Source organism: Pollachius pollachius (genome assembly GCF_949987615.1).
Source record: "Pollachius pollachius genome assembly, chromosome: 6".
NCBI lineage: Eukaryota > Metazoa > Chordata > Actinopteri > Gadiformes > Gadidae > Pollachius > Pollachius pollachius.
In genome coordinates, this window is record NC_136939.1 from 24,148,946 (window position 1) to 24,254,470 (window position 105,525).

A 105,525-nucleotide genomic window follows, 5' to 3' on the forward strand; every position below is an offset into this window, starting at 1 on the left:
CACTCTACCACTCTCTCACGGGGACACAACGCGCAACGGTACGCATTGTCTGCATAAGGTCCAACAAGGACGATCAAATAGCGAATACCCTCTGATTAGAACCTGTATCTCTCATGAAGAGTATTCTCAGGCAATGCCAAGGGATCGGTCCCAAAAGAGCCTCTGTCGGAGAGACCCCTGTACGATAGGGGCTCCGAGGTCCAAGGGAACACCCAGTAATGGTGACGCCGTTGTCAAAGGAGGGGCTAGGAAGCTGCGCACGCCGATCCAACCCGATACTTAGCTGAAAACCTGCTCCCGACCAGGTTTGGTTGAGAGCATAAGTCACCATGGTGATACAGCGACGCTAAAAGAGACAGACTTTCGTGTCCCAGCTAACCCAGGCTTTGAGCGCGACATACCTCGCTAACCCACTAATCGAGGTTCGTAGTACAGGCTACAGGTGGTATAATGTGTCACCTTTAAGTCAAATGGATGTCTACCTTGCAACACCTTGGTCCGTCGTTTGGTGGATCTGTAAACCCTGCGCTCTTAAAAGCAACACCAACAATATATGAGTCAATGCTACCCATGAGAAGGTCAAAGTCAGACATTTAGAAAACATCAACTTTGGTGGCGCAAAATGTTACCAATAACGTTTGTGTTTGGGACAACAGACACTTAAATTCAAATGCATTTATTAACTTTAGAAAAATACAAAGGGATTACAAGCCAAACTATTAAAAGAGAATGTTGGACCATTTGTAAAGTATTCTTTAGTCAAAAAGAAAGAAAGAAACTGTAGACAACTTTATTTTTATATATATACAAACCAGCAAACCAACAGGTTAAACATCAGGAACCATTTGTAGAACCATTGAAAGACCACGGCCCCACCTCGCTCACACATACTTCGGTGCTCCCGCTTCTTCCCACACTTTTCTTGTCCTTCCGTTCTGGCAACGTGGAAAGCTGTCTTGGACACCTGGAAGAACAGGGATCATCCGTTAGAACCGCAGGCACCTGTAGGCCATGCTACAGGTACAGTACCTGTAGGCCACAGGTACTGTACCTGGAGGCCATGCTACAGGTACAGTACCTGTAGGCTACAGGTACTGTACCTGTAGGCTACACGTACTGTACCTGTAGTATGGCCTCCAGGTACAGTACAGTATCTGTAGCCAACATCAGCACGCTGACCCAGGTACTGTACCTGTAGCCTACAGGTACTGTACCTGTAGGCTACAGGTACAGTACCTGTAGGCTACAGGTACTGTACCTGTAGCCTACAGGTACTGTACCTGTAGCCTACAGGTACAGTACCTGGGTCAGCGTGCTGCGCTGTGACTGTCTGTAATGTCCTGTGAGTTTGGTATCTTGTGATGTACGTGTACGAGGTTTGTGAGCGCTCACCTTTCCCGCCGCTCCCCGGCGAGGTTGTGGCGGTGCAGCTCGGCCGCGGCCCCGCGGCCCCCCGCCGGCCCCCCGCCATCTCCAGCTGCAGCTCCACCCGCCTGATGTGGTGCAGCAGCCGCTCCAGCTCCCGGCCGCCGGCGCCGCCGCCCTCCGCCCCGGAACACCCCCCGGCCTTCTCCCAGGGGCGGTCCGGCGTGGCCGCCGGCCGCTGCACGCCGCGGGGGGGTGGCAGCGCGGGGCGGGAGGCCGGGCCGGCCCGGCGGCGGCGGAAGGCGTCGCGGACGGCGCCGGCCCCCAGGTGAGCCATCTCCAGGAGCGTGAGGAGCAGGCAGAGGAAGGACACCACGTACATGACCAGCAGGAACACCGTCTTCTCCGTGGGCCGGGACACGAAGCAGTCCGTGGCGTAGGGGCAGGGCGGCCGCCTGCACACGTAGCCCGGCGCCACCTGGTGGGAGGGCGGGGCATCAAGCGCATTCAGAAGGAAACCGCCGGGGAAATGGACGCCATGTGCAAATCACAGAGGCTGCATAGAGAGAGAGAGAGAGAGAGAGCGAGAGGGAGAGAGAGAGAGAGAGAGAGAGAGAGGGAGAGGGAGAGACAGAGACAGAGACAGAGAGAGAGAGAGAGAGAGAGAGACAGACAGAAAGAGAGAGAGAGACAGAGAGAGGGAGAGGGAGAGAGAGAGAGAGAGACAGAGAGACAGAGAGAGAGAGAGACAGAGAGAGACAGCGAGAGACAGCGAGAGACAGAGACAGACAGAAAGAGAGAGAGAGACAGAAACAGAGACAGCGAGAGAGAGAGACAGACAGAAAGAGAGAGACAGAAACAGAGAGAGAGAGAGACAGACAGACAGAGAGACAGAGGGAGAGAGAGAGAGAGAGAGAGACAGCGAGAGACAGAGACAGACAGAAAGAGAGAGAGAGACAGAAACAGAGACAGCGAGAGAGAGAGACAGACAGAAAGAGAGAGAGACAGAAACAGAGAGAGAGAGAGACAGACAGACAGAGAGACAGAGACAGACAGAAAGAGAGAGAGAGACAGAAACAGAGACAGCGAGAGAGAGAGACAGACAGAAAGAGAGAGACAGAAACAGAGAGAGAGAGACAGACAGACAGAGAGACAGAGGGAGAGAGAGAGAGAGAGAGAGAGAGACAGCGAGAGACAGAGACAGACAGAAAGAGAGAGAGAGACAGAAACAGAGACAGCGAGAGAGAGACAGACAGAAAGAGAGAGAGACAGAAACAGAGAGAGAGAGAGACAGACAGACAGAGAGACAGAGGGAGAGAGAGAGAGAGAGAGGTGGACCCACCTTGAAGCCGTAGAGGCGGTACTGGCCGTAGAGGAAGCCCACCTCCAGGGCGGCGCGTGCAAGCAGCTGACCGACGTAGACCTTCATCAGGCCGTCGGCCGCGATCCGACGCCGGCCGTCGTGCTGCTGCGGGCCTGCAGGGGGAGGAGCCAGGAGGGGGAGGGGCCAGGGGGAGGAGTCAGGAAGGGGAGGGGCCAGGAGAGGAGAGACCAGGAGGAGAGAACAAGAGGACAGACCAGGAGGAGAGACCAAGAGGAGAGACCAAGAGGTGGGGCCAGGGGGAGAGACCAGGAGGAGAGACCAAGAGGAGGGGCCAGGGGGAGAGACCAGGAGGAGAGACCAAGAGGAGGAGCCAGGGGGAGACCAGGAGGAGAGACCAAGAGGAGGAGCCAGGGGGAGAGACCAGGAGGAGAGACCAAGAGGAGGAGCCAGGGGGAGACCAGGAGGAGAGACCAAGGGGAGGGGCCAGGGGGAGAGACCAGGAGGAGAGACCAAGAGGAGGAGGAGCCAGGAGGAAAGACCAGGAGGAGGAGGAGCCAGGAGGAGGGGTCAGGTAGAGAGACCAGGAGGAGAGACCAGGAGGCGGAGGAGCCAGGAGGAGGGGCCAGGAGGAGAGACTTGGAGGAGGAGGAGCCAGGAGGAGAGACCAGGAGGAGGAGGAGCCAGGAGGAGGGGCCAGGAGGAGGAGGAGCCAGGAGGAGAGACCAATAATTAGTTATTAATTATTACATGTTGACTTGTTACAATGAAAGGCATAATTTCACTGTGAAAAAGTGTTTTTGACTTTCATTCTCCGAAAAATGTAACCGACTCCGATGAGGTCGTGTGTACAGACAGGCATGAACACCACCAGCACCGAGGCAGGGGGTTCAATTCCCATTGGGGGTCACCCGTGCCTAGGCATGAATGCAACTCTTTTTGGTTAGCATGCTAATGGTGTGTTCCAGATGCCTCATACACCAGCCTTACGGTTGCACTTGTGACGTAATTTCCTGTCTTGCAGCACTTATAGCGTTCCCGTTTGTCTTTCTGATTGTGTCAGGTCGTTGGCTAGTCGTTGCTATTGTTAGCTACATTAGCCTCTTTAGCAAATCAGCTTGAAAACAAACAACACAACTTTACATTGTATTGCACGCACAGCAAGACCGTGCAATGCATAAATTGGTGACCGGAATAAAGTAGCAATGTAATCCAGTGTGCAAGAGCGTTTATAATCGCCATTAAAATGACCAACGTGAGAGACCTCCCCACTTCGCAACTCGTAAGGCTGTTATCCGAGGCATCTGGAACGCACAATGACGCTCGGCCTCCTTTCGTCATACCCTTCTCCTCGTCCTCCTCCTCGGGCTCTGTCGCGGGCTCCTCCTCCTCCGCTGCGGCACGGCGGTACTGGGCGTCGCCCATGCGGGCCACCTTGTGCGTGGCGAAGCCCAGGTACATGATGGTGGGCGTGGTGATCATCAGCACCTGGCAGGGGGATGGGGGGGGGGGGGGAGTAGAGCTGGGCCTTTCATCCATTTGAATCGTCGCTTGAATTAACAGTATAGGACGGTTTTTAGGAAAGAAATGGATTATTGAGAAAAATAGATTTTTGTCATTTATTTTGCTTTCGTTAATCATTGCTATTCTTCAAAAGAGACTCTAACTTAAAAAATGTAATATATAATAAATATATTTGTCAATTATAGAACACACAGAGAGAGAGAGAGAGAGAATATTTCGGATTCATTTCATATTATCTTCATTGGAAAGAAACTGCTTTTCTGAAAAAAATAAGGACATTTCTAAGTGACCCCATACTTTTGAACGGTAGTGTACCCAGGTTGGGATGGGGGGGGCTCACCTGGAACACCCAGAAGCGGACGTGGGACAGCGGCGCGAAGGCGTCGTAGCAAACGTTCTCGCAGCCGGGCTGCAGCGTGTTGCAGACGAAGCGGCTCTGCTCGTCACTGTAGATGGCCTCGCCGCCGACCGCCGTCAGCACGATGCGGAACACGATCAGCACCGACAGCCACACCTTCAGGGGAACGATACACAAAACACCTTCAGGGGAACGATACACAAAACACCTTCAGGGAACGATACACAAAACACCTTCAGGGAACGATACACAAAACACCTTCAGGGGAACGATACACAAAACACCTTCAGGGGAACGATACACAAAACACCTTCAGGGAACGATACACAAAACACCTTCAGGGGAACGATACACAAAACACCTTCAGGGGAAGGATATACAAAACACCTTCAGGGGAACGCTACACAAAACACCTTCAGGGGAACGATACACATAACACCTTCAGGGGAAGGATATACAAAACACCTTCAGGGAACGATACACAAAACACCTTCAGGGAACGATACACAAAACACCTTCAGGGGAACGATACACATAACACCTTCAGGGAACGATACACAAAACACCTTCAGGGAACGATACACAAAACACCTTCAGGGGAACAATACACATAACACCTTCAGGGAAGGATACACAAAACCCCTTCACGAAACGACACACAAAACACCTTCAGGGCAACGACACACAAAGCACCTTCAGGGGCAGAACGATACACGAAAGACCTTCAGGAGCGGAACGATACACAAAACACCTCTAGGGTAACGATACACAAAACACCTTTAGTGGGGTAACGATACACAAAACACCTTTAGAGGAACGATACACAGAACACCTTCAGGGGCGGAGCGATACACAAAACACCTTTAGTGGGGTAACGATACACAGAACACCTTCAGGGGTGGAACGGTACACAAACGTCACGATGTGGAACACAATGAGCACCGAGAGCCACAGCTTTAGGGGTATAATGGTTAGTGATCGACCCATGTATGGGCCGGCCGATTTGCGTTTTATACTTTACAGATTATTATTATATTATTATTATTTTTGGAGACAGACAGTTCAATAAGTGTTCCTTTTTAAAACTGAGACTTTTAACATTTGTTAACATCATTTAGTCATTTTTATGATGTAATCTGAGGGAGCAAAAGCAGTATCGGCTCAAGAGAATCGGCAGCCCGCATCGGTCATCGGCTAAGGCTGAAGAAAAGTAATCTGTATCGGCATCGGCCCTGAAAAATCCATATCGGTTGATCCCTAGTAACGATAGACAAAATTCACGATTCGGTACGTACCTCGGTTTTTAAGTCAGGGTTCGGTATGTTTTTTGGTACAGCAGGGATAAAAAGAAACCAAACCTATTTTTTATTTTAGATTAAACATTTATTTTTGATTTGATTTGATTTTGATTTGATTTATTCAATTGTATAAAACAAATGCCTTACACACATGAAAAGACATCCAATACAATTGAGGATAAAAACACAATAAAATCGAGGACTTATTTCTGTTGTGGTCCTCAACACAAAACATCAGGACAACGCAAGACACTCCCTGAGTGTGTGATAATCAACAAAAACTTTTTTCTTAAAGGGGAAATATATTGTATGATGGATAGATGAGCAACGTTTGCTACAGTCCACTGGGTTGGCTGGTAGACCTGATCTATCAGCACACATCTAGGTGGATACGCCCACTAGTGACGTCAGAAGACGCGCTTTCAAAACGGCTTGTGAGGGTTAATCACACTCACGCTAACAAAGCCAGCTTTTTCCTGCTTCTCCCTGATTGTTATTGCAAAATGGATCCTGCAGTCGCCAGGATAGTGTTGCTTCGGCTAGTATTTTTAAATCCCCCGCTGCCGGCCGGCTTCTTCAAACGTGTTTTCCCGGGTTGATTCACAGAGGCGATTTCATTGGACAGAGTCCAAGTAGAAGGATCCGTCGCGGCCCGAAAAGTTGGAAATTATTAAATCATAATCATTTTCTCTTGCCGTCATCCGCCGGCAAGAGACGCCGCCGCCACCGCAAGAGACGCCGCCGCCGCCACCGCCAGAGACGCCGCAGCCCAGGGGAAGGCAGATGCCCTGTCCAGGAGCTATGCTCTAGAGCAGTGGTTCCCAAACTTTTTGTGCCCAAGGCACACCAAAGGACAAATAAAAATTTCAAGGCACACCTATTGTGCAAAATAGCCTTATAACACGTGTTATCACTAATATCATCTGTTTATCTGTTAAGTTTATAATTATTTACTAATGCCAAATAAGATGTGACAAAGACAACTATTCTACTCATGAAATATTTATTAACAAAATACTTCACAAAAACATTTAAACTTTATCAAATTGGGCTTAATCAAACACACCCATTTCAACCAGACAGGTGAGGCAAAGGAAACAGAAATTCAGCAGAGAACTGTCCATGAGAAAGCTGCATGGTCCTTAATCTGACCCACAAATTATAACTGTAACATTTAGAATCAGGCTTTTTTGTAAATATTCTGCCTACTAACAAATCAGTGGGACACATGTGCCTGTCGGGGCGCACAGACTTAATCCTTGGTGGCACGGAGGAGAGGGCAACTCGCAAGTCTTGCTCAACAGAGAGCCGTGACCTGGTCTTGTTCTTCATGTAAACAAGAGTGGAGAACGCCAACTCACACAGGTAGGGGGTGGGGAAATGAAGAAGTTGGTCGATAGCGTGGTGGGAGATGGTTGGATATTCTGATGCACAAACCAACCAAAACTGATCGAGTGTGAGCTCACTAAATTTCAGTTTCAGCGTGCGGTCCGCACGGAGCTCTGCGCTCTCCTCTCTCTCCTTCATAGTGAGCTTCTCGGTTGAGGACTCGGACTCCTGGTTGAATGGGTCTCGGATCCAGTCATTGTCCTCGATGTCCGCCACACGTGGAAAATAGCGCTCAAACCTCTCTTTTAAGGTCTGAAGGTGTTCGGCATATATAGCGCGCTCACTGGCTGCCTGTGGCGCAGCTGATGCCAGCGTGAACATGTTCATGGAGCCCTGTTCCAAAGCCTCGCGCCACAGGGTCAGTTTGCCCATAAAGCCCCGAATCTTGTCTGTGGATGATAAAATGTTTTCATTCCTGCCCTGAAGCTTGGCGTTTAACTCGTTGAGATGCCCAAATATGTCTGCAAGGTAAGCCAGCCTGGCGCACCAGCTCTCATCCGCGAGCCTGTCCTTATGTGGGACAGCGTGTTCACGTGAAAATTCCAAAAGCTCTTCCCGAAGCTCGTAAAAACGGGATAAGACTTTCCCCCGAGACAACCATCGTACCTCTGTGTGGAGGATCAGGCTTTGGTGGTCGGCTCCCATCTCAGCGCACAGCTGGGAGAAAAGGCGAGATTTCAGGGGCCTTGATTTGATGTAATTCACCATCTGCACAGCCTGATTCAGCACCTCAGTCAACTCCTGGGGCATGGTTTTGGCAACTAATGCCTCTCGGTGCAAAATGCAGTGGTTGGTCACTATCTGTGGATTTTGTGCTTTTACCTTTGCAATAAAGCCTCTCACTCTCCCCGTCATGCATGCCGCACCATCCGTGCACAGACTGACGCACATACTCCAGCACAGATTGTTTTATTTTAAGTAGTTATCAGTTACCTTGAATATTTCTTCTCCCGTTGTATGGCTTGCCATTTCTTTACAGAAGAAAAAAGTCTCTTTAATAGAGTCACCATCAACATACCTGACGTTTGCCAGGAGCTGGGCAGCCCCACTTATGTCGGTCGATTCATCTATTTGAAGAGAAAATCTGCCGCTCGCCTGCAGTTTCTCTGTTAAATGTTGTTCAATGTCTTCTGACATGTCATCTATTCTTCTTTTGATTGTGTTATCAGATGCCGGCACCTTGGATAGCTCATTTGCGGCATCTGGACCCAGCATGACACCTGCAATTATTTTGGAAGCAGGGAGGATGAGTGTCTCCGCTATTGTGTGAGGCTTCTTTTGCTTTGCAATAAGCTCCGCTAGCATGTGAGCACGCTAGCCTCCATTGCCTTTTCAGACACTTTCACACAATCCAACAAACGGTCTTGCTGCCTCTGGTTCAGATCCCGCGCTCTTTTGAAATAGGCCAGGATTCTCTCAGCGTGGAAGGGATGTTTGGTTTCCAAGTGCCTCTTCAGCTTGCTTGGAACCATATTAGCATTAGCTAACTTCTCCCGACTGAGGACGCACTCCGGCTGAGGAATGTTGACATCCCCGGTCCAACTGAAGCCATAAGACAGGTAACTTTCATGATACTGTCGGCTGACAGTTTTTTTCCTCTTTTCTTTCGGTGGGTTGTCGGACTCGGCAGTCTCTGCACTGGTGGTTGGTGGTTTGCTCCGCACGAGAAAGCGCTCCATTTACCCTCTTGTTTATGTTTTAATGTTGTGTTGACCTACTGCCTTTGATGTGTCACAGTCTAAATTAAATTCCCACCTGCGCAACTGCGCGAACAGCGAAATGTGGGATCCTCTTTGAGGATTTTTAAAATAGTTTTTAGGTAAAGAGTTTGCCTCTGTATTATAGAATGAGTGCATTCAAAGTAGTATATAGTAAATTAAAATAATTATTTTTGTCTAGTTGTATACTATATTGCAGTAGGCTATGGTTGTCACAAAATCCCACGGCACACTTGGACTTGCCTCACGGCACACCAGTGTGCCGCGGCACACAGTTTGGGAACCACTGCTCTAGAGAACTGGACCGCCCCTCCCTCCCGGTCGGAGCTAAGGTGGAGGGTGGGGGCAGACGCCAGGGAGGAGGGAGGGGAGTGGGGATTGAAGGGAGACGTTTGGCAACCTGATGGCTCCACCCCCAAGCCATACATGGACTTCCTCCAATTAACGAAGCAGGCCTGAAGGTAGGGCTGTGCGATATAGCGAATATACTCGATATATCTCCGAAATAGCTGTGTGAGATACGTAAAAGTATTATTTCGTCATCTGTTTTTTTTTTTCTTTTGGATATCGAGAGGAGGTGGAGGAAAACACGCCAATGCTTGTAACGTCTTGTCTGATCTGACGTCGTCATGGTTACCAGCTGCACGCTCCGTAACAGTTACACACACAATCAGAATACAAGGTGCGCCCTCGTCTTATGCTACTTCTCTAGCTATAAGTCAGCCTCGGAAAACATTGTTCTTTTACCCTACTTCAAGCAACCCTAAAGAGTTTACTGGGACGTGTCTGCGTGGTTTGTTGGGGAGTTATCTGTCTGTCGACCCCGGCAAGGCGCTGGGGGTAGAGGGCAGCACACCTACAATTCCTAAATAAATTAATTCAATGGGCTCAAAAATATCGAACACATTGTATCAAAATGAGTTTATAATTTAGTTTAATTCATTGCAATGGCCTACATATAAAGAAAATGCTGCCTAAATTAGTTATTTGTGTAAAATATTTTTAGATGAATCAGCCTTAATGTTTATAAGCCTATTAATGTTTATTTCTCTCTCTCTCTCCCTCCCTCTCCCACTCCCTCTCTGTCTCTCTCTCTGTCCCTCTCCCCTCTGTCTCTCCTCTCTGTCCCTCCCCTCTCCCTTCTGTCTCTCCTCTCTCCCCCTCTCCCTCTCTCTGTCTCCCCTCCCTCCCTCTCTGTCTCTCCCTCTCTCCCCCCCCCTCTCTGTCCCTCTCCCCTCCCTCTCTCTCTCCCTCTCTCTGTCTCCCTCTCCCTCTCCCTGGTAATGTGTTGAACTGTATTGTTCTTTGTATGGTAATCTGTTGAACTATATTGTTCTTTGTATGGTAATCTGTTGAACTGTATTGTTCTTTGTATCTTGCTATGGTTAAACCATTTAAACAGCACAACGTGTTTCATTATACATTTTCTGTAGGCTTGTTTGGATGTTTAGGAACTTAAACTGAACCCTACACATATCAACTTTTATTATGTTTTTAAACTGAAGCCAGTTTTTTATTTACAGCTAACCACAAAATCATTACCGATCGCTTTGGCTCCAGATGACATATTTGCCTCAATAGCTAGCAGCATTGAAACAGCGACTTTCTGCCAGATTCAGAAGAATCTCAAGGGGGGAAAAGCAGAAGTCTGTCATGGACCCGTCTCTCATCTCCCAATGTGACCTTAGACAGCAGCGATGACAATTCATCTTCCATGATTGCAGCCCAACAGTCTTCCTCTCCTGAAGGTAAGGAGACATCAACTCAGCCAGTAAATGATGGCAGCAGTGATGTTTCGGTTATGAAATTGAAGAAGACTGCATATGGCCAAAGGGTGTATATCGAAAAGCAGTATTGCTTTCCCTGCTACAAACCATTCAGCAAAATGGCAAGGCACTTGGCCCGAGTGCATAAGGTTGAGGCTGAGGTAGCAAGAGCATTTTATTTTCCAAAGGGGTCTAAAGAAAGAAAGGTTAATCTAGATCTTTTGAGGAATAAATGGAACCGTGAAGTTCAGCAAGAATTTATTTGGCCAAATGATTGATTATATGTTGCAATGCATTATTATAGAGGCAGCCACAAACACCTTCTGACACGAATATGAGTTTGTTTATTTAACTGTAATAACGAGGGTTTAAGATAGGGATTGATAAGGGGTGGGATTACAATATGGGGGATCTAACACGTTTATCAATTTGATGCCTCAATTAGGGAATGTTGAGGTTTACAATTTCTATGAATTGAAAATAAATATACATAGGGCCTATTCCTGTCGTGCTGAGCATTGTTTATGAGGAGGCTATCGACAGCCATGAAGTCACATGTCCTGATGGTGCAATTACATCTTCAGATGAGTCCAGTAAACTGGTCGGTGGAGAGAACGGCGGTTGCCGCACGTGAAGGACGGTCGGACAGTCACCTTTTCCCCTGATGAAGAGTTGATGTGTTTTAAACGTGCAAAGAGAATAAAGGGAGCAAAATGCTGGTTGTTTTGACGCCTACCTCAGTGCTAAAGTGTGCTGCAGATACAGAGAGCAGCGGTGCAGGGGAGGGAGAACAGAGAGGAGGGAGAGGCAGCCAGAGAGCAGCAAGAGAGAGGCCTCAGTGGACGGTGAGAAGCAAGAGGACCAGGGAGAGAGGCCTCAGTGGACGGTGAGAAGCAAGAGGACCAGGGAGAGAGGCCTCAGTGGACGGTGAGGAGCAAGAGGACCAGGGAGAGAGGCCTCAGTGGACGGTGAGGAGCAAGAGGACCAGGGAGAGAGGCCTCAGTGGACGGTGAGAAGCAAGAGGACCAGGGAGAGAGGCCTCAGTGGACGGTGAGGAGCAAGAGGACCAGGGAGAGAGGCCTCAGTGGACGGTGAGGAGCAAGAGGACCAGGGAGAGAGGCCTCAGTGGACTGTGAGGAGCAAGAGGACCAGGGAGAGAGGCCTCAGTGGACGGTGAGGAGCAAGAGGACCAGGGAGAGAGGCCTCAGTGGACGGTGAGGACCAGGGAGAGACCAGGGAGAGAGGCCTCAGTGGACGGTGAGGACCAGGGAGAGACCAGGGAGAGAGGCCTCAGTGGACGGTGAGGACCAGGGAGAGACCAGGGAGAGAGGCCTCAGTGGACGGTGAGGAGCAAGAGGACCAGGGAGAGAGGCCTCAGTGGACGGTGAGGAGCAAGAGGACCAGGGAGAGAGGCCTCAGTGGACTGTGAGGAGCAAGAGGACCAGGGAGAGAGGCCTCAGTGGACGGTGAGGACCAGGGAGAGACCAGGGAGAGAGGCCTCAGTGGACGGTGAGGAGCAAGAGGACCAGGGAGAGGCCTCAGTGGACAGTGAGGACCAGGGAGAGAGGCCTCAGTGGACGGTGAGGACCAGGGAGAGACCAGGGAGAGAGGCCTCAGTGGACAGTGAGGACCAGGGAGAGAGGCCTCAGTGGACGGTGAGGAGCAAGAGGACCAGGGAGAGAGGCCTCAGTGGACGGTGAGGACCAGGGAGAGACCAGGGAGAGAGGCCTCAGTGGACGGTGAGGACCAGGGAGAGACCAGGGAGAGAGGCCTCAGTGGACGGTGAGGACCAGGGAGAGACCAGGGAGAGAGGCCTCAGTGGACGGTGAGGACCAGGGAGAGACCAGGGAGAGAGGCCTCAGTGGACGGTGAGGACCAGGGAGAGACCAGGGAGAGAGGCCTCAGTGGACGGTGAGGACCAGGGAGAGACCAGGGAGAGAGGCCTCAGTGGACGGTGAGGACCAGGGAGAGACCAGGGAGAGAGGCCTCAGTGGATCGTGAGGACCAGGGAGAGACCAGGGAGAGAGGCCTCAGTGGACGGTGAGGACCAGGGAGAGACCAGGGAGAGAGGCCTCAGTGGACGGTGAGGACCAGGGAGAGACCAGGGAGAGACCAGGGAGAGAGGCCTCAGTGGACGGTGAGGACCAGGGAGAGACAAGGGAGAGGCCAGGGAGAGACCAGGGAGAGAGGCCTCAGTGGGCCATGAGGACCAGGGAGAGAGGCATCAGTGGACGGTGAGGGCCAGGGAGAGACCAGGGAGAGAGGCTTCAGTGGACGGTGAGGACCAGGGAGAGATCAGGGAGAGACCAGGGAGAGAGGCCTCAGTGGACGGTGAGGACCAGGGAGAGACCAGGGAGAGAGGCCTCAGTGGACGGTGAGGACCAGGGAGAGACCAGGGAGAGAGGCCTCAGTGGACGGTGAGGACCAGGGAGGGACCAGGGAGAGAGGCCTCAGTGGACGGTGAGGACCAGGGAGAGACCAGGGAGAGAGGCCTCAGTGGACGGTGAGGACCAGGGAGAGACCAGGGAGAGACAGGATCCAGAGGACGGCCCAGGCAGTCTGGGCGGGACCCTAACGGGGTTCAGGACAGCCCGTTGAAGTCCTGGTTAGGCCCCAGACAAGGCCATGGTGATTACTAAACCCAGCACATACTTTCAACCACTAATCAAACGACGGCTATTTACTGTACGGAGAAAATCTAAGGAATATTTTGTTCCACTTAGGGAATGTTCTGCCGTTTGTGCCGGCAGCACAGGAAGGCATCCAGAAGGGGTGTGGCAAAGCGGCCATTCATTGGAATTGGGGGGCAGCTGTGCCGGGTTGATTACCTGGACAGGTATCGCATCACTCAACACCACCAGGAGAGTGCACTATCTCACGCTCATACAAGGTAAGACCTTCTGTCGAATTTACTTTTTCATATTACAATTAAGCAACAATTGGCCTGAAGTAAAATGAAAGGGCAAATGTTTTATCGAAATGTATTTGTTGCCTTATTCTTAGTTGTTTTTCAGTTCACAATGGATTGCATGATGCTGATATGTGACATTGTCCACAGGAAAAAGCTCTGGTTGCCTTTGATCCTGTCGTGGTACTTGAACATGAGGCTGTAATAGGTGGCTTTAAGCGCCTGTATCCAGTGTTTCCCATACATAGACCAATGTGTAGCGCCACAGAAACAAATTGATTCTGCTTTTTCTTTTTTGCGATTTTGAAATATAAATATCGTTCCTTTCTCTCTGTCTCTCTCGTTCGCAAACGCACACAGAGACAAGTGCGCATACATGCCAATGGTGCGCGGGTATACACAACCACTTATTGGATCAACCCGCGTATCACTGATACATGCACACGCACCGACAGCTGATTCGACCGCTCCTCCTCTCAACGCGCCTACAAAGGAAAACCCGAAGCAGCGGGATATTTGGCACAGTGAAGATGGTCGGCGACATCTGAGGTTTACCAACGTGTGCTCGAACACACCGGCCCAAAATGATTGTTGACTCAGAAAAGACAATGTTAGCCTTATGAACTCAACCTTATTGATATTGAACATCCAGTCAGCATAGACAACGTTGGTAACGCAGCAAACGCTGTGATTAATGTGAAATGCGGTTATAGTTTGGATAGATTAAACTGTGCCCGTTCTGCCGGCGATTTGAATTCGCTCTGCAGCAGGGGCTGGAGAGAAGCAATACATTGCTTTCTGTTTCCGATCCCCTTTTACTGGAGCCAATCACCAATCACCTTTACCCCTTGCGCGCTAATGGCTGGTTTAACACAATGACGACAGGGAAGCGATTGCTGCGATCGAAGCGATCGTTAGTCTATTATTATTTTTATTATTATTTCTATATTGTTCGCGAGCAATTACCCCCCCCCCACACACACACACACACATTTAAGGGTACTGTCGGCGGTGGAAACGCGAGCCGTAACTGAGCTGCGCCGAAACTGAGCTGCGCCGAAACGCACCTTCACTACTCCACCAAGCCGCCCCGAACCGACCCGCACCCTCCGGTGGAAATGCACAAATTCTGTGTACTTTGCAGTTTTATAAATAAGACATGCTGCATTTTCAGTTTCATAACTGATTGTCTGACATAACTGACTTACTGACTGAATAACTGACTGTCTTATTTTGATTACAAGTTACGGATGGAGTCTGGAGGCAGTGTTGTGCCAGAACGAGTTCATTGAACGATAGTTCAATGAACTCGTTCATATTTTGGGCGAACGTTAACCCGAACGTACTGTATTACTGCCTGATGAACGTTACTGTGAACTCGTTCATTCTGGTGTGTGTGAACGGCACCCTCACTTGGTTTAACTTCGTTCAATTGGGGGATTATTTGTTTATCAACACGGCGGATGCGCACGCAGATCGCCGTGTTGTTTGACCGGTTGCCATGGTAATCTCTGTGTGGTTAATTTGCAGTTGCAGTGTTGCCAGCTTACTGTTACATTAAACTGTAATCAGAAAACGCGGTTATATGCTATAGACCCTATAGTATCTGTCGTATAAAGTCTGGGACGAATTTCAAATTATAAATACGTACACTATATTTTGAAAGTATAGACCGGTGCACTTCCCATTGAAACGAATGGCGCGGTGATTATTCTTCAAAACGAGAGCTGTTTAATTGTGGAAAATGAATTAAACTGTAATCAGACAACGTGGTTATATGCTATAGACCCTAGAGTATCTGTGGTATAAAGGCTGGGACAAATTTCGAATTATAAATATGTACAATCCAAAACATTAGCTCTCTGGCTCGTAGCTCAGCAGACTAGAATACCTCATAGAATCATTGCTTGCTGGCCGGAAACGGAAAGGGGAGCTGTTTACGTTTGGTTGTACTCTTTTCGCTCAGTTCTCCGTCTCATCAGTAGGGCTAGAACCGAGCGAAAAGACTACAACCAAACGTGAACACACCCCCTTTCCGTTTCCGGCCAACGAGCAATGAGTCTTCCAACAGAAATCAATGGGATTTAAAAAATGCGCTAAATGTGCAATAAAACACGATAGAAACTGTATTTCGCTGCGATACTTGATTCAACCACTCTATTTCATCATAGACAAACCACAAAGGGGGCTCAATGTTCAAAATACCATAAAAAATGAATAGCTCACAGCAACATATTGAAAAAAAGAACTATGAACTAGTTCATTTTTTGGAACTGTGAACTTAGTTCAACATTTTGAATTATGAACGTTTAACTGAACTAGTTCATTTTAAAATTTGTGAACTGAACTTTGAACTAGTTCACGTAGAAAGTGAACTTTCCCAACACTGTCTGGAGGTGATGTGGGGTACTTATTGTTTACTGTTTACATCTTAGATTTCACAGTTCAGGCTGTGGCAGCTAGCTCAGGGTAGAGACTGTATGACACTAGGTGGTACAACCTGAGACGAGAAAAAAGAATCGCCTTCTGCCTTTTTGTTTTTCCTTTTCCCTTCATTGTACCGAACCGTGATGTGTGAACCGAGGTGTGAACCAAACCCTGACTTCAGTGTACTGTTACACCCCTAATCTGCAGAACAAATCACAAGGGGACCATTTGGCCACTTGTATAAACGGGCCCACCATAACTCAAATCAACTGCAGAAGAGCCTTGGAGCTTTTTTTTGAAAAGCCGAGGGAAATCAGGTGCTTGGCTAGAGAGTGTAGCTTTTGCCAATAGAAAATAAAAAAAAACGAAAAATCTGCATTCACTTTTGCTAAGGCTTATGATAAATATCAAAGAAATTTAATCTTTTGGGTGTGTTGTCATATTTGGAAGCCCAATTTGTACATTTTTTCCAAAATAATCTCACCAGAAGTAACCATTTAAACTTGTTATTTTTCAAAAATGTCTTCTGGGGAGGGCATGCCCCCGGAACCCCCTAACGTTGCTAGGTTACCAAATCACAGCACCACTGCTACAAAAGAATTGAGGGGAAACACTGAATTAATACAAACCTTGCCCACGAAGGTGGAGTGCTGGGAGATCTCGTCCAGCAGCTGAGTGATGAAGCTCCAGCTCATGCCTGAACCGTTGCACGGGAGCTTGCTGGGAAGAGAGAGAGAGCGAGAGAGAGAAGGAGAGGGACAGAGACAGAGAGAATTTTTATTTAATATCGAGTTATATATTTTGGTCTAAAATGATTATGGTTTATTTGTCGTAATATACCTATTAGTGAAACCAGGAGGTTTCTTTGCTCAATCACCTTGCTCTTATGCTATACCCGGAGGTGGGATCCAAATACTTTGACACATTTGAGCATTTAAAAATGTACTTAAAAGTAACGCAATGGTTACTTTCCACAGTAACTAGTTACTTTTATAATTTGTAACTAGTAACTGTAACTAATTATTGCAAACAAATCGAATCGGTCCAATCTACAATATCAACAAAAGTAAAACAGCCTTGACAACAAAGCCAAGAGACTAATTAGTAGTCTGTTTATATAATACATTTCAGTCACTTAATGTGACTGTAATTACAACAACATTGACACTTTCAACTCTCCAGATAAATCTGTTTCAATAAAACACTTCAAAACCCATGCAAAGTCTATTATCTTTGTGTTATATTAATCAGCATAGCCAGAGTTTAGCGCCAGGAAGAATGATAATTTTAAAGCTAGCACCTTTAACATTTACAGCCCCATATTGCTTTCACCATAAGGCAAATGAACACAGCTAGCAGCATCGCCGCAGACACATCAACACACCGCAACATCACACAGCACAGGATTGGCTGGCTCCGCAAGGCAAATAATAGAACATATTTAATTATCTTTCTATCTGTCTATCTATCTATCAACGCATGGGTCTAGTTTTAATGTGAGGTTTTTTGTGTATGTCCAGTCAGCCTTGTTGTCTCCCTTGTTCTGTGTGGTCTTGTAGGCTATACTGTGTGAGCAAAATCACTTAAAAGAATTCCCGACGTGTAGTTTGGTATTAATAAAGACTTGACTAGGCTATATATCTATCTAGGCTATTATTCAACAATTATTCGCCGAAGGCGCAGTGGGGAATAGCTCCCGAGACCGAAAGTTTATTTGTTATTAGCTGACACTTGGCGATGAAAACAATATCGAGTTTGAGATGTCAATCATGGGATATTGCCCAATATCATGATAGCGAACCAATCAAATTGCGCCATCTTAGGAGGTTCCCATACTTAGTATATATAATATCTATGTATTTATCTATATATCTGTATAATCTGCTGAACACTCTTACTAGTCTCTACTCTCAAGGGTCTCAATGCGGCTTTGGTCCGTGTCTCCCCAACATGACGTCATGCAATGCATTCTGGGGGAAATAAGCATCAATAGCAAACCGCTAAAATAGTACCTACTTTTTCGTATTACATTCCGTTGTGTGATACCTAACAACATTAAATAAAATAAATAAGTGTAAATCTTAACCTGTTAAGCCCTAGGCCTATTTCACAGGCCTCCTGCCCGAAATGACATGCCCAAAATGAATAGAGTATGCTTCCAAAACTACAAGGGCTATATGAATAAAGTTGGTTTCAAAAAGAAGGTATCACCTGTGAGGTGGCTGCAGAAGTGTCAGAATCAATATGGAAGTTACTGTGTCAGAGTAAATTCAGCTAGAACATAGTAAGAAATGTCAATTTTCAATTTTCATCTAGAGAAAACACATTATTTAGAGTGAATATCACGTTGAAACTATGGGATAGTAGCCCACAACCTTTAGGGAAACAAATAACAACATCTCATGAGTACCCCGTTCCAGGATGAATGCTAATAAAGTGAATGAAGTGAATGAGTGAATGAAGAGGTTTTAGTACAGGTAGGTCCAGGCGGACTAAATGGTGCCATTTGACCTTTCTAAGGTACCAGACTGTAAAACTAATTTTATTTCACTGACATATCACTATAGGTATTCATTCCATCCAAATTCAACAGTTTTAACTTGTTTTGAAAATTCACCCAGACCTCTATACATTTTCCCAGTCAAAGAAAACCATACAATCAAAATGAAGTTTGACTCCAACTGGAGCAGATATATTTGAGAACAACATATAATAAAACCAAACTGTAAAAACAAAGGTAAAAACACAGCTAAAGACTACAATCACTATAGGGATAAAGATATATATATATATATATATATATATATATATATATATATATATAAAACACGCTGGCAGCAACTTTGAACAAATATAACTAACTACCTATATACACTAAGGGCTGTCATGCCACTGCTGGAAGCAGTTCTTTTTTGGAAGTGAAGCACAAAGGGACCTGGCACTTCCCGCAGTACAATTAATCTGTGTCCAGTTCTGGCAACAGCAAGTCACTGTCGTCAAACGAGGACTCGAGAGGGACTACAGTACTGTCGCTAGTAATGATAGCAAATGCCTCCGCAAACGTATAGGTCTTTCTCCTGCCTGCCATTATTTATTTGAAAAGAATAACAAATGGAAAAAAAAGGCAAGAAAATACAAAATAACTAGCTAACTACTAGGTAACTAGGAATGCAAACGTTGTAAGAAGCGTGTTGTAGGATCGTATGTCTCTATCTAGCCGGAGTGTCTGCTCTGAGAATGTTCTCGGCGCTTCTGGCGCGAATTATGCTGACCTTCCAGTCAAACCCGGGAAGATATCTTGGGTATGCATTGGTCAATTTGGATGATTGACCACTCTACCGAACCGTCAGAGCCAATAGTCGAGGGACAGTCAAATCGAGGGACCCAAATCCATGTAAAAAAACACCATTTGCCAATCAAACGTATAACACTGTATAACGTTTTTTTATTTGTTTATTTATTTTGCTCTTCTTTGGCTGCTATTTCAGTGAGTTTTCATATGACATATAGTTTGTGTGGGTGGCATGAAGTAGCGAAATCGGTGGCGGCCAGAATGCGCGCATGCACGTTTTGCGTGTTTTGCTACGGGCTCATTTAGTTGCTTGGTGTTAGAATTGTGTTTTGTTTAGGTAAAACTAGTTATCATGGGCTTTTAGCTGAGCTTCTTCCCGTTACGTGGGTATGCACCATGGACATGTTGGAGCATGGTGGTGCTGTTTACAGCACACGTTGGCGCAGCTGCCCCCGCCCCCGGGGGCGCTCGGGTTTAAGGGGTTAAATACCCCTTAATAAAAAAAAACCCTGCAACACAGCCTTTAACAACACAAAGACAGCATAACAATTATATGCCTTCCCTCGGGTTCATTGAGTTCTGGTTTGTGTGTACAAGGGTTCTTAACCGTCGTCTGTGTGTGTATGTGTGTGTGTGCACTGTAAAAAGAAATACTGTAAATTTACAGTAAATTACTGGCTATTAATTGCATTACTTTCACAGTAATCTTACAGTAATCTACCGTATATATTTTCACAGTAATTAGTTATATTTTCACAGTAATTTACAGTAGATAAATCACAGCAAATTACAATAAAAATACAACTGCATACTGTATCTTCAAAGTTGTCATACCCATTAAAATACTGTGATTTAGCAATGTATAGCTGTGTTATTACAGTACCTTGTGGTACATACATTACACTAAATGGCTGTATTTTTACTGTGAAAGTAATGCAATTACGTAGCCAGTAATTTACTGTAAATTTACAGTATTTCTTTTCACAGTGCACACATACATAACTTCCACTGTAACTTCACAGTTGTCTTTCCCATGGAATTACTTTGATATAGGGATATCCTGCATGCAATATACTTTAACTTCACAAACATGCATCCAAAGTAAAAGGAAAACAAAGAAAACATGCAATTTGTTCAATTCAACATTTAATTAAATAATGAATCAACATTAATACATTTAACTTGCCTGCACTTTTAACCCATAAGAACCCAGACCCATTTATACTTATAGGAAAAATTAGGGATGTAACACAGACTATGGCCCTGTTTACACAAAAAAACTATGTGTAAAAAACGAACTTTTGAAACCACCTCCCAGGGAGGAATCTTTGGAAAACACAACTGTTTTGGTATCTTGTAAACTGGCGAAAACGGTTTCTCTGGTAACGCTGACGTCACGGCACATTTCACTCTACATTGAAATCCATTCGAAGTCCAATATCTTCCTCAAGAGTGTGCTCACATGTGGGTTCACCAACCCACGCTTTTTCTTGGCTTTGGAGCCCCTCACTGGATTGATGCTCAAAAAGCACCTGTAAATAAACCAAGAAAACAACTTTCAGTTTTACATAGATTTATATATAGACAGATGCAGTATACCTTACAGCAAAGTCACAGGCACAGTGATATTATCAACCACTCAAGGCTGCTGTTCATCACAGAGATGAAAGACCATTTTTAAAGTAAATTTAGATTTTTGGTTCAACTGTAGCCTTAAAGGTGAAGTAAGCGATTTATTTACGTTAATATACATGTTAAATCGCTCTATATTCATACAGTGATCACTTATATAGTGTGCGTGTTTCAAAACTCCGATCTCTCAGTCACCCGCTCTGCAATATAATCGGCAAATAAACTTTTCGGGGATCCCACAACTAATATCCAATCAGAAGACATAACGCTACAAACCGGCACGTCTCACTGACGGTGCACGCACAGAGCGACAGATGGTTGAATGTTCATGCGACTACAATGGCGAGCAGGTAAAAAACCTTCCCAATCTCTGTTTTGATGGTTTTTATCATGTTTTATCACACTTAAGGATCTGAGATGATGCTAGATAACTCGCTGCTTGAAGACCGCAGTGCATTAATGTGGTGACGTAGGGACGAGGGAGGGGACAGCTAACTACATTCAGTGTCAGGAAGTTAGCTAAACTGACCTTTCCGCTTACTTCACCTTTAACTAGAAATCACTGTGGGAAACCCTGCAATGTTCATTTGAGAGTTAAAATACCTTTGGATAAACTCCAAAGTGGAGGAGCCCGCCTCAGGATACTGCAGGTTGAAGCAATAATAGCTTGCAAAAATTGCATCTATTCCGTTGCTGAAGGAGTGGTGTGGTCCCACCACAACCTTCTGTTCAATGCTGAGCATCCATGCGGTTGGCTTCATAATGTCACCTGAAAAGAACAGAGAACACACATGAAGCGATATTGTAAAGAAGTTGGGTGCTATGAGCAAGGAAAGAAGTTTCAGTAACCTTGAAAGTTTTCACAAATTGTTACCCACTTACTGATGCTCGATGGTGTTGTGCCCCTGACGGAGACTGCAAGGCAGCACTGCCTGGAAGGCCCTAACCCTAACCTCAACCTTAACCAGGCAGCGCTGCCTGGAAGGCCCTAACCCTAACCTTAACCAGGCAGCCCTGCCTTGAAGACTCCGTTGGGTGTACAAAACACAGTTAAGCATCATTGTTACTGATGTAATTAATTGTCTATTGCACAACTCAAACCATTAAGCCCTTCTTTGCTTTCCAAATTTTTAAGTCTCCAAGATTTGGTTCACAGCTCCAGAGCAAATCTAAGTCAATACACTACCCTTGAATGCTGCATAAAAGCGATCTGTAATCTCTAAAACCATCGACTGTACACCACGTACCGGCACTACTGTTGAAAGATGCTGAATCAAAAAGATCGAGACAAGCAACACTATTGGAAAAACAGGTTAGATCACTGATGAGCATGTTCTGTCAAAATATTGTGTAGCGGCTTTTGTTTATTTAAAAAACACATGGTACATTTATTACAGCTAGAAATATCAATATGAAATCCAGATATCAACAGTATCTTGGACAATCAAGCAGGGGGTGCTCGGCAATGGAACTGTGCTCTCAACATCAGCGGCAGTTGCACACGGCTGTAAAGTAAGACGTAAATGTTACATTCATATATTGTAGCAGAGATTCAACATGGTGAATCTCTCTAAGACGTTCCACTGTTCCCACTGATTTTGAAGTTAAAGAGTGGAGTCAACAATGGCACACTTATTTTTAGGTAAGCACCAATTGATTATTCGACTGTTTATTGTGCAAATGTTAAGTAAAAGGCTGTAGAGAAAACAATGGTTTTCACCTTTACTGCTGTTGTCCTCCCCTTGGAAAAAAGCCCCTAAGTGGAGCAGAGAGATCGACATGTCTGTACCAGAGTGGCGGTGACGTTATATCATTTGCGTCGACAGCATCGAAGAACTGTAGTTCCTGTAGGCCTCACACAAAACCTAACATTATCAAACTTCTTCGCGAACATTTTTAGATTTCTTTGCATGAAAAATTATAATTTAAATCCACAAACAACATGTGTAATCCAGGGCATATAAAGACTGGGACCAGAAAATAATTACTTTCTCTCCATTGAAACCCATTCATATTTTTCGATCTCATAGGTCCCATGGGCTCTACCGGAAGGGGCGGGACTTCGCCGCTCTATTGGAACAGCAGCGGACTCGATGACGTCACCACCTCAGCTCGTCTGTTAAATGAGCTACGGCCTCATGGAGGCATATACTACTGAACATTATCAACAAATGATATAAAACAAAACACCAGCCTCTTTCGTTTTAATATAGTATGTTAATATTTTGAATGAATACAAATGAAAAGATATGCGTATTCACCAGTGGCGGATTCAGAACGTAATTTATGGGTGGGCCTAGGAATATCTGGATGTTTTTTCAAAGATTAAACAAACACATATATATACACATATACACACATATATATACACATATATACACACACACACACACACATATACACACACACACACACACACACATATATACACACACACATACACACACACACACACACACACACATATACACACACACATATACACACACATATATAAAATCATGAAGTGGAGAGAACGTGCAGATCGGTAGTACATTTTGAAATGCCTTTTACTCATGTCAGAATATCACATAATAAAAACACAAATCCAACAATGCATAGCTCACGTTATAGTGACTACAACCCGAACATGAATATGGATCAAACGAATCAAATTAATTAATATTCAGAAACAGCAATAATGCCACGGCGGGCCAGCATACAAAAACCCGGTCTATCCGGAGCTTCTACACAAGGCGGAGTCTCCTAGGTTTCGAGTTGAAAAAGTTGATTACGTCATCATAAGTGACTCAAAGAGAGCTGTTTAGCCATTGCTAATTGAGGCTGCTATCTGATGGTGCACGAAACCGCCATCCGCGTCGACCATGATGTTGCGTAAAGACGTCACTGGACAGAACTAATGAGTACGAGAGGGGTTTCTGAATATTATTATTTTTTGGTAGCTACTGTAAATATTTTTAATTATAAATATATTCAAGAAAAAAAACTATATTGTATGAGAAAAGACAATTAAGCATTAAAAAAAAGAATATATATATATTTATTTTTTTTCCATGAATCTGATTGGGTGGGCCCACTGTCAATCTGGGTGGGCCTGTACCAACCAGGCCCACCCGTAGATCCGCCCCTGGTATTCACACGGCACGCCAACTGTAGGCCTACCCTACATATAAAAAGTCAGTGACGGGAAAAAGATTGCATGAGATTGCCGTTTCTCAATGTTCCTATATAGCCTATTATTATATTATTGGAGAGTAGGCTATTGACATAAGAATAACGAACGAGCGAGAATAGAAACACACACACACACACACAAACGATCGGATGGATCCGACCGGGATTCCCGTTGCTGTCACACCAAATTTGTACCGGGTACGTAATCCATACGTAATCTATTCCAAACCTGCCTGGCAACAGATGATCGCGTCGATTGACGTAGGAAGGTTCAAGAACATTCGCGAAGTCGTTCATTGAGCGCGACAAGACAGATAGCCCTAACTTTACAAATTACATTTATTAGCGTTCCTAATGGATTACGTATGGATTACGTACCCGGTACAAATTTGGTGTGACATTGCCATTGCCATGGGTTTCCTCTATCAGCGACTTATACAATATAAACAAGTGATATAAAAAAAAAAACAGCCTCTTTCATTTTAAAATAGTATGTAAATATTTTGTATGAATAGGTCTCCATTTTTGTTATATTTTTAAAAATGTTCCTATATAGCCTATTATCATAGCTTACATACTGATGTTTTAAAACATATAGGAATGCGAAATGCATCCTGGGATTTTCTAACGGTTGGAAGTACACACAAGACACCTCCGATGCATCCTCGATGAAACGGCCAGATCAAGTACGCATCAAGAACACTTTCGTTTTTTTCGCGTACTTGACTTGATGCATATTTGAATTGGAACAGTACTTGGGCTACTGCTGATGACGTCTCACAAGTACGCCAGTACACAAGTACAGAAAAGAACGTGAATTGAGAAACGGTTATGAATGACTGCACGTATAGTTGTCAAATCGCGGACCCCAAACAATGCCGTTGCATAGCAACTTGCTCGAAAATATTTATTTTTCCTGTGCGGGTAGAATTGTCCCAGTGCGGCGGTTCTAGGTATAAATGCCTGTTTTTTCCAGTCTTACAGACTATCTGCTAATCACATTTAACTGCATGAATGAAAGCATAACTTGTCTTTTGCTAAGTTAAAGGGAAATATTGACAATACATTTCTTATCAGACAACACTGCTGCACTGTAAAAAATTAAGTTGAGAAAAGTCATAATTTCAAGGCAACTTACTGCAATCCATTTGAGCCCAACAAAAGATCTTGAGTTTTAAAAAAGTTCCATCAACTAATATTTTGTTTGTATAATTACATTTCCTTCTTTAGACAAACTTGAAAGTTAGAGTTGTGCCAACTTAAAAGTCTGTTTTCAAAGTTTGGCCAACTAATAATCTTTTGTTCAGATAATTTACTTTTCTTCATTAGTACAACTTAAGTTAAGAGTTATACCAACTAAGATTTTTATATTTTACAAAACTCAAAAAAGTAAGTCAGGGTTGTTAACTTAATATTTCAAATTAAGGTTAACAACATTTAAAATTGCATTTCAAAGAACACAAAACAAGTTTAAAGTTTACTTCATACTTTATTAAAAGTAATAATTGGAAACTTCCATTTTACATTTCTGAATGCCAGACAGCAGTAGAACAAGCAACATGTAGCTACTTCAGCAGCAGAGAATCACTGTCTTAATGCAGCAAACCCAAGTGCAGAACAAGTTTGACATATGGCCAAATACATTCAAAACATATTTACCATGTCATTGTGCAGTGCATTACAATTGTAACAGCAATGCTGTTAGTATCTGAAGTAATGCATTGCTGACATATCTGAAGTGGCCGTGTCAAATACAAATACGCAAAACCTGTAAAAGCACCTGTGCGGCTCAACAGTTTAATGTACAATTTTTTTTAAAAAACAATGCCAGTTAAAGGCATACAATTTAACATTGTAAAATGGGCAGCATTATCCAACTGAATAAAACACCCATAAAAAATAAAATAAAGTTTGCCATGCACATCTGAATGTAGCCAAAAGCAACATAAAGCGATACTCCTACCATTTTTTTCCTTTTGGTTATTAGCCTCTCGACCCCGATTCAGACAAGAGGATAACATGTTTTTGTGAATTTACAAGAAACAGATGTGTAGAGATCACCTACCGCTAATTAGCTTAGCTCCAATGAACTGCTTGTTTTGATTTGTTTATTTACCCAGTTATGTTATTTTTAGTCAGATTAGCAAGTGATTTGATAGTTTTTAATCAAATACTTGCAGGAAGTAAAGCGCAGCAACAGCACAAGAACAACAGGAAGAAGTGGGTCAACAAAATAAAATGTCTATGTACGGGGAGAAGGATAGACATTTTATTGTTGTCTTCTTCAGGCAAACAGGACCGTTTACACCGTTGGAAAGTTTATCTGATGACTAATTTGAGACTGAGCCACGGATATGTAAATTCCAATAATAAACATTTAAATTGATCTCAAGTGATCAGTCTACCTGGTGATCAAGCTTGTCAAGGAGTTTTTCCATTTCTCTACCAATGGCACGGTATAATTTCAGCAGACGAGTAGAGTACTCATCTGAGGCTGATCTGAAGGTCCCCAATAGCTCCTTGGTGGTGACACGGTAGAACTCTGCACAAATCTGTTGAACACAAAAGTAGAATCACATTTTAGCATTAAAACATTTGTTTTAAATTAAAATAACTATTAGTGTAAATAATTGTCTTTATCCTTATTATTTCAAAGTATATACATCTCATTCATCACAAATGTACAGTGCCCGCATAACTAACGTTAAATATCTTATTACTTAACAGTTTACCTGACGTTAAATTGGAGACCTGTTTCACCTGTTGAAGCTAATTTGACAGCTTGAGTTTACAGTAACAGTGCACAATGGTCTATGTATGGGAAACACTGCAGATATGTTGAGTTTGTCTTCTTTTTTTTTTTAACTATGGCGGCCGAAATTAAACTATGGCGATGCGCCATGGTCTCGTCAATGTGTGGGAAACACTGACCGACCATCTGCATGTAAAGCCGGCATGAGGCTAATGCCTAACGTTACCCAGCCCTGCACTACACTAAGCTCACGCCACATCGCCAATCACTTACCATTAACAGGCGCTAGACAACGAACATTTAACTTACGTTAGTATGCAACAAAGTGGACACGTTGGTGCGATTCTAAATTCATAAGAAGGCACACTGCACGTTGCTGAGGACCTTTCTATCAATAAGCCCCCAGGGCAGGGTTGCCAGGTCTGCGTGACAAAATCCGCCCAACTGCCACAAAAGTAACATAAGCTCCAATTATTTTTTCCAAAACAGTAACTCATAATATGCCACTGCCAAACCATATAACGTTAACTTAACAGTCACACTGCTTTCTAAGTCTGACAGCATTGCCATCATTGGCAAGTGTATAGTAATATGTATAAAGTAACACCATAAATGTTAAGTGTGCCAGCATTAAAAAGTATTTTTTTTTACCGTAGGTCCTAAAATGGCCTCATCAAATATGATACAGTATATTATCATAAATAAAATATTGCTTTGTAGTGACACTGACAGATAGATAACATTAGATAGCCCAATTCGGCGGTACAACCGCGGACCTAGCAACCTTGACCGAGGGCTAACGCTGGCTAGCTAGCTTCCTAGCTAATATAACGTTAACAACAATCTCCAAAGCCTCAAAATAGACTTGTGACTACACACGTAGCCAAAACAACGGCGAATTATATTTACAACAGTACAGAGTAACTTAAACAGTTTATTTGAGGAAATACTCACCATCAGAGAAAGCAAATCCAACATGGAGGGTGACCCACGACGTGCATGTCAGGATTGTAGGTGAAACCCCTGAAAATTCTGTTAGGAAACCCCGTTTTTTCCTAACAGAATTCCTAAGTGTCGAAATGCGCATGTCCACCGTAGTTGGCGCAGCCTCAGACAGTCTGACCAGAGGCGGAGCCAGACTTTGTGTACATCCGGGGCTTAGCCAAGAGGGGGGTCTGAGGGTCCTCCCCTAAAAGAATTTGAATTTCTAAAATGCGATTTCCTGCATTCTAGTCCATTTTAGGGTGACCTGCTGGAATTGACAAATCCTAAATCTCTGAAATATCAGTGCATTATCATTATCAATTTTATTTTAATTTTAAATAATAATGATAATGCACTGAAGTATTATACATATGCACACAAATAAGTACTACATTGTTTTAGAGGTTTGTCCGCATCTATCACTCTGGTAGAACTCATTTAAAAAGGGGTCAAAGTTCAATTAACGTGGATATGGACGCAAGCTGAACGTAAACAAGACAGTCTAGCACCAGCCACGCATCGGTAACATCGTTAACATGTTGGCTGCTGGTCAAACAGCGAATGCAGCAACGCGATATCTGTACATTTCTTATCTAAATCGTTAATAAAGTTTGAGTTTAAAATAACCGATATGTCAGACATGGATATTTTTTACCTCTTCATGATATTCAGTGGACCTCAACATGTAATTTAAGGTAACATTTGGTAACACACAACACTGTACAATATTGGCTGAGACAGAATCGCCATCATAAAAACGGATTTCTGACATTTTAAACAACGCTGGTAATCTGTTTTGTGTGAAAGGAGTAATTATCATAGCAGCCTAGCTAGCCGATGCAGGCTATTTAGCACTAGCACCAGGACTACTGCTCCCGGCCAGCGCGCATCAAGGTCATTTCACTGACCTGAAACATTTGACAGGTCATTGGCAGGGCCTGCTGCTGCTACAGTATCACTGGATGTTGGTTTAGTTTAAAATAATTTCTAATGTCCATGGTAATGTTTGTTACACACCCTGAGGCTACTTTAACAAGACTGCTGAGACGTGAATGTTCAGAAAACGTCACGTTGTCCTGGCAACCGTTCTAAACAACCGAACGAGAGATGGCATTTTCCATTGCTTCCATGTGTTGTTGCTTTCAAAATGAAAATAAATCAATTTCAAGAGGTGAAAATCACTACCGATCGAAACATGAGGGAACATGTTGTCATAGGGTTGTCATAACTTCAAAAGCTTAAAAAAGATCCGGGACTTTTGACGTGAGATTGAGGGCTTCAGTCCCTAAAGCCACCCCCAAGTTCCGCGCATGAGTCTGACTCAAACCCGTGTGTCTTGCTAACAAAGATACTACAGTGAGCCCAACTCTTGACCCAAAACTCAACATTGTTGGTTGGATTAAATTGCTTTGCACAGGATGACATGGATACTTAATGTTTTATATTCATTTCACACAGAAATCATAATGAGACCAACAATTTCAAGTTTTCGTTTTTACAGTGTGGGGAGGACGTTAGCAAGCTTGCTAACCAATGTGGCACTATCAATCCAATAACTTTTGCCTCACATCAAAAAGTCGAGCAAAAATAACCCGGTCAAGATTAACCACTTATTAATGCTAAAACTGAGAGGGATTTACCTTATCAGTGAAGCTTCTTCCTCCTCTGTCTTCACTTGGCGGCAAATGGCAGAATATCTGCTGCTGGTTGACAGTTAAAAGTTGCGGGACCTCCCACAATGCAGTTCGTTAATGTAATTTACTGTGTTTTTACAGGGAATGGTCTGAATACAGTATTTTACTGTGGAAAAAGTACAGTAACATGTTGTGAAATCCTTGTAATGCAAATATCACAGTAAATAACAGTGAAAATTGAAATTACAGTATTATATTGTGAACACCACAGTTAGCACCTGTTAAGTGATTTCACAGTAATTTACTGTCAAACAAACTGTCTACAAACAATTATTTGCAGTGGGTGCGTGTGTGTGTGTGTGTGTGTGTGTGTGTGTGTGTGTGTGTGTGTGTGTGGTGTGTGCGTGTGTGTGTGTGTGTGTGTCTTAGCTTGCGTGTACTTGTATGTGGGTATGGACGTGGGCGTGTGAGTAGCTTGGTGCATTCCAGCCAATCAGAGAGCAGGCTGCCTCAGTCAGAGTATCGCCGCCTCCAGAGCCAGAGAGAAGTCTAACCGCTCGGACGCGAAAAGCTCAGACAGACAGGCGACGTTTAAAGTCGAATTGCAAGTGAAGGAATGGAGCCCAAGAAAGCGGTTTTGATGGACCTCTGGGGGGTGGTGGTCCGACCCGGACTGAGGGCCATGTTCCAACGGTTTGAGGAGCTGCACCGACTGCCAGGGTAACATGAATGGACGCACACCCACGAATATGGACACTTCAGAACTCCGTGCCACTCTAACAACTGCAGAGAGAGAGAGAGAGAGAGAGAGAGAATAATATTTGATATGTATACATATTTTTTATTTAACGTTTATACTTATTATATTATATATTATACTATATACCTGACCTTTTTAACTTTCATTCTTTTTTAAACCCTTTTTGTTCTATTGTTCACCTGCTTTTGAAATGCAAATGTATACTTCTCAAAGAGAGTGGTCTGCAGTGTTCTAAAGTGTATAATGTGTGCGCTTGTCAGCGGTTTCGTGTGGAATACGGCACGTAAAATGGACGGCGTCCTGACACGCGCGCAGAGAGGGGACATCTCTCTCTCTCAGGTAAGGACACTGTTCGCATATACATGCTTAAACACGCTAATGCGACCTCGCACAAAAACATGGACACACACACACACAGACACACAAACATCGACACAAACACACATGCCAAACATTAACATGGACACAAACAAACATGGACACACACATAAACATGGACGCACATACCAAATTTGGTTAACAATGGCAACGTGACTCAGATTCCAACAAATGTACACACGCACACGCACACACACGTACACATTTGGGGAGAGACTGTGTCGTTAAACAGAATCAGTGTCCACTGGTGGTGAATCACTAAACTAACATGAAGGCTGCGTTTAGCAGGTTTAGACTATTAAAATACCTTTCACTCAAATGAGGAAGTAGTTTATCGACCTCATTAGAGAGTGTGTTTGTGTGTGTGTGTGTGTGTGTGTGTATAGATGATCCTAGAGTTGGATTCTGAGCTGGTGACAGACGCCGAGACACAAGGCCTGACGCTGCCCCCTGATTGGTCAGTCAGAGAGCTGCTGATTGGCCTTGGGGAGGTGGAAGCGGACCAGACCGTCCTGCAGACAGCGCTCAGTCTGCATCGCCACGGTAACACACGTACACACGCGCACACACACACACACATAAATACACACATACATACACTTACATTCCCATGGACACACATACACACACACACATTTGTAACATACACACATGCCAACCCGTATGTCCATACAAAAAAATAAACGCACACGCAAACATACAGACACACATAAATACACACACGCCCAAAGAAAAACAAACACACACACATCAACAAACACACCAGATCAAACATACGTTTGCACACACACACACTGGTTTCCACAGACGCACAACCCAGGACACACCATTAATTTAAAGAGCACCACATACCACTTCCGGTAACCATGGTAACCATGATGAGTGTCATGTGCTGTTGCTGTTGTGTGTCCAGAGAAAGCTCTGTTTCACATAACACACTCACTGGCACAGAAACACACACACACACGCGCACAGGCACACACACACAACCACACACACTGACTTAAACCACCCATCCTCGGAACCCTCTCTCTCTCTCTCTCTCTCTCTCTCTCTCTCTCTCTCTGTGTCTCTGTCTGTGTCTCTGTCTTCCCTCTTTCTCAGCCTTCTCTCCCACCCAACCGCCTCTATCATCTCTCTTCCCTCCTTTAGGGATACGGACGGCCGTGCTGGCCAATCACTGGGTGGACGACTCGGCCAGTGGCCCCAGCTGGGCCCGCCTCCTCTCTGTTCTCCACGCCCACTTTGACCGGGTCCTGCTGTCCTGCCGGGAGAGCTGCAGTGTCCCAGAGCCCGCCCTGTTCACAGCCGCCCTGAAGGGACTGGGGGTCACACCACAACAGGTGAGGGAGGGGGAGATATTTAAATATATACAGTGATAAAACATATGGGTTAACAGACAGACAGACTGACAGACAGATTAACACAGACACAAATACACAGTAACACAGACAAGCACACTCAGGGAGATACCTCCTACATGGCACACACAAACAAATAAATAAATCATATTTAGCTTTATTTAGTTTTATTTAAAAATTCATAATCAAATATTCAACGTTAAAAAATTCAACGTAAATATTTTCAATGTCGCCAAATTCAAAATGCCAAATTCAGCTGCAAAATTCAATGTCGGAAAATTCAGTGTTAACATCCGGGGACCCAAGGAAGAGCAATCGATCCTAGATGATAGATCGCGGTCAAGCAAGGAGAGCGGGAATAAGAGCGTCACTCGATTCTTCTTTCTTGATACAAACGTTACTTCTAAACAGCATTTTACACAGTAGCCTAAAATAGGAAATGCTCAAAGGTAAATCAACGTCATTAAACACTGACTGTAGCTTTTTATGGGGAGAGAAGCAACGGTGGTGGACCTTACTAAAAGCCCTATCCATTGTATCGGTCTATAAAATGCTAATCAAATCAAATCAAATGTATTTATTAAGCACATTTAATAACCATTAGAGGGGGGGAGGGGATCTTATGTTTTATTTATGTTTTTGTTATAATGCACACCGTTTTGTTATAATGCAACTGCACTATGAAGTAAACATTGAACATAATGCCTGTATGTGAAGCCGGCTGCCCACTGAGAAACGAGAGCGCAGAGCCGACAGTATTGTGCAATTAAAGTGGCAGCAGCCTGTAGTTCCAGTGGAAGCACGGCGTGCCTCGGGAAGAGGCACCCGACAGCAACCTGCTTTTAACTTGTCATCCTCATATCTGTATCTTGTCACTCGGTGCGGAATAGTGTTGGTTCTGCGCGCTCGTTGCGCTCTTGTTATGCCACCACAGAAGCATATCAACCGTTGCTTTGCTCCAGCCACTTAAAGTGCATCCGGTGTCACAAAAAGAATACCCCCAATCCGAGTGATCGATGACGATACAAACGTTAAGTTTAAAGCTTGGGCATGTTTCCGAACGTGAACGACTTCATGCCTGTCTACGCTTCAAACTCGTGCATGTTGCAGAAAATGTGCCCCCTAGGGTCACACTTTTCGGTGGCTTCTCTCTCCATAAAAAGCTACAGTCAGCATTAAATTACGTTGATTTACCTTTGAGCATTTCCTATTATAGGCTACTGTGTAAAATGCTGTTTAGAATTAACGTTTGTATCAAGAAAGAAAGAACCAGCGAGTGACGCTCTTATTCCCACTCTCCTTGCTTGACCGCGATCTAGCATCTAGGATTGATTGCTCTTCCTTTGGTCCCCGGATGTTAACACTGAATTTTTAGACATTTAATATTGCAGCTGAATTTTGCAAGTTGAATTTGGGGACATTGAAAATATTCACGTTGAATTTTTTAACGTTGAATATTTGATTGTGAATTTTTTAACATTGAAAAATAAAGCTGAATATGATTTATTGAGTTAAATTCAGAGGCAAAAAATCCAGATACGTTATTTCAATGCATAAGTATTCAGTGCTTAGAATTCTATGGCTTTATTTTCAATATCCGATGTCACAGATTTACTTCCATACTATAGGCAACATAAAACAGTGTCTGGACGGTCTCAAACGAAGTCTGTTGTGATTAATTGAAAGGTCCCATATTACACCACCAGGTGTGAGCCGTTACAAGCCAGGTTTTCAAAATGGCTTGTAACGGCTAATCACACTCACACCTGGTGGTGTAATATGTCACCTTTTAAAGGGTAATTCCGGTGTGAAATGGATTTGGAATATATTTTGTATGATAACGAGTTGAAACGTTCGTTTTGGAGCACAAAGACCGCATATAGACGCTGTAGCAGGGCTACAAATCCACAAAGGCGAGCAGGCAGGGTTGCTGTCCCTCAGCGGGAGGTCTCTTTTTATTGTTTTTAAACGAGAACACAAAACTCGAAAAGGTAACCAAAAAAGGGGTTCGTTCCAACAATGTCTCTCTCTGCTGGGCTCGTGTGGGTTCCCTCGTGCGGGATCTCGGGGGTCCGTGCTCCGGGTTTTCCTTCTCTACTACAACAGAAAGCAGGCACATAAGTACACCCTCCCTGATTGGCCTGAGTGCAGACACCTGCTCACCACCAGGTCCAATCCCCCCGGCCGATCCCGTGCACTCGCAACCTGTCCATACTCCCCCTGCAGGCCAGACGTCGCACGTCCCCCCCACACACGCTTTCTTCAGTTGACTGTTTTTAGCCGATTCTATCAAAACGCTATAAACTTGGAAAGATGGGGGCGCTTGTTATGGTAAAAACTAAATCGCTATTTTAAACCACTTAAAAGGCTAAAAGTAGCCCGACACTTCTTTGGTAGTATAATAAGGGTCTTAACATATAAAACGAGGCATTGAGAACTTTGTAAGTGTACAGATGTTTATTCAAAAGGACATTTTATACACACAATACCATCAGTAGATCACCCGTCAACGCCATTTTGTTTTTAAGACTCGATAGGTAGATTGACAAACAGAGATTGTGACATCCGTCAGTAACACGCAAGCTCTGTGTTCGCCAATCTACTTATCGAGTCTCTACTGTTATTTTGACATAATTGCGACAAAAATAACGAAATGCTTGCTACATCTGAAGCGGTTATTTACAAAAGGTGTGTTATTCCCCCCCCCCCCCCCCACTTTAAGAGTAAACTGTAAAAAAAAAATACAAAATCAACTTCAGTGCACGAGTACGCAAAAAAAACGCAACACAAGTCGTCCTATCTTTTTGACGGAGATTCCAGAAGGCCACATGATTTGTGCAAAACCCTTACCCTGCCTCCCCCCTCCTCCACAAAGCCACCAAGTTCAGCAGAAAAAAACACACATACACACGGACACACACTCTGACAGACACAAACTCACCCTAACACAAACACTAACACAGACACACACATTACTCTAACACAGACACACACACTAACTCTAATACAGACACACACACAAACACTCAGTCAAATGCACACACACACACTCTCAGATCAAGACACACACACACAAAAACACACTCTCAGACAGACACACACTCACTCTAACAGACACACACACACAAACACACTCTCAGTCTAACACAGACACACACAGACTCTCAGTCAAACAGACTGACACACACACACACTCTCAGACAGACACACACACTCAATGTAACACAGACACGCCGACACACACAATCTGTAAAAAACGAAAAATAAAAAGACAGTTCGGAATCGTCCGATCGGTCCGAACTCTGGCCCCTTTCCTCCGGCGGCCAATCAGGTCTCGACCTTGCCGAAGGTGCCGTCGGGGGGGCGGTACTGGCGGGGGAAGGCCTTGAGCTGCAAGGAGTTGAAGGCGTACTTCCTGCAGCCCGCGTTCTTCATTGTGTTCTCCCGCCGACAGCCCTCGCTGGGGGGGGGGGGGGAGACGATGGAAAGATAAAGACACAATGGTGGTTGATGTGATGTGGAGTGAATGAATTTAAGTTAAACACATGGTAGAGAGAGAGAGAGATTTAAATATCTAGTCTACAGATATTAGAATATCTTGTCGACAGGTATTAGAATATCTAGTCAACAGATATTTGAATATCTAGTCAACAGATATTAAAATACATAGTCAGATATTTAAATATAAACCGAGATAAAAAATATGGGTTAACAGACAAGCACACTCGGGGAGATACCTCCTGCATGGCACACACTAACAAATCAACCAACACACACATAAACACACACACAGTAACACAAGGCAAGGCAAGTTTATTCATATAACCCATTTCATACACTGCTGCAATTTGTGCTACTCACAAATATATCAATATACAAGGGTCAGTACATAATTCTACAACGGGAAATAATAGCAAATAAGAGCATGAGAACATTGAATTAGGCATAAAACCAGTAGTAAAAGCATAGAAAAAGTAAGAAAGAAAGAAAATGACAGACTTATAAATCATTAGTCCACCCTAGGAATTCAACAGAAGGCATCTGAAGAAAGTGAGGGTGCGGGTCGGTTCGGTGTGCAAAGGTGTGGCACGGTCACGCCCACCAAAAGTGGGCGTGACCCGGAGTGAGCCGTATTGAGCCGTACTCTTCTCGCTGTACTCCTCCGTTGGGGCACTGAGACGCCTGAAAGGGTGCCGGCAAGTTCGATCTATACACGCCGTCCGTTGATTGGTCGACAGAATCGTCCCTTCCGTGCGACGGGGGATAACAACAACCAAACACAGTGCACGCGAGGTACTGGACAACAGCGAAAGCTTCGTGTGTTGAAGAAAATGTCGCGCAAAAGTTTTAAGTCCTTCTTGGATGTCCTACATTGTTGCTCTTTGTTCATTGTGTGCGTTCTTCTCTTTCCTTGGATTTATTAGCAGGCTACACTGTGTGAGGCTGCTATGAGGTCACGATGCTTAAGTAGCTGCCGCGGCTATCGCCATCCGGCTTAAACTCCGCCCTTATAAGGGTACTGTCGGCGGTGGAAACGCGAGCTGTAACTGAGCTGGGCTATAGCGCACCCTCACTACTGGGCTGAGGCGTGCTGGGTCCGAAGCGAACCCGCCAGTGGAAAAGCACCATTTAAGGAATCTACACAACAAAAAAGTCAGTAGATTTTCCTGGCCCCAGTATCAGACTTAGTGGCTCCAGTGGGAATCAAAATGTGAACTCCTATCTCAGAGAGAGGAAGTGAGGTATCTTAAGGTCCAAGGCGAATGTAAACAGTTCCCTTTAGATTGACCGGTAATTATATAAGCAAGACTAATGTAATGTTTATAATTGTGTATTATAGTTACAATTAATATTTCCACGACAAATACTGACAGTGGGTTTTTCTAAAATAAAACTTATTTTGTGATCTGAGATAACACAGACACACACACTCCTGTGACACACACAGAGTTATCCTGCATGGCCTGGTGTCGACTCTGAGCCAGAAAGAAGATGGGACAAGCGAGGGAATTGAACCACGGTTCCTGTTTTAACTCACAGACTTCGTGCCTACTTCTGGTTTATAGTTATACATGATTATGATGAATTATAATTGATCTCTCTTCTCTCTTTCCCTCTCACTCTTTCTCTTTCTCTCCCCCCACTCTTTGTCTCTTTCTCTCTCCCCCCTCTCTCTCCCCCCAGACTCTCTACCTGTGTGAGGAGGAGGAGTCAGTGGTCTCTGCGGAGGCAGAGGGTCTGACGGTGGTCCGCGTGGACCAGCTGACCGCTGCTCTGAACCGGCTGGCTTCCCTCACCAGCCTCCCGGTACGACTTCTGGGCTGACTGGTTTCACCGGCTGCTACACACACTGGTTTACTGGCTGATTTAAACACTGGTTTACACACTGGTTTACCGGCTTGTTCACACAGTGGTTAACACACTGGTTGACCTGCTGGTTTATCGACTGGTTTGCAATCTGGTTTACTGACTGGTTAAATTTATGTTTTTACTTGTTGGTTAACCTGCTGGTTCACACACTTGTTTACACACTGGTTTACTGACTGGTTTGCCGACTAGTTTACCGGCTGGTTAACTGAATGGTTTACCGGCTGCTTTACACAATGGTTAGCTGGTTGCTTAACTGCTGAAGCTCAAATAAGTCAGACAATTTTCTGCAAATATTCAAGTGTGTGTGTGTATGTGTGTGCCCGTGTGCATGTGTGTATGTGAGCACTCTTGCACGTATGCATGCGTGTGTGTGCCCGTGTGTGTATGTGTGTGTGTGTGTGTCACAGGCGTCCACCGGGGACGACCCTCCGATGCCCTGCCGTCCCGACAACGTATCCCACGGCTATGTCAGCATCAAGGTACCGTATCCCACCAGATGCTGTGTTGCCATGGCTACCATCCCCACCATGTGTTACCAGCCGGCGGGCGAGGTGCATCATGGGTAACGGTGTGTGTGGGGGGGTGTGCTTGGGTGTGCCCAGCCAGGGGTGAGGACTCACTATGTCACCATGGGCAACGGACCGCCCGTACTGCTCTGTCACGGGTTCCCCGAGAGCTGGTACTCCTGGAGGTATCAGGTAGGCACACACTTGAACACACACGCACACGCAAGCGCGTGCGTGCACACAAACACACACAGGCATGCGCGCATGCACTCACACTCATTGTTACCCATTCTACTCTACTCTATTACCCCATCTACTCCATTCTAACAATAGATGTCTTACTGTACTCTACTGTAATCTACTTTAATAATGGATATGCTACTGTACTCTACTCTTCCCTTCTGTACTCTACTGTACTCTACTCCACTCAAACAATACATGTACTACTGTACTCTACTGTACTCAATAGTTGTCCTACTGTAATCTACTGTACTGCACTCCACTGTACTGTGCTGTATTTTACTGTACTCTACTGTACTGTACTGAACTCTACTGTGCTGTATTTTACTGTACTCTACTGTGTACTCTACTGTACTGTACTGAACTCTACTGTACTGTACTCTAGACTCTACCGTACTGTACTCTACTGTACTTCACGCTACTGGACTCTACTGTACTGTACTTTACTGTACTCTACTGTACTCTACTGCACCTGTACTGTACTCTACTGCACTGTCATGTACTCTACTGTACTCTAATCTACTTTACTCCTTTCCACTATATTCTGCTGTATTCTGCTGTACTGTCTTTACTGTACTCTGCTGTACTCTACTCTACTGTACTTTCCTGCACTCTCCTTGACTCTAACAACAGATGTCGTACTGTACTCTACTGTACTCTACTATAACATACCCTACTCTTCTCTACTGTACTGTACTCTACTGTACTATACTGTATTCTTATCTACTGTACTCCAACATACTCTACCTTACCCTACTGTACTCTACTGTACTCTACTGCACTCTACTGTACTTTACTTGTTGTGGTTAATTCTTGACCTTACCCATTTTAGCCTACTTTTACCCACATTACACATTTACCACTGTGTTGGCTGAGCTTGAAGTCTGACGCTTATACCGGACATACTAAATCCAAATAAATCTAGGTCCAGTGTGGTTTAAAGTTGAACATTCCAATCTGTTTGTCTGTAATTAGACTAAATGAAAATACAAAACTCAAAAGTTCCTGCAGGTAATTCAAAATAACGTTTGCAAAGATAATCAAGGGTTCAGTTCTATTCTCTGGCACAAGGTCAAAGACTGTGTCTTCCTGCTCAAGCTCCTCCCCCCAGGTAGTGTCGCCTTTATATAGATGTCAAGGTCACACGCATGGTCCAGCCACTAAAGAGGGATAACTCAGAGAAACACAAAAATACAAAATGAAAGAAACTTGTCTCCTTCTGCATTCTGGCTCCTACAGTACTGTACTCTACTGCACTCTACTGTACTCTACCGTACTCTACTCTACTGTACTCTACTGTACTGTGCTCTACTGTACTCTACTGTACTTTACTCTACCGTACTCTACTCTACCGTACTCTACTGTACTCTACCGTACTGTACTCTACTGCACTCTACTGTACTCTACTATACTGTACTCTACTCTACCGTACTCTACTGCACTGTACTGTACTCTACTATACTGTACTCTACTCTGCCGTACTCTACTATACTCTACTGTACTCTACCGTACTCTACTATACTGTACTCTACCGTACTATACTCTGCTCTACCATACTCTACTATACTCTACCGTACTCTACTATACTGTACTCTACTCTACTGTACTCTACCGTACTCTACTGTACTGTACTCCTCTAGATTCCAGCGCTGGCAGCAGCAGGTTTCAGTGTGTTCGCTCCGGACATGAAGGGATATGGAGAGTCAACCGCACCCGAAGGTAGGGGTGGGGGTGTGTGTGCGTGTGTGTGTCTGTTTGTTAGTGTATATGTGTGTGATTTGTAAGTGTATGTGTGTGTCTTTTTGTTAGTGTGTGTGTGTTTCTTATTTAATGTGTATGTGTGTTTCTTAATGTGTGTGTGTGTGTGTGATTCTTAGCGTTAGTGTGTGTGTGTGTGTGTGTGTGTGTGTTAAAGTTCACAGTCTCTCCTTTACCTTACATGTCTTGCGTAAGGGATTTGCACCCACGGTCTTAGTTAAGTTAAGTTGTGACCAGAACATAATCTCTTGTGTGTTATTCATATGTTGTGTTTGTTTTTAGGGGCCAGTTAACTGACTGACATACTAACTGGTTTACCGGCTGGTTAACTAGTTGCTTTAAGTTAAACATGCCCTTCTGAAGCTCTAACAAGTCAGAAAGGTTGCTTACATTTCTTAACTGTGTGTGTGTGTGTGTGTGTGTGTGTTTCTGCAGACATTGAGGAATACTCCCAGGAACAACTTTGTAAGGTAGAGGCTCATGCAAGTGCACAGACATGCAGAAACATGCAGACAGACGGGAAGACAAAGAGACACATGGAGAGACGGGTAGACAAAGAGATAGACAGACACATGCAGACAGACACACATGCAGACAGGCACACACAGAGAGAGGCAGACAGACACATACAGACACACACGCAGACAGACACACACAGAGAGAAGCAGACAGACACACACACAGGCAGACAGCGAGGCAGGCACACAGACGGACAGACAGGCAGACACACACACACTCAAAATGAACCACATCTACCATGTACTCAAATCTGGTGGTCATTAGGGTCTCAAAGTTCAATGTTTACTGACAGCATTTGACCACTTTAATAACACGCCCACTTGTGATGTCAGAAGACGCCGTTTTCAAAACGGCTTGTAACGGCTTACACCTCGTGGTATAATGTGTCACCTTAAACAGTCACATTCATGTTTTCTCTCCATAGGACCTTATCTCCTTCATGGACATACTGGTGAGTCACCGCACAGTGGGGTCGTATCCCAAAGTCCAGACTTGTGTGAGCGTGTGTTAGAGGTTTTTTTTTTTTTGTATCTTAGATTGTGTGTGTGTGTGCATGTGTGCATGATTAATGGTTGAAGCAGCCTCACTTGGCTCAGTCAGTCTAATACTTGTGTGAGCGTGTTAGTTTTTTTTTTGTATCGTAGATTGTGTCTTGTGTATATGTCTTGGGGCCCTATCTTGCATCCAGCGCAATTTACTTTCTACACTGACGCATGTATCGTTGCTAGTTTGCAACTGGCGCAGAGCGTTCTTTTCCCTCCGCCGCCACGCGTCGGTAAATTAGGGAATGATCTTGCGCCCCAAGGGGCAGTTCGGCGAAAGGAGGAGGCGTGTTCTGGGGCAAACGTTCCCTGGTGCTATTTTGCAGTTTCAGAAAACAATTCCGTCACAAAACAGGATATACCTGGTTTAAAGTCAGTGGCGCGTTGTTCAGATGCTATTTTAAGGGCGCATGCATAATGTTGCTTGTGCACCTCGTGCATACACCTAGCCACACACTCTTGGTAAATTATTTGGGAAAGAACAGCCGATACAGCAGTAATAAGTTGTACTTTTAAATCAATGCATCTGCAAACACATATTTTCTTAACACAGACATTGTGTACAAGCCCATAACTTTTAGGATTGATGAGTATTTGATCATGAGAAAACATTGTTTTACCGCGAGTGAGTGTTAAAAAGAATGAATGAATGCGGGAACGCGTATGTGTAAAATAATTAATGAATGCAGGCGCGCTTGTGTGCGTCCATCTGTTTAAACACACGCAAACTAAACACGTAACGCATAATACAGTCCATGGCAATGTATATTAACAGGGGGACACATGCATATTAGGAACACAAGTCGTTAACGATAATGCATACAATACTGATAAGAAACAATGTTTGTTAATGTATTGCGTATATCATTAAATAGAACCACAGTTACCGCATATCATGTGTGTTATAGCATAAGTTTTCTTTGCCGAAGTTGTGGAAGAAAACGCTATTCCATGTGTGAATTAGGCCATATTATTTGGCCATAAACTGAGCCATTTGAAGTTTAAAATTCATGTGTTCATGCATCTGTCTCATCGGAGACTGCAAACGCGCTGTCAAAATATCAAATCGTTAGATTCAAATGCGCTCATGGCTCTTAAAGGGGATGGGAGCTGGCACTCTCATTGGTTTATTGCACGTTACGCCCAAACCACACCTACAGGTAATTATGCTACTTCAGACCAACCCTTTTTAGATTTGCGTCGGGCGCAAGAGTCATTTATCCGCCGGTAAAATAGCAACATCGCCATAGAACCGCCCACAAAGCTACTTGCGTTTGGCGCTTCTCACTGTGTGATGGATAGATGAGCAATGTTTGCTTCAGTCCACTGGGTAGGCTGGTAGACTGATCTATCAGCACACATGTGGGTGGTCACGCCCACCTGTGATGCCACTAAAACACAGGAAGAGGCAACGGCTTGTAACCGCTATTCACACTCACACCTGGTGGTGTGATATCACCCCTTTAACAGTAGAGAGAGAGAGATGACATTGCTGTGTTGTGCGTTTTTATGTTGTGCGTGACGGCCTGTGTGTTTTGGGGGCGGGGCCAGGCCATCCCTCAGATGACCCTGATTGGTCACGACTGGGGCGGGGCCCTGGTCTGGAGCATGGCCCAGTACTTCCCCGAGAGAGTCCGGTGAGACACACACACACACACCCACACACACACACCCACACACACACACACAAACGCACACACGCACACTAGGACGCACACACACACACTAAGACAGACACACCAAGACACACACACGCACATGCAAATTCAAACGCATACACACGCACACACACACAAACACACGCACGCACCCACGCGTGCACACACATGCATATGCAAGCACTGAGACACACACACAAACACACTTAGACAGACATACACACACACACTAAGACAGACACACACACGCAAACTAAGACAGACTGAAACACTAAGACAAACACACACACACACACACACTGAGACACACTAAGACAGACACACACTAAGATACACACACACACAGAACACACTGAGACACACTAAGAAAGACACACAATAAGACGCGCACAAAGACACACACTAAGACGCATGCACACACTAATACGATTACGCACACTAAGACAGACACACACTAAGATGAAAACACACACACACAGGAACACACTAATACACACACACACAGACACACGCACATCCAAACGCACACTGAGACACACTAAGACAGACACACACACGCACTAAGATTCACAATGTGCATCTCAGTGCTTGTGTGTGTGTTTCACACTAAGTCAAACACACATACTAAGATATGAGGGGCCGTATGGGACATTATTCAGAATTAGCATGCGCATACACATATTAAACCAAACTCAGGCACATACTCTACTGAAAACCTTGCACACATACAAGTGAAAAGCTTTTACATACACAACTGAAACACTCTCACACAAACAACTGAAAAATGATACCCTAACATACACAACTGAAAAACTTGCATAAAAACTAGTGAAACCTTTTACATGGACTACTGGAATGCTTTCACACATACTAGTGTGACGGTCGGGATTATTGCCGCCGATTATTGTAGGGGTAACACAGTTCTTAGTCTGGAGTGGGACAGGATCTAGGCCCCCCACACCCAATGCCTATGGCTTCAATGTCCAGGTGAGTGAACACGTTGTGCGCTGTTTAGCCGTTTAGGTCAACGGTAGCCTACTAGACAGGGTAATGTAGGATTCAGGATGTCCTGAGGGACCGCCTAAAGTGTGTGCAGTGTTTGAGACCTGACACCACCCCCCTTCTTTACTTATATTCGGCTAAACAGGTGAAGCGCCCCTAACCCCAGGTAAGTAGCCCAATACAAAATAAATAAAATAGAAAATGAAAACACTTGCCAACATTCAACACAGTATGCATACATTTGTTCCAATCAACAGTAACATTTAAACCGGGAAAACATAAAGCACATTTCCATGCTTAATCACCAAATGTGCATTTAAACGTTAAAAACACAATCACAATCCCAATCCAATTATATCTATATTATAACATTAATAACACTTATAACACTCAGACAAGAAAAACACTTTTTCTTCAGTCCTGAACAGTTATTCGAGTAAACCAGCACTACTGTACAATTCAGTTCAATGTGTGGTTGTGTGGGGTATATGCACGGAATGCACAGTGGTGCAATGTCCCTTCCAGTGCAGTGTGTGTGTGTGTGTGTGTGTGTGTGTGTGTGTGTGTGTGTGTGTGTGTGTGTGTGTGTGTGTGTGTGTGTACCGGCGCAGCGTTAGTTTGTTGAGTCACAGTTCTGTTCGGGCTGCGCACGGTGTGTGTCTTCAGTTTCAGTGTAAATGATTAGCATACCTGCAAACTCTTCCCTGATTTCAAGCTGATTTTCCTGTCGTTGGGCTTTGTCCCTAGTTCCAGCTGCACTAATGTTGGAACACAGCCTCCTATCTACCTCCCCAAACTTCAAATCATCCCTTCTGAACATTTCCACCCCAGTCTGGTTCCTGGTCTGCAAAGTGTATTTAACAGTCTGCACAGCACTGAGGGTGGTGATTTTCATTGATGTTGATCAATGATGTTCCCCATGACATGACACTGAAGGACGACTCAACCAGGGCATTATGGAAAATTGAGAGGGCAGCCTTGACTGCCTGACACAGTGCAGGATACTTCCCTGTATTGAAGACGACGGCCCACCACTTGACATTATCCTCTCCATTCTGAAAACTGGGAAGCGCCTGGTCAACATTAAAACGCAGAATTTCTTGGTCTGTGTCAGCATCTGGTGGCAGCAGGTGACCCATCATATGTGTGAGCTTCCTCAAGTTGACCGTGGTTAGGGAGTGCCCTCTCACAATTGGGTCCACAGCTGACAAAGATTGCAGAGTTTCACTCTGCAAAGGCAGTTTCTTTTGCAGGTATTTTGCACAGGTTTTGTATGCCTGGGACACTTCCTGCAGGAATGGCTTCAGCAGCTGAAACAGATCAACAATACTTATAGTAGGTGGAATTATATGGAAAAACGTTACACGTTCTTGGGCACCCCTAAAATGGAGATAAACCATACTGAGTATCGATACCAATTTTTTAATCATTCATTTTTATGTACTCACAGGATGTTGTGGATGTTCTGATCTGAATCTACTAGCCTCCCGTCCCACATACATCTCCCTCAAAGGTAGCAGCTTGTTGTCAAGTTCAATAGTAGCGAGGGATTTGGGCATCAGATTCAGGTGTTCAGATTTGGCAGAGCAGGCCAGGAAGTTCATGAAAACTTGCAGCTGTTTGTCATGCAGTGTTTGGACAAGTGTCTGTCTGCCCTATAAAGAAAATAACATTGTGGTTCAATGCACAAAATAGCACACAAGGAATGCATGCCAGTTATAGCTCAGGAAAAGTATTAGGATTCACTGGGATCACTTTGCTATGAAAAAGCATAACAACATAATAAGGAACTGCAGATACCCTGTGCTCAAAGAAAATATAATGAATTATTAGACTTTGGGTTGGCATAATTTATTTTTCTAGACCCAGGTCCTATCATAATCCAATTCTCATAACTCTTTTTGAAGAACCTGATGATAAATGGAACATTCAATGTTCAACTCACCTGGAACACCATGACATATTCCTTCAGTATTGACAGCACTCCTGTGTAAACACTGAGGTGCAGCTCAGTTATGGTTGCTTCATGCCACACCTTCCAAGGTTCTGTACAAAACCTAACAATCCTTAGGTAACCATAGTGCAGGTAGGCAATCACAGAACCAAGAAGAAACAACTGCGATAAGTTACCTTTTTTTCTGAGGTCCTCGTGAAAGTACCGAATCCGTTTCTGCGCTTTTTTCTGCGAGTTCATGTTGAAATCGGCAAATAGCTGCTCCAGGGGGTCCTTGTAGAGGGCCTTGTCTTCCTTGTCCATGAAGCCGTAGTAGAGAACCTTGTATGCAGGGAGAAGCCCTGGTGCTAATGGCAACATCATAAGCCGATAGCCAGTGATGCATAACAAACCTTTTGGGAGCTGTACTAGGAATTCCCATGAACTCGCATATCTCATTAAGGTACGCCAACTGAGAAAAGAGAGAACGAGCACATCATTTCCCCGACCCAAAGGGCTTAAGAAAGATACATACATACAATGACAGTAGGCTAGGTATGAAAAAATGTAAATAATGTAGATTAGAACGTATGCCTTTAGATCTAGAATACACATCTAGAAAATGCACTCTCCCAACAGGTAAGTATACAACAGGTAAGTATAGCAGCAGATATGTATAATGTAAAGATGAAATTAGTTTAGTGTAGAGGAAAGCATTGCAGTCAGTAGCATTGCATCAAAAATGTAATATTATTAACCAACCTGGTCTGTGGCCCATTGATGATCGGAATGTAGATCACTGAACAGCTTCTCAAGATGACTACTGAAAGGAGCTGTAAAAACCTTTGCAGCGTTGTGAATGTGGTGACAACTGTCACCATCAACATCGAGAAGGTTAGGGCAGTGATCTTTGCGAACTCTTGCTTCCAACCCCATCTTACAGCCTCGCATACACCGCAGGAGTCCATTAGCATACAGACAAGATTGGACCCTGGGATGTTGTTATCCCTAAAAAACTTGACCAGCAACTGCTCAAGCTTGACAGCATTAACCTTAAATACCTCCAAAGAGCCTAGGTGTTCCACTTCAACAGTGTTCCTGTCTGGGTTGAAGTAGCTTACCTGGGTGGTAAGCCCTTTCTTATCACCGTTGGCAGTACTCTCATCGAGGTTGATGGAAAATGGATACTTCCGTGTATGGGTGAAGATCCTCTCAGAAAAAGTAAACCCCAATCCATGCACCATTTTATAGGCTGCTGATGTGCGTGACAGCTTCAGCTGACTCAGAGCTACTTTGTCTTTTGCCAGCTCTTGGGCCAGGTTCACCATCACTGGTGTAAAGGAAAACTGAAGGGAATGCTCGGCCAAGGTAGAGAGAACCATTGCCCCAGGCAAAGAAAGCATTATTAGATTTTCATCAGTACAACTTTTGCTAATACCTTGCCCTGCCATTTATTATAACCCTGTGACCGTGGCTTTGGCTAGTATTCATAAATTGCCATTGCTACTGTAGAGCTGTTAGTGCTAGCCCAGTGTGTTTTCAATACATTTAATCTAAACTAACTCTAAACTGACTCACACCATGTACAATTTGTCCTGGTAATGTAGCCTACTGTTATGGCATGAGCCTACTATGAAAAAAGTGAAATAATAGTTATCTTCTTTTTTTTTACATAGTAAACTACAAGCCTATTTAATATATACACACCTCTGCATTTGCAACACGCTGGAATATAGGTACAGGCACCCTAACGCGATCCCTCATTGCTTCAGGCCCATTGGAAGCACTTTGTGTTGGGCTTGGACCAGGATGAGGTGGAACACGGGCTGTTGTTAATATAGTGCACACTTGTTGCCGGTGCACCTCTGTTTGGCAGTGTGTCATGAGAGCATGGGAGCCCTTTTTGCCATAATTTATTTCCTTAGCGAAAAGGCTGCACTTGGAATAGTCCGCTTTGTCGATTTTTTTAAAAAAATATAGTGACAACGGGAAGCTGTACTGCTGTCCCTTCACCTCCGTTTTCACCTCCAGCTTTAGCCAAGCCCAGCTCCACCTGCACTTAAGCCCTGATTCAAGCTGTGCTACATACAATGCTTCATCCTCTTTAAGCTCTCTCATTCTGAAAAGATAATCATCAGAATATTTATCGTTTGGGTCAGGGCTAATTTTTTATCATAAACGTTTGTTAAGGCTAAACCCAACTGCATCCGTCCAGGTTTAATGATCCGTAAGAGTTGGTGTTTCCATTACTGCTAGCTACTCATCAAACCACACACGGATGTGTATTTTTTCATTACGTGTTCGTTTTCATCCCTCTCATATCTGACCACAATCACATAGCCGCCAGTAATATCAGATAACAATACGGATGCTGTGGAGATTAGCCTTCACAAACGTATTATTTTCGCATTAACTGGGTGACGTAGAACTGGTCTAAAAAAAAAAACGTTTAAAAACGGCGAACTTCGCCGAAAGGTGACTTGTTTGCAGGTACGGGTTAGGTGTGGTGCAGGGATTACAGATACCGCAGCAGGGATCGCACTTCGGGACGTGCGATGGCTGGCAGGGCAAACTTCTGACACGTCCCCAGCTTTTGGGCAGCTCTAGGCAACCATGTAGGACAGCGTCCTTCCTCGTAATAAGCACATGGAGAGCCTCTTTCCCCCGTCGCTTTCACTGACGTCCAGACTCAGTCCGCAACGAAACGCTCAAAACCGCCGCACTACTCTCAGCGACCGAGTTGACGTCAAACCATACTAGACTTAACTTATACTCACTAATAAACGAATAAAACAAAACAAAAAAAAACTGCTTGCAACCGCCTTACTTCTCATTGCACACCGCCGGGGTCCTTCACTATCTCCCGCTCCCCCTTCGCGCTCGTTCTCACTCCCGCCTCTTTCCTTTTCCAGGTCCGTCATGCGTCTTAAAGGCGCACTATTTGTACCCGTTACACTTGTGAAATGTTCTCATATACACAGCTGAAAAATGTCCTCTCAAACCAAGGGCGTAGGTTTGGTCTGAGCTTTGGTGGGGACACTAGTCTATGGGACGCAGTCTATTCATAATATTGTAATGACCACGGAAGAGACAGTGAATGAAGTATTGATTAGACAGCGATTCATTAGATACCACCGCTAATAAACAGTTGGAACACACAAGACCGGTCACCACAGCAACGCCGCTAACTACAACAAACCCTGCAAAGCCAAATCCCCATGAGAGTTCCCCCCGCTACGGCCATTCGGAGGCTCACACAGCTTTTGGCCGTGATATATGTAATATTGTATAATCTTATATACTATTATACTGTATGTAGAGCTCTGGGAGTCGCAAACGGCAACAATCACTTTCTCCTCCATGCTGTGGTTCACCCCGGACTACACTGCAGGTAACGGTTGGCCGGTTGAACGCTGATTGGCTGTTACGTTACGTCACTCAGTGGCCACGCTGTTGAACGCTGATCGGCTGTCATCACGCGAATGTCGCGGCAAAGTTCAAATCTTTTAACTCGAGCGAAATTGTCGCGCTGCAAATCCTCATGAACGCGCTCGCCCGTGCAGGGCGAAAGTGTCGCGCTACAAATCAAATCTTGTCGCAGGTTTTCTCTAGCGAAAAAATTGCCCGATTTGTGTCTCTAGGTTGACTTTGTATGGAATCATGTCGCCCCTTCGCGTTTGGTGTGAACGCAGCTTAAATCCTCGTGTACGCGCTAGGCTGTTGTTCAGCAGACATCAGTGTAGCGCCTGTGTCTATAGCACATCTATTCTTTGTCTGAATTGCGTGCTTTCTTTTTTCAACCACCTTCTAATTCAAATGAAACGCCTTCCGTTTTCACTGAAACGACTTCCGTTTTTCACTGAAATGCCTTCCGTTTCACTGAAATCCTCACACACATATGAGAGAAACACTTTCACATACATGTCTGAGGTTTTCAGTATAGTATGTGAATGGTTTCATATGTGTGTGTGAGAGGACATTTTTCAGCTGTGTATGTGAGAACATTTTACTAGTATGTGTGAAAGCATTTCAGTAGTCCGTATAAAAGGTTTCACAAGTTCTTACGAGAGCTTTTCAGTTGTTTGAGTGAAGGTGTTTCAGTTGTGTATGTAAAAGCTTTCACTTGTGTGTGTGCATGTGTGTGTGAGGTTTTCAGTAAAGTATATGAATGGTTTCATGTGTGTGTGAGAGGACATTTCAGCTGTGTATATGAGAACATTTTACTAGTATGTGTGAAAGCATTTCAGTAGTCCATGTAAAAGGTTTCACTAGTTTTATGCAAGTTTTTCAGTTGTGTATGTGAGCGTATCATTTTTCAGTTGATTGTGTGAGAGTGTTTCAGTTGTGTATGTAAAGGCTTTTCACTTGTATGTGTGCAAGGTTTTCAATATAGTATGTGAATGAGTTTGGTTTAATATGTGTATGCACATGCTAATTCTGAATAATGTCCCATACAGCCCTTTATACTAAGACACACACACACAAACACTAAGAAAGACACACACACACACACACACACACACACACACTAAGACAAGCACGCTAAGACGCACAAACACAAACAGTAAAACGCAAACAAAAAGTAAGACACATACACACACAATTAGACGCACACACAGACAAAGACGTACACTCTCACACTAACATGCACAGTAAAACACAAGCACACACACAATAAGACACACACCAGGTAAGAAACACACAGACACACAAACAGTGAGACGCACACACAGTAAGACACAAACACACAGTAAGACGCACATACACTAAGACACATACACGCAGTAAGACACATACACACAGTAAGACACACACACTAAGAAACACACACAAACACACCCAGTAAGACAGACAAACACAGAAAAGATGCGCACACACACACACACACACACACAGGATGGCATTTGACAGCACCTTCTTCTTACTTACTAATGTAGTGTGAATGCGTGTCTTTTTTTACTGTCTGTGTGTGTGTGTGTGTGTCCTACTGTGTGTGTGTGTTTCTTACTGTGTGTGTGTGGGTGGGTGTGTGTGTGTGTCTTACAGTGTGTGTGTGTGTGTGTGTCTTACTGTGTGTGTGTGTGTTTCTTACTGTGTGTGTGTGGGTGTGTGTTTGTGTGGGTGTGTGTGTGTGTGTGTCTTACGGTGTGTGTGTTGGTGTGTTTGTGTGTCTTACTGTGTGTTTGTGTGTGTGTCTTACTGTGTATGTGTGTGTGTGTTTGTGTGGGTGGGTGTGTGTGTGTGTGTCTTACTGTGTGTGTGTGTGTGTCTTACTGTGTGTCTTACTGTGTGTGTGTGTGTGTGTAGGGCGGTGGCCTCTCTCAACACTCCTCTGTTTCCCCTTGACCCCACCTCGGACCCCCTGATGAAGATCAAAGCCGTCCCGATCTTCGACTATCAGATCTACTTCCAGAAGCTGGTGAGGACACACACGCACACACACTAGGACACACACATAGGCACACACTAGCACTCACACACATACGCACGCACGCACGCACGCACACACACACACACACACACACAGTAAGACGCACACTCATAGCGAACACACACACATAGTAAGACACTCACACACTCACGCACACACACACACACACACACACGGTAAGACACAAACACACAGTATGATGCACACACAGTAAGACTCACACTCACGCACTTAGACACACTAGGACACACACTCACACACTAAGAGACACAAACACAGAAACACACTAAGACACACACGCTTTAAGACACAGTGAGACACACACACACACTAAGACACACATGTTGTTTTTTCAATGGGATATGTCTTCCATCAGCAATCTCTCTCTCTCTCTCTCTCTCTCTCTCTCTCTCTCTCTCTCTCTCTCTCTCTCTCTCTCTCTCTCTCTCTCTCTCTCTCTCTCTCTCAGGGGGTCGCGGAGGCCGAGCTAGGGAAGGACCTGGAGAGAACGTTCAACATCTTCTTCCTCGACATCAGGCCTGTGAGGACACACACACTCTGTCACACACAGAAACACACACACTTCCTAAAAAAGACACACAAACACACACACACAAAACACACTTTCCACACATTACTCTCCCCATACACAACCATGCCCCGTGTGTGTGTGTGTGTGTAATGTGTGTGTCTCTCTCTCTACAGGACATCCCACACATCAGCACAGCAGGGGTCTGTGCCAGAGGTAAGACACTCCGCCCACATCAGGGCCATGGTGAATGAATGAATGAACATCCATGAGGAATGAATGAGTATATGTCCATGGTGAATGAATGAATGAACATCCATGGGGAATGAATGAGTATATGTCCATGGTGAATGAATGAATGAACATCCATGGGGAATGAATGAGTATATGTCCATGGTGAATGAATGAATGAACATCCATGGGGAATGAATGAGTATATGTCAATGGTGAATAAATTAATGAACGTCCATGGTGAATAAATTAATGAAAGTCCATGGTGAATGACTGAATTTCCAGGTGTGCCGCACCAAACAAAACACAAAAGATCTTTTTGATCTTTTACACATTTTAAACATTTCTTCAACATTTTAAACACCTTTGTGTTTTTTTTTTGTGTGTGTGTTTGTGTGTGTCCATGTTTGTTTGTTTTTGTGTGTCCATGTTTATGTGTGTGTGTGTCTGTGTGTGTGTGTGTGCTACAGGTGGTCTGTTTGTGGGGTTACCAGAAGAGATTCCAAGGAGTAACTTGGTCACGGAGTCTGACCTGCAGTTCTACATAGAGCAGTTCAAGGCCTCAGGATTCAGGTGCACACACACACACACACACACACACGCACACGCACACAAACACACGGACATGAACACACAAACACACACACGCACGCACATAAACAAACACTTACATGTATCTTTCAAATACACACACACGCAAGCACATAAACGCATACACACATGCATAAAAACACACTTACATGTACATACTCAAATACGCACACACAAGTGCACACGTATACATACACATTTATACAACCACGCATACAAGTACACACTTGCATGCATACAAACAGCTGTATACTCAAATACAGACACACACACAAACACACTCTCACACTCACACACACACATACAAACACACACACACGCATACCATCACACATTTGCATGCATACACAAACATATACACTCAACTACACACACACACACCCACACATGTACGCGCACAAACTGACATGTACACACTCAAATACATACACACAAGCACACCCATATGCACACAAACACACACTCTTACACACACGCATACAAACACACACCTATACACTCAAATACACACACGCACACAAACACACTCTCACACAAACACACATGCACACACAAGCACACATGCATATAAACATACACTTACATGTTTACACTCAAATACACACACACACACATACCATCATACATTTGCATGCATACACACACACAAACACACTCTTAACACATGCATACAAAAACACACTTGAATGCATACAAGCTGTATACTGAAATACAAACACACACAAACACACTCTCAAACACACACACATACAAACACACACACTCACATACGCATATCATCACACATTTGTATGCATACACACACACAAACACACTCTTAACACACGCATACAAACACACACTTACATACACACATACAATCAACTTCACACATACCCACACATATTTGCACGCACTCACTCACGCACAAAAACACACTCACACATATACGGACACACATTTGCAAACACACAGAGACACACACACACACACACACATGCACACACATACAAACACACACACATTTTCTTCCGTGAGCCATCACTCATAAACACACTCACTTCTCAACACACACTTTGACTCACACCTCACACCTCTCTGTTCCAGGGGGCCTTTGAACTGGTACCGTAACATTGAGAGGAACTGGAGGTGGATGTGTTCCCGTCCCCAGGGAAAGGTTTGTTTGACGCACTTACCTCACTTTTAAAACAAATCCATCATACAGCTTTGCGCTCTCTGGACTTTCTATCCACCTCAGTCCGCAGAACTCGTACTGGGTTTGGGAAGAGGGCCTTCATGTACTCTGCTCCCTCTGCCTGCAACAGTCTTCCATTAAGCAATATCACACTCGAGGGAGTGCGGTTGTGATTCGGTCGTTGGTACGAGGCTGTAGGCCGAGTGCCGAAGATAATCACAGCCGTGCTGATATTCAGTACAACAGCACGACCTCAAGTGTGATATTGCTTTTATACAACAGTTTTACAAGCACCATTTATTAGTTAACAGTAATAAGCAACAACTATGATTTTCTGTTTATTTAATGATTTATTTGGCTCCGCCAACACAGATAGATCCGAAACTGGACTGGGACTGATCTGTTGCCAAGCAACACATAAACACACTAGCAATCTAAGCTACATAAAGACTGTTAATAACATTAGCGGTTATTAACAACCTGTAAAGCGGAGTGATACATGTATTTTTATTCTTTAAACTTTATTGACGTTTTGATTGTTGTATTTTGCTTCTATTTGAATTCTGTGATTTGTATCTCCTGGACTTTTGTGATCAGGGCATTGCTGTAAAAGAGTACTTTGAGCTCAGTCCTTTTTTCCCCTGATTAAACAAATCTATACACACTCTGATGACTTGCACTGAATGCAGTCAGCCAGGGTTGCATAGTCCGGACAGTAGCACAGGCTTCCACCATCAGTCATGGTGGAATGGTATTTGATATACTTAAAGGTTGTATCAGCGATTCTATGCCGAAACATAAATGATCACATTCATCTGATCTTTCCTAGCTATCACCAGTCATCTAACATCGCTGATACAACCTTTAATAATCGTCATGTGGGAAAAGGCTTACCGACATTAATAAGCAGAGCCAAATAAGGAGGTAGCATATTTCCTCATGTTTGGAAACTTTGCCTTTGTGAGTAAAGGGCTGATGAACCTTTATGGTTTTGCGTCGAGTTTTAGTGAGCGGACCAATCACAGCCCTTGCTGCTGCGTCGCCTCGACGGAAGGTAACAATTTATGGGAGGCGCACGCCAAGCCCTTGCGGTGGAGGCAAAGGAGTGTCCGCAAGGCGTAAATGTGGGAACATAATCAGCCCTTAAGTTCCAAATTTATCCAGAATCTCAATATCAGCTTGTACTGTCAACGTCTCACCCTCCACTGCAGACTGGTTCATGGGAACCAGTGCTGCAATTTTGGATGCGAGTCAATCAACCTCATCTTCCTCTACATTATACATATAGAACATTTATATATTACTTTTTTTTTTGGAATGTCGGGTGATTGACTGGCACTACCTTTGCAATCTACGTATTGGGCACCACTGGATCAAACTAAATATATGTGTGTGTGTGTGTGTGTATGTGTGTGTGTGTGTGTGACTGTGTGTGTGTGGGTTTGTGTGTGTGTCTGTGTCCATGTGTGTGTGTGTGTGTGTCCGTATTTGTGTGTATTCCAGCTCATGATGCCAGCCCTGATGGTGACTGCTGGGAAAGACATTGTCCTGCTGCCCATCCTTTCCAAGGGAATGGAGGAACAGGTACACACACACACACACACACACACACACACACACACACACACACACACACCAGGGCTCCAGACTGACTTTTTTCACTGGGAGCATTGTGGCCTCTAACTGAAAATTTTAGGGGCACCACCAGAAATTTTAGGGGCACGCACAATGAATCAATAAGGCAATGTGATTTGCTCTTTTTTTTTTTTCAATGTATTACTGATACAAATTTTGATAATAGATGCAGAAATTACAATGTGTGGTTTCAAATTCAGTGTCACATTTTATTGTGATTCTCATCTATGCCAACTGATTCCATGTGTACGCGCATGCGTTCGACGAGCACTGAAGCGACGGACTTTCACGGGGGCGCCCCGGCTTGTCGTGCCGCAGGACCCTGCGCTTCCTCTCTGCCCGCTCGACCTCCATTGAGAACGCAGCAGGCGCGACAAACGCCTCGCGTGTGAAAAGCCCTTTATGGGACACGAAGTCCTGACCGGGTTCGGGTCACCCGCGGGTACCCGGCGGGTGACCCGCACACTTTGGATGAAACGGGTGAAAAATAATGTACTGCGTCGGACGCAGGGTGTGGGTCGGTTCGGACGCCTGAACAGCACGGGTTGGACGCGGGTTTTGCGATTGCGAGCGAGACTTCTCCGGTGCGAGAGATGTTATTCAGGAGCAGAGGAGTAAACTACAACCGTCCACAGTGGAAGATGTGCTTTTTCTGCACAGCGATCTAAAGCACCACGCCAAACACCAGATTCCAACTAATGTGTCTAATTTTCCTTCGGGTGCGGGTCGGGCGTCGATAACAATTTATAGCAGGTCGGGTCGGTGCGGAATGTAATCCGCGCTACTGTTGGAACACGGGTTGGATGCGGTTTTAAGTATTGCGGGTATGGAGGGGTGCAGGTTTGCAAAATAAGACCCGTGCAGGACTCTGGCACTGGCACACTAGTGATGGGTCGTTTGCGACCGAATCAGTTTGAATGAACAAATCTTTAACGCAAACAAACTGAACTGATTCTTCTCTCTCGTTCGTCTCATTTGTTCTCAGACTCGACTCCTCCCAGACCTGCTAGTCGCTGACTCGCTGATCGTTTACTGACTGTGAGTGGTGAAGAGGGAAGAGACTTAGTGAGCGAGCCTACGATAATACGATTCAATATCAGTGAAATGGTAAATGCATGCTCTCTTTGTACTTTCTGTGTCATGCCAGATTAATCAAATATTTGATTGTCTCGTCAATCTGTCTCATTCTTTCATGGTTCGTTCTCCACCCGGGAACCCCACCATCATTGCTAAATCAAATATATTAACTTGCTGATATGTTAAACATCCAATAATCAACTACACCCCCCCCCCCTCACCCATCCCGCTGCGTTTGGTTAAAGTTGTAATATTGATTGATGACCGACTTCCACGATCGTTTGAGAATGAGAACGAGGGAAGAGCTGAGTCTGACTGACTCAGCTGAGAACCGCGCATTCCATGATTCGATTCAGCGCTACCGGAAACACAACTTAACGAACAAACGAACGAACGAACGATTCTGAACGACTCTTCTTGGTGAACTGACTGACGCGAACTGAATCAAGGAAAATAATCATTGAATCCATCACTATGGCACACTAGCCGCAGGTCCGAAGAACGAGTCGATAGTTTGCTCACAGAGACGTTTACGCGTGCTCGATACTTAAACTCTAGGGCCCTCCCCCTCCACACATTAGCCATGGACAGTGGCCGTTCCCTATCCTTCTCATTGGCCTGCTACAGATTCCGGATTCGTTGACGCGGCCCTTCCCCGTTTAACGTGTAATAAATAATAAAATAAAAAAGGGAAAATTTACTGGTCGCACATGTGATGTAAAATTCAGTCGCACACACTCACATTTTGGTCGACCATTTGGTCGCAGTTTGGAGCCCTGCACACACACACACACACAGAGACACACACACAAAGACACGGAGACACACTGAGACACACACACGGAGACACACACACACAAACACAGAGATGCACACACACGCACACCGAGATACACACATGGAGACACACACACACGGACAAACACAGACACACACACACATACACGCTTCGCAAATGGAACTTGAGAGAGATGCGATTGTCTCGTGCCCACTAAAAAAAGAAAGAACAGTAAAGAGAGAGAGAGAGATCTAGTTGGTCTGACGAATAAACAGCCGGTAATGGTGTTATAATGATGGGAAGAGTAAATGACTAGATTACTCAATACTGAAAAAAGTAACGCTGTTATTGCCATCACTGGAAATTTCCATAAATTACTTAACTCCACTCAGCTCCAGCAGATATTGAACAGATTTATTCACTCTCTGGTCTTCAGATCCCCAACCTGACCAGATATCACATCGAGGACTGCGGACATTGGACTCAAATGGAGAAGTACGACGTTTTGTGAGAGTCTAATGCTAAATAGTACTTTGCATTGTGTAGCGTCTTATCCTAGCTATCTCTGCTGTATACGGGGAAGGGGTTAACCTAGTGATTGTTAGTGCTTGGCACTTGGTTCTATGAACATACTTACTGTACCGACAGCGATATATTGTTGTTTCACCTTCTTCCGACAATAAACTTATTGTAAGTCACTTTGGATAAAACCTTATTGTAAACGTAAATGAGTCGCGTTTCGGTGATGACGCAGTCATGATTCGCTCCTCAACTGTGTGTGTGTGTGTGTGTGTGCGTGTCTGTATATGTCCATGTTTGTGTGCGTGTGTGTGTACATCCATGTTTGTGCGTGCATGTGTGCGTGTGTGTGTGTCGTCTCTCAGGCCGGCTGAGGTAAACCGAATCCTGATCTCCTGGCTCCAGGAGACCCACAGGAAACTGTCCGTTACCATGGCGCCCAAACTGTGATGAGGGCCCTCGTACCCATGGCGACAAAACCCTGACGACAGCTCTCTCCATAACCGTGGAAACTGTGACGACCGATCGAGTGAAAGAGGCTTAACAATAGTCATAATAATATCTTATTATGTAGATTATTTCAGCCAAATATTAACCAACATTTTCATAACCACCATTCTGAATTAGTTACATTTATGTCTGCTTGTTAAGGAAAATAATCACAAAATGGCAGACTAGAAGCTGCTTTGGATACTAAAAAGTAGCCTGTATACCTTTAATTTTGGGTGTGATAAATATGTATTTTTAATTGGTAATAAAGCATGGGTAATAGAGTGGTGAAGTCACACCTCTTCCGGTAGAGCCCATGGGACCTATGAGATCGAAAAATATGAATGGGTTTTCAATGGAGAGAAAGTAATTATTTTCTGGTCCCAGTCTTTATATGCCCCGGATTACGCATATGTTGTTTGTAGCTCAGATAAGATACTCAAATTCTTTTTTTGCCACGTTCATGATGAAACAACTTAGTTAGTGTTGATTGTTTGATGCTATATCCAAATAATATCTTCAACTTTTATTGTGAACTAACGTTTCAGTGCGTTTCAAAATTATTGAAGAATTTCAATTTATTTTGCGAACTTTTTTATCGGACGTCATGAAAATGAAGGGTAACACTGTAGTTTTTTTATTGGTCGTCATGAAAATAAACATAAGGGGTTACACTGTTGTCTTTCGTAACCCTATCCCTAACCCTAAACACGACCGATAAAAAACAAGGGCTGGGGTTTTTTATCAGCCGTCATCAAATAAAACGCAAGGGGAAACACTGTCTTATTCAACAGTCTTTGTCGTTTTTTATCAAATAAAACATATGGCGTAACACTGTCATTTTTAATCGGTCATCATGAAAATAAACTAAGGGTAACACTATTATTTTTATCGGTCATCTTGAAAAAAACGACTGATATATAATATATCGTTTTTTATCAAATAAAGCATAAGCGGTATCAATGTATATATATTTTTTTAATCACTGCCCTTATGTTTTTTTCATGACGATTTTTTATCAAAAAAAACATTAGGGGAAACACCGTCGTTTTTTATCAGTCGTCATGAAGAAAATCATAAGGGGTTCAAGTCCTGCCAACAACACTCCTGGGAAGAGGTGGTTAATACATGTTTTCTTTAAATGACCTTTGAACCTTGACCTTTGACCCATAAGGTGCCTCGGTCGGTGAGCTGTTTCTTATCTGTTCTGAGGAGATGTGTCCTATTTCTTTCACAGAGGTTTGTGGGAACATCTGATGATGACACTACAGTGTATTATATATTCTTTCTTGATTTGTGCATTTGTTACTTACTTACTTAAGCCAGAAAATGGGATAGTTATTCATTTATTTTTTAGAATTGATTTCCGTTCCGCGGACTTGATGAGCTATATCATGTATTTGAAAGGGTGACATTATGCCATCAGGTGTGAGTGTGATTAGCCGTTACAAGCTGTTTTGAAACTCCACCTCTTCCTCTGTTTTAGTGACATCACAAGTGGGCGTGTACACCTAGACATATGCTGAATAAATCGGTCCACCAGCCTACCCAGTGGACCGTAGCAAACGTTGCTCCAGTATACATCTAGGTGGACAGGCCCAACTGTGATGTCACTAAAACACAGGAAAAGGCAGATTTTACCACGGCTTGTAACGGCTAATGATACTCACACCTAGTGGTGTGAAAGGGGCCCTTTAATTGCAGGGACAATATTACACCGGTAACATCCATACACATCTCTTGTCCATACAGATCAAATGTTTTACTTCTCAGGGTTGCAATAGCTTAGAATGTCCCGTAGGCAATGGCAACTTAGCCAGTTTAGCTGTTTATATAGTATGTTTTTATACTGCGCATCAGATTATGATTTTGATAAAATGCTATTTAAAATTAAATTTGGTTTTTGAAACCAAATTGTATATTATTTTATATTTAATAAAATAATATATACTTTATAATTATATTTATGTTTCGTGTAAAATATATTTTCAAGGGAAATATTGAATTCTTAAAACAGCTAAATTGCTTTTTTCGGCAATACCTGTTGTCACACTTGACACACACAAACCAGTGGAACTTTGATCCCCCCTAGTGGCCGAGTCTGGGCTTTCTTTAAGAACGGTGAAAGAGGGTAAATCGATGTTGCCACGTCGCCCCCTGCTGTGGGGTGTCTTCAAAGCCTATTGTGCTTGAAGAGCTTCTTCCAGGCGGGCATGATGTGTTCGTAGATCGTCTCTATCTGTCAGCAAGAGCACAAGACAGCATTTTGAGTCGATATGCATTTACATTTATTTTTCAAATTTAGGGCGTTTACAAACGTGTCAGTAAGCGACAGGACATACAACCAGACAATAAGTGTGTACATTAAGTGCATGGACGTACAAACATACAATAAGTGCGTACATTAAGTGCCAGAACGTACAAACACATAATTTGTCTGTACATTAAGTGCCAGGACGTACAAACACACAAGTGCGTAAATTAAGTGCCAGGACGTACAAACACAATAAGTACGTACATTAAGTTTTGATGCACAAACACAATAAGTGCGTACATTAAGTGCCAGCACATACAACCACACAATAAGTGCGTACATTAAGTGGCAGGACGTACAAACACAATAAGTGTGTAAATTAAGTGCCAGGACCTACAAACACACAATAAGTGCGTAAATGAAGTAAGGGATAGTGTATAGAACACCGATCATTATTGGGAAAATGAGGCCACACTGAAGGGGCTCATTTTCGATAATGACCGGCGTTCCATACATTATCCCGCTTATTACACGGCTACTAAGAAATAATTTCACACTGTGTTTCTTTCTACACTTTATTTGTTACCATTCGTAGTAGCGACCAAATACTCTGGGGTTGATAAGTTACAGGACTACAATTACATTTAGCAGACACTTTTATCCAAAGCGACTTACATCAGTTAATACACACATTGACACACCGACGGCAGAGTCAACCATGCAAGGCGACAGCCAGACAGCCACAACTAGCAACCTTTTGGTTACAAGACACCTGCTCTACCTCCTGAGCTAAGCCAGCTAACTTGCAGAGTGATATGAAAAACGTGAATCAGAGGCAAAAATTCACTTTCCATGACAGCGGCCAATATGCTTAGCAACGGTCAGTTATTAAAAAATAATTGACCGTCGGAAGTCAGTCCCATTCAAGTGACTGGAGCATTCTACAGCATTAAGAAGAGCCGTGTGATAAAGGCTAATATATTCCCAGCTCTTCATAAGTGCAAAACTGGACCAAAACACAAACACTAATTGCATTTCTGGAATTTAGCCACTTTATACTTTAGACTTTTATAATTTATAATGTTTGTTTGGCCTGTTTGTTCTTGTTTCTTCTGTTTGTCTTGTCTTGTCCTTACCTTAGCATTTAGTTTAGCATTTATTTTTGTTTGCATTAATATGTTTTATTTTTATTCTGTGTTTTTCCACTACTGCTGGGCTGTTGCAAGAAACTAATTTCTCCTAAGGGAGATTAATAAAGTGGTATCTAAAAATACTATGGGGGATTAATAAAGTTGTATCTGAAAATACTATGGGGGATTAATAAAGTTGTATCTAAGAATACTATGGGGGATTAATGAAGTTGTATCTAAGAATACTATGGGGGATTAATAAAGTTGTATCTTAAAATTAGGGCTGGGCAAGTTAACGCGTTATTATCAAGTTAACTAATTAATTAATGATCGCCGACAATTATTTATCTCGCAATAACGCAGTTTTATTATTTATTTTCTTAATGTAAAAGTCTGATGCACACTGGCTTTTTTTTGTAAAAGTCCATCGTGAGCGAGCCTAGTACGTGGCTTACTGCTGCAGCGATCACAGGAAAGTTACTTTTCTGTGATCGCAGTGATCGTTATGAATTCATTATTGGATTTTGCGTATAACAATGCGATTAATTAATTAATAGGAAATCATGCGATTAACGCAATTAAAACTTTTAAATACTATGGGTGATTAATAAAGTTGTAGGCCTATCTAAAAATACTAAAAATAGACAAAGAAAAGGGTCAAAGGGCATTACCTGCTGTGACCTTTTGACCCCGTAGCGTAGCTGGGTGGCCTGGTGCTCGCTGTTGTTGAAGAGGATGTCGAAGGTCACCTCCTTACTGAGTGCGTCGTCGATTAGCTCCTTCACCACCGTGTGGAAGTCTCTTGCCGGGAAGGCGCCGTCCAGCATGTTGTTGACCTTTGACCACAAAAAAGAGACAGAGGTCGTTGATGACCTGACCTCTTAGCCTTACGGTTGTTTCTGACAAAAATCCAATTTTTATCAAAAAGTCTGATTTGGTCTTAAAGTCTGATCTTTTCTCGAAGTTTGATTTGGTCTAAAAGTCGGATTATGTCTAAAAATCAGATTTTGGTATAAAAGTCGAATTTTGGCTTAAAGTTGGATATTGCCTTAAAGTCAGATTTTGTTCTCATGTCAGATTTTTATTCTAAAAGTCCGATTTCTTTCTAAATCGGATTTGGACGAAAAGTCGGATTTTATCGAAAAGTCTGCAGAAAGTTTTTCCCTCAGTCACACGTAAGGTTAGTCACGAGCCGTCACATCTATTAATATTTCGGAAAGCAAAATCCTGGACAGTACTGGGCTGGACAAACACAAATGTTTGGCACTTTTTGTTGATGTTACATCAATGACATGAGAACAAAATAGTTCACTCGTAACCAATGACAACGTTCATTTTCACACAAAATTCGGAAAAAGATAATTCACTGTCCAACAATGCTCTTCATCGACCTTGTGTATAATAAATTCTAGGGCTGTCAAATTAACGCGTTCATTTCGATTAATTAATCACAGAAAAAATAACGCGTTAAAAACGTCATTTGCGTTGAAACAAAATGGAGGCAGACGAGAAGACGCTGCTCGGCCCCGTGAACGAAAAGTTCAAGTTTAAACTCCCAGACGGAACTGTAGATAGGAACACTGTTATCTGCAATCTCTGTAGTAAGGAATTTTCCCATCACCGGAGTTCATCAACCCTTGAATATCACCTCAATGCAAAACGTTTGGTAGCAAGCTTGCAGGTACGAGCTGCCACCGCCCCTGAAGCTGGCGCTGCAGCCAGCCTCGTCAAGCCACACTCGACTGAGATGCATTGAATCTTGAGTGAGATGGAAATGCTATTAATTTGATCTTAAAATGCACCGTATGTTAATGAAAGACATGTTTTAAATAAAAGGCATTGAACTTTAAAGTCTATTATGTCTACTATTCATTGAATCACTCATCTACCATTATTTACTTGAATTAAATTATTTTTAAATACTTTCTCGGAAAAATGAAAGTATGCCATTAATTTAGATTAATTAATCACAGAGCCTGTAATTAATTAGATTAATTTATTTAATCGCTTGACAGCCCTAATAAATTCACAGCCAGTGTTTCCCATGCATAGACAATGTGTGGCGCAGCGCCACACAATCAACACCGAGCGCCACAAATTGATTCTCCTTTATTTATTTATTTTTTTCCATTTTCATATATAAATATCGTTCCGTTCATTCATCTCCGCATTGCACTCTTTCTCCCTGTCATTCTCGTTCACACATGCTCACACACACACAGAGACAAGCGCGCATACATGCCAATGTCGCGCAGGTACACTACCACTTATTGGATGAACCCGCGTATCATACATGCACACGCACTGACAGCGGATTCGCCCGCTCCTCCTCTCAACACGCCTGCAAAGGCAAACCCGAAGCAGCGGGATATGTGAGGGATAATGTATAGAACGCCGGTCATTATCGGGAAAATAAACCCAGACAGGGCGAACAGGACAGCGTTGCTTCGCCCTGAAGGGGCTTATTTTCGATAATGACCGGCGATGTTCTATAGGCCTACATTATCCCGCTTATTACACGGCTAATTGCCAAAACGAAAAAATAGCTTCACATGGTGTGTCTTTTTACAATTTATTTGTTACCAGCATTTGTAGTGTTGATCAGCAGAGCTGTTCTTCATATGCATGCCATGCAGGCTAGAATTGCGCAACATTATTGGATAATTCTTATAATTGACATTTCTCTGGGCCAATCAGAATCTCAGCACTGCTTCAGAATTTTGAAGCACACAGCGCCGACTGAGCTCGCCTTTGGATGAGACGCCTGGCTACCGCGCAAGTCTGATGGAAACTCTTAACGTCAATTTGAAGAGTAGGGGTGTACGGTATAAAGGGTATAGAAAGTACACCAGTGTGAATTTGCGCTACGGTATGGATTTTTGACGTTACCGTGAGACCGGTGTGACCGGTAGACAGTGTTGTGTGTTACGCGCAACAAAGTAAGTAACACGTTAATACAGTAACCTAACTACTTTTAAATGTAAAAAGTAAAGTTACGCGCAACTACTGAAAATATGGTAACGAAACATAGTTCCTTTTTCAATTCGGCGCAACGTTACTTTTCCCAGGGACAGATTTGACAGCGACACTGCCTTCTCAGGCAGTATGCTATTGCACAAGGACGCAGGCGCGCAGCAAGCGCTCCTGCGTGCACAATAGTCCCTTCACGAGCTCTCATTCCACACCGTACGAGCATAGTTGCCAAGTCCGCTAATAATACGCGACTTTGGGCTTGTATTTACAAGAAGTCGCTTGGAGAAATGTGGATGCGCGGGTTGCGGTATTTTGGGCTTCTTTTTAGAAACTTGGTTGCTTAAAGCCAAAAATAATACGCGACTCGGTGCTTCACATTTTTGTAGGCTGGTGAACAGTAGGCATATTTATTAGGTTAGGATTTAATCCCTTGGGGATCAATAAAGTATCTATCTATCTATCTGTCTGTCTGTCTGTCTGTCTGTCTGTCTGTCTGTCTGTCTGTCTGTCTGTCTGTCTGTCTGTCTGTCTGTCTGTCTGTCTGTCTGTCTGTCTGTCTGTCTGTCGGTCTGTCGGTCTGTCGGTCTGTCTATCCATCAATAGAGGGTTTTCACCGACGTCACGTCTTGGGCAGTAACCCGGATGCGCGGCCATGTTGGAGGCACTCGATGTAAACACTGCGCTGTAATGCATGTAAACTCTGCACTGGATAAACGAAAACGCTGCGATGGATAAAGGTCATAAACCCAAGAAAAGCTTGTCAAAAGGCGTTATAGATGCAAAGGCATACAGGGAAGGACTTGGACCGGGCGAAAAAGCACGATATTTGAGGAAGTTAGATTTGATTGGTGGTGCAGATCCCTACGAGTTGGCTCCCTCGTCTTGGATCAATGACGACCCGGAGAGTCTTCCGTCTGTTTGTTATCCTGACATCGTCAACTACCTGGTTTTCTCGCCAAGCCCATACACAGCGGAAGACCTTAAAGCGTACAAAAGTTTGGAGGCCTATAACCAGATGGTGTGTGGATGGGTGAGGGAGATTCAATACCAAGTCATCGACGACAGATGTGTTGTGAAGGCCAAAGTAAGTAATGCAATAATGTCTTTAATCAACCTAACCATAACTGTATGATATCATTGCAATACCCAAGGTGTAGCCAGGTGATTCTCAACCGTTTTTCATTTCAAGGACCCCCAGTTTGATATGCAGTCCACAGACCACAGTCTAGATTGCTATGTACACTGTACACTATCAACTTTATTTATAGTGCATTTATCACTATCAGAGTTTATAACCTCTGGGGGCCTGTGTGGCCACATTGTGAACAAGTGATGCAGATAAGCCTAACTGTTATTCATTTTTTTAAAGTGAAACGGTGAGAAACTATTTTGTTATTCTTACTTATTTGGTTGTCATGTCTTTTATTCAGGTTCTCCATTCTCAATCAATCCGAGAAACACCCCTGGAACCCTGGATAATCGCTGAGAAGTCTGGTCGGATACTTGGAGCCCACTGCACGTGTATGGCTGGCCTCGGAGAGACGTGCACACATGTTGCTGCATTATTGTTTCTCATAGAAGAAACAGTGAAGTTGAGGGACTCAAAGACAGTGACGCAAGAGAAGGCGTATTGGCTGTTACCTACTGCACTGTCTAAGGTGGAATACAGGGAATGCCGGAAGATTGACTTCACTGTAACCAAGAGGTCTCAAGTAAAAGAGCTGGCAGGATGAAATGTGCTGCTCTTGGACAGCCACTTGAGGACCCAAGTGATACTTCCACTTCTTCTACTGTTACAGTTGGGAAACCGCAACAGCCAACTAGTGATGAACTGTCATCATTATTCAGTGCTCTTAGCGCGACTGGATCAAAGTCTGCTATTTTGTCCCTGATTGAGCCTTACTCTGACAGTTTTGTTCCAAAATCAATTGGAGAAAATTTACCTCTTGTGTTGACGGAATTGCGAAAAGACGAAGCAGTTCACATGCACTATAGTGAGCTATTGTCCACATGCAAAGATGTTGAAATTTCTGTTTCAGAGGAGCAAGCAAAGGCAGTTGAGGCCGCTACAAGGGATCAAGCTTCCTCTAAACTGTGGTTTAGATTTCGCGCTGGTCGAATCACAGCATCTAAAATGAAAACTGCATGTTGCACTGATCCAAACCAGCCAGCTCAGAGCTTAATCAAAAGTGTATGCTATCCTGAGTCATACAGATTCACATCAAAAGCCACTACCTGGGGATGTAATCATGAGAAATTTGCACGTGATATGTTTATAGATGTACATAAGGAATCTCATGAAAATGTTAAAGTACACGACAGGTTTTTTCATAAATCCAAGTGTGCCATTCTTGGGTGCTTCTCCCGATGGCCTTGTTTCTTGTGATTGTTGTGGTGTCAGTGTAATTGAAGTGAAATGTCCATTCTGTGTGAAAAGTGACATGTTGGACAGTGTGTCCTATTTGGAGAAGGACAGTGAAGGGAAACTGACACTTAACCGAAACCACCAGTACTTCTACCAGGTGCAAACTCAACTTGGGGTGTGCAAACTGGAATCTGCCTATTTAGTTGTTTGGACAGAAAAGGATTTGCATGTTGAGTGCATTTTATTTGATGAAGAGTTTTGGGACACAATATGCCAGAAAAGCAAGAATATTTTTGACACAGCCATTATGCCAGAGTTAGCTGGCAAGTTTTACACAAGGCTTTCATCTACCATGGCCAATGTGTCCTCGCAACCTGGAGTATCTACCTCGGCTGAATCACATGTGAATCTGATTGTGCTGCAAGTGCCAGTGGCCAAGAAGAAACCTGGTGTTTCTGTGGCCAGGTTGAGTTTGGAAAGATGATTTTGTGTGACAATGCAAAATGTCATTGTGGGGGGACGTGCGACGTCTGGCCTGCAGGGGGAGTATGGACAGGTTGGGAGCGCACGGGATTGGCCGGGGGGGGGGATTGAACCTGGTGACGAGCAGGTGTCTGCACTCAGGTCAATCAGGGAGGCTGTACTTATGTGCCTGTTTTCTGTCATAGTAGGAGACCCGGGAGCGAACGGACCAGGGAGGTCCGGAGCGAGCGTGACGCTGAGCCAGATTCACCGAGAGACGGCTAAATGGACCTTTTTGTTACCCTTTGAGATTTCTGTTCAGTTTTGTATCGCCAAATAAATCGATCTCCTGCGGAGAGAACGACAACCCCGCCTGCTCTCATTCATCGAACTCGTTACACTGGAGCCCAATGTGGGGCCGCGAGAGCAGACAAATGGACCAGTCCCCGTTGGGAAATGTACTCGGGCACCTGGCCCAGATGGCCGAGAGGCAAGGCCAGCTCCACCAGGCACAGAACGAGGTGCTCACGGAGCTGGCCCAGTCCTTTGCCGCCGATCGGGCCATGCTCCATGAGCTCCTCACCTCCGGCGGACGCGGCGGAGGACCCCGAGGGCCGGGACTCGCAGCCCAGATTCACGTCCCGAAGATGGGGGAGGCCGACGACGCGGAAGCCTTCCTCGAAACCTTCCAGGGGGTGGCCGAGGTCTCGGGGTGGCCTCGAGAGTGGGCGCACCGGCTCCTACCGCTCCTGACCGGAGAGGCGCAGCTCGCGGCCCACAGCCTGCCGGCCGGGGCCCAGCGGGACTACGACGCGATCACCAGGGCCATCCGGGACCGGCTGGGTCTCTACCCCGAGGAACATCGGCGGCGATTCCGGGCGCTGGCCTTCAGCGAGGGGGACCGACCCTTCGCCTTCGCCCAGCAGCTGAGGGACCAGGCCAAGAGGTGGCTGGTCCCAGACCAGAACACGGCGGAGGACGTGGTCGAGCACGTGGTCTTGGAAAGATTCGTGGAGGGGCTGCCGGCTCGGACCTCCGCCTGGGTCCGGTACCACCGGCCCGAGAGCCTCGCTGCTGCGGTCGACCTGGCGGAGAGCCACCTGCAGCCACCACCGGCGAGCCAGCGACCGCCGACACCGGGCCCACGTACCGGGGCGGCTGCCCCACGGCGGGAGAGGCCAACCCCGGCGCCGAGGGCGAGATGGGGGGGGGGGCGGTCCAGAGCGGGCACATGAGTCGCCTTCCACCCCCCTTCCACAGACGGGCGCTCAGGCGGCAGGGGAGGGGTGTTGGCGGTGTGGGCGGCCTGGCCACTTCCGGCGGGAGTGCCCCATGATGGAGGTGGGTCAGGTCGTCCGCGTCACCGGGGCCCCGTCTCCTCCCCACGGTCCCGGCGAGGCGTACCGTATCCCGGTGAGGATACAGCGGGGGACGCACCAGGCGCTGTTGGACTCGGGCTGCATGCAGACCATGATCCACCAGCGCCTGGTGCGGTCCGAGGCATTGGTGGAGGCGTTGAACGTTTCGGTGAGGTGTATACACGGGGATGTGCACGAGTATCCTTTGGTCCCCATCGAAATTCGTTGTGGGGGTAGAAAATATAGGGTGAAGGCGGCGGTTAGTTCGAGCCTCTCGCATCCCCTGATTCTTGGGTTGGATTGGGCGGGGTTCCCACAGGCAGTTAGGGGGACTACGGGGATGCGGACACGACAGGTAGGGATATGTAAGTCATGTGCGGTATTCTGCGCCGAGGAGGGGGTGCCCGACGCTGCTCAGGAATCGGGGGAAGGGGGGGGTCCTCACCCCGAGGTCCCAGCGCCGAGATTCCCACCGGTGGAGGATTTCCCCCTCGAGCAGTCTCGTGACGCCACATTGAGCTCAGCCTACGACCAGGTGATAAGTATTGATGGGAGTCGGGTCCGGCCAGACGCGGCGCTGACTTACCCACACTTCATGGTGGTTAGGGACAGGCTATTTCGGGTGAGTCGTGACACCCAGAGTGAGGAGGTGATCACCCAGTTGTTGGTGCCATGGAGCCGCCGGGAAATGGTCTTCCAGGCGGCGCATTACAACCCAATGGCGGGCCATTTGGGGTACGAGAAAACACTCAACCGGATAATGTCCCGGTTCTATTGGCCGTGGATTCGGGCGGAAGTGCGCAGGTGGTGCGCATCCTGCCCCGAATGCCAGCTGGTGAATCCCCCGGCCGTCCCCAGGGCTCCCTTACGGCCCCTCCCCCTGGTGGAAGCCCCCTTCGACCGCGTTGGCATGGACATTATCGGGCCATTAGAACGTTCCGCACAAGGGTATCGATTTGTGTTAGTCCTGATCGACTACGCAACCCGATACCCGGAAGCAAATCCGTTGCGCAACATCTCCGCGAAGAGTGTTGCGCAGGCGTTGTTTCATGTCGTATCGCGGGTGGGAATCCCGAAAGAGATTCTCACTGACCAGGGCACCAATTTCATGTCACGCACGATTAGAGAACTTTACGGGTTGTTGAAGGTCAAGGCCGTCCGCACAAGCGTCTATCACCCAGCCACGGACGGCTTGTGTGAGAGGTTTAACCGGACGTTAAAGCCCATGATCCGCAAGTTCGTACATGAAGATGCTCGAAATTGGCATCAATGGCTAGACCCTCTGTTGTTTGCAGTGCGGGAAGTGCCCCAGGCTTCCACGGGGTTTTCCCCATTTGAGTTACTCTATGGGCGCAAGCCCAGGGGCGTCCTGGACCTCATTAAAGAAAACTTGGAGGAGGGGTCCAGTGACAGCAAAAACGAAATCCAGTACGTCATGGACCTGCGTGCAAAGCTTCAATCACTAGGGGTATTGTCACGTGAGCATTTGCACCGCGCCCAGGAGAGTCAGAGACGCCTGTACGACAGAGGGACTAGATTACGCGATCTCACCCCGGGGGACAAGGTCCTGGTACTGCTGCCCACCTCTAACACCAAATTACTCGCGAAGTGGCAAGGGCCCTTCGTGGTCACGCGGCGAGTCGGGGACGTGGATTACGAGGTAGTGCGTTCGGACAGGGGCGAAAACAAACAGGTGTACCACATCAACCTCCTGAAGAGGTGGAACGACGTGGTCCCTGTCGCGTTTGCGTCGACGCTGCCGGAGGGAGAAGAGCTCGGGCCGGAAGTCCCGGGCCCAGGTCCCACCCCTCCGGTAGGTCAGGGCGAGGACCTCTCGCGGAGTCAGGCGCGGGACGTTGCCGGCCTGCAACTCCAGTTCGCTGACGTCTTTTCGCCCCTGCCCGGTCGCACCCCGCTAATTACTCACGACATCGAGACGCAGCCCGGGTTAACGGTGCGGACACGCCCCTATAGGCTGCCCGTCCACAAACAAGATGTGGTACGGCGCAAATTAGCAACCATGTTAGAGTTGGGCGTGGTCGAGGAGTCCCACAGCGACTGGTGCAGTCCCGTCGTGCTTGTGGGGAAGCCGGACGGGTCGGTCCGATTCTGTGTGGACTATCGTAGGGTGAACGCGGTCTCAAAGTTCGACGCCTACCCAATGCCTCGGATCGACGAGCTCGTGGACCGGCTTGGCATGGCCACCTATTATACGACTCTGGACTGCACGAAGGGCTACTGGCAGATTCCGCTGTCTCCAGCAGCCCGGGAAAAAACGGCGTTCTCCACTCCGCTCGGTTTATACCAGTTCAAGGTGCTTCCGTTCGGGTTGTTCGGGGCCCCGGCCACGTTTCAGCGACTGATGGACCGGGTGTTACGGCCACACGCCGCGTATGCTGCTGCCTACATTGATGACGTGGTCATCTATAGTGGAACGTGGGAGCAGCATGTGCGGCAGTTGGCGGCCGTCCTTCAGTCGCTGAGACGAGCGGGGCTCACGGCCAACCCGAAGAAGTGCGTAATCGGGCGGAGGGAGATCCAGTATCTGGGGTACCACCTGGGGGGGGGGGAGGTCCGGCCACAGGTCGCTAAAACCACGGCGGTGGCCGCCTCCGCTCGGCCCAGAACCAAGAAGGAGGTGAGGCGGTTCTTGGGGCTGGCAGGGTACTACCGGCAGTTTGTGCCACACTTCTCGGACCTGGCCAGCGCCTTGACCGACCTCATCCGTAAGAGGGCCCCAGATACAGTCCAGTGGTCGGAGCCATGCCAGGTGTCGTTTGAGGCTATTAAAACAGCCCTCTGTGGAGAGTCGGTCCTATGCGCCCCTAACTTTGATCTCCCTTTCTCCCTGCAGACGGACGCGTCGGATAGGGGGCTGGGCGCAGTCCTGACCCAGCAGGTGGAGGGGGTCGACCGCCCGGTGCTGTACCTGAGCCGGAAACTATCGGACCGGGAGGGTCGGTACAGCACGGTGGAGAAGGAGTGTCTGTGTCAATAATTTACCATTTTCCACGAAGATATTCGGGATCTACTGCGGCGTGTGCTTTATTTACCTTGGCGTGCGGTTTATTTACCTTGCCGAGTACCTCCAACATGGCGACTGTCGGATTGATGACGCGCTGATGACGCGCCGTGAAAACCCTCTATTCAGTTCTCATTCGCGCGTTACTGCGCACGCAACCTCGCTCGTGCATGATACCTAACGTGACGCGGGTAAATCTCAACAACAAACAAAGTCAAGCTGGCTGGCATAGCGTGCAAGTTACGGAGTTTGTTTAAGCGATAGTGGTTCATAGCGAGAACTGGCGTAATGCCCACAAAGTGGTCGAAGTATGGAAAAAAAATACTATCCTGACTGGGAGAGAGAGCTCAAGGATTGGATTCGTCCCGTTACAGGGGATAACAGTAAGGCTCTTTGCAGGTTCTGTAAGGCAGAAATCCGAGCACACCACGCAGACCTTAAGCAGCATGCTAGCACAGAAAAGCATAGAAGGAATGCTGAACCATTCTCATCATCAAGATGAACGGATATTGGATTCTCATTAGTAAAACTATCAACCAAAAGCCAAGTGACAGAGCTTCGGCTCGCAACCTATGTGGCATGTCACACGTCTATACGCTGCATTGATTGCTTGGGGGAAATAATTGGCACAGATTGTGACATGGACATGAGCATTCACCGAACAAATTGTGCAGCACTAATTAAAAATGTCGTTGCCCCGTGCATGTTCACCGACCTACTGAAAGATATCGGGGAGCCTCGCTACTCTCTCATCATAGATGAAAGCACTGACATCAGTAGTGTTAAGCAGCTGTGTGCTGTCATCAGGAACTTCAGCACCTCTCTGAAGAAGATTGTTTCCACCTATTTAGGTTTAATAGATTTGCAGGGAGAAAATGCCGTGGCCATAGCTTCCACTCGGACAAAAAGAAAGCGTGGGAATCGATTTCATGCGGTGTGTCGGTTTATTTCTTTGGATAGATGTTGTTAATTCTCATGTGGATGGATGCTGTTAAAGTTTTCATAATTCTTTAGATGGTTGCTGTTAATGAAGCATAATTTGATATAAGTAGCCTATGTCTGACCTTTATGTTTATATTCTAGCCAATCCATATTTTTTCAGTTTCAAACCTTATTACTTTTAACCAAACCAGGCCTTCATCTAAAGGTATTTGCATCCATGTCTAACTGCCCTTGTTGCTGTTTGATTTTTGGCAGAATAAACCACACAGGAAGAATAACCCCCCCCCCCCCCCCCCCCCGACACACACACACAAATGTGTGTCTTGTACAATGATGTTTTTTGTAAAACTTGAAAAATAAAGTAAGTTTTGGCTTTGGAAAAGTAATTATTTCACTCATTATACAAATAGGCTATGCTGTTAAGGCTGTGACAGTTTACAGCGGCTTTGGGCGCCTTTTTAGGCATTGGGCTTCTTTTGGGCTTCTTTTGGGCTTCTTTTTGATGTGAGAGTTGCTTATTTGTCTCACGAGAGTTGGCAACACTGCGTACGAGACAGACGGTAGCATGAAGCTGTTCCTGCATATCAGACATTGCTTCCGCAGGCATTTTCCAAAGCCAGTCCTTACGACAAAATCGACCTAAATGTCGATAGAAGGGGCTTTAAAGAGATAGTCAAAACACTCGATCCCAGGTACGCGTTACCTGCCCGCACACATTTCAGCCAAATTGAGATAACTATACTGCTAAGTGGAGAAACAAATCCCTACTATTAAACATTTGTGTTTTTCAGAGATGGATCTAACTTGAGATAAGATTTTTATTTTCTTTATGCAGTTTTGCTGCCTTACCAGTATTTTACCCTTCAGAAGCGTTAATATCGAAATTAGAAGATAAAATTAACATACAGTGATATAATACCGTTACCGTCTATGCCTCAAATCATACCGTGATATACATTTCAGTCCATACCGTGCAGCCCTTATTTGAAGGAACTATCTTATGTTAAATTCGAGGTAAGTCAAGCTCTTTGGAGCAAAAACAACAGCTATTTGTTTGCTTGATTCAACTAACGTTAGCTACCGCTTTTTTGATGTGATATAATTTACAATAATATTTATAATAGTATTTTTGGGACCGAGTCAACGCCGAGTACTGCGCGAATGTAGACCTTGCATAAAGTTAGTTATGCAAGGTGACACTGTCACCTTTTTCTACTCTGAGGAGTTTGCAAGTCTGATTGCTACTGAATATAGGTTATTCTGTCTCGTATAAATATGTCACGTATATATGTGTGGATATGAATGCTAAGCTAGCTTGTTGGGTATTTTGAGGCTCCAGTGAGTAATTAATTAATAATTGATAATTTAATGAATTGATATATCGCTTTTCTGGACACTCAAAGTCCACCCACCAGCTTGAGGTGGAGAGTGAGGGAATTTATGTATCAGCCAATTATACAGGGAGATGATTAGGGGGCCAGATTGAAATGAGCCTGGTTGGGCAGTTTCAGCCAGTAGCTTGTGGACTGAATGCTAAGCTATTTTAGGCTTGCTTAGTGTGTATTTGGAGGCTCCAGTGTGAGTACCTTGTGGACTGAATGCTAAACTTTGCTAAGCTAGCTTAGTGTGTATTTGGAGGCTCCAGTGTGAGTACCTTGTGGACTGAATGCTAAGCTTTGCTAAGTTAGCTTGGTGTGTATCTGGAGGTTCCACTGTGAGTACCTTGTGGACTGAATGCTAAGCTATGCTAAGCTAGCTTGGTGTGTATGTACCTTGTATCGTTTCCCCATCAACTCCAGGGGGTCCAGCCTCACTGCCGACCGCATCGCCCTCCCGTACAGGACGTGTTTGGAGTCTGAGTCTGACACACACACACACACACACACACACACACACCAAACACACACATATACATGCATAGGGACGCACAAATACACATACACACACAGGGACACACAAACACACGCACACAGAGACACACACACACACAATCGCACACAGAGACATACACATATAGTCACACGCACACACACACATGCACAGATACAACAACATACACACACACGCACGTGGAGATACGCATGCACACACACACCAAGACACACATGCACAGATACAGCAACACACACACACACGCACACATAGCGACACACGCGCACACACACACAGACGCACACATGCACTATAAACCACCGTATATAAACAAAAGTAAAGGATTCATGAGGGTGTAGGGGGAGGGGGGTACCCACCTCGGCAGGTCAGGTGGGCCACGTAGGGGACCCCATCCCTCTCACCGTAGTACACGGCAAAATGGGAGAAATATTTGTTCCTGGGGAACTCCACAATGTCCCCGGGGAAGAGTTGCACTCTCGAGCCTTTCTGCAGGGCCACAAAGTGACGATTACTTTTTATACATTCAGGGGACTTTGCACACGCTTTGATCCAAAGCGACACACATTGCCACACCGACGGCCGAGTCGACCACGCAGGGCGACCGCCAGCTCGTCAGGGAGAGCTCAGAGCGAGATGCCTCGCTCATGGACACCTCGACACTCGGCTAGGAGGAGCCGGGGATCCAACTAGCAACCTTCCGGTTACCAGTCATCCCACCTCTACCTCCTGAACCCCGCCCCTGATTGATATGGATAGGTTCATTTTTTCGAAAACGCTGTTGTACGCAAAACGACACGCAAAACGGGTGCTTTTATGTTTTTTCGTTGTTAGCTCTCTTAAGATAACATCATGGTGAAGCAAGCAATGGGAATATTTAAGCAATAACATTAACCGAGGTCATCTGAAGACCCATCGCAAAACCGAATCATGACAATCATAATGATTTCATCATCATGATTCAATTATAATTATTGGTGGATCATCAGTATCCACTTTAATCATCGATAAATTATCATTTAATCATCATGATGATCATGATGATTAAATGATATTGATTGGTTGATGATCATTATCCACTTTAACTATCGATAAATTATCATTAAATCATGACAATCATTTTGATGATAAAATGATAATTATTGGTTGATCATCATTATCCACTCATTATCGGTCAATTATAATTTGATCATCATGACGATCATCATGATTAACTGATAATTATTGACTGATCATCATCATACAGTTCAATAATCGATAAATTATCATTTAATCATCATGATCATCTTTATCAGTTAATCATCATTAGTTGATTAACTGAATTATGGTTTCAACACGTTTTAAGTGTTTTTGGACTCACCTGACCCATGGGTGAACCGTCTTAAATCCTCTGTTTGGGTGAATCTACAGTTAAAACACGACCCAGAGAAAGCCAGATCTCTTTCTCTTTCTCTCACACTCTGCTTTACATATTAGGGTGTGTTAGGTTGAGGGATTTCATCGTTACAGTGGCTGACTTCATCTGTTAAAGGTCTCACGCATACACACGTCCACATGCACACACACACACACATATATGCAGACACACACAAACACACATATGCAGACACAAACCTATGCAGACACACGCACATACACACACACATGCAGACACAAAAACACATATGCAGAAACAAACAAATATATGGACACACACACAAACATATGCACACACACACATGCAGAAAGAAATCACACACATGCAGACACACACAAACACCTTTGCAGAAACACACACAAACATATCCACTCACACAAACACATATGCAGACACACACACACACATGCAGAAAGACACAAACACGTGCAGACAAACACACATGCAGACGCACACACAAACACACATGCAGACACACACAAACCAGGTACGACGCCAGGATTCCAGTTGTGGATGGGCCAGGTTAATTGTGGGTGGTCCTAAAAACTATCAAATCCTTGTTTAACTTCATACAAATGACTAATATACTGTTATATTATCTGTGCATAATAGCTTGATGCTCTTTAAATATTTTGTTGAATTGTAAAAAGTTTCGGTGCATAGGACGGACCTATCCGCGATCGCTTCTTAGGCCTTTTGACTTAGGCCCCCCCCCCCCCCCCCCCCCAGTGTGTAGGGTCCGGGAGTGTAAAGACCATTCTTGGTACTGACCGAAGAGCGCTTTGGAATCTCCATTACGCACCATACCTGGCTGTGCTTTAGCGCGTCACTCTATAGATCCAAGGCCTATAGACTGTGCAAGTGGTCAGGAATCGAATATTTCCCACATAGGTTAGTTCTGCTCGTATAACATGAGGCCGACTCTGTTTAATCGTTTTAAGTTTTCAACAATATTTCGATATCATTTGCAACAGACTGAGCTTGGCTTATTATACAATGAAGATGCATTCAAAGGTAGCATAGGCTACTACGAGATAATTACTAATACTATAGCCTACCGTGATTTCACGGTCATCCACGAAGAAAACAGCCCTTTAACGCAAATCGGACCAAGCATCAATATCAACAAAGATTGCTGCATTGCAAAAATAAAGCATTTCAGATTATTCTTTTTTTTCCAAGAAAGGTTTTGGGTGGGCCTGTTGAACAGTGGATGGTCCTAGGTCCGTCAGGCCAACCCATAACGCCGCAGACACACACAGAAACACCTATGCAGACACACAAAGAAACAAACACACACACAATTTTATCTGGGAATGCCCTTTTTATGCATGCAGACGTTGAACCATGCGAGCTAACCCTCCTGTGTGGGTCGCGACTGTGTTTTTCGTAGGCGGAATCCGGGAAAAGTCAAGCATCAAGCGCTAGGATTCGAATGGCTGCCTGTTCGGCAAACTCGCACGCTGACTCCTAACCTTATTGGGTGTGTCTGTGTGTACAGATGCAAGCTAACAGAATTGTGTGCATCTGTGTGACGACATGGGAGCTAACATAACTTGTGTGCGTCTGTGTGAAGACACACAATAACAGTTTTCTGTGGTTTATTTCAGCTGCAGGTGTTTCCAAAAGAGGAACTAATCAGAGGACACACAATATTACCAAACACACACGCAGGTACCCGCACAGGCAAACACACATACACTCGCACACAGGAAAACACACAAACACACGCACACACACATGAAATTCAATCAAATGTTTATTTAAAACTACAAAGGCACTGAGAGGTCACAAAAAATGAGTCACATTTTACCAGAATCCTTAGAGTGACAAAGACCCCAGGACTCCAGCTTGCTCACAAACAGAATTAAATTAAAACAAACAATTAAGGGAGAACAACAGTATTTTTCGCCTGGTTGAAACTTTAAAATCAAAGCTATGAAGAACCCCGCATTCTGGGCAGGCATGGGTTCGAATCCCAATCACCAGGCCAACATTAATCTAGAACGGTCTGGACGTACGTTGGCGGAAACTAGCCTTCCACCGACAAAACCAAAACCTACCTCATTTCGGACATCAGTTGAAGTCATTTTAAGCAATTTTAGGCTTCATAAAGACCTTACCTTAAAGATGACATGTTATTCTACCAGGTATGTGTGTGATTAGCCGTTACAAGCCGTCTTGAAAATCTGCCTCTTCTGACATCACAAGTGGGCGTGTCCACCTAGATGTGTACTGGATAGTTCAGTCCACCAGCCTACCCAGAGGACCGAAGCAAACGTCGCTGATCTATCTGTCGTACGTCTAGGTGGACGCGCCCACTTGTGATGTAAGAAGAGGTAGATTCCCAAAACGGCTTGTACCACTCACACCTGGTGGTGTAATATTGTCACCTTTAGGCTTTTTAAAGACCTTACTTTAAAAAGGCAGTGTTTTATAACGTGAGTTAGATTCGATTTCTATGTCTTAAGAACACATCCAGTCAGTTAGGGAGTCTGGGTAGGTGGTAGTAGAACTGACAGAGTCCCGAGAAAGAGAGAGAGAGAGACTTTAAGCCAAATTCATAGAAAACGTGAGACAAAAATCCCTAAACGTGTTTTAAAATCAAACCCGTCTCTTTAGAATTCCTGCGTGAAGACGCCAGTTTTCCATCGTATGGTACATAAGGCACAGAGTCTTTCCGATTCGGCTGGGTTTAAAGCAAGTTTTGAGATTTCAGAGTTCAGAGATTTCAAGTTGGGAATTTCTTTCACCATTGCCATCTATATCGATTGACTACCATTCTCCTAAAAGTCAAACAAACTTTACCATCCGAAGAGGATACAGCAGAAGAATATGGTCTACAATGTTAATAAGAATAAAAATAACTGTGCAATTCGTCTAAACACATTCACCACATCCCCCCCCCCCCCCGACACATTTGACTGAATTCCCGACACTTCATAAAGACCGCAGGTCAATAGGGCCAACCAAGTGCATCTACCAGTCCATTGCGCTTCAAAAGAAACAAAAAACAAAAAGTGAAATCATAACACCCAAATAATTAAAGCGAATAATTATACCACAGTCTCTCGAAATCATTTCCCCACCCCTCCCCCGGAAAAATCTATTTATAAAACACACCTTACAAAATATAGATCATCTGGTGAAAAAATAGACACGGCATCGATTCAGAGTAACTTCATTCGGACATTTAGCTTAAAACCGAAATGAAATTAATAAACAGCAGTCTGTAAAAACAGCGGAGTGGCCACACACAAACACACACACACACACAGGATGGTTAAGCCACCATGACCAAAAAATAATAATAATCAAAATAAAACATGAACATTTTGTTTCTTGAAACACACACATAAGCACACACGCTTAGTATATGGCCGTCAAAGGCACCTGAGTTTAACCCCCTTGCCCATGGGCTAGGGCGTGACCAGTGTATAGCCCACACACACACACACACACATGCTACATTAGGTTGTCGTGAATCCTGATTGGCAGGGGAATAAATCGATTGTTCGGAGGGGCTGATAGCGGCGGGAAAGCGTTAGGGCCGACAGCCCATTCAGTGATTAAGTTGAGGAGAACAAGGTAACCTAGGGAACCAGGCATCAACACAGTCACAGACAACAAAAAAACGACTTCAAACCAAGCCCCTCCCCAAAAACGCAAACGATTTCCACAAAGCCCCTCCCCCAAAAAAAACCTTTTCAACCAAGCCCCTCCCCCAAAAAGAAACACACACACCACAACAACCCCAAAAACCGCCTCACATCAAACCGCTCTACACCTGCCCCTGCGCCTCACCGGGGCCCTCCCCCTCTAACCCCGCCCCCTCCCCTACTAGCCCCGCCCCCAACGCCACCGCCCTCTTGTCCCAGCTCTCTGTGTCGACGCCGTGCTTGCGCTGGTGCCTCTTGTAGTTGTCCCAGTGGCCCGTGGTGTAGCCGCACTGCGCGCACGCGTACGGCTTCTCCCCCGAGTGCCGCAGCATGTGGCGCTTCAGGTTCATGCTCTGGTTGCAGGCGTAGCCGCAGACGCCGCAGCCGAACGGCTTGGCGCCGGAGTGGATGCGCTCGTGGCGGCGGAGGTTGGCGAGGTTACCGCACGCGTAGCTGCAGGCGGGGCAACGGTACGGCTTCTCGCCGGAGTGGACGCGGGCGTGGCGCTTGAGGTTGTCCAGGTGGGCGGAGCTGTAGGCGCAGTGGGCGCAGGCGTGGGGCTTGGCGCCCGAGTGCGTGTGGGCGTGGCGCGCCAGGTGGTTGGGGTAGCGCGACAGGAAGGGGCAGTGCGGGCAGCGGTGGAGCTTGCCGGAAGGGCGCCGCCCACTGCCGCGGCGCGAGCCGGCGCTGGAGCTAACGCTGGGGCTAACGGCGCCACCGCCGGGGGACGGGGGCCGCTGGGGGCCGCAGGGCGGGGGGCCGCCGGCGGGGTCTCCGCCGAGGAGCTCCAGGGCACAGCTGCGGCACACCTGGAGGGGGGAGGAGGGGGGAGGAGGGGGGGAGAGAGAGGGGGACTTTAGTTCTGAGTTTAGTCAGGATTCTGAGATTAAAGTTAGCTAGTAGCTGTAGCAGTAGCCAAAGTAGCATCATTAGCGGTAGTAAGTAGCAGTAGCATTAGGAGCAATAGTAGCAGCAGCACAAATAGCACTAGCATCAGCAGTAGCACTAGATCCAACACTAGCACTAGATCCAACACTAGCACTAGATCCAACACTAGCACTAGATCCAACACTAGCACTAGATCCAACACTAGCACTAGATCTAACACTAGCACTAGATCCAACACTAGCACTAGATCTAACACTAACACTAGCACTAGATCCAACACTAGCACTAGATCTAACACTAGCACTAGATCCAACACTAGCACTAGATCTAACACTAACACTAGATCTAACACTAGCACTAGATCTAACACTAACACTAGCACTAGATCCAACACTAGCACTAGATCCAACACTAGCAATAAATCTAGCATTAGCACTAGCACCAGATCTAACACCAGCATTAGATCCAACACTAGCAATAGATCTAGAATTAGCAATAGCACTAGATCTAGCATTAGCACTAGAACTAGATCTAACACTAGCACTAGATCTAACACTAACACTAGATCTAACACTAGCACTAGATCTAACACTAGCACTAGATCCAACACTAGCACTAGATCTAACACTAACACTAGATCTAACACTAGCACTAGATCTAACACTAGCACTAGATCTAACACTAGCACTAGATCCAACACTAGCACTAGATCTAACACTAGCACTAGATCTAACACTAGCACTAGATCTAACACTAACACTAGCACTAGATCCAACACTAGCACTAGATCCAACACTAGCAATAAATCTAGCATTAGCACTAGCACCAGATCTAACACCAGCATTAGATCCAACACTAGCAATAGATCTAGAATTAGCAATAGCACTAGATCTAGCATTAGCACTAGAACTAGATCTAACACTAGCACTAGATCCAACACTAATTTGAGCACTAGCACTAGATCCAACACTAGCCTTAGCACTAGAACAGTAGCACTAGAACTATTATAGTAGCACTAGCATTTGCATTATGACAGTAGCACTACATCTAACACTAGCATTAGCACTATTACAATAGCACTAGCATTAGCACTTTGACAGTAGCATTATATCAACACTAACACTAGCACTAGATCTAGCAGCAGAACTACATCTAACACCAGCACTAGCATCAGCACTAGTACAGTATCACTATCACTAGATCTAACACTAGCACTAGCTCTAGCACTAGAGCTAGCATTAGCATTAGCACTAGCACTAGATCCAACAATAGTAATAGATCCAGCTCTACCAATAGCCCTACAGAGAGTAGCTCTACCATTAGCACTACAGAGATCAGCTCTACCATTAGCACTACAGAGATTAGCTCTACCATTAGCCCTACAGACAAGAGCTCTAACATAAGCACTAGACAGTAGCTCTAGCACTAGCCCTTCAGACAGTAGCTCTACCATTAGCACCACAGACCGTAGCTCTACCAATAATACTATATCTAGCACTAGCATCAGAGCTAGCACTGGATCGAACACCAGCAACAGCATGAGCACTAGCACTGGATCTAGCACTAGCACAACTAACAATAGATCGAGCACCAGCACTAACACTTGCCCTAGATCTAGCACTAGATCTAGGGCAAGAATCAGCACTGGATCTAGCACTAGCACTTGCACCAACACTAGCACTATGACAGTAGCACTAGATCAAACACTAGCCCTACAGACAGTAGCACTATTACAGCAGCACTAGCATTAGCACTATGACAGTAGTATTGGATCCAACACTAACACAGGATCTAGCAGCAGAACTATTGCACTAGCACTAGCCCTAGGCAGTAGCACTAGCCCTAGGCAGTAGCAGTAGCCCTAGGCAGTAGCACTAGCCCTAGGCAGTAGCACTAGCCCTAGGCACTAGCACTAGCCCTAGGCAGTAGCAGTAGCCCTAGGCAGTAGCACTAGCCCTAGGCAGTAGCACTAGCCCTAGGCAGTAGCACTAGCCCTAGGCAGTAGCAGTAGCCCTAGGCAGTAGCAGTAGCAGTAGCCCGAGGCAGTAGCACTAGCCCTAGGCAGTAGCACTAGCCCTAGGCAGTAGCAGTAGCCCTAGGCAGTAGCAGTAGCCCTAGGCAGTAGCAGTAGCCCTAGGCAGTAGCACTAGCCCTAGGCAGTAGCACTAGCCCTAGGCAGTAGCACTAGCCCTAGGCAGTAGCACAAGCCCTAGGCAGTAGCACTAACCCTAGGCAGTAGCACTAGCCCTAGGCAGTAGCAGTAGCCCTAGGCACTAGCACTAGCCCTAGGCAGTAGCAGTAGCCCTAGGCAGTAGCAGTAGCAGTAGCCCGAGGCAGTAGCACTAGCCCTAGGCAGTAGCACTAGCCCTAGGCAGTAGAAGTAGCCCTAGGCAGTAGCAGTAGCCCTAGGCAGTAGCAGTAGCCCTAGGCAGTAGCACTAACCCTAGGCAGTAGCACTAGCCCTAGGCAGTAGCAGTAGCCCTAGGCAGTAGCACTAGCCCTAGGCAGTAGCAGTAGCCCTAGGCAGTAGCACTAGCCCTAGGCAGTAGCACTAGCCCTAGGCAGTAGCACTAGCCCTAGGCAGTAGCAGTAGCAGTAGCCCGAGGCAGTAGCACTAGCCCTAGGCAGTAGCACTAGCCCTAGGCAGTAGCACTAGCCCTAGGCAGTAGAAGTAGCCCTAGGCAGTAGCAGTAGCCCTAGGCAGTAGCAGTAGCCCTAGGCAGTAGCACTAACCCTAGGCAGTAGCACTAGCCCTAGGCAGTAGCAGTAGCCCTAGGCAGTAGCACTAGCCCTAGGCAGTAGCAGTAGCCCTAGGCAGTAGCACTAGCCCTAGGCAGTAGCACTAGCCCTAGGCAGTAGCACTAGCCCTAGGCAGTAGCAGTAGCACTAGCCCTACGCAGTAGCAGTAGCCCTAGGCAGTAGCCCTAGGCAGTAGCACTAGCCCTAGGCAGTAGCAGTAGCCCTAGGCAGTAGCAGTAGCCCTAGGCAGTAGCACTAGCCCTAGGCAGTAGCACTAGCCCTAGGCAGTAGCACTAGCCCTAGGCAGTAGCAGTAGCCCTAGGCAGTAGCAGTAGCCCTAGGCAGTAGCACTAGCCCTACGCAGTAGCAGTAGCCCTAGGCAGTAGCACTAGCCCGAGGCAGTAGCAGTAGCCCGAGGCAGTAGCACTAGCCCTAGGCAGTAGCACTAGCCCTACGCAGTAGCAGTAGCCCTAGGCAGTAGCACTAGCCCGAGGCAGTAGCAGTAGCCCGAGGCAGTAGCACTAGCCCTAGGCAGTAGCCCTAGGCAGTAGCAGTAGCCCGAGGCAGTAGCAGTATTCGTTACCTGTCCCCCGTCGCCCTCCCCCTCGCCCTCCCCCTTGCCCCCCTCCAGTGGGTGGGCCTCGTCCAGGGACAGGCCGCACACGCGGCAGCACAGGGGGAACAGGAGCTCCGGGAGCGGGGCGGACGGGGAGCCGAGCACCCCCAGGCTCTGGAGGTACCCGGACGAGGCCTGGGTCACCCGCAGGGTGAGGTCAGACACCACCGCGTCTGAAGAGGGGAGGGGGGAGGAGAGAGACGGAGAGACGGGGAGAGAGAGAGAGAGAGAGACAGCGAGACCGAGATTTAATTTCAAGTTTTCCTCATTCATTTTATTCATTAAAATATCGATATCTGGGGCGATATTTCTTGTCTAACTCTTCAGGCATATAGCCCAAAAATACTTTCGGGGTTATAAAGCCCAATACCCGAAAAATATCATATTGATATTTGGCGCCAGTGTATCGATTCTCGAATCGCACAAAGTAAGGGCGACGATATTTTGTCCAAAACCTAAGGCACACACACACACTGGGTGACCTGGGTGAACCGTTGAGGCTGGTTGGAGTCTACACCCGAGTATCACTTCCTCATGGGGGAGGTTTGTTCAGTTATGGGACGGCCCTGTCACTTCCCCTTTCTGCTTTGGGGCCCATCTCGCAAAATATGAAACAGGGTGGAAGGGAGTGGGGGGGGGCTTTAAACATAACATGTCATTTGGAGTGTACAACAATTTGACTGATTGGACGTCCGAAAATAGTTAGCTTCTATGATCGCCACGAGCAGGGCTAACACAACAGCTGTGATCCACTCTAGACCAAGCAGGAGCGTGTGACGTGACTACGCGTGATCGCCCTCAACAAGAGCCGAGGAGAGGTTTAGAGAGTATTTAAGGTTAAAATACAGCCACAACGCTGACACCAGGTAGCTCTCATGTGCATGCGCCTAATTGACGACTACTGTTGTCATCACGTGACACGCTGCACGTATCGGACCATATTTCTTTCTCCCCTCCGATATCCGATCCAGCGTTCTGGGCCATTATCCGACCGATACCGATGCCGTGGATCGGATGGGGACATCCCGAATGTATAACGTTGAATAAGCGTTTAACCGTACATTAGCATGTTCGCCTTCAACGCTGAATTAGCATTTTACTTTAAATGAGTCTTTAGCGTTAAATCAGCATGTTGTGTTACATCAGCATTGAAGTTAAAATAGCACTTGACTTCACATTTGCATAAAAAGTTGAATTAGAATTCGACGTGAATTCCACGCTCCGCCCTCCGAACCCCCTCCTCCCCGCCTCCCCCTGTACCTTCATCCTCGCCGGCTCCGCCCTTTTTCCGGCGCGCCTTCTTCTTCTCCTTCTCCCGGCGCTGGGGCCGCTCCTGCGCCGCGTGCATGCGCTGGTGCCTCCGCAGGTTGCCCAGGGAGCTGCAGGCGTAGCTGCACTGCGGGCAGCGGTACGGCTTCTCGCCCGTGTGCGTGCGCGAGTGCCGCTCGAGGTTGACGCGCTGCGCCGAGGCGTACGGACACACGGCGCAGCGGTACGGCTTCTGGCCGTCGTGGGTGCGCATGTGGCGCTTGAGGTGGTTGGAGTAGCGTGAGACGAAGGCGCACAGGGCGCACGCGTAGGCCTTTGGCGAGGGGTCGGCGGCGGAGTCGCGGGCTGCCGCTTTGCCGCCGTTCCGCCTCCTCTTGCGGAAGCCGTGGTCGCCGTTGCCGCAGTCCCCGGGGACGGCGGTGGCGCCGGCGTGGCTGGCTCCGCCCCCCCCGCCGCCAAAGACGTCCTGCCGCGGGTCCGACGGGAGCCCCTCCTCGCAGGTGAGGCAGTAGAGCCCCGCCCCCAGGTCCAGGCCCTGCCCTGTGATAGGTCGAAACAAAGAGGAGAGGACGGGGACGGCCGTTAGCAGCGTGTTAGCATTAACAGACGTTAGCAGTTTTATTGTTTGTATTTATCCTTGAGTGAATTGCAATGGCAATAAGTAAGAAGTTAAGGAACTCTTTTTCTTTAAGTTTAACAAATTTTAATAATGAAATACTAGCAGTATTGCACAGTTGCAATTTGTTAAATCGTACCCAAGTCAAGCCCCGCCCCCAAGGGGGAGTCGCCCAGCAGTTGGCCACACCCCTTGCAGTAGAGGAAGGAGGGGAAGGCGGAGTCTGTGGTCCCCGAAGGGTCCTCCTCCACGCTGAGAGAGAACACACTCAGTCCTGAGCGCACACACACACACACACACACACACACACACACACACGATTAGTAATGGCGAAATCAGTTATGTAGGAGTTAAGAGTAAACAGGACGAACAAATTAAGAAATAACCGATTCAAAACATACAGGCCAAGAAAAGGGTCCAAATAGCCATGGTTACGGTCAATAAAAAGCTATTTATTTTTGTGTGTGACGATGCTATTGGTCCATCTTTCATTGTAATTGTTCACTGTGACAGGCTTTGAGGACGATGAACACACACACCAAACTTCCTAAAGTCCTTATTCTCAAAGAGAGGAATGGGGAGTGGCATATTGCTAACAGGTCTGCAGAATACTGAAACATAACTCGAAGAAAACAATAAAACATTGTGTCTCTTTCGCTCAATTAAAACAAGGCAAGGCAACTTTATTTATAAAGCACTTTTCATACACAAGGCAGAGTAGGGGGACAAGGAGTCCTGACGGGGGCTTCTTGTATTTAACTTTTTTGGTAAAACAAAAGCAATAGTATAATGTAACAATTTAAATATAACAATAAAAATAATAATAGTCCTTAAAGGGGTAGTTCGGAATTTTGGACATAGGGCCTGATTCCCAAGTTAGCCTTGGTGTTCTTTATCATTGGAGACAGTTTAACACATTTTATTCAGTCCTCCTAGTTGCAGAGTTCGCTCGTGCTAGGCTAGCGCACGGCAACGGGCAATACTAGCCTGCTAATAAAACAGTCTTACCCACTCCACAGTACACCCGAGGCAAATCAACTATAACGCCAGATGGTCGATGTAAATGTTTGTGTTGATAAAATAATGTTAGATATAAAACCAACCTTGCATTGCACTTTGAGGGACTTGCTAAGTCTCAGCAGTAGTGTTATATTCCTGGTAGTAGGCTACGGCAGGCTACGGTAGCAGGCGGACTGATACCTAGGTTAAATTCCGCTTCTGCTGTGAAAGTAGTCCCTCAAAATGCGATAATTCATGCGAAGCGAGGTTAGTTTTATTTCTAACATTATTCTATCAACACAGACATTTACATCTATAGTCTGGCGTAGGGCTGTTCGATATGGGGAAAAATTAATGTCCCGATACATTTTCTCCATTTCACGATATACGATATATATCTCGATATTTTGAAATCTCCTTTAAAGGACCCCATGAAATCGCACTTTTACCCTTTACTGTTTTCACTACAATCGCTGCAGACTATATACCATTCTTGGTTAACTTCCCAGGTGGTTTCCATCAAAACATTTTATATTTTCATGTTAGTGATTAATCACAATTGAGTTGAAATAAGACAATTTTTTTACTCAAACAAAGCACAAACTGCCAGAACAATCTTCAAAATTACAAAAAAGGAGAAGCGAGAGAGAGAGAGAGAGAGATAGAGAAATATAAACATTAATGGGCTTATAAGCATTAAGTTATCATGCAGCCCTACTCGATACTTACAAAATAATAATTTTATGTATCTCACACAGCTATTTCGGAGATATATCGATCATATTCAATATAACGCACAGCCCTAGTCTGGCGTTATAATTGATTTACCTCGGGTGTACTGTGGAGTGGGTAAGACTGTTTTATTAGCAGGCTAGTATTGCCCGTTGCCGTGCGCTAGCCTAGCATGAGCGAACTCTGCAACTAGAAGGACTGAATGAAATGTGTTGAAAACTGTCTCCAATGATAAAGAACATCAAGGCTAACTTGGGAATCAGGCCTTATGTCCAAAATTCCGAACTACCCCTTTAAACCAATCAGACCAAAGATTGCTTCGATCGCAACAATCGCTTCCTTGTCGTCATTGTGTTAAAAACCAGCCAAAAGCGCGCCAGGGGGGAAAGCCAGCTTGGTGATTGGCTCCAGTAAAAGCGGATCGGAATCAGAAAGAAATGTATTGCTCTCCAGCCCCTGCTGCAGAGCGAATTCAAATCGGCATCAGAACTGGCTGGGGGTACCCAGTTTAACACCGTAGCCATCAACCATCTCAACTATAACCGCATTTCATATTAATCGCATCGTTTGCTGCGTTACCAACGTTATCTATGCTGACTTAGGGTACGGGATGTTCAATATCATAACGTTGAGTTCATAAGGGCTAACATTGCCTTTTCTGAGTTAACAATAATTTTGGGCAGGTGTTTTTGAGCACAGTATATCATACTAATCTTTGGTAAAACGGTCGCCGACCGTCTTCTCTGTGCCAAATATCCCGCTGCTTCTGGTTTTCTTTTGATAGGTGCGTTGAGAGGAGGAGCGGGCGAATCAGCTGTTTATAAGTGTAGCCTACCCACGCACCACTGGCATGAATGCGCGCTTGTCTCTGTGTGTGCGTGTCCATGTGCATATGCGTGTGTGAACGATAATGTCAGGGAAAAAGAGTGCTATGAAGAGATGAATGAACTGAACGATATTTATATTTAAAAATCGCAAAAACAGGAAAAAAGAAGCGGAATCAATTTGTGGCGCTCTGTGTTGATTCTGTGGCGCCGCGCCACACATTGGTCTATGCATGGGAGACATTGACATGTATGTCTCCATGTATGCCTTTAGATGCTACCGTATTTCCCGCACTATAACGCGCACCGGATTATAAGGCGCACCTTCAATGAATGACCTATTTTAGAACTTTTTTCATAAATAGGGCGCACCGGATTATAAGGCGCATAGCATAGAAGATACTGTGAGTGTGATACTGTGAGATACTGGGACTGTGAGTAAGCGCAGTAAAATGCTGTGTGCACTGACTACGATAGCCGTAATGCTGCAAGCGGTGTGGCTTTATCGTAGTCGTAGTGAAACATTTTATTATTATTATTAAATTGTTTTTATTGGTTTTTCATACTGAAACATTTTGACAGAGCGCCGTTTACAACCAGTATGGATCAACCAATTAACCAATTGATCCATATATAAGGCGCTCCGGATTATAAGGCGCATTTTTCTGAGAAAATTACAGGCTTTTAAGTGCGCCTTATAGTGCGGAAAATACGGTATATGTCTTATATCTATGTATATGTACTCTTTACCTTAAATGAGTTGCCCAGGGATGCAAAAAGAATTTCAGCCCAAACTGACAAATAAAGTTGCATCGTATCGTGTCTCTTTCTGCAATTAAAACAAGCGCACCTTTGAGCAAATAACCCTTTTCTGTTCAGAGCCGAAAGATTTCATTACGACGTACAATTTTACAACCAAGCTATCGCCACTGCTCAAATGAGCGCCCGCATAAACCCTCAAATAACGATAAGGCGATTCTTCGCTCAAAGTCCAGCTCTGATAGCGATAACTAAAGGGCTGATTATGGTTCCACGTCGCCGCAACGTAAGAACCCCTCAGCTGCAGGTTTTAGTGAGCAGACCAATCACAGCCCTTGCTGCAAGGTTAGACTTTTTTGAGAGGCGCACGTCAGGCCCTTGTGGTGGACGCAAGGAGGGTCCGCAAGGATGTGATGGGTCCATAAACTCAACGTGGAACCATAATCAGCCTTTGAGTCTCAACAGGCTTCTTAAAATCCAAACTGAAAGAGTCTAAAAGCTTTTAGAAATAAATATGGTGTAGACTTCTTAAACACTTAAAATCCAAGCTAAGCTTAGCTGTTTTAGAGTTCAGAAGCTCAATAAATACCCAACAACACCGTTTTTGACTCAGTTTTAGAGTCGAGGAAAACAGTCGTATAAGACGGCGTTTTGAACCACTAAAACGTCAGATTTCACAACGTCACCGCGTCAAACGTTGCATTACGAAGCCGAAACGCTTTTAAAATGAATAACGGCGCTTAAGATAGTTGACTTCCTTTTACTTTATTTTATATATACACCGTTTTGTCTTGCCTAACTTTGCACTATTCAGAATTACTTTTGGCTACTTAGAATTGATGCATTGTTCATTTTACCTCGCTTTATCCTTTTCTACCTATTGCACCGTGGGTCGGAGACAAACGCAATTTCGATTCCTCTTTTTGTCTTGCACATATTTTGGAATTGACACTAACGCTCAATTTAGACGGAGACAATCTGGACAGAAAACGCAAGTTAGAACGTTGCGTTCTAACTTTTTCTCCCGCGCTTAGACGAGCGTCTTTGCAGGGAAATCTGCGTGCATACGGTGACGCAGAAGTGTGTGAAAATCGATGTAGTATGCACGCCACGTGGCCAGGTGGCACTGTGAAGCAATGCCACACAACCTGCCACCAAGAGCGCACGCATGGAAACTTCCTTCTACTAATGATGGGACGTAAACGCGTACGCGACGAGAGCCAGCGTGAACAGATCAGAGAACACTTTTGCGTTGTTAACCCCTTTAAACGGAAACGCAACAGTGGAGCGTTTTTAAGATTACCACTCTGGGGATGGTGGTTTCAATTTTTTCCGTTTTCAAGCCTTGAAAACGCCATCGCCGTCTAAACGAAAGGCACATCCGATAAAATATTGTATCGTTTTCACCCGCAAGTGTCGTCGTGTAAACATGGCCTTAAGCTGACTTTGACTTTGATTAACTCAGCGGTGTCGTGATACAGTGACCATTTCGGCATTCGTTAACACATGCGTTTGTGCGTGCGTTTCCGATAAACTCACCGGTGTCGCGGTCCAGGCCCATGATCTCGGCGTCTCCGAACTCCAAGGCGCCGCTCAGCAGGAAGTCGCTCTCCAGCACAAGGCATCCCGGCTCACACACCACCGCCCCGCCCTCCTCCGACTCCACTAATAATAACGGTAACAATACATTTTAATAACACAAGCGCATTTCATGTCAGCCAAGGAAACTTTTCAGTAATGGTAGGTAGAAATGACATTAAAGATCAAAGAGGACACTAGAAACAGAGACTAAACACTTATTTAGAGACATTATACAGAAAAAAGGGGTTAGGGGTAGGAGAAAAAGGCCAGAGCGAGTGGGAGAGTTTTGAGCAGTGATTTGAAAGGGGACAGTAAAGTGCTTGGACGCAGTGCAAGTGGGAGGAAGTTCCAGAGGAGGAGAAGGATTATTGGGAGGAGGAAGAGGAGGAGTTGAGCCAACAAGTAGAGGAAGCAGGCAGGGCTGAGATGTGTTGACGGGCGAGAGAGAAGAGAGAGGAGGGTGAACACGGCGAGAGAGGCTAGACCGACAGCCGCGAAGAAAGAGAGTGGTAGCTCATGAGGTGGACCAGGTTGGCTGGAAACAGGAAGGTTGAAAGTTCGATCCCCGGCGTGTCGAGGGGTCCCCGAGCAAGGCACCTCACCCTGACTGCTCCTGGGGAGCCTTGCATGGTCGACTCCGCCGCCGGTGTGTGGATGTGTATATGAATGGGTGAATGTGTCTATGTGTGAACGGGTGAATGTGTGTGTGTTATGGGTGAATGCATGGGTGAATGTGTGCATACACGTGTCAATGTGTCTACGAATGTGTGGATGTGTGAACCTGTGTATGAATGGGTGAATGTGTGTGTGAATGTGTGTATGATTGGGTGAATGTGTATATGAATGGGTGAATGTGTGTATGAATGGATCAACATGTGTGTGAACCGTTGTGAGCCCCCTTGGATAAAAGCGTCTGCTAAACGGCCTGAATGTAAATGTCAAAGTAAATGTTTGTTTACATTAATTAATATAAAAAAGGAAGGGATGATAACACAATGAGGAGGAGGAGACCGGAGAGGGGAGGGTCATGTCAGATAGGGAGCAGAAAAACCCTGTCCAGCAAAGAGGAAGCGATGACAGGAAGCAGAAGTGAGCAGAGAGAGGAAGTGGAAAGTCCAACAGGAAGTGGGGAGTCTCACTCCAGAAGAGACAAGCACGTTAATACTCAAGGTTCGAGAGAAAACCCTAAAACACGTTGAATAAGCTCTGCGATGAAGCAATTTATTAAGATTCAATTCTATCATTCAAAAGTTTGGGGTCACTTAAAAAATGTCCTTATTTTTTAACGAGAAGCAAGTTTTTTTTTTCCTCAACGAAGATTTAATGAATCAGGAATCTCTCTCTCTAATGTGGTAAATGACTATTGTAGCTGGAAATGGCTGATTCATAATGGAATATCTACATAGTACAGAGGTCCATTTCAAGCCACCATCATTCCTGTGTCCTAATCCTTCATTGTTTAATCGTGATAAAAGTCTAATTGATGATTAGAATCCCAGTTTTACATGGAAAACTTAAAATTGTCTTGGTGACCCCCAACTATAAAACTGTAGTGTAGATCTTCAGTCTCACTGGACTCAACTATTTTTTTGGGAGTTGTGCTTTCAAAAGTTTAGATCGTCAGCGAGCACAGAAAGAGCAAACTGAAAAGTTTAGGATTGACCCATGGAACCAAAAATATGCGCTTAAGAAGGGGGATAACACAAATGAGGCAGTGAGCCAATCAGAAGCACTGGTCCACTTTCATCCAATCACCTGCAATTCAGATTACTCACATTTCACCGGCTGGGGGTTGGATTGCTTTCGCCGCGGCATCTTTGCGTCACTTTCTGTAGTCCTCAGATGTCCTGTGATCGATGCACGGCTGAACTAGACGCATGTCACCATAATCATCATCCTCCTCCTCCTCCTCTTCCTCCTAGGTGCAGCATCAGCACCACCAGGCAGAGGGCATCCCTGGTCCCTTTAAAAAGGAGGAGACGACAACATGCTTAGCAACGGGAAGATAACATAAGACTCCGACTCGTGTCTCAACGCAATACTACAAAAACAAGAGGAAAAAAGTGGCGTTAAAAGTTGTAGTGTTGTTGTCTGCAGTGGCTTAAGACATGGAGCCATCTTAGCTAGTCGACGTTAGCTCGTAATGCTAGACACTCAGGATAAAGCGAGCGTTTCCGCAGCGTGTTGGTTGTTTTATTCCCGCCGGGGTAGGAGGGTGGAACGCCGGGTGTACCTTTGTTTCTGCCCCTTGGTTACGGAGAGGAATCGTTGGTTAGTGTCGCCGAAATCGAGACTGGGAGTCTTTGTTGCCAAAAGCAGCGCGCACACACACAACACACACACACACACACACCGCTAGACAGCCAGAGTCCAAAGGTACTTCCGGGAGGCTGACGTCAATGGCGCATTTGTGGGAGTTGTAGTCCTGCGTTGTAGTCCCGGGAGTGGAAGACGGGTTGGATAGGGGTTGTGAGCGTTGTAGTCCCGTGTTGTAGACCCGGGAGGAGAAGGCGGATTGTGGGTGTTGTAGTATTGTATGTATAATTCATGATACAATACTCTTTCTTTAATAAAAATGTAAATATTTTTTTAATGTTTTTTTTGTTTCTTAATTAATTCAAACAATTTTGTGTTTTGTCACTTACTTAAATAAAGATGTTTCCACCATAAATTGATACAGAAAAAGCAATACAAAGCTAAACTCCGGGGTCCAATTCCGTGGTTAGTTTATTTAATGTTCCGTCATTTCCATATATTCTACTCTAGAGGGAGCTATACCATCTAAAATAAAGACGAGCTAATTGGGCTCCTAAAATCTAATTAGGATGTTGATGTCATGGTCTCGTGGTCACAGGGTCATGCGTTTGTAAATTGTGTCACACGCACTATAATTAATAACAATTTAAGACACACAGGGATCCCCGTTCCTGCACGCATATACCAATATAAATGTATTGATATGGGGCATGCGTCATAACGCAGACACACGCGCGCACACACACAAAATATCAATTGACAATATCGATCGATACACATTAACAAAAAATAAACATAGCAAGACACTTTCCCTTTTGCATAATTCAATCGTTTCTTTATTTTGCTGTTAATCACAAAACAATACATTTTAATGTTTTAAAATATGTATATATATAAATATTATTTCAGAAATCATTTTAACAAAACCTATTGTACATATCATGGTGTGAATATACGGACACTAACTGTCTATTATTTATTGTTATGTAATCCCAAAAGATTATAAAACCGTTGGTTATTCATCACAGTGTGGGACTGTTATACTATAACAGTCCCCTTATTTAAACACTAATTTAAATAAGGAAGCCATTTATTAAATGACTCCCTCTAAACTCATTGTGTGTGTGTCACTGTGTGTGTTGTTGTTTGTGGCTGTGTGTTTGTGTGTGTAGTGTGTGTTTGTCTTTGTGTCTTTGAAAAGATAGAGGTTTTCACAATGTGTGACAAGAAAGTAAAACCGAGGGTATGTTTCTCATAAATAAAAAATAAAAACTTTACCAAACAAAATGATTAATGATAGAATAAAAACGTAAAACGGCCGTGAAAACACAAACGCTTAATCGCATCCAGTCCCTTGCCCGCGGAAGACCGCAGCGTCCTGATTGGTCGGGACTAACTCTGGCCCGCCCTGGCCCCCTGCTGGGCCCTCCAGGCCTCCAGTACCTCATCGTCTATCACCTCCGCCGCCGCCCTCGCCTTCGCCCTCTGCCTCGTCAGGGCGATGAAAGCCGTGACATCATAGTCTTCATCGCCATCGCCCGCCGCCGCCTCTCGCCGACTCCTCCCCTCATCTGCAACGCCGCCACCGCCCTCGTAACGTGGGTACCTCGCGGACCCAGAGTCCATGGCGTCGGACCCCCCGTAGGACCACCCGGCTCTTGAACCCGGGAACTCCGCACGTCCAGTCCTGAGGCCGAGCCGCTCCGGACTCCCGCCCCCCAGCTCCGAGCCCCTGATTCCCGCTCTCGATCGGTACCCTCGTCCTCCCGCCTCCTCCTCTTCATCGTCGGACGCCCTGGCAAAGCCAAACTCCGAAGCTGAGGCGTCCAACTCGTCGTAAGGGTCCGCCTCTTCCTCCTCCTCCACCGTGGTCTTTTTCTGCGGCGGCCGGACGCTCTCCAACCAGTCGTCCACACTCGTGTTCTTGTCGCGCTCCAGCAGTGGGTTCAGGTTCAGACAGCCGCTGAGCCCGTAACTCCTTGCCGGCTTCCTCTCCTTCTTCTTCTTCTCCTCGGCCAGGAACTCCTCCTCCCTGCACCTCCTCCTCCGCTCCTCCTCGTTCTCCTCCTCGTCCTCCTCCTTGGGCTTCTTCTTCTTGTAGAGCGTGCTCTTCTTATTGTCCTCCAGGATCTTCTTGCGTTCGTAGGTCGCCATCCTGCCGCGCATCTCCGTCTTCATCTCCTGGTCCATGGAGTCGAGCTTCTTGAGGTCCACCTGGTCCTGGAAGAGGCTGTAGAGCGGCACGCTGGTGGTGGTGATCTTGGTCCTCCTCGAAGCCATGCTGGACCCCGCCCCCGACCCCGCCGCAGACCCAAGTCCGGCAACTGATCCCGACCCGGCGAGTCTTCCCGAAGCGCCGCCAGTGGAGAAGATCGACTCCGCCCGACCAGAGTTTCCGCCCAGAGCATACTTAGGGGTGTAGGAGGAGGCCCCACTCAGCAGGGAGGCCTTATCGTCCTCCGTGCTGCGCCCGGGGAAGCCGGACACCCCGGAGAGCACGCTGGGGGCGGCGCCAATGGACGACCCTGCATGCGACGGCGGCGGCAGGCTCATCTCGCTCTGCCTCTGCAGGATGGTCTCCGATACCACGTTGGCAATCCAGTTCTGGATGCTGGCCAGGTTGACCATGGGCTCGCCACTCGGGCCCGGCACAGTGGGCACGGGGAGGATGGGCGGGACTGCCGGCGTGCCGTGGAGGGAAGAAGGCGGGGCCACCCGGGCGCCGCGGGATTGCGACACCGAGGAGATCACCGAGGACCGCCCGCTGAGCATGGACACGGCGTCGTCGTTGGCGACACTCTGAGGTCCCGTGGCCCAGAAGGCTGACAGCGGGACCACACCCCCGCCGACGCTAGGCTCCACCTCCCAGCCGCACATGGACTGGCTCTCCTCCAGGTTCTTCCTCGAGCGCTCCAGTATCTCCTCGCGCCTCTGCCGGCGTTTCACTGCTGCCGAATCCTCGCCGCGGCTCATCTCCACGATCTCATCCTTGTCTTCTTCGCCGTGGCGACGCTGCTGTTTCAGCTTCCACGTCTGGTACGCCGTCAGGTTCACGTCCTCCAGGGCCGGCGTCCTCGCCTCCCCCTCCCCCTCCTCCCCCACCCCGGACCCCGACCCCGATACGGAGCTCCGGTCGCCGTCCTCCCCTTCCTTCTTGTTCCAGCCGAACTGGATCCTCTTGACCCGCCATCGTTCCAGCGGCGTCAGTTTCTCCTTGTTCCTCTGGCAGAAGTTGAACATGGAGCTGGTGTCCGACATCAGGCTCTGAACATCATCGTCAATCTTCTTCTTCCTCCCTCCTCCTCCTCCTCCTCCACCATCTCCTCCTCCTCCTCCACCTCCTCCTCCTCCTCCTGCGGTGACATCCCCGCCAGCGTTGGTCGCGGTGCCCTCACTGCTCTCCTCCTCGTCTCTCTTGCGGTACCGCGCCGCCGCCTGCTCCTCGATCTCCCGCAACCTCTGCTTCCACAGGTCTGAGTAGGAGGTGCAGCTGGAGGTTGACGCAGCGTCGGAGGGTGGCCGCTTGGGTCGGCGTAGGAGCCTCGCTTTCACCGCCCGGACGTCCTCGCTGAGGGCCACGCTCTCCAGGTCCCCGTCCGCGGCTGGACCCCCGACGAGGGAGTCGAGGTCAGACTCGTCGCAGTTCAACGCCGCCTCCCACCAATCGTCGCTCTGGTACTTCTCGTTCCTCTGCTGCCACTCGCGCACCATGCTGCTCACGCCGTCCTCGTCTTCGCTGTCTTCTCCGCCAGTGCCGCCGCCGTCGGGAAGTACGAACCCTTCCGGACCCTCGGCGGCGCTCCAGGCGTCCGTTCCGTTCCTCGCTCCGACCGCCCCGTTCCGAAGGATCACGGCCGACGCACTTGATGCCAGGCTGCTCGCCGCGCTACTCACAACGCTCGCCCCGTCCTCCTCCTCCTCCATCATGATGGAATGCGCCTTCACGCCAACCATGCTCCGCCCCTCCTCCTCCCCCTCCTCCTCCTCCTCGGTGTCTTCACCTTCATCGCCATCCAGTAGGGCGTCACCGAAGATGCGAGCGCGGGCCCGAGCGTCGATGACCGAGCATTGGCTCATGGTTTCGTCATCGTCGTCACGTTCCTCCATCAGGGTCTCATTGAGCTCGCGGAGCTGTTTGAGGAACCCCTCGTTTGGGTTGACGGCGCGCTTCTTGCGTAGCGTGGTCAGGGCCTCCAGGATACTCATGTGGTGGAAGATCATGAGGTAGGAGGCCACCAGCACGGCCGAGCGACTGGCACCCATCATGGACACCACCAGCACCTTGCCTGCAAACGGGGCGGGGGGGATGAGGTTTATCTGAGGTGATTTTATTGGAGGAGATGTTATCCGAGGTGATTTTATCAGAGGAGATTTTATAGGAGGAGATTTTATCTGAATGTGATTTTATCAAAAGCAAAGGGGGAGTTGGGATTGGTTAGGGATTTTCGCTATCGGGGGTTTTCGGATGGAGAAAATGGTTCGTAGTGAGCGAGACAAGTTGCATGTTACTTTTTCATGAGAATGTTCAATCGAATCTGATAAAATTGCATCCAATGAATGCTTCCGTTAAAATCCATCCCAATAAAATCACTCAGATTAAAAAACTCATCAGATAAAATCACTTCCAATACAGCTTTTTATCAATGAAAGAAATGAGACCGTTTATCGTTGAGTCCGAACAACTTCACGATAAGCGGTCCCATTGCTGTGTCCCGACGTTCACAATGACAAACCTGAAAAATTGAAAATTCGGAAAAGAAATGCACCTTTGTGGGTCAGCAGGGCCTCATCCAGGAACTCGGCCGTTGTTCGGAAGTGCGGCGAGATGTCAGCGTCGGGGAAGTCGTCCACCTCGATGCCCATGTATCCGATGTCCATGCCCGCGTAGAAAGTCGCGCCCGTATAGACGCCCGTACCGTGGGCGGCATTCAGGATGTGCGTGATGCCCATGCGCTTCAGGCGTGCCTTGTTGACCGCCACAGACCTAAGGGGGAGTGTGAATAATTCGCAGCCTCATGGCGAGGAGGGGGGGGGGGGGGGGGGGGGGGGGACGTAACTATCGCTCACACCCCGTCACCAGATTGGTGGGCAGTTAGTTTCGAAAGCTAGTTTTGAAAGTTAGCTTTAGCTTTGAAAGCTAGCGTTGAAAGCTAATTTTGAAAGCTAGTTTTGAAAGTCAGTTTTGGAAGCTAGTTTTAAAAGCAAGGTTTAAAAGCTTGTTTTGAAATTTAGCTTTAGCTTTGAGTTAGTTCTGAAAGTTAGTTCTGAAAGTGAGTTCATCAAGCCAGTGTTGACATACTTCTCAGCGATGAAGACGTTGGGCCACACCTCGTCAACCAGGTTGCTGGGGGCTTCCAGCCGGTCCTGCACCATGGCCCTCTGGAGGTCCAGCACACAGGGCGTGTTGTAGGGGCTGCGGTCGTCCATCATGTCCCTCACGCGGTTGTACAGGTCCTCCACCATCAGCTGCTCCGCCGACTCCAGCATCGACTCTGGGACGGACTCCGCTCGGATACCGCGAGGCGGGAGCTCTGATTGGACGGGAGAAACAAAACAGACGGACGTTGAGGCAGTGATGGTGAAGTTGGGGGTTGTGATTGGCTGCGGGTAGGTGGCACTGGGTTCGGTGAGGCTGACCAGGAAGTAGATGGTTCAACTGCGTTTTTCTATGAGAAAATCACACTTGAGTGTGTGTGTGTGTGTGTGTGTGTGTGTGTGTGTGTGCGTGCGTGCGTGCGTGCGTGCGTGTGTGCGTGTGTGTGTGTGTGTGTGCGTATGTGTGTATAATTCTATTCATTCTAATAATTCTATAATGAAAGGCTACACTATTAAACAAAATATAAAAATATACAATAAATCTATGAGATAGAAAATTCAAATGAAAGTTATCGGTTCAAATGCAGCCATAACAAAAGCAGTAAAACCATAAATAACAACATGTGGTTATGTTGTTATTTTGTAAACACAATATCAGTCCCTCCAGAAAAACGTGATTATTCAATTGCATAATTCAATGCATAATCAGCCAAAGTCTGCATATTCATGCGGGGGCCGCATTTTTTCAAATATGCCTCACTTTCACCGCATAAATTGCAGATTTCTGCGCAAAATATGCGGGGCTTGCATGATTTAATAATCCCCACATTTTCGTTCATTTTCAAAAAAAGTCACATATATCTTAGCAGAAAGTTGAAAAATGTTGCGTTTACTTCACATAACAGCAGACATTTCCCCCTGTTGCCATGGGAACGTTATGAAGTGACGTAATTACGCGACGTGAACGTCATCGAAAAACTGCATTTTTCGCAAGTTCCCGCATTTTTTCGCAAGTTCCCGCAATTTATGCAAGTTCCCGCAATTTCATCGCATAAAATTGCATAAATATGCTGCATATTTCATCGCATTTTTTAAGAAAACGTGCCGCATAATCAATAATGTACACATATTATCCTTTTAGATTGTATCTCTCATCAGACAACGTATTAACACACACACACACACACACACACACACACACACACACACACACACACACACACACACACACAAACACACACACACACACACACATTCACACTCACTCACACTAACCATTAAAACACACAGACACCCCCAGTTACACACACACACACAAAACCCCAGTAACACACACACACACACACACACACACACACACACACACACACACAGTAACATAAATGTCAAAGTCAAATTGGCGAGACATCAAACCGCGATAAAGAAACCGCAATTATACCTCTTAAAAAAATATGAATAAATCGTCACACACATGTATTGAAGAGCCTTACAACAAAAGGTGATTCAAAGAATGATATCACCCCACGTGATGATAAGATTCACATCTTATCATCACGTCCATTTATACAGACGATGGATTAAATAAATATACAAGATTAGACTTTTTATTAAAAAACATATAATTCTTTAATATACCATTTTTAATTCTCAAACTATTGCCCACTTAAAGACCTCCTTTTATTGTCGGAGGTGATTGAGGGGGAGGAGGGGGTGTAGGAATGAATGTATGACTCATAGGAACCCCCATGGAAGCATGTGCAGAGTTTGGTTCTACAGGGAGAATGAGAGGGATAGAGAGAGAGAGAGAGAGAGAGAGAGAGAGAGAGAGAGAGAGAGAGAGAGAGAGAGAGAGAGAGAGAGAGAGATGTCTGGTCTCAGCAGCTGCACACCTGTTCTTCGTTTAGCAATCAGGCAATTCAGGGCGTTTATCAGACGCTTTTATCCAAAGAGACTTAAGTGCATTTGTCTTTTGAAATAGAAACAACAATATATCGCTGTTGGTACAGTAAGGATGTTCATAGAACCAAGTGCCAAGCACTAACTATCAGTAGGTTCAGGGGCGTAGGAATGAGCTAACATTGGGGGGGACACATATCGGAAACCTGACAGATCCATTAATGGTTTGAACAGAAACATGTCATAAATTAACTACACTGAAAAAATTCACAAATATATTTTATTCTACTAAAAAGATACATTTGTAAATGTAAAGGAAAACATATTTTGAATGGTAGTAATGAACTGATAAATATCAAATCAATTCTTTAATTGCACGCTCAATCATCCAGTTTTTTAGAATAAGAAGCGGTGACAAGACGCTGTGTTCCGCTTTCAAAATAAAATAAAATATTTTTCTCCCCCGGGTATAATTTTTAGGTGGGACAAATGCGCCTGTCTCCAATATTGGAGGGGACACGTCCCGTCCGTCCCCCCCGGTTCCTACGCCCTTGAGTAGGGTAACCCATTCGTCCGTCCCATTTGTGAGAGAGAGAGAGATAGAGAAAGAGAGAGAGAGAGAGAGTCTGTGGGGGGGGGGGGGGGGGGATAAAGCTGTCTCCCAACAGACACACACTCTCTCTGTCAACATCTCTCTCTCTCTGTCTCTTTCTCTCTCCATTTTTATATACCTCTCTCTCTCTCGCTCTCTATGTCTCAGTAATTTAATGGCCACTGATTAAATGGCAAAGCAAGAGGGAGAGAGAGAGAGAGAGAGAGAGAGAGAGAGAGAGAGAGAGAGAGAGAAAGAGGGAGACAGACAGACAGACAGACAGACAGACAGACAGACAGACAGACAGACAGAGAGAGAGATATGTTGGTAGAGAGCGAGTGGTAGAGAAAGATGGAGAGAGAGAGATAGAGAGAGATAGATAGAGAGGGATGTTGAGAGAGAGAGAGAGAGAGATCGGTAGAGAAAGATGGAGAGAGAGACAGAGAGAGAGCGAGCAAGCGAGATGGTTGTCGACAGAGAGAGAGTGAGAGAGCGGTAAAGAAAGAGTGATGGGAGACCTTCAAAAGGCACCTCATCAATGGAGCTATTTACTATTCGTTTAGCGTGCGCCTGAATCCGTCGCGACCTCACCTGGGATGTGCTGTCATTGAGTAAAGGGGGGGGGGGGCGTCTCGCTCAGGACTTTCTAAAGGTCAGCCTGCTAGTGAGCGGCTGGCATTTCCTTCTGCTTTGATTTCAGAGTTTTACTAGATACGAGCAGCCTGCAGGTCTGAACATGGATGTATGGATGAATTGATGCAGACTCAGCTGTTCAGAGTTCACCTAGACTCTGCATAGCCTCCCCCCTTACCCCCTTTTTACGTCCTGGGACTTAATGCACACACTTATTGTATGTTTGTGCGTCTCGACACTTAAGTATAGTACTTGGCATTGTGTTTTTGTTGTTTACGGGGAATGGGTTAACCTAGCAACAAAATTGTGCATAACGTTCATCCCATTAGTTTAGAAGTTGTTGTTTTGAAAGTTACTTTTGAAAGCCAGTTTTGAAAGCTAGATTTGAAAGCTAGGTTTCAAAGCAATTATTGAAAGCTAGTTTTGAAAGCTAGATTTGAAAGCTAGGTTTCAAAGCAATTATTGAAAGCTAGTTTTGAAAGCTAGATTTGAAAGCTAGGTTTGAAAGCTGGTTTCGAAAACTGGTTTTGAAAGTGAGTTTGGAAAGGTAGTTTGGAAAGTTATTCTGGAAACTTAGTTTGGAAAGTTGGATTGGAAAGTTAAGTTTGAAAGCTAGTTTGAAAGCTAGTTTTGAAAGCTTGTTTAGAAAGCTAGGTTTTAAAGTTTGTAAAGTTGGTTTGTAAAGTCGGTTGCCAGTTTAGCTAGCTTTGAGGGTTAGGTTAATAGAAAGACAGACAGACAGACAGACAGACAGACAGTTTGCGGTTCAGCAAGAGTCTGAGACGTGGAGTGGTTGTCTCTAGACACATTGGGTTCACCTTCGTTGATGATCTGTTTGGCGGCGATGGCGGAGGAGAGATGGATGGGCTCCATGAAGATGCTCTCCGCATCGGAGCCCGAGATCATGGAGAACCGGGAGTCTGAGACCGTGGAGAAACTAGAGACCGGGAGAGAGAGAGAGACAGAAAGAGAGAGACAGAGAGAGAGAGAGAGAGAGAGACACAGAGAGAGAGAGACAGAGAGAGAGAGTTATGGATAGTTGTATCCAGACACAAAAGCAGACTAAAATTACGCCTTGCCCCATTTTTTCCTAATGCCTCTCAAAAGTGCCTGAACAAATATATAGAGAGAGTTGTGTGTGTGTGTGTGTGTGTGTGTGTGTGTGTGTGTGTGTTTATTAGTGTGTGTGTGTGTGTGTTTGTGTGTGTGTGTGTGTGTGTGTGTGTGTGTGTGCGTGTCAATAAAGCTCTGTGAATCTTGAATGAGAGAGTGAGAAAGGAGAGAGAAAGAGCAACCACATACAGTAAACAGACAGATACACAAATAGCGAGATACACAGACAGACAGACAGACAGACAGACAGACAGGTTTACAGACAGAGACAGACAGACAGACGGTGAGGTTAACAGAGAGACAGACAGACAGCTAGGTTAACAGACAGACGGTTAGACAGAAAGACAGAAAGATAGACAGCTCCTACTTGCTGGGGGAGGGCGAGCGGAGGTAGTGTGCCTGGACGTCCATGATGCCCCTGGCCCCGCCCCCGGCCCCGTCCTCTCTGTCTCCATCCGCGTCACACGACCGCCCGTCACCCTGGGCCCCGCTCTCGCTCTCTGACGCCATGGCAACCGCCGTGGGACGATGTGCCTTGCCGAGAAAAAAACCAAAAAAAACCACAGGAAACGGGTCATGGTTCATAAATGATGGTTATGGGGAATTATGAATTATGATTACGAAGCATGGGACTGTGTGTGTTGCCTAAGAGCTACCTATCTGCCTGTCTGTCTGTCTGTCTATCAACCTAGCTGTCTGTCTGGCTGTCTTTCTGTCTATTAATCTAGCTGTCTGTCTGTCTGTTTAACCATCTATCTGGCTGTCTATTAACCTAGCTGTCTATATGTCTGTCTCTCTGTCTGTCTGTCTGTCTGTCTGTCTGTCTGTCTGTCTGTCTGTCTGTCTATCTATATTAATATATCTATGTATTTATCTATCTATGTATCTATCTGTCTGTCTGTCTGTCTAACTATCTGTCTGTCTGTCTGTTTAACCATCTATCTGGCTGTCTATTAACCTAGCTCTCTGTATGTATGTCTCTCTGTCTTTCTGTCTATCTATATGTATCTATCTGTCTCTCTGTTTACCTACCTGTCTGTCTGTCTCTCTACCTGTCGGTCTGTCTCTCTATCTATATTAATATATCTATTTATTTATCTATCTAGGTATATAGCTGTCTGTCTGTCTGTTTAACTATTTATCTTTATCTTTGTCTGTCTAACAACCTAGCTCTTTGTCTTTTGTTCTGTACATCTGTCTATCTATCCATTTATATATCTTGATATATATATATGTATTCAGGGTGCGATTTGTGAAAAAACCAGAGGGGGGGATAATTTTGAGAAACATTTTAAAATGTTTCAAAATGAAGACGGACCCTGTGTATTTTGGTTGTTAATTATTACGATGTAATTGTGAAAATACTTTGGGTGGGGGGGATAATTTTTATCCCCACGAGGATAAAAATAATTCAGCAGAGGGTAGGACGTGTAAACCAGAGGGGGGATAATCCCCACCATCCCCACCGGCAAATCGCACCCTGTATGTATTTATCTATCTATGTATCAAGCTGTCACTCTGTCTGTCTGTTAACCTATCTGTCCGTGTATCTGTGGGAATGTCTTTCAGTCTGTCTTTTTATCTCTCTATCTATTTAAATATCTGTTGACTGTATATGAAGGGGTCTAGTGTTTATCTTTCATTTGACAAATGGACTTATTTTGAGTCACTTTGGATAAAAGCGTCTGCTAAACGACCTGAATTGCCTGATTGGTCAACGAGCAACAGGTGTGCACCCTCCCCCAGCCCCAGAGTCCAATCAGACTCAGACCAGGTGAGGCTGCTCAGACCAGACATCTCTCTCTCTCTCTGTGACTGCTAAAGCTAAAACGCTCAAATTTAATAAAGCTTGTCATGTGCCACATCCCCCCCCCCCCCCCCCCGCCATTGAAACCGCATTTTTTCAAGCTAGCATATGCTAATATGCTAGCTTGGATATATGATAATGGAAAAAGCAATCTCAACGCTCAAACTCAGCATTGTCCACCGATGAAACCGACAAACTACTGCTTCTACTCTAGAGTAATACATGTGACAAGTACTATGTGTGGTTATTATATTGAGTATGAAAATATTATTTATCGGGAACCCGACACAGAGATTGTGTGATCGTGAAAAAAGGGATTCCGATACATAAAAAACACCAAGAGGTGAATTTGTCTGTGTTTTTAACGGAACTCGACTCAAAACATGAACTCTGAATGTTAATATCAACCAACAAAATGGTTGTTCAAAGGGCAGCTGTGCATTCAACAAACAATAAGTTTGAAGAACACTTCTCCTCTTACACCACTTCATAGACCCTCATATATGATATATTTATATATATTTTTGTGTTGTTTTACTTCTTGTTGTGCTGTCTTGCTCCGTGTGTACTCACAAATCTGTTAAGCGACCTTGAGTGTGAGAAAGGCACTATATCAAATAAACATATAATTTTTTTTATTAATTATTATCAGTTCATCACAGCTACCCTTCCAGCAGCTAGCCATCGACAGAGCGTAGCATTGAGCTATGATGTGTTAATCTATCGGTAAAAGCGCTCAGGTTGCACTCAAAAACTTAGCATCGCCAATTACTACCCAACTCTAAGTTATCACTGCTGTGCAATTTGTCTACTTTTATAAAGACATGGTTTCTCTGTCTTTTGTGAGCCAAGCTAACCCTATTAGCGTAGGCTAGTTTGAAAATTGGCGGTTTCAAGAGCGGGATAGGCCATTGACACACACATACAGGGAGCACACACACACACACACACACACACACACAGCCACATACAGAAACACACACACACGCAGATACACACTCAAAAACACACACACAAACATACACAAACACACACGCACGCACACACACACACACACACACACAGAAAAACACTTACACTCAGAAACACACACAAACACACAGACACAGGAGCACACACACCCGCAGAAACGCACTATTACACACACACACACACACACACACACACACACACACACACACACACACACACACAGAAATCCACACACCCTCAGAAACACACACATGCATGATGGCACAAGACAAGCTTTAATTTAATTTGAGCGTTTGAGCTTCGACAGTCACAAAACGAGAGGGGGAGAGAGAGAGAGAGAATATGGCTGACAGAGACCTGTGTGTGAGTCAGTAGTGTGATATCAGGCTCTTTAAGCTAGGCTATTATTAGCCCGGGCAGCA

The 105,525-nt window shown here is 45.6% G+C and overlaps 4 protein-coding genes across 5 annotated transcripts; 1 reads left to right on the forward strand and 3 right to left on the reverse strand.

Moving 5' to 3' along the window:
* The first annotated feature begins 30,090 nt into the window (after positions 1-30,090).
* ephx2 (epoxide hydrolase 2, cytoplasmic) lies at positions 30,091-58,901 on the forward strand. 2 transcript variants are annotated; one of them, XR_013811933.1, is made up of 19 exons: positions 30,091-30,262; positions 30,563-30,641; positions 31,067-31,223; positions 31,833-32,023; positions 37,226-37,348; positions 37,819-37,890; positions 38,014-38,109; positions 39,798-39,876; positions 40,351-40,385; positions 40,859-40,885; positions 42,528-42,613; positions 50,877-50,988; positions 51,470-51,541; positions 51,706-51,745; positions 52,231-52,333; positions 53,438-53,507; positions 55,029-55,109; positions 56,146-56,267; positions 57,452-57,500. XR_013811933.1 is itself a non-coding variant. In XM_079738721.1 (19 exons), exons 1-19 carry the CDS (start codon positions 30,159-30,161, stop codon positions 57,982-57,984), a joined length of 1,671 nt encoding a protein of 556 aa, XP_079594847.1. In that variant the 5' UTR covers positions 30,091-30,158; the 3' UTR covers positions 57,985-58,901. The 2 variants fall into 2 exon arrangements, 1 of the variants encoding a protein (XP_079594847.1); XM_079738721.1 differs by lacking the exon at positions 56,146-56,267 and adding an exon at positions 57,900-58,901 and having other exon boundaries at positions 57,452-57,510.
* A 144-nt stretch (positions 58,902-59,045) lies between these two features.
* plaat1l (phospholipase A and acyltransferase 1-like) lies at positions 59,046-75,883 on the reverse strand. Its single transcript, XM_079738722.1, has 5 exons — positions 75,780-75,883; positions 74,779-74,908; positions 74,302-74,390; positions 62,079-62,243; positions 59,046-60,262 (listed from the first exon to the last, which is right to left on the reverse strand). Exons 1-5 carry the CDS (start codon positions 75,786-75,788, stop codon positions 60,197-60,199), a joined length of 459 nt encoding a protein of 152 aa, XP_079594848.1. The 5' UTR covers positions 75,789-75,883; the 3' UTR covers positions 59,046-60,196.
* A 3,734-nt stretch (positions 75,884-79,617) lies between these two features.
* Positions 79,618-92,877, reverse strand: znf513b (zinc finger protein 513b; the record flags this gene model as incomplete). The annotated part of the gene is made up of 7 exons (XM_079738705.1): positions 92,752-92,877; positions 92,294-92,481; positions 90,477-90,602; positions 85,763-85,897; positions 84,999-85,547; positions 83,706-83,911; positions 79,618-80,304 (listed from the first exon to the last, which is right to left on the reverse strand). Exons 2-7 carry the CDS (start codon positions 92,331-92,333, stop codon positions 79,618-79,620), a joined length of 1,743 nt encoding a protein of 580 aa, XP_079594831.1. The 5' UTR covers positions 92,334-92,481; positions 92,752-92,877.
* A 1,289-nt stretch (positions 92,878-94,166) lies between these two features.
* On the reverse strand, positions 94,167-102,834 carry dusp27 (dual specificity phosphatase 27; the record flags this gene model as incomplete). Its single annotated transcript, XM_079738929.1, has 5 exons — positions 94,167-97,060; positions 97,541-97,758; positions 98,074-98,305; positions 102,030-102,148; positions 102,692-102,834. The coding sequence occupies 5 exons, from the start codon at positions 102,832-102,834 to the stop codon at positions 94,167-94,169; spliced, it is 3,606 nt and encodes a 1,201-aa protein (XP_079595055.1).
* Between the last annotated feature and the right edge of the window lie 2,691 nt (positions 102,835-105,525).

Bases quoted from the DNA above. Each gene is read 5' to 3' on its own strand.
- ephx2 (XM_079738721.1), top strand. From the start codon at position 30,159: ATGGAGCCCAAGAAAGCGGTTTTGATGGACCTCTGGGGGGTGGTGGTC. The intron at 53,508-55,028 runs GTTTGTTTGACG...TGTGTATTCCAG, and splicing joins GTTCCCGTCCCCAGGGAAAG to CTCATGATGCCAGCCCTGAT. The intron at 57,511-57,899 runs GTACGACGTTTT...GTCGTCTCTCAG, and splicing joins CATTGGACTCAAATGGAGAA to GCCGGCTGAGGTAAACCGAA.
- plaat1l (XM_079738722.1), bottom strand. The intron at 74,391-74,778 runs GTGGGTACCCCC...TGTGTGTGTCAG, and splicing joins GGCCCACCTGACCTGCCGAG to ACTCAGACTCCAAACACGTC. The intron at 60,263-62,078 runs GTAATGCCCTTT...TCTTGCTGACAG, and splicing joins GGGTCAAAAGGTCACAGCAG to ATAGAGACGATCTACGAACA.